Source organism: Anabrus simplex, chromosome 3 (assembly GCF_040414725.1).
Source record: "Anabrus simplex isolate iqAnaSimp1 chromosome 3, ASM4041472v1, whole genome shotgun sequence".
NCBI classification, from domain to species: domain Eukaryota; kingdom Metazoa; phylum Arthropoda; class Insecta; order Orthoptera; family Tettigoniidae; genus Anabrus; species Anabrus simplex.
In genome coordinates this window covers 20,808,881-20,953,059 of record NC_090267.1, presented here as the reverse complement: position 1 = coordinate 20,953,059, position 144,179 = coordinate 20,808,881, and the positions used below count along the sequence as shown (strand labels likewise).

Sequence of the window (144,179 nt, the reverse complement as noted above, 5' to 3'; positions counted from 1 at the left end):
CGACTTCATTATGAATACTTTGATTGATTATTTATTATCATTTACTTGGGTAAGGAAACCTCCATTATTGATTACTACGTTGAGGTTAACTTGTTGATGGCTATCTCTCGTGATTTCAATCTGTAACTAGTCATGTTGGCAGCTATAAAAAACAAAAGAGAATAGTGCGGCGATATTGGCACTTAGCAGCGCACTGGCTACTGCTTAACTCCGTGGCACATACAGCCCATCCTCAGGCCTTGCCTTAGGCCTATCACGTGGTGAGCTTTGTGACATCCTGAAGACAGTTTGCTTGGCTGTCTTGACCACACCGCTACCTCTCGTGTCAGGGAGCTCCTCAGTGGCTCAGTATTTAAATCCCCGGACTAGGCGGGAAACGAAACCAGGGCCTCCAAGCATGCTACACCACGAGACTAAGTTAATCAGTGAAGGGAAGTATTTTATGTTATTTCTCGAGAATGTAAACGGGCGGTAATGTTGCAGCTTGTATGTGCAGAGAGTATGATATGAACATTAACGTTTCGAAGACTAAAGTAGTGTGAGTAGGGAAGAATTATATGATAACAGAATGGCAGGTCGGGAATAAAAGACTGGAGCAGGTAGAAACATTCAAGAAATTAGGATTTCCAATCTCCCAGGATGATGATATAGTGAGGTCGCAGCTGCGGGCAACAGTGTTCTGTAAGGAAGAAGTCAGTTCGCGAGTAAAATTATTTTTACATCACTCTACTTTCAGAACGACTTTGCTGTACGGGAGTGAAAGCTGGGTGGACTTAAAATATCTCATTCATATGTTGGAACTGTATGTTGAGTATGGAGCCAGAACCCTGGTTTGATCCTCAACAGCTCCGCCGTCAGCTGTCATAGAGGGCCTAGGCGTCACTGAAGAGGCGTAGTACGGAAATAAGGAGTGAAGTAGTTTACCGTTGCTTTCCTCACCGAGTCAGAAGTTGCTATTACATACCAGTCTGCCAAGACTGGCTACATAAGGAATCGCTCACTTGTCAAAGCCAGGGGAAGTAACGGATATAAAAGTAGCGAATGGCGGAGGCTAGGTTACCCAAGAGAATAATGGAATCAGCCATGAAGGGTAAGAGAAGCAAAGGGATACGAAGGCGACGATGGTTAGATTTTGTTTCCAACGAATTTGAGGTGAAATGGGACTCCAGAAGTAGTGGATTGTGGGGCACTTAGTTCATTCACAGAGGCTTGCACACTGAAAGCTGGCCGAGCAAGTGGGTCGCAGTTTGGGTCGCGTAGCTATCAGCTTCCATTCGGTAGATAGTGGGTTCGTACCCCGGTGTATGGAGTTGTAAATGAGTTGCAGGATTGTGAGCTGCTGTAGGGGGACCTAGGCAATGTTGTGAGATCGATAGCAGACAATAGTATGAATGTAAATGAGATGAAAAGTCAAGCTGCAAGTTTACCAAGAGGAAAAGTCCTCTCAGTTTTAATTACTGTGTTGCTGGGGCGATAGTAACTCATGCGGAACAATGTCAGTACCTAGGAGTGACCTTCATTGGGGTAATCATATTAACGAGGTAGTTAAGAAAGATTACAGGTCCCTTCACACGGTTTAGAGGGTATTTAAGAACCAGAAAAAATCAAACCAAAGCAGGAGGATTTGTTGAGGGTGATTTCCCATGAAGGAGTAATGTTACCAAAATGTTGACAACTTCGGGTTGAGAAAGTAGGAAGTAAGGAGACGAGGTGCTAGACTAAGTGGTATGTTCCGAGCTGTCAGTGGAGAGATGACATGGAATGACATTAGTAGACGAATAAGCTTGAGCGGATCTTTTACAGTAGGAAAGATCACAATATGAAGATAAAGTTAGAATTCAAGACGAGAGATTGGGGAAAATATTCATTTATAGGAAGGGGAGTTAGGGATTGGAATAACTTACCAAGGGAAATATTAGATAAATTTACAAGTTCGTTGAAAATATTTAAGAAAAAGCTAAGAATACAATTGACGGGGTATCTGCCACCTAGGCAACCGCCATAAATGCAGATCATTGATTGATTGATTAATTAATTGTTTCATTGATTGATTGATTAATTCATTAATTGATTGATTAATTATGTGACTGATTGATTAATTAATGAATTGATTAACTGATTGATTTGTTGATTATTTGATTGAATGATGGATTAATTGATCGATTGATTGATTAATTAATTGATTCATTGTTTGATTGATTGATTGATTAATTAATTGATTGATTAATTGTATAATTGATAGATTGATTAATTGATTGATTGAGTCGTTGATTGATTGATTGATTGATTGATTGATTGATTGATTAATTGATAAATTGTATAATTGATAGATTGATTAATTGATTGATTGAGTCGTTGATTAATTAATTAATTAATTAATTGGCTGACTGACTAATTAATGAATTGATTGATTAATTGATTGATTGATTGATTGATTGATTGATTGATTGATTGATTGATTGATTGATTGATTGATTGATTGATTGATTGATTGATGTCGGCAGTCCTGAAGATGGTTCTCCGTGGTTTCCCATTTTCACACCAGGCAAATGCTGGGGCTGTACCTTAATTAAGGCCACGGCCACTGGCTTCCCTCTCCTGGTCCTTTCCTATCCCGCCGTCGCCATAGGACCTATCCATGTCGGTGCGACGTAAGATAAATTTGTGAAAAAAAACACAACTGAAAACTGCGAGGCAGAACAGTTTTGTGAAGATGTATTTAATGCACTGTTGTTCCATAGTCCGCCTCCTTGGCTGCATGGTCAACGTTGAGGCGTTACATTCAGAGGGTCCCGCGTTCGCTTACCAGCCGGGATTGTATTCACTCTGATTAATTCTTCTGACTCACGGACTGGGTGTTTGTGGTTGTCCCAACACTCTACTCTCATATTCATACGACACACTTCACTACCAACCATCACACAATAGTTAATACATCCCTCCATATAGGATTCGAGTCAGGAAGGGCATCCGGCCATCAAAAGGGCAAAGTCCACATGTGTGTGACAGTTCCACCCGCGATTCCACAGGTGTGGGAAAAGCAGTAGAAGAAAAACACTAATGTTCCTTCCCCAATTCTAATTTAACCCAGTTATAGAGGAATATGCGTAGGCTTCCGTGGCTCAGGTGGCAGCGCGCCGGCCTCTCACCGCTGGGTTCCGTGCTTCAAATCCAAATCCCTCCATGTGAGATTTGTCCTGGTCAAAGCCGAGGCGGGACAGGTTTTTCTCCGCGTACTCTGGTTTTCCCTGTCATCTTTCATTCCAGCAACACTCTCCATTAACATTTCATTTCATCTGTCAGTCATTTATCATTGACCCAGAGGAGTGGGACAGTCTTCGGCAGCCGGTACATTTCCTATCCTCGCGGCTAATCGGGGTTTCATTCATTCCATTGCCGGTCAAATGACTGAAAACAGGCTGTGGATTTTCATTTTTCATAGACGAATATACAAAACTGATTTTAAATAACAGCTCGTGTGATATGGTTTATACTGCGGTCGGATTGAATGCAGTGTATTGCACGCTTCAGCCCACGACAATTTCGTAAAACTCGAGCTTAGCATCAGAGTATTGGGAAACTTCTAATCTAGATTCATATGGTACACACATTACTGAACATCCTCGGTGGATTGAAATCTATCATTCATCTACATTCTCGAGCCGGAGAACTTCAAAATGTACTCTGACGGACATCGTCACGCTCATTGACGAGACTAAAGCGAGAGATGGCAACCTGCCAAAGGTTACTCCGCAAACACGCCTTGCATTCACCCTGTGATTGATTGTCGGTGGGCACCGCTCAGCTGACATGCGCGCTATCTCATGTAAACATTTTATTCGGAACCATATCGGAGCTGTGGCCAGTGTTTTAAAATAAAAGACTCACTTCAAATAGCCAGGGGGACAACATCGATCACAGCACGAGTCCACAATGATGTTTTGATGGCATTTTATATGAAAAGTATAACTACAAAATCATTTCAGTGGAGAACTATTCTGTACTAGCGAATGTACCCGTGCTTCGCTACGGTATTTTACATTGTATTCGAATATCGAAGTAAATAGTGCACATACAGTAAATAAGATTGTTTTAAAATTGCATGTCTCTTAGCGTTATCCGAGAAAGAGCATGGGGAGGTCCCCGTACGTTGTTTCCAATGTAAAGTGTTTGTTATGGATTTGTGATATAACGGCAGGCTCACTTGCCTACTGCCATTCACAATCGAGTTGGGAAGTTTACATTATAATTGCAGGCCCCATTGCTTACTACGCGGACAAAATCGATTTGGGGAGTTTTCGTTACAATGGCAGCCCCCTTTCCTACTTCCAGACAGATTACAGTTGAGGAGTTTTTATTATAATGGCAGGCAATTACCCTACTATTACTCGGAATTGAGTTGCGCAGTTAACATTATAATGCCAGGCCCATTTTCCTACTTCCAGCCAGCTTACTGCCAGTCACACCAAGTTGGTGAGTTTCCATCAAAATAGCAGGCCACTATGCCTAATGCCAGTCACATTTTAGATGAGGACATTTCTTTATAATGGCGGGCACCCTTGCCTACTGCCAAACACAATCGGGTAGGGGAGTTTTAAACAAAACTGCATGCTCACTTGCCTTCTGCAAGTCAAATCGAGAAGTGAACTATTCATTACAATTGTAGGCCTTCCTTACTAATGACAGTTACACAGGAGTTGGAGAAGGAACCCTTTCATACTGCCAGTCAAAGTCGGTGTGGGGAGTACTGATTACAATAGCAGACCCACCCTTTCTCGATCGCTACAAATCGACATCAGTGAATATATATAGATCGACATACGAAAGTATATGCGTGTTTACAATATTGAAGACCTTCATTTACAGATTAAATGCTACTAAACGTACGTCATATCGAGAAAGGATTATACCATAAGACACGCCGGATTTAGTGGCCTAAATGGCTGGTCCCATGATATGTCACCTTTTCTTGGGTCAGATTGAGTTAGAAACGTGGAACAGGGTAACCTTTTTGTAAGATTATCTCATATTTCATTACTTTTCGGACAATTATGTGACAGCTACATACATAGCATTTGGCTCACATATGGCTACTGGGTGGGCCAATTTTCGTGAAGAGTTTGATGATTCTGTATTTCATATACGTCATCGAAAGTATGAATTATGCATGTGAAAATTCCAAACTGACTTAACATCGATTAATAGAGATAAATTAAACGTAAAAGGGATACAGATACGGCAAAAAGTCATAAGACCAAGGTTGTAGATCATTCCAAATTGAACGGAGATTGTGCAATCTGTTATGTGATAGGAATTTCCGAAGGTCTGCACCATAATTAAAATTGCCTGCATATTTCGATATTCTTCGGGGATAAAAAGTGAAAAATTTAATGATCTTGGATGTTTTCCGTTCGTTACAGGCTAAAACGTATAATTTTGTCAAATTTCAATTATCTTCTTTTCCTTCTGGCAGATTATGCCGCAATCTGGATTTTGGGCGAGGCGGGTAAAAATTAGGACTTAAAGGAAACTAAACCAAAAATTATGCAGATGGTCATTATTACCCCTTAAACGGAAAGCTGTACGAAAATTTCGCCAAAATAGTCAGTGTAGAGGCACACAGTCGTTACGATTTGATTTATATAGATAAGGAATCTGCTCCATGTAAAACACGTTTTGGGCTATGTCCGCTGGACTTAACCTGCAAAACTGACCATTCATGATATCTCCCTTATTAATCCTCCTGACAAAAAAATGCACATGAGAAAAAGGTTTAGAGGTGGAATTCCATCACGTTTGGTCGATTTCCAGTCAGGTTGGTCTTGTTCTGTATATATTGTGGAAAAGTAAAATCACCATTTCGGTTCCCTATAAACCGCCAGTCCATTCCGGAACATGAAATGTTATTTACGTTTAAAACCTACCTTTGGACAGGTGGATGCTAAATATAAATTTTAGTTCGAATGTCTTCAGTAGTTTTCAAGTTGTAAGGAATACGCTTTACACGCACCCGCTCGTGAGTTAAGTCCGATGGGACTTGTACAGAAAAACGGTCCGTTAATGATATCTCCCTTATTAATCCTCGTATCGAAATGATGCACATGAGAAAAAAGCTTTAGAAATTAATTTCTACCAAGGCAGGTAGATTTAAATTAACTTTGGTTGTGTATATTTTGTGGAAGTGAGTAGTATAATAAGCGGGTTCGGCGGCCACCGCCACCGCAGGCTCCCAGAGGCCACCTCCACCACCACCACAGCCAGAGGCCTCCCAGATGCCTCCTCCACCACCACCACAGCCAGAGGCCTCCCAGAGGTCTCCTCCACCGCCCGCGGGAAATTTGAATTTGTAAACAAAGCCACGTGCTTTTTGACAGTTGTCATCGACAACAACGCATCGCTAACCTCAGTACTGCCATCTTGACGGGCCTAAACCTCAGTAGTACCAACTTAACCTAACTAGCGCGAGGTAAACAAAGCCACGTGTTTTTTGACAGCCACGTGCTTTTTGACAGACAACAACGCATCGCTAACCTCAGTACTGCCATCTTGACGGGCCTAAACATCAGTAGTACCAACTTAACCTAACTAGCGCGTGGTAAACAAAGCCACGTGCTTTTTTGACAGCTGTCATCCGCCATCTTTAAACCACAGAGCACTGTGCTGCCCTCTTTATCGTAGTGGATGTAAAATTCGTCACCTGTCATCGGCAGTGCTGCCCTCTTGGCGGGCCTAAACCTTAGTGCTACCAACTTAACCTCACTAGCGTGAGATAAACAAATCCACGTGCTTTTTGACAGCTGTCACCAGCCATCTTTAATCCATAGAGCACAGTGCTGCCCTCTTTAGCTACTTACCTTTGAAATGTGGTGGCGGATAATTTGAAAAATGCTTTTTGACAGCAGCCATCTTGCATCGCAAACATCAGTGCTGCCCTCTTTAGCTAGATACGTGTGGTGGCAGACAATTCCACGTGACAGCAGCCATCTTTGAGCACAGTGCTGCCCTCTTTGTGGTGGCGGCAAATTCCACGTGCTCTTGTTTGGAAACAAATTCACGTGCTATTTTCTGACAGCTGTCATCCGCCATCTTGCATCACAAACCTCAGTGCTACACTCTTTAGCTAGATACCTTTGAAATGTGGTGGCGGCAAATTCTACATGCTCTTGTTTGGAAACAAACCTATGCGCTTTTCTGACAGCTATCATCCGCCATCTTTAATCCAGAGAGCACCGTGCCGCCCTCTTTAGCTACTTACCTTTGAAATGTGGTGGCGGCAAATTCTACGTGTTTTACAAACCCATGTGCTTTTCTGACAGCTGTCATCCACCATCTTTAATCCAGAGAGAACAGTGCTGCACTCTTTAGTTGAAATGTGGTGGTGGCAAATTCCACGTGCTCTTGTTTGGAAACAAACTGTGCCGCACCAAGTTTCCCTTGGTGGCGCACTTCTCTGTATGTAATACATTCTTTGACCGCTATCGACCTTTCGGTCGATTTATTCCCTGGACGTGACGTATGACTCGTTTTCTCCTTGACAGAGTGCGCTTCCGGCCATCAGCCGAAGTGCCCTCTTAGTCAGTCTCGTGTCCGCCTTCTTTGAATTAAGTTCGCAGGACGGTTGTAGCCGACATGGCGGTCGAGACAACAATGTACTTTTTGAGATACGAGATCTTTGACCTGTGCCGTTTACTTTTCCTTCAGTATATTTATCTGCTTGAATGCCCGGCTCTTTATCTCGGTCGCTATTTGGTGACTACCTAATGCTCTCAGCAACGCCCGACTATTAAGGTAACCCTTTTTTTTTTGGCTTGCTATGGTTGCGTGGGCTTATTAGTTATGTACATTTAACCGTTAATGCTGCATTTTGTGTTATTGATAGTTTTCTCTGATCTTGTGTGTTCTGTTTTTTGTGTGACTTAAACCCGTAAGGATGGAGGATGGTTTTAGTCAGTGGTGTGTTTGTTTGGCGTGTATGTGGTCTGAAGTTCGAGACCTATTGCCATTTATTTTTATTCGTCGATTCTCTCATGGCCGAGCTCTTGATGCGTGACGTTGTGTTTGACGCTATGACTGGTATTCATGTTCGTCCGTGGTGAGGCGATATGAATACGTTGCAAGCGTGATGGTTACGATGAAGCTACTGTGAATTATGTGAGGATGTGCTTTGCCTTCATGCGGCAATCCTTTGTTATTTTACGCGTCTTGTATTGAGCTCATGAGTCCATGAAAGCACTTGTCTTGCTATGCGGACCTCTCTGTGTTCGTTATGTGTCTGGACAAAACTGATTATTCTACCCGTATACATTTCTTTTGGGTCTCTATGGTGTGTGTGTACGTGTGGTTGTGCTGTATGCCTGCCTGATTAACAGCATTCTCCTTTTCTTACAGTGTTATTTTTTTAAGTATTATTTGCATTTTCTTATTTTCATTCCTCAGGCTATTTGCTGGCCTAATTATATATTTACGTTTGTTGCTTTCATTTGAATGAGTCTTCCTTCATTGTTAGCATTGTTTACTCTCCTCGTAACTATGGCAGCCATATTTATTCTTTGATTTCTTTCTGGGATGCTGTGCTTTTCAAACGGGGGATTGTTGCGTGATGGATCTCTTCTCTGGGATGCTGGTCCATATACATGGAGATGTGTGAGATGTAACGTGTATGTTTTTATTTGATGTGCGTGTAAGTTCTTTCGATGTATGTCCACTGATATTAATTCATTGCGAGGACGAATGTGTCATACGTCGCGTGTATGAAATTATGTGGAGGAAGTAAATCGTATGTTACAAGTTTGTGATTGAAAGAAGCTTGTGTGGCCATGTTTGATATCTTTTCAATCTGCCTCTTGATATGATTGGATGAATAACCTATATGATAAGTTTCTACGCATATCTCCGTGAGTAATATTTCAAGCTTGATTTTATTATTTTGTTTGTTTGATCTCTTTCGCTTTATTTTCATTAATAAACCCCCCATGTATTTTCACCCCGTTCTTTCATTTATCGGGAAGGGTTCTGGGTTCTTTCCGTCTCCCGCTCCTCCCTTTAGTTTAATTTGGTTCGAGTCCAGCTCCAGACTGTTTTAGTCTGTTCCAGCCCGTCCACGGCCTCGTCTCGTGAGGTAAGTTGGTAAGTATTCACGGACCTGTTGGTGTGTGTATGCGTGCGTGTGTGCGTATGTATGTGTGTGCGTATGTGCGTGTGCGTGTCTACGGTAGCAGAGTGTGTGTAAGGTATGAGTGAGTGTGAGTGCGGGTGTGTGGGCGGTAGATGCTATGCAGAGCGTGGTTCGTGGCTGGAAAGTTTCACCGAGGGGCTGATTCTCGGTGGAGCAGAGCTGGATTCTTTTAAAATTAAGTCCTCCTTTTTGTGTTTATACTGTGCCATGAATAAAATATATATTAATTGATGCTATTTCACAGCATACTTTCGTTAAATCTTGTGTATAACTTTGGTTGTGATTTTGTCATTGTTGCTCTTGCATTATTTATCTTATCTGTAAACAATGGAGAACATACAAGATAATGCGTGTGAAAATCCTCCCAGTGTTGATATGCAAAATAATTCAGGCACGTCTTTGGAAGGTAATTCCATTCATTCAAACTCTGATCACAACAATGCGGGTATTGCTGTAAACAATCGCCCTAATGAGTTTATCTCTAGCATCGATGTTCATACTGTAAATCGCATTCCTCAGCCTATTGTGAGTGGGCCATCTCAATTTAATCCTGCGCTTGATGTTGTTCGAAAATGGAATTTGAAATTTTCCGGCGAAGAAAAAGGTTTCTCCGTGATCGAATTCTTAGAGAGAGTCGAAGACGTCGCTGCGTGTGCTTCTATGTCCCTAGACCTATTTGTCCCTGTCATCCCCGGTATGTTAGAGGGGCGTGCAAGTAAATGGTTCCGATTAAATAAATTTAAAGTCAAATGTTGGTCCGATTTCTCGAAGGAACTTAAAATTAGGTTTGGTCTATCAGACATGAATTTTGTTCTTAAACAAGAGATCCTACGGAGAACCCAAGGTCCTAACGAACCTATTGATGAATATGCGACTGGTATCCTTACCTTGTTTAACCGTCTTGATGTTGACATTCATGAGACTGAAATATTTGATACATTTTACCGTAATTTGGCTCCTAACTACAAACTCTTCATAAAGAGATGTGAGGTAAATTGTGTGGATGATATAATCAATCTAGGGCGCGAATACGAGTCTACTCTTCAACTGAATCACTTATATCAACCCCCTCCTCCACCCGATGCCTGTTCTTTCCCTGACACCGCCTGTCGCTCTGTGTCTAAATCGGTCTCCTTTGCCCAACCGCTCTCTTCAACGTCATGCACTGATCGTTCTGATTACCGGTCAAAACCTCCTCACTCTTTAAATAATATGGCAGGCAGTCTTCAAAATCAAAACGTACCCCGTAGGAGGACGTCTAGGTCCATTAAATGCTGGAATTGTGGAAAAGATGGGCACGTCTTCATGCAGTGTAACTCGAAGCCCCCAGTAAAATGCTGTCAGTGTGGCCTAGTTGGCGTATTTCGTGATATCTGTCCTCGATGCAATGGAAACCAGGGAAACTGATCCCGCACCCACGAGTTGGCCCGTCGTTGGTGCCCCAAACCTCTTCAAACCGCAAAGTTTGTGGTCTTCCCTTTGCGTCTCCTTGGGCCAAAATTATTTCCGGCTCGCGCTCGCTATATGCCCTTTTGGATACCGGATCCTCGAGTTCTTTCGTAAATCAGTCTCTGGTAGAAGGCATGGCTTTGAAACATCTTCGAGATAGTGAATGTTCCGCAACTTACGTGTCTGCCAATGGCCATCGTATGTGTCCCACCGGACGTGTTCGTATCCATTTCAAAATTCACAATTTTTCCTGGGACTGGAATTTTAACGTTGTTCCCGATTTGACTGTTCCCCTCATCCTTGGATCTGATTTCATGTTAGCCACCGGGTTATCTATCGATTTTATCAGCTGTTCATTTGCCTTTCGCTTTCGATCCAATGAAAACTTTCATTTCGAGGTTCCTTCTGGTAATAATCCGTTATGCCTTGTATCGAACGGCGTTCCCCTTATCGATCCATCCGATCTTTCCAATGACCAAGTCTCCGTGCTCAATGATCTTCTAAAAGATTTCCCTGAGGTACTTACTGCCAAATTAGGGTGTGCCAAAGAATTTTCGTACTGCATCGAACTGAAAGATCGTACTCCCGTCAGACACCCACCTTTCAGTTGCTCCCCTCCCAAGCTCGCCGCTATGAGAAAGTGTATCAATGAACTGCTGGAGAAAGGCGTCATTAGCCCATCAAAGTCTTCTTTTAGTAGCCCCGCCTTTCTGATTCCCAAAAAGGATGGCCAACCTCGTCTTGTGATTGACTATCGATCTTTGAATCGCAATGTTATATTCGACAGTTTCCCTCTCCCAACCATCGAATCTGCCCTGCAGTCCTTCGGGAAGGCCCAGTTCTACTCTGTTTTCGACTTCAATTCTGCCTATTTCCAGATTCCTCTCGACCCTAGTTGCCGAGAATTTACGGCTTTTGCCACCCCCTTTGGCTTATATCAATTTAATAAAGTTCCCATGGGTATTTCAGTAGGCGGCCAAGCGCTGAGTCGCATTCTTGACTCCGTCTTCGGTGATTTAAAGTTCTCTTGTTTATTCTCGTATTTAGACGACGTCGTGATCTTTTCTGACACATTTGAGGAACATGTCGCTCATCTTCGCGAATTTTTCACTAGGTTGAAGAGGCACGGATTCACTGTCAATCCTGAGAAGGCATCTTTGTGTTCTAGAAGGATAAAGTTTTTAGGACATATCGTTTCCGGCTCCGGCATATCTGTTAATCCTGAGAGAGTGAAATGCATTCGTGATTTTCCCAGACCAAAGAACCTACGAGCTGTCCGTAGATTTCTTGGCATGATTGGATTTTATTCTAGATTCATCCCCAACATTTCTGAAATTTCAGCGCCCCTGAACTCGTTGAAAAAGAAAAATGTTCGTTTCTTCTGGAGCGATGCTCAAGAGCAAGCCTTTTGCCAACTTAAAGACGCCCTCTGTCAAGCTCCCGTATTGCACAACCCTGACTTTAACGGGGAATTTGTCCTTCAGTGTGACGCTAGTGATATTGCTGTCTCTGCTGTATTGAACCAAAGACTGGAGAACGATCATCTCGCCCCCATTGCTTATTTCAGTAAGAAATTGCTCGACTCTGAAACCAGGTACTCCACGTACGAAAAAGAATGTCTGGCTGTTGTCCTTGGTGTCGAGAAATTTCACTCGTACCTCGAACACCGACATTTCTGGATTCATACTGATAACCAAGCACTATCTTGGATGGCTGCCAATGTCAAAAGGTTAGGGAGGACTGCTCGTTGGATTCTCCGACTGTCGTCTTATAATTTCACTGTTGTTCATGTAAGAGGTAAAGATAATATTGTTGCCGATTGTTTGTCGCGCATGTTTGAAGGTGGCGAGACAACTGATTACGAGATCGGGTGCAGCCCCGATAATCATCTTCCTGTCTGCATCCTTCGAAACTACCCCTTTAGTTTTACCGAGTTGTCTGAATTCCAGAAGAAAGACGATGAATGTATCCGTCTAGCCGATAGGCTTTCGAAGAAGGAACAAGGTTGGGAATCCTTTGAAATAAAAAGGGGCCTTTTGTGTTACAAAAGTCTTCACAACCGTACTTCTAAAATTTTCGTCCCCCAGAATCTGAGACCCATGATCTTAAATTATTATCACGATTCTCATTTAGGCGCCCACCTCGGTCAGTTAAAAACCTTTCACAAAATTTCCCGGAATTATTACTGGCCGAACCTAAAAAGGGAAGTCTTCGAGTATGTCAAAACCTGTGATGTTTGCCAAAAATGTAAGCCTGCTCAGAATACTCAGATCGGTTTTCATTCCGCCGACGTTGCCAATTCTCCTGGTGAGAAACTATTCATTGATTTCTTTGGACCCCTAACTCGATCTCAATCTGGCAACGTGGGTATCTTATCTGTTATCGACGGTTTTTCTAAATTCATTTGGCTGTTCCCAGTTCGTAAAATTAATTCTAACGTCACGGTGAATTTGTTAACTAAACACATCTTCGGAGTTTTTGGTCCACCTAGGACGCTTGTCTCTGACAATTCTTCGGTCTTTACCGGCGCTAAGTTCCGTAATTTATGCTTCTCCTGGGGTATAAAACATATCCGTCTGAGCCCTCATCACCCTCAACCGAACCTTGTTGAAAGATTTCATCGAAATCTAAAAATCTGTTTGTCTGCCTTCCATTATAACACCCAATCCCTTTGGGATTGCTATCTCTCTTTTTTCAGCCTATGTTTCAACACTGCCATGCACGAGTCCAGCCGGTTCACTCCTGCCGAATTATTTTTGGGCAGGGTCCCCAACGATCCACTCTCTTTGAAATGGAATGTGGAGTATCTCTCCGAACCCTCCCGACGTCTGGATGTCCTGGAGAAATGGAAGATAGCCTTCGAGCAACTGATTAAAGCCAGAGACAGGGTGGCCCAGAGGTATAACAAGGGAAGAATGCCTGTGCCTTTCCGCGTCGGAGATCTGGTCCTGGTAAAGAGGTTCCCTGTCAGTTCTACCGTGGATCACATTAGTAAAAAGCTGTGTCGAAAGTGGTCTGAGCCCAGAAGGATCACTGAGTTTCTGGGACCTGTTACGGTAAAAGTGGAGGATCTCTCCGGCCGTGTGCAATCAAAGGCGCACGTTTCCATGTTAAAAAAGTATTACTCCAGAAGTTCGTAGCATTGATTTATTTAGCACCCTTAAGATGTATTGGACTTGATAATATGGAGTTAACTTTGACTTGTTGCAAGCACGTATGCTTATATTGTTTTGTGTTTCAGGTAATGATTGCCCTGTGAGAAACACTTGTACCGTAAGGAAAAGAAACGTATTGATAGCTCGACCAAATTCCTTCGAAATCCACCCTCAGTGACTGAGAAGAGGTCGGAGTGTAATGGGATACTGTGGTCTGAACTTGTTTAATTCACTGGATTATTAATCGACAGATACACATGTTTGCCTGACTTGCCATAACTCTCCTTGGAGTCAATTATCGCTCGGTGAAAGGACACTGACGCCTGCATAATTCTTAATGAATCTGTGTTTGATAACGAAAGGACGTTTATTATATTGTATATCTTCAAAATAAGGTGTAATTATGACGTGTGCATAGATGTTTTCATATTCTGTTGTCCATTTTTAATGCCTGATGTTATTGTTAAATTGATACGCTTAGTTATAGGGTGTGTACACACTTAGTGTTAAGTTTCGCCCGTGGTAAAATGAGCCCTTCTTGCCTGATCACCAAGTAAGGACTCATTTTCGAGGGGGTGTGGGGAAGATGTGCCGCACCAAGTTTCCCTTGGTGGCGCACTTCTCTGTATGTAATACATTCTTTGACCGCTATCGACCTTTCGGTCGATTTATTCCCTGGACGTGACGTATGACTCGTTTTCTCCTTGACAGAGTGCGCTTCCGGCCATCAGCCGAAGTGCCCTCTTAGTCAGTCTCGTGTCCGCCTTGTTTGAATTAAGTTCGCAGGACGGTTGTAGCCGACATGGCGGTCGAGACAACAATGTACTTTTTGAGATACGAGATCTTTGACCTGTGCCGTTTACTTTTCCTTCAGTATATTTATCTGCTTGAATGCCCGGCTCTTTATCTCGGTCGCTATTTGGTGACTACCTAATGCTCTCAGCAACGCCCGACTATTAAGGTAACCCTTTTTTTTTTTGGCTTGCTATGGTTGCGTGGGCTTATTAGTTATGTACATTTAACCGTTAATGCTGCATTTTGTCTTATTGATAGTTTTCTCTGATCTTGTGTGTTCTGTTTTTTGTGTGACTTAAACCCGTAAGGATGGAGGATGGTTTTAGTCAGTGGTGTGTTTGTTTGGCGTGTATGTGGTCTGAAGTTCGAGACCTATTGCCATTTATTTTTATTCGTCGATTCTCTCATGGCCGAGCTCTTGATGCGTGACGTTGTGTTTGACGCTATGACTGGTATTCATGTTCGTCCGTGGTGAGGCGATATGAATACGTTGCAAGCGTGATGGTTACGATGAAGCTACTGTGAATTATGTGAGGATGTGCTTTGCCTTCATGCGGCAATCCTTTGTTATTTTACGCGTCTTGTATTGAGCTCATGAGTCCATGAAAGCACTTGTCTTGCTATGCGGACCTCTCTGTGTTCGTTATGTGTCTGGACAAAACTGATTATTCTACCCGTATACATTTCTTTTGGGTCTCTATGGTGTGTGTGTACGTGTGGTTGTGCTGTATGCCTGCCTGATTAACAGCATTCTCCTTTTCTTACAGTGTTATTTTTTTAAGTATTATTTGCATTTTCTTATTTTCATTCCTCAGGCTATTTGCTGGCCTAATTATATATTTACGTTTGTTGCTTTCATTTGAATGAGTCTTCCTTCATTGTTAGCATTGTTTACTCTCCTCGTAACTATGGCAGCCATATTTATTCTTTGATTTCTTTCTGGGATGCTGTGCTTTTCAAACGGGGGATTGTTGCGTGATGGATCTCTTCCCTGGGATGCTGGTCCATATACATGGAGATGTGTGAGATGTAACGTGTATGTTTTTATTTGATGTGCGTGTAAGTTCTTTCGATGTATGTCCACTGATATTAATTCATTGCGAGGACGAATGTGTCATACGTCGCGTGTATGAAATTATGTGGAGGAAGTAAATCGTATGTTACAAGTTTGTGATTGAAAGAAGCTTGTGTGGCCATGTTTGATATCTTTTCAATCTGCCTCTTGATATGATTGGATGAATAACCTATATGATAAGTTTCTACGCATATCTCCGTGAGTAATATTTCAAGCTTGATTTTATTATTTTGTTTGTTTGATCTCTTTCGCTTTATTTTCATTAATAAACCCCCCATGTATTTTCACCCCGTTCTTTCATTTATCGGGAAGGGTTCTGGGTTCTTTCCGTCTCCCGCTCCTCCCTTTAGTTTAATTTGGTTCGAGTCCAGCTCCAGACTGTTTTAGTCTGTTCCAGCCCGTCCACGGCCTCGTCTCGTGAGGTAAGTTGGTAAGTATTCACGGACCTGTTGGTGTGTGTATGCGTGCGTGTGTGCGTATGTATGTGTGTGCGTATGTGCGTGTGCGTGTCTACGGTAGCAGAGTGTGTGTAAGGTATGAGTGAGTGTGAGTGCGGGTGTGTGGGCGGTAGAAAACCCATGTGCTTTTCTGTCATCCACCATCTTTAATCCAGAGAGAACAGTGCCGCACTCTTTAGTTGAAATGTGGTGGCGGCAAATTCCACGTGCTCTTGTTTGGAAACAAACCCATGTGCTTTTCTGACAGCTGTCATCCACCATCTTTAATCCAGAGAGAACAGTGCTGCACTCTTTAGTTGAAATGTGGTGGCGGCAAATTCCACGTGCTCTTGTTTGGAAACAAATTCTACGCGCTCTTCAGCTGTCATCCACCATCTTTAATCAAGAGAGCACCGTGCTGCCCTCTTTGTGGTGGCGGATAATTTGAAAAATTCTTTTCGACAAGCAGCCATCTTTAATACAGAGAGAACAGTGCTGCCCTCTTTAGCTACTTACCTTTGAGGCGGTTAATTTGAAAAATTCTTTTCGACAAGCAGCCATCTTTAATCCAGAGAGAACAGTGCTGCCCTCTTTAGCTACTTACCTTTGAGGCGGTTAATTTGAAAAATTCTATTTAACAAGCTGCCATCTTTAATGAAAAGAGCATCGTGGTGCTATCTTGCGGGTAAATTTTACGTCACAGCTGTCATCCACCATCTTGCATTGCTAACCTTAGTGCTACCCTCTTTAGCTACTTAACTTTGAAAAAAAATCTATTTGACAAGCTGTCACCCGCCATCTTGCATCGCAAACCTCAGTGCTGCACTCTATGTGGTGGCGGATAATTTGAAAAAATCTTTTTGACAAGCAGCCATCTTTAATCAACAGAGCACCGTGCTGCCATCTTTAGCTACCGCCATCTTACATCGCTTACCTCGCTGCTGCACTCTTTAGTTAAAATATGGTGGCGGTAAATTCGAACAAGTTTAATCACGCATCGGGAAAGCTAGAGTAAGCACGTGCTGCAGTGATGACGTCATCATGCATGTTTAGACTTGTCCGTTTTCTTAAGAGTAAGTCGGTGTAAAGGAATGCAATAAGTATGCATCATAAAAACAAGAGTTTGCATGTGCTGAAGTGATGACGTTATTGTGCATGTTTAAACCCGTTCGTTGACTAAAAGCTTTAGTCTTCGAGAAACAGTGATAGAGAGTGGAGTGCAAACATGACGAAAACATTAATAGTTGATGTGCAAGGCTTTAAAGTAAACGGAAACAAATTTGTGTTTAAAGAGGTGGCTGTGTTAGATTGCAGTGTGTTGTGGGCACCAAAACTTGTTAGTTTAGTATTTAGTCCACCGTTCCCTTACTGTCTGCAAACAGATGAAGATAAAAAGCATACTCAGTGGATTGAAAACAATTTAGGTTTGAAGTGGGAAGAAAAAGGAATACCTTATCGTTTTCTACCTTTAATGATGAATGCACATTTGTCAAGAGCAGATCTTGTTCTTTTAAAGGGTTGTGAAAAGAAAGAATGGTTGCGTGATTTTCTACCATCATCGTGTGAAGTTATCGACATGCATGAATTGGGGTGCCCATCATTTAAAACTCTTCCGAAAGAGCATAGTAGAGAAACAAGTAAACAGTCTTTACAACATGTATGCATGCTCTTTGATTGGTTGTGTTGCAGTGCATGCCGGGAAGTGAACAACATATGTAAACTGCAATGTCGAAATAACCTTAGTGTAAAAGAAACATTTGTAGAGTAAAGACATCATGTCATTTCTAACAGATACTAAGTGTAACGCAGTTGAAAAGGCGATCGTAAAGTTTTATGCATGCAAAAAGAAACTAAACACTTTTACTGAAGAAGAGTTAAATGCATTACCAAAGGCATTTTTGGTTAATGTAGCTGCGAATGCTGTAAAGAAGATTTGGGATAAGGTGCCTCGTGAGTGGACTCAAAGTCCTGTTTTGTCAGAGCTTCAAACGTGTAGTTTACATCATGAACACGTGAGTTTAGGTAGAAGACCTTCTGTGAGACAGTGCCGTACATGTCAACTAATTAAACTGTATCACGGACCTAAAACTAACGAGTTGTCTTCGCTTATAAACACTTATCATGGCTGTGGAGAGAGTAAACAAGGAAAAGGTGAAGAAACGTGCTGGGAGAAAGATGAGGAAGCATGTTGGGCGTGGACTCATCAATAGAGTGATTGATCTTCTTTTCATCGTGCTTCATCTCCCCTGCGGCCCTAGAACACGTTCGCCTGACATGTAGTTACATGCTGCCTGCATAGATTATGATGTTTGCATAGAAGCAAAACTTGAAGTAGACTGCGGTAATGAAGTAGAATTAAAAATTTCTTTGAGTGGTGTACTTAGTTGTGTTTTTAAAAATAAATCGTGTCTGCTTGAATACGTTTAAGCTCCTTAAATTTCCGTCGAATATTGTTTCGAGCTTGGATGATATGTTTTGTGATCTCCTTGCTAGATGTTAACATGATGATGGTTTTTAATCAAGTAGTTACTGTAATTCTGTGTTAATGCATATAAAATGATCGAAACCCATGCGATATCGTCCATGCTGTACATCACTTTCTTTATCAATAACTAAAAAGCTGTAACGGTGTAATGACCAACATTTAGCACACATACGTTTAAAGTCATCGAATGTCATATCAGTGTTAACATGATCGTTATACACATGTCGCATGTTGCGCTCATCTTGCGGAAAAAGCACAATAACATTTGCGTTGTAGCGTATCAACTGCTTAGGCATACGAGAATAGGTTTGGCACAAATAGATGCAATCAACATATTTATGCCGACCCATACTAAAGAATGCACGAATAACGTTTTGCTGTTCTGTTGCGACATCATCAAAGATCATAAGAGAATTAGGAAGCACATCGTCTGGTGATGGTACTTGCTCATGCGAATTAAATTTAAAATATATTATTCCATCTTTAACTAGATCGTGCATTACAGTTTGTAGAATAGTATATAGCGGCTGATAGAGTGACTTTGCGAAAACGTAAATATTCTCGAAGCGTACATCATTTACAGAAGTAATAGGTGTGAGTAAAAGATTTGTTTTCCCGCATCCCGACGGGCCTGATATAATACATCGAACAGTAAAAGGAAACAACGTTCCATGACGTTTTCCTGTAGTTGTACTAGAACTAGGTAAGAGATGTGGTACAATGTCGGTAACAGGTAGCGTGTCTTGCTGCTTTATAATCTTCATGATAACTGAATCATAAAGTACTTAATAGTAATATATATATATTAAACGAAACAAGAGGTAACGGTTAGTTTATGATTTGCTCTTGACTAGTAAAGTCGTGTCCAGCATGGTAAAACAACGATATCCAAACGACATGAAGAAGAAGAAGAAAGTAAAAACTGTTGGATGGAAAGATGTTATAAAGGCTGCGCAAAAAGCTATTCGAGGGGGAATACAATCCTCGTGTAGCTATTACTAAAGCGTTACGCGCAGCAAGAGCGTGAATTTCTCCAAAGTGCAGAGCAATATTTAGTAAACGTGCACGAATTATTCCTGTACCAAAACGAGGAGGATTTCTTCCTGCGCTGTTTGCTGGCTTAGCAGCTTTAGGGTCATTGCTAGGTGGTGCTAGTGCTGTAGCGAGAACTGTCAAAGCTGTAGAAGAAGCGAAACAACAGTTGAAAGAGAGTGAACGTCATAACAAGACGATGGAGGCAATTGCGTTACGAGGCAAAGGTATGAACATGAAGCTGGCGCCTTACAAGAAAGGGCTTGGTATCTACATTTCTCCAAAAAACGTCTACTGAATGCACTGCCATATCGAGCTCTAACGCATGATGAAGTTTTTACGTTTGCTAAACAACTAGGAATTCATTATTTTCGAGGAGTGTATATGCGCGATCAACTACCAGCGCGCCCACGTGAACATGAAAGTGCCGTAATTAACTTGGACGACAGTCGTGGACCTGGAACTCATTACGTTGCTTATGTAAAACGTAAATCTAAAGCATGGTATTTTGATAGCTATGGAGACTTACCTCCTCCTTTTGAGCTCATACGTTATTTCGGAAGCAGTGCGGACATTGTTTACAATAAAAACCGTGTGCAAAACTTTAATACACGCATGTGCGGACGATTATGTCTTATGTTCTTATATCAAACCCAGACAGTAGAGAAAGTGCATTAGTGTCTACGTGATGACGAACAGTGAAAGAACGTTTGCTGTACGTGGAGAAGGACCTGAAACAACCGTCTATTTTAATCCACCAATCGAACTTAGCTATCAGCCGCATAGTCTTGGACTAGTATCGTTTGAAAGCTACAATAAAATCTATAATGTGCGTGATGGTGTAAACAAGTTCTATTACGATGAGTATGTGCTAACACTACCCTCAGGTGGTTATACAGTAGACGATATTCACGACTATATTGAAAGTACGTTAATTGATCAGTTTGGGGAAGATAGTTTTAGTAATCATAATTACAAGTTCTCAATCACTATAAGCAACATTACACATAAATGTGTTATTGAATCATCATTTAAGATTGACTTCAAATCACAACCTGATTCGATTGGACCACTGCTTGGATTTTCATCGAGGGAGCTCCTACCGAACGTACGTTACGAGTCTGATCAACCTATAAAACCCTTCGATGATTATAATGTGAACATTACTTGTAATATTATTACAGACTTGAATAGTAATCTACAACCTTCGCACGTCCTGTACGACTTTATTGTTACAGAGGAACGTGGATATACTATTTGTGAGAAACCAGCAGTAGTTCTTTATCATCCTATATCTGTAAAACACATTAGCAACATTACTCTTAGACTTGTAAATAAACATAATCAGCTTATTCATTTAGATCAGCACGCGTACGTAGCTTACAAACTACATCTTAAACCAGTATGAAAACCATCTATAAAACACGGTGTACATTCCGAAGACATACTACATGTGTGCAGAGACTCATCGAGTTAACAGATACCCATAAGCAGATACTCCAAGATTTAGGATATACACTACTACAACAGAATGGAAGAAATGCTAGACATTACGAATACAGTAGAAAGTCGTGAAGGTGTAGTACGAAGTGAGCTTCATTCCTATCAACCTTTTACGTTTGGATTAAATAACAATGATGAAATTCATTTTATTATTAATCAACAAGATGTTTACACCTTACCACACGAAAGCTACCTCTATATTGAAGGACGATTAGAAAAGTCTGATGGAAGTGGACCAAGCACTTCACAACTAAACAACCATGCTCTAGCTTTTATCTTTTCTGAAGCGCGATATGAAGTAAATAATGTTGAAATAGATCGAACGAAGAATGTTGGTATTACAAGTGCAATGAAACTCTACCCTTCTTTCTGTGATGAAGAAAGTAATCTTTTGCGGATGGCTGGATGGTGTCCAAAAGCTACTAACAACTGGATGATTAATGAGGATGGAACTTTTACGGGTATGTTATCACTGAAACATATTTTTGGATTCGCAGAAGACTTTACACGTATTATAATCAACGCAAAACAAGAGCTTATTCTAATCCGTGATCGAAGTGATTACAATTCTCTTAAAGCAGTAGAAACACCTGTCGAATCGAAAATAACACTGCATCGTATACTGTGGCGGATTCCACATGTAACCTTATCTGATCGTGAAAAACTTCGATTGCTCAAGATTGTAGAAAATGATACACCATTACCTATACGTTTTAGAAGTTGGGAGCTGCATGAATATCCTGTGTTACCACCTACAAACAAGCATAGCTGGGCTGTTAAAACATCACGTTTTACTGAGAAGCCCTTGTACATTATTTTTGGATTTCAAACTAATCGTAAATTCAATCACGAAAAAGATAGCTCGCTGTTTGATCACTGTAAATTAAGACACGTTAGACTATATCTCAACGGAATTACGTATCCCTACGAAAACATCGACATTAACTTTGAGAAAAATAAGTTTGGGATGCCCTATGACATGTTTTGTAAATTTGAATCATCGTATTATCGGAAAGAAGATCGTCCGCTATTTACACCTCAAGAATTTAAGAATAAAGCACCGATTGTAGTTATAGACTGCTCTTATCATGAAGAATCTATAAAAGAATCCCCAGTTGATATTCGTTTAGAATTTGAAACATCTGAAAACATTCCTGCTAACACAGCAGCCTATTGTCTTATTATTCATATGAGTGATGTTACTTACCATCCGCTAACGAATATTGTTACGAGACTACAAATAAGAATAGATCTTTATCATTTTCATTAGTGTGTGCTTCGACATCGTACGCTATGGAACAAAACTGTAAATGTGCATGCTGTTTGCATGCTCATACGCAACATCTTATTTATCTTTCACGAGTGAATGAGGCTATTAAGATGTTCTATAAACATAGATCGTCGATGCCGAAACATCTTATTCAATACTTACCACCAGGATTTTTATATACGTACGCTGCCTCTTACGTACATAATTTTTGGGACATCCTTCCTCTACACAGTAAGATGTCGATCGAAGTAGCATTATGCAGAACTTGTGAACGACATTACAAGCATCGAGGAGAAAATGGTGATGATGATTGGGATGGACCAAATCCGAGGATTGAACACTGTACACAGTGTATGAATGAACTTTCTCTAGTACCTCATGATGATGATGATGATGATTCCGAAAAGGAATAACAGCAAGGTAAGAAGTATATGATCTTATCTGTAAAGCATAACATATTTAGTATAATATATTTCTAAATGTTTTGTTTAATTTGAATGTTGCAGGAGGCATTTCAGAAGCATACGTTGTTAAGAAGCACACCAACCTTGTCAGCAGCAAAAACGAACACTGTTGTAGTACATTTGTAAATAAATATTTGATCGCATTCAAAAAATGTTGTACTTATTGCATTGCTTTACACCGACTTACTCTTAAGAAAAACGATCAGGTCTAAACAAGCACAATGACGTCATCACAACAGCACGTGCTTACTCTAGCTTTCCCGATGCGTGATTAAACTTTTTCGAATTTACCGCCACCACATTTCAACTAAATAGTGCAGCAGCGAGGTAAGCGATGTAAGATGGCGGTAGCTAAAGATGGCAGCACGATGCTCTGTTGATTAAAGATGGCTGCTTGTCAGAAAGATTTTTTCAAATTATCCGCCACCACATAGAGTGCAGCACTGAGGTTTGCGATGCAAGATGGCAGCTGACAGCTTGTCAAATAGATTTTTTTTAAAAGGTAAGTAGCTAAAGAGTGTAGCACTAAGGTTAGCAATGCAAGATGGTGGATGACAGCTGTGACGTAAAATTTACCCGCAAGATAGCACCACGATGCTCTTTTCATTAAAGATGGCAGCTTGTTAAATAGAATTTTTCAAATTAACCGCCTCAAAGGTAAGTAGCTAAAGAGGGCAGCACTGTTCTCTCTGGATTAAAGATGGCTGCTTGTCGAAAAGAATTTTTCAAATTAACCGCCTCAAAGGTAAGTAGCTAAAGAGGGCAGCACTGTTCTCTCTGTATTAAAGATGGCTGCTTGTCGAAAAGAATTTTTCAAATTATCCGCCACCACAAAGAGGGCAGCACGGTGCTCTCTTGATTAAAGATGGTGGATGACAGCTGAAGAGCGCGTAGAATTTGTTTCCAAACAAGAGCACGTGGAATTTGCCGCCACCACATTTCAACTAAAGAGTGCGGCACTGTTCTCTCTGGATTAAAGATGGTGGATGACAGCTGTCAGAAAAGCACATGGGTTTGTTTCCAAACAAGAGCACGTGGAATTTGCCGCCACCACATTTCAACTAAAGAGTGCGGCACTGTTCTCTCTGGATTAAAGATGGTGGATGACAGAAAAGCACATGGGTTTGTTTCCAAACAGGAGCACGTGGAATTTGCCACCACCACATTTCAACTAAAGAGTGCAGCACTGTTCTCTCTGGATTAAAGATGGTGGATGACAGCTGTCAGAAAAGCACATGGGTTTGTAAAGCACGTAGAATTTGCCGCCACCACATTTCAAAGGTAAGTAGCTAAAGAGGGCGGCACGGTGCTCTCTGGATTAAAGATGGCGGATGATAGCTGTCAAAAAAGCGCATAGGTTTGTTTCCAAACAAGAGCACGTGGAATTTGCCGCCACCACATTTCAACTAAAGAGTGCAGCACTGTTCTCTCTGGATTAAAGATGGTGGATGACAGCTGTCAGAAAAGCACATGGGTTTGTAAAGCACGTAGAATTTGCCGCCACCACATTTCAATGGTAAATAGCTAAAGAGGGCAGCACGGTGCTCTCTGGATTAAAGATGGCGGATGATAGCTGTCAAAAAAGCGCATAGGTTTGTTTCCAAACAAGAGCATGTAGAATTTGCCGCCACCACATTTCAAAGGTATCTAGCTAAAGAGTGTAGCACTGAGGTTTGTGATGCAAGATGGCGGATGACAGCTGTCAGAAAATAGCACGTGAATTTGTTTCCAAACATGAGCACGTGGAATTTGCCGCCACCACAAAGAGGGCAGCACTGTGCTCAAAGATGGCTGCTGTCACGTGGAATTGTCTGCCACCACACGTATCTAGCTAAAGAGGGCAGCACTGAGGTTTGCGATGCAAGATGGCTGCTGTCAAAAAGCATTTTTCAAATTATCCGCCACCACATTTCAAAGGTAAGTAGCTAAAGAGGGCAGCACTGTGCTCTATGGATTAAAGATGGCTGGTGACAGCTGTCAAAAAGCACGTGGATTTGTTTATCTCACGCTAGTGAGGTTAAGTTGGTAGCACTAAGGTTTAGGCCCGCCAAGATGGCAGTACTGAGGTTAGCGATGCGTTGTTGTCTGTCAAAAAGCACGTGGCTGTCAAAAAACACGTGGCTTTGTTTACCTCGCGCTAGTTAGGTTAAGTTGGTACTACTGAGGTTTAGGCCCGTCAAGATGGCAGTACTGAGGTTAGCGATGCGTTGTTGTCGATGACAACTGTCAAAAAGCACGTGGCTTTGTTTACAAATTCAAATTTCCCGCGGGTGGTGGAGGAGACCTCTGGGAGGCATCTGGCTGTGGTGGTGGTGGAGGAGGCATCTGGGAGGCCTCTGGCTGTGGTGGTGGTGGAGGTGGCCTCTGGGAGCCTGCGGTGGCGGTGGCCGCCGAACCCGCTTATTATACTACTGAAGTGCAAAATCACTGTTTCGGTTTCGTATAAACCCCCAGTCAGTTCAGGGATTTAGAAACAATATTTGCCCTAAAACCTATCAAGGACAGGTGTATTCTAAATATGAGTCTTGGTGGAAATACATCCAGTAGTTTGTAGCACTCGCGTACATACGGCGTGATTAAGGAAGAAAATAATACAGTTAAGAAAGTTGAAAGTAATAGAAAATGGATTATAACTGAGGACAGCCGGATAACGACAAATATGTAAATGCCAAGTTTGTAAAATCTAATGCCCCTCAATAAATTACGTTAGTGTAAGTTATGGATATAATAAAGCGGTAACAGAGGAGAAATTTAGGTCCAGTGATTCCTAGGTAAACAAATTATAAGAAGATGACTAATGGTGTTATTACTTAATCTATTCCAGGGCGGTTATAACATCCACCGATATTCCGCCAATATCCCGCAGATAGGCCGATTGACGCCTCTCTTGCCTTCTACCTAAGAAACAACCACGAATTTAAAAGCATGATGAGGAAAATGGCAATACGTTACTTCCCTGCTGGCATGCAGTCTGAGACGTTGCCATGGTAACCTGTAGGTTCGTTGTCGGTCTGTCGGTCACTCAATGCAGAGCATGATACCAGCGGAAAATTGTAAATTTCTCCGTCATGTGAAGAGTAAGGTAAATTATGAACATAACGAAAGTTGTTTATAATGAAGAGACGTTTCACGTACGGTAAACGACGTTTACAGAAAATCAATAGTATAAGAGAAAATGGAGGAAAACCATTCTGGTTTTCCTATAAACCCCCGTCTATTCAAAGATTTTAAAATGATATGCATATTGAAACCTTCCCCGTGATGAGTATACTCTAAACATGAAGTTTGGTTGAGATCTATCCAGCCGTTTCGACGTGATGGTGGAAAAACCATTCTGGTTTTCCTATAAACCCCCCGTGTATTCAAAGATTTTAAAATGATATGCATATCGAAACCTTCCCCGGGATGAGTATACTCTAAATATGAAGTTTGGTTGAGATTTATCCAGCCGTTTCGACGTGATGGTGGAACAGACAAACAGACAGACAAACAAACAGACAAACAAACAGACACGAAACGTAAAAACCACCGATTCGGTCTTGAGTTGACCTAAAACGGATAAATATCTGAAAAATTGGCAAAACAAAAGAAATTACAGACAGCGGACCCCCTACAATTTTATTTATATAGATACATCATGAAGGATATGATTATACTACCTGGTTCGTAAGCCTATATAGACTACGGGTACAACCTTACTATTTGTCCACTGTTAATACTCAAGGTAGTGAGTTTTAATTATTTTCTAACTGTTGGGTTCGATTCAGTGTCACCAACCATACAGTTTAGGGACCCTACTTGCCGATACGACGCCTTACAGTTACTGTTAATCTGGCACGTTGGCACTATGGAGGCATGGTTTATTTCGTGATTTCCCAGAATTACGTATTGCCACTGCCGTATTGATAATATGTCCGGCTCCATGGCTAAATGGTTAGCATGCTAGCCTTTGGTCACAGGCGTCCCGGGTTCGATTCGTAGCAGGGTCGGGAATTTTAACCTCCATTGGTTAATTTCGCTGGCACGGGGGCTGTGTATATGTGTCGTCTTCATCATCATTTCATCCTCATCACGACGCGCAGGTCGCCTACGGGAGTCAAATCGCAAGACCTGCACCTGGCGAGCCGGACATGTCCTTAGACACTCCCGCCACCAAAAGCCATACGCCATTTCATTTCATTGTTAAAATCACCAGTGAGTGTTACATTTGCGGTATTACTAAATCATATTTTTTTTTCCTGTCGGATTGTAAATCTGTTTGTGTAACACTAGGTAAGTAGAGTTGTGGCGTGTTCGAATGATACATTTCATAACGTTGTTCGTGTGAAATGACGAACGCAGCGTTTTATTAATTACGATCTTATTGCGTCCAATACTTACGTATAGAATTTGATTAGGATGTCTAGAACCAAGAACAATCTATAAGAACTCCTCTGAAAAGGAAAGCAACACTACCTCCTCTATAAAGATCAGTTCAGTTCAAATGGAAGGAAATTTCGTTATCAAGCTAACTTAACCTAACTTTGTCTTGTCACGACTTTGGTACGGTTTGCGGACTTGGCCTTTGTGTATTCTTATTGACTTACATGTAATATATTTGTGTGTATTATTACAGCGTGGTTTCTCTTCAGTGCGACAAATAATAGGAAATTTCAAGAAGGGAGCTGAAGTATTTGCACACGGCAAACGCCGAAGAATACGATTATAATGATGCGTATATAAAAATAAAGGCAGAAGTATACAACATTAAACTGAGTGAGGGTGAGAGAGTGTGTATTGCCTTAATTCCTCATTAAGCTTCAAAAACCGCTTAATTATGAATATCTTGAGTGATCATTAATTGTAATTTACTTCGGTAAGGGAATCTCCATTAGTAATACTTCATTGAAGTTAGTTTGTTGATGGTTATGCCTTCCGATTTCAATATGTAACTAGTCAAGTTGGCAGCAGTGGTAACCCATTAAAAAAAGAGAATAAGGCGACGATATTTGCCTTTTAGTATATACTATTTCGTGACGAGTGCTAATAGCTTGGAATTGGTGAATCTGTTCCATCCAACATTTAAAATAATTCTGAAGGTGGATAAAATATAAATCAGACCTCTATAGGGAGGTAAGAAAATACTTTGCGGAATGGTTTGCATGGAGTACAGGAAGTGAATGCTGGACTCGGGTAAAATGGAATGGAACTGCCTTGACGCTGAAAAATGTCGATATGGCACAAAATTACAAGAACGAGCAGCTGGATGCAAAGAAAACCCAACCTGGAAATATTAAGAGACAAGATTATTAATGAAAATGAAAAAAATAAGCAAATGTATTGGACATATAATCAAACACAAGACTTTCATCATTAACATTCTTGAAGGAAACGTTTTGGAAATAGAGGTTCTCTGCCCATTGTGGGATCGGTTTCTACGCAAATTGAAGAATTCCGTATAATAATGATGTGACCAACAAATCAGTAATTTTTCGGCAGAGAGGAAAATTGTTTTCGGGATTTATTTAATGCGCGTATAGGCCTACACTACTTGAAAAATTGCATGTGTAAGTGTACAAACGAGTTCATCTATTAAAAACAATATTTTTTGTTGTAAGTTAAGATTTTAAAAATAATGTATGAATTGTATGTGATGCACTGGAAAATAATCCGGAAGGATGTCTTACATTTGTATATAACAGAAGATAAATACTGTACTTGCACTTGGAACACAAATGATAAAAATTAAATTGGTGTAATAATGAAAATAACTATAAACATATCAAGAAAATGTTTCAAAGTACAGAATGATGTGATTTCGTCTATGGCCTTACACCTGGTATGCTCCGACACAAACACTGTCCACCATCATGACTGATGCCCCATCCTTACACGACGGAGGACAAATCTCTTCCGATTCTTCTTCTAATTTTTTTTGCAAGTTGCTTTACGTCGCACCGACACAGATAGGTCTTATCTGCTGGCTCTAAACCAGCTTGAAATTCAATGTAAGACATAGGTTACATCCTTATTCCGTTGAGGTCTTCAATTAGACTTCTAAAATCGGAACATTAATGCGGCAGTATGAGATATCAGAAAATCCTTTATGAAGTCGTTTGCATGGAGTACATTTCTCTATGAAAGTTAAAGTTGGACTCTGGGTAAAATGGAAAGGAACCACCTTCAAGCTACAGAAATGTCGTTAGGCACAAAATGACAAGAACGAGCAGCTGGATGAAATTTGCTTTACGTTGCACCGACACACATGCGTCTTGGTATGAAGATGGGAAACCACGGAAAACCATCCTCAGGACTGCCAGCAGTGGAGTTTCGAAACACCTGCAAGATTTAGGAGCGAAATTGTTAAAGGGAATGGAAAAAGAATAAATTTATTGCACATATAACCAGACACAACATTTTCATCATTAACATTCTTAAAGGGAAATGTTTTAAAACTGGGATTCACCGCCAAATGATGTAATCGACTTCTAGGCAATAATATAGCAGGTCGAATACAGCGGAATTCCCTTTCCCCAATGTACAAAGGTATCAAAGGTATCTCTGTCCGAAAATTCCCGATCATTTAAAATTAAGTGGCATGGTCACTGACATTTCCTACAGCGATGTTTGATTTTAGAATTTAAAGTTCAGAGATAACCTAGGACTGCACACTTCTGTGCAATAACGAAAATTATTCTCCTCAGAATATTTACACTATCAAGTACTTGCCAGTGAAAATGCTTGGAAAAGTAGTAGAATGAAAGATTCCAGAAAAATATTTCGCGGCCCGCAGTAAGTGATCCCAGTACCCGCCGGTTGAGAACAATAGGTAGGACTGGTCACTAGCTTCTTACTGTTATCAGGAGGTGCATGTGTCTCTTGTGTTGTCTGACAGCCTCACGTTTACAAGTGGCACAAGTTTTCTGGTGTTGCTCGGACAGTTAACTCTAATCTCTCTTATGCACTTAGTCCTAGAACCAGAAAATATTACGACGATAAATGAATAAGTGTTCCTTAAGTTAGTGAGCAAGGGGTGTAATTTACGTCAGAGTGCAGAAAATCATCAACAACAAAAATAATAATAATATAAAAATAATAATTGTACGGGAGATACACCTCAACCCCACGCATTTAAAGAACAGTATAATAATTTATTGCAGCCAATGACCATACGCACAGTAATACACAATGATTAGGTTACATAGGTAACAATGTACACAGTCAGATAGTCATTGTCAGATACTCACTAGCAGTCATAGTGGGGATCGACTTCCGTTCCGTTTGTGGGACCTCTTATAAAACTCCTTTGGAGCTCCTTTAGGTTAAATCCTCTCTTGGGTTACGTAGCGTTACACACAACGGGTGTAGGGTCATTGGTTGTTCTATTTGCGGGAGTGAGTTTAAGCGGGAACAATTTGATAGTCATAATGATAGAAGGCTATATCAATGTCTCACGTGTTGGGTGGCTTTTAGGGGGCGAGAGAGATAGATGGCCTAAGCGCGTTTGCTGATCATATTGGGAGACAACTAATCTACCGTTCAGCTCGTAAGCAGGTCTGTACAGTGGTGTTCGTCAGTTCATTGTGTTCCATCTGTGAGAGGACATTTAGACTTAGCTCTGCATTAAACACATTTTTGTAACGCACAGTGGTGAGAGATTATATGCCTGTCTAATTTGCGACACTGTATTGAGATCACATATTGAAGGGCACAGTGATGTAGAGTCTTCTGCCTGTCTAATTTGCAACACTCTGTTGAACATACCTCGTCCGGTTGGAGGTGCATGCGGTTCCACTTAACCAGTCTTAAGCGAGTGTGGTAATGGATATTGTTCTTGAGGTGCCGTTGATGAGGTGGTACCTGGGGCATTTTCCACAACAGAGCCTGCAGGTATATTCTTCGTTCGTGGTATCGAGCGGTTTGGCATACCTTTCCGTGGAACCCGTGGACGGAACCCTGCTCTTCCATTCGTCGTTTCTCACTGCCTCCGTTTCATAGAATTCTTCCGAGATTTGCTGTGCTTTTCGTCGTCTTTCTTCCAGGACTGCCGCGGATGCTTCGGTGTCGGGAAGACTGAAGGAGGTTTTTATGTCCTCTAGGAAGAACGGTTCATCCACCAGGGTGTACACCAGTCTGTTCTTTGTATATTTTGATAGTTGGAGGATCCGCTGGAGGTATCTGGCTTTGATATTTTCAATCCTTTTTAGATTCGCTGTCGTTAGTTTGTGCCAGATTAATTGTATACCGTACGTGGCCACCGGGGCAACTTTGAGTTTGAACAATGCCACGGCCGTTTTCACCGATAGATTCTGGGACTTAGGGATTGCGAACATTTCTCTAGTTGCTGCTATCGCTCTTTCTTTGACGTGTAGTGTATAAGTTACTCCTGTGGTCTGTAGCGTGATACCTAGGTACATGATTGACGGTACTATTTCAAGCTGGTCCCCGCTGTTTGAGAAAACGTCGTCTTTTGCCTGTCTTCCACCTCTTCTAAATTTCATCACTTTTGTTTTCTCACTGTTGATACTTAATGAGTTTGTCTGCCCATTCTTGTAGGTTATAGAATGCCTTCTGCATTCCGGTGGGATTTCTTGATAAGCGCCTTGAAGAACGCTATCTAACAGACAAAACTTGAAACTAGTGCAAGAAGTTGGGAAGTTGGTCAACAGATGTCACTACTAAAGAGATAGAGTAATGTGTTATTTTAAGGTTTCCTAAACTGACTGAATTTCTTTTGTTTTTGGTGTATTACAGTTGTCAACACTTCGATTTCTTTCCGGCCGGACTGAGTGCCTCAGACGGTTAAGGCACTGGCATTCTAACCCCAACTTGGCAGGTTCGATCCTGGCTCAGTCCGGCGGTATTTGAAGGTGCTCAAATACGACAGCCTCGTGTCGGTAGATTTACTGGCACGTAAAACATCTCCTGAGGGACCAAATTCCGGCGCCTCGGCGTCTCCAAAGACCGTAAAAATAGTTAGTGGAACGTAAAGCAAATAACATTATTATTATTGATTTCTTTCCGCCAAGTTTAAAAGTAACCAATTGGAAATTTTGGGTATTTAGTTTTCAACCAATCAGGGTTTTCTTCTACATACAGTATTTAATTAGCCAATAAAAACTGGAGGTGTGTCGGGCACTAGTCCAAATCTCTCTCGAACCGTCCTCTCGGGTATAAAAACGGGCAATCCATCGGCAAGCAGAACATCAGTTAATGTAATGGCCACCATATTTCTAACTCTATAGGTATCTCGAGAGGAAGGTTTCCAATCTTTAATAATGTAACTGTAAAGTTGCGAAAATGTTAGTTTTTCCTTCTTATGTAAAAGTTCAACTCGTCTATTGCACTTCACTAAAATCTGGAGATAGACAGTGCGTTACCCTCTCGTATTCCAATTCAATTTAATCTGGAGGTGACTAGGATTTTGTAACTGTTTTCTCTATTGTAACTCAACTTTTCCATCTAGTCACCTTAGTTTGTAGAATGGGATTAGCCCCTGTAACTTCGGGCCAGGAGCCCAAACAGGGTCGTATCTTGTGTGCAAATTTCAAGGAGTGCAAATGTCTGCCTCCGCAGCATTTTGATTTTTGGGCCAGTATCTTTAACCTGTACTTTTCACGAAGGCTCGGTAGAATGGGTACTCTACCGGGCGAGTTGGCCGTGCGCGTAGAGGCGCGCGGCTGTGAGCTTGCATCCGGGAGATAGTAGGTTCGAATCGCACTATCGGCAGCCCTGAAGATGGTTTTCCGTGGTTTCCCATTTTCACACCAGGCAAATGCTGGGGCTGTACCTTAATTAAGGCCACGGCCGCTTCCTTCCAACTCCTAGGCCTTTCCCATCCCATCGTCGCCATAAGACCTATCTGTGTCGGTGCGACGTAAAGCCCCTAGCAAAAAAAAAAAAAAGAAGAATGGGTACTCTGTATCATTTCTGCTATGTAAATTTGAGAGCCAACTGATAAGGTCTTGTTAAATGTAGGTTGTGCCTAGAGAGGCCAGAAAGTGTAAATTTTATTGAGTAAAGACTCTCTAATCACAAAAGTAAAAGTTAAAGGTTGCCTTGAGTAGGCTGTAAGGGTTTGAGAGCGTAGTCTCCTCGGTAGAATTATAGAGCATAAAGGCACTTTCTTTTTAACTGTGTAAATATTGAAAGGTGTCTTTGGAAGGCCGTAACTTGTAACCTTTGGAGCCAAAAGTGCTCGTGAAAATTCTGTGATTTAAATTGGGAGTTTCGTCTCCTTGAATATCAAACTAGGCGCAAATATAGTGACGAATAGATTTTTGTAAAGTGAGAGCTTGAACCTCAAATTATGTAACTAATCTTTCTGGGTTTTCTTTTTTTCTACTTTGTATCTAACTAGCTCTGTACCTGAAATCTTGTTCTGTTAAAATTTAATATCTAAAGAGAAATATAACCGTTACTTTAAAGTTTTAAATTAATCTTTGACTGTCGTAGGTAGACCCATTCTATCCAGCACCTTCTTTCACCTCTCTGTTACACGCAAACACGGTAACAAGTGGTAGCAGAGCGTGGTTGAATGGGTCTGAATAAAGCCCCCTTTTGACGGGTAAACGTAGAATTCTCTCCGAACTCTAACAATTTTCTCGGCTGCTAGAAATATTCAAAATTGTTACATTTTTCTGTCAACATGTCTGGACCTCGTGAAGCCCTTGCACCCGGGTACTTGAGCAAGGAGGTATTAATCTATGAGCTCCTAATTAGGAAGGTCCAATCTGGAGGCACGTCTGTGGCAGATATTGCCAAACTTAAGGAATCTTTAGAACTTCATATTTGTATCCCAGTATTTGGAGAGAAAGGAATTGATTAGGCTCTATCCGCTATCACAGATAATACCACCGAGCCAGCTTTTATAATTAGTTTCTTTGAAGTAAGTGATCTATCTGCTAACCAACTTAAAAGAGTTCAGGTTAGGCTATTTCATTTCTACAATAGGGCTAGGGACCTATTGTCTCTAGAATTGAAGGAGGATCATGCTAAGGAAGCTAGCAATCTATTGGAACACCTCTCGGGTATGTCGAATAGAGTTAGTCAATTGTTGACCGGGGCCGCTATTCTCAAAGACAAGCAATTTCCTATGGTAAACGTATCTACGGAAGAGGATTCTAGTAAACCTATTGAAAGTGGGAAATCAGTGGCAACTCAACAAACATCTGCCCCATCGGAACAAGTGTCCGGCCATCTAAGACAACTTCCATCCTTCTTTCTGAGTAATGCAGTGTTTGAATTTCCACAGCCTCAAATACCGTCCCTATTATGTCGTCAGGTTTCGGCAGCTTGCCACACCCTTTAGCTATGTTGCCTAAAGGCATTTCCAAGTTTTCAGTTGAATAAAGACAGCTCTATTAGACTCAGGAAGTTTGAGTTCCATTATTTTGGAAGAGTGGTATTCTAAATTAAAAACCTATTGTAAATTTCCAGACTAATGTTCCTCTTTTGTTAAATGTGTTTCGGCTAACTCATCTCAATTAGAAATTTTAGTTTTCATTTTTTCTTAAGTTCGCATTTCAAAGTTTACGTGGAAAGTTAGGTTGTTTGTGGCTAAAGAGTTGTTTTTCCCTGTAATATTGGGGGTCGATTTCATGTCCCATTCCGGTCTTGTGCTCGATCTTCAGAGCAAGTCGTGCACATTCAAGTTTACTACAAACTGTAATATTCCCCCTTTGAAATGTACCCCTTTGTAATTCTGTGTCATGTTCATCTGTTTTGCCTACCCAGAGTGAAATATCACTAGAACTTGGGCGTCTACCTGAGGATCAATCTGAAAGTATTGGAAAGTTGTGTCAGTGTTTCCCTGACATATTTTCAGATACCCTTGGTGTCACGGACCTTATTCAATATAAGATTGAGTTAACTGATTCTATTCCAGTTAGGTTTCCTCCACATCGATTATCGCCACCTAAAATGAAGGCTCTGAAGGAAATCATCGATCAGATGTTAAGGGATGGTATCATTCGACCTTCTAAGTCGGCGTATTCATCGCCCATTTTTCTTGTGACGAAACCCCAAGGTGGCTTCAGGCCTGTCATTGATTATAGGGCTTTGAACCATAAAGTGGTGTTACAATATGTGCCCTTTCCTGATCTTCACTTTTGTTTTTCATGGTTTTGAAAGGCCAAGTCCTTTACCATTCTTGATTTTAATTAACAATATAACTACATACCTCTAGCCGAAGAATCGAAACATCTAACGGCTTTCGCCACGGATTGGAACCTGTATGAATACAACCGCGTGCCTTTCGTGCTCCCTACGGGAGCGGCTGTCCTCACTAGACTGCTCGATAGAGTCTTCTCTGATATCAAATTTGAATATCTTTATCATTACCTCTACGATGTCGTCGTGTTTTCGGAGACCTTCGACGAGCACCTAGATCATCTAAAGGAAATATTCGATCGCCTTCGGAAGGCTGAGTTGACGGTTAAACTATCTAAGGTAGCTTTTGCTAAGCCTTCTATGTCGTTGTTAGGACGCATTGTGTCACCCGATGGTGTTTCCATAGACCATAGACCATATATTGTCACCATCCGTGACTTCAAGCCTCCTAAGAACATCAAAGAAATCGCTAGATTCATAGATGTACCGGGAGGTAAACCTCTACTCCGTTCATTCAAAATAATCGTCTTAATGAACTCCTCTATCGGTCAAAAGGTGAAAATGAAACTACACCAACTTGGAACATTAATCAGAAGATTTTTATTTATTTATTTCGTATGGCATGAGGATACATTGTTACAATTTGGTTATTAACTATATTTATATATTTGAGCTCATCAATATCTGCATTGCTACTAAAGCTGAATGTCCAGTTTTGTTAGCCAACTCACAGCTTCATCACTGGCCTCGTGGATATCCTTTATTGTCCCACTGAATCTTCGGAGTGGGCACTCTGTGACGATATGTTGAACGGTCTGAGGCACATCAGAGCAGTCGCAATAAGGATCGCTGGTAATCTTCCACTTGTGTTTCCAGAAGTTGCATCTGCCATGTTGAGTTCTGATCCGATTAAGTGATGACCAGATTTTTCTGGGTAAGTTGAAACCAGGAGGTTGCATAACTGGATCCGAAATTAGACCTAATCTGTCAGGGTTTGAAGCTGCCCACCCATAGCGCCAGGCAGTGTTAGTATGAAATTCATCTTGGACTAGCCTCTTTCCTAGTAACCAAGAAGGTTTCCTAGATTTCAGCCTGAGATCTTCACGTAGGCAGTCTTGATGTATTGGTAGAAGAGGATTGTCACAGCATTTAACCCATTCTTTCTTCAGTGCCATTTGTCTTCGGAGATGAGGAGGTGGAATATTTGAAAGAACTGGTAACCACTCCAAAGGTGTGGATTGGATGGTTCCTGATATAGCCCTCATTGTATCGTTTAACTGAGTGTCTATCATCTTTGTATGGGCACTGTTGAGCCATACTGGGCAGCAGTATTCGGCTACTGGGTATACTAACGCAAGTGCTGTAGTTCGGAGGGTGGATGCAGATGGGCCCCAGCTTGTTCCTGTGAGTTTGTGCAGGATGTTATTGCGGGTTTTGATCTTGGCAGATGTTTTGCGTACATGTTCGCTGTAAGTCAAAGATCGATCCAAGGTAACGCCTAGATATTTTGGATGAGGATTGAACTTCAGTATATGACCTCTGAATTGAACCTGAGGGGCATAATTAGCTTGTCTGTTGCTCAAATGAAAGCAGCTGACCTCTGTTTTTGTTATGTTTGGTTTCAGTCGCCAGGTTTTAAAATAATTATCAATTCTGCAGAGATCTTTAGTGAGTGTGGTTTCTGCTCCAGCAAAATCACTAGACTGGGCTGCCAAACAGATGTCGTCAGCGTATATAAACTTCCTAGCATTAGTTGAAGGTAGATCTGCTGTATATACGTTGAAGAGCAATGGGGCTAGTACCGATCCCTGTGGTGATCCGTCACTCAGTTTGTAAGTTTTACTTATGTTGCCATGTAGGTGTACTTCCATCATTCTATTAGCCAACATATTATTCAGCAGGGTGGCAAGCGTCTTACAAGGGATTAACTTCAGGAATTTGAGAATCATTCCTTTTCGCCAGACTGTGTCATATGCTGATGACAGATCTACGAACACTGCTACGGTCTTCTTTCGATCTTGAAATCCCCTCTCAATATGGGTGGTTAGGGCTAACACCTGGTCGGTACAGCTGCGGCTTGGTCTGAAGCCAGCTTGTTCAAGTGGTATGTGCTCTAGGATTTTGGCTGAGATTCTATTGTATATTACTCTCTCCAGTAGTTTGTAGCAGACACTTAAAAGGGCTATGGGTCTGTAATCTTCTGCATTGTCTCCACTTTTCCCTGGTTTAAGGATTGCTACTATTTTTGTTCTTTTGAGTATTGATGGTAGTTGTCCAACATGTAAGATATTGCTGTAAAATTTGGCAAGCCATTCGGTTGTTCGGGGGCCACAATGTATAAGGAATTCTGGGTATATTCCATCCAATCCGGCTGCTTTTCCTGACTTTATTTCTTTTAGCGCAGTTGAGATCTCAGCAGCTGTGAAATCAGAGGAAAACTGAGAGACTGCTTTGGCCTGGGTTATCCTCGATTTTAGCTCTTGTTGAATTCTTTTTGACTCTTTCTTATTTGTGCCGACTGGTTTTCTTGTCAGGTTAACTAATCTGTTTGCCACCTCGTTTGGTTTTATCTTAGAGCTCTTGGGACCGAATTTGGGAGTGCTGTTGCCAAGTTTCCTTAGAAGTGACCATGCTTTTCGACTGGAATGTTGAAAACTCATATTTTCCATGAGATTGAACCATTTTTCTTTTCTAGATGAATCTAGAGACTGGATCAGTTCATCTGCAATTTCAGGGTCACTGCTGAGCATATATTCCTCGTATAGCTCTTTGCATTTTGGGTTCCATCCAGGAATATAATCCTTCCTGTATCCTCTTGGGATATGCTTTTTCGCGATGGCGGATGTTAGTTTGACAAAGCGCTCGTAATTTCCTGTTGTAGGAGGAATCCACTGTACATTATGTTCCAGTTCGCTGGTGAATTTAGACCAGTTGGCTTTGGAAAAATTCCAGCGGGGAAGTGGGACTGATCTGATGGCAGGTATTTCCAGGCCGACTTTGACAAGCACTGGTCTGTGTTGGCTTCGGGGAAAGTTGTTCAGAATTTTTCTAGTACAGTGTAGAGGTCTTCCAAGAGAGTCTTTTGATACAAAACACAGATCAGGATTATAGTCCTTATTCCATCTGGTAGAGTGGAAGGAGCCCTTTTCTTTGGCATCAAACAATAGAAAAAGATCTTCGGCATCAGCCCATTCAGACACATCTTGTCCCTCTTTGTTGGTATAGTTATAACCCCATTTAGTGTTCTGACTGTTAAAATCTCCAAGGATTACGGCTGGGTGCTGTATATTCAGGATGGTCTCGTTTAGGCTCCAAGGTTGACAAGGTGGTTTGTAGATGTTTACAATTTCTGTATTTGCAATCTTTGTTTTAGAGCAAAACATGTTGTTATCAGTATTTGTGCGTATTATTTCAGCTTCCTCTATATCATTTTTTACATACGTTGCTGTTCCGTACTGTTTATGAAACGTTGCATTGAGCAGATTGTATCCGGGAATCCTACATCTGGCATAAAGCTGGTCCTGGTTTTCACAATGGGTCTCCTGCAATAGAACAATATCCACCTTGTGATCAGTTAGTATTTTTGTTAGATAGTCACTTTTTGGTCGACTTGCTCCTTCGATATTGAGCTGCAGAATGTTTAAAGTAGAATCATGATTTTCAGTGGGGCTCTGAAAAGGGCCATTTACGATTTTAATCATTTTTCTCATATTGAGTTAATGAATCCTCTGAATTGCTGGGATATCCACAAAGAAGAGCTTAGGGTCCAGCAGCCAAAGTTGTTGCTCTCTTAACACCACCCAGGGGTCACGTGTAGGGTAATATGAGGTTAAACCTACGGACGTGTAGCAACGAAAAACCCCGCTCTAAAGATGGCTGAAGATATCACCACTGAAATATTAAGTAATTGTTTTGTTGTGAAGTATCCTAAACTGACTTGTCTTGTTTTGCTATGCATCAAGAAGTTCGGACACTTTTCTACAGATGACACTTCTAAAAACTATGATCATGCACTCTGGTGCAAAGTGAAAGAATTTATAATTTAAAGAAGTTTCATTTTCCTACGTTTTCCATAACTGATCTATGTTCATTTATTTGTGGGTTGGCAACACTTTCTTATTTTTCCGCCAGTTTTGAATCGGACCAATCATAAATTTTGGTGATTAATTTTCAACCAATCCCGCATTTCTTGTTGACTTTGTGTTAACAAATAGAAATTAAGAGGGTGTGTCCTGATTAGTCCTGAATGATCTCGAACCTTCCTTGAGGGTTTATAAACTGCGGCTTTTCACGTTTCCCTGCCAATTGATCGTCGTCTTTCTGAGTGTGAGTGTTTAAGTTGGAGGCGGGCGGCCTCTTTCGTCGACAGCTAGAACATCTACAAGGTAATGGCCACATAATTCCATCTTTCTTACTGTATCTGCAAATTATTCCGAGGGGAAGGTCCGAATCTTTAACTATGAAACCTACCTTTCTAAAATGTAACTTTTCGTTCGGCTAATGTAAAAGCTTCATAAAATCTTTAATTTGAAATCGGGGATAGAGAGTGAGTTACCCTATCGAGCTCCCCTCCATCTTGGTTTGAGCTGGCTACGTTTTCGCAACCTTTCGTTTCTGTAACGTATTAAAGTTATTTCCATACGAACCACCTCAGTAGTGTGGGAATAGCCTCAGTTTCATCGACCAAGAGCCCTGTAGGATTTTATATTTCATTATCTGGAGTGCAGGATACGCCTGCATTCATTTTGTGTTTGGGACAGTTATCTAAACTGTTCTTTTTTTGTAAAGGCCCTGTAGGTTGGATACTAGATACCCCTTTGTAGAAACCAGTCCAATTTGTAAATTGTGGCTTGAGAGGCCAGAGATTGTACATCTTGATGTAATGTTGCCTTGCGTAGGCTTGGAAAACTGAGAGCCTCTCAGCTCCTTTTTAAAATTTATGTAAGTTTAACGAGGGCCTCTGGAAGGCTAGATATTGTATTTAGGGAGCAAGTGCTTTTGAACTAGGGGATTTCTGCCCTTAACTAAATAATACCACTCCCAGAATCTGTAAAATTCACTAATCTTGGACTTTTCAAGACTTGTTTCAAGAATGCTTTTGTACCTGACATGTTGCTATTTGTTGAGTTGTTGTTTTTTGAAAAATATAACCTTCAGTTCAAGGTTTAATTCAATTTTTGATATTGTAGATAGACCCATTCACCCCGGCACCTTCTCTAACCTCTTTCTGCTCTACGGGTATCCTCGTAACAAGTGGTAGCAAAGCGTGGTTTGAATGGGTCTAAATTAGGCCCCTTTTGACGGCTCAACATAAGATCCGATCCGAAACTCTAAGAATTTTTCTCGGTCGCTGTAATTTCTTTTCCTCTAAATTTGTAAGTTTTGTATCATCATGTCTGGCGCTCGTGAAGTTCTCCATTCCGGGTACTTGCGCAAGGAGGAATTGATTTACGAATTACTTATTAGAAATGTTCAAACTGAAGGCACGGTTGCGCCAGATACTGCCAAATACTGGATATTACCAATTTCTATCCCCATTTTGGGGGAGAAGGGAATTGATGAGGCTCTATCCACTATCACAGACAACACCACCGAGCTAGCGTCTGTAGTTAGTATTTTGTAGTAAGTGATCCATCTCCTAATAAACTTAAAAGAGTTCTGGCTAGGCTGCTCCATTTTTATCACAGGGTTAGGGACCTATTGTGTCTCAAACTAAAAGAAGATCATGCCAAGGAGGCTAGCAACCTTGTTGAACACCTTTCAGAAATGTCAAATATAGTTAGTCAATTGACTGGGGCAGCTGCTCCTAAATCCGATCAAGCCCCTTTAATCAACTTGCCTGCTGAGGAGGATTTGTCCAAAGTTGCAGAAAGTAAAAAATCTGTGGCAAGTCAACAAACTTCTGCCCTATTAGAAAATGAGCCTGATCGTCGTACACAACTTCCGCATTTCTTTCTAAATAATGCGGTGTTAGAGACTTCTCAACCTTCGAGGCCGTTACCTATTATGTCACCTGGGTTTATTAGTTTGCCTCATCCATTGGCTATGTTGGAAATTGATAGACACTACTCGAGAACCATCTTTGGATTTCGTTATATCTTTATTTAATATCATTGTATCACAAGTGTTGTATCTTAGATTCTTAGATTTTTTGACAATAATAATAAAAAGAGAAACGAGTTACTAGTTATGTTTTCTCGACTGCTCTTCCAATATCACGACATAATTTTAGTGCCGGAAACACGGGAAGAACTACACTCCAGCGTGAATGGGCAATATACTAGAGACTAAATAATAATTGGTTTACTACACGTTCCGTAAAGAGACTACGAGAAAATTGTTGGCGTGGAAATAAAACCTATCACGCCAAGCCATCAACGTACAGTAACATTTCTCAGATGTAATTTTGTTCCTGTTAATATCTGCGATACTTAAGGAAATTCCAAATACCGCATAAAGCATAGTAAAGATAAAAAGGGGGCATAGATAGTATTTGTAGTGTAAACGCATAGATAGTTTATTGGTTAAGCTGGAAGGGTAGCCATATTGTTTATTTACGTCACTTGGAGGAGAATTCACACACGACTGAGTGACCAGTGCTGCCATCTCCTGGCTTTCCTTGAACTACGTCACAATACTTCAGAGTACGGTTAATAATAGATCAAGTAACGAAATATTTCCCACGCTATTACGAAGTCCCTATCAAATACACTATTTTACTATAGCAAATTCATGTCTAGAGATCCAGTATGGAAGGTGGTAACGCGAACACACGACTACACCAATTGAAAAGAAGACGTGCTAGGGAAAGAGCAAACATCACATGTCTCGTGGAGAAAACACGAGAGTTTACTGAGTCTACCTCTTCCGAGGATTACGAGTACTGTAAGGATAGGTTACAAGAGACTTTGGATAAATTAAGGGCCCTGGACGATGAGGTTCACGACCTCATGGATGACACCGCGTATGCTGATGACATTAGTACATGTGAGGAATACATAGAGAATGCCAAGCGCGCTATCATTCGCATTTCACATGGGATGGAGAAAAAACTTGAAAGCGCGATGTCGAATCTTAGACTCACGAACACACAGACGGTACCAACACTTGCCTCAGCTGTTACCTCAACCACGTTGAGACTCCCCCCAATAAGACTAGAACCCTTCTCAGGTAATATAGAAATATGGGCACGTTTCTGGGAACAGTTTGAACAATTAATCGATAAGGACACGTCACTCTCTACCATTAATAAACATATATTTCTGCGGAGTTATTTAGAGGGGAAACCGAAGCACTTGACTGAGGGCATCGCAGTGACGGCCGAGACATATGAAGAGACTAAGAAAATTCTTCAAGCTCGCTACTGCGACAAGAATAGAATCATACAGGCCCACTTGGACTACATAGAATGTATTAAGGCCATCCAGTTTGCCACACCGGACGCACTTAAATCTACGTTTATTGACTGCAATCGCCGCATTCAAGCTCTGCGCGCTCTCGGAGAAGATGTGAACGCCTATGGCCGAGTAGTTGCACCGAAAATTCTCCGAGCATTTCCAGACGATATGTGCCGTCGCTGGATCATTCACGCCAAGCGAGAAGACTTTTCGGAGGGTAACATCCTCAAACTAATGGAGTTTCTCGCCGAGGAAGTTGACGGAGCACTTACTACACAAAAGATTCGCGGTGAAACCTCCATATCATCAAGCTACCCGCCTACGGCGGAACCTCTTCATGTCCGTGCCAATCCTAAAGGCTTAACAGGAAAGGAGGTCAAGGGACCGGGACCATTTTGCGTTTTTTGTGAATCAAGAGGTCACTGGGCTCAGGGCTGTAAGAAAATCACAAACGTTGCGGAGCGAAAGAAGAGGCTGAAGGGAGCTCGCCGGTGCTTCCTGTGCCTCAATCGAGGGCATACAGTGTTCAACTGTCGAAAGAAAAGAAAAGGCACAGTGTGCTAACTGCAAGAAGTCGCACCATAAGTCCCTTTGCGACAACGGAAGGAGTCACAAGACCTCAGAAGATCAGGCCAACACAGGCTCTGTAGGAAAAATAGATATCACCACATCAGGTTTCACATTCTTGCAGACAGCTCAAGTAAGAATCACTGGACCTACAGGGCTAAGCCGACTTACTCGATGTATACTAGATAGTGGAAGTCAGGCAACATTTATATCAAGATCACTGATAGACGACCTACACCTACTCACCACCGACAAAAGAGAACTGACTGTTTGCACATTTGAGTCCCAGACTAACCCATCATGTCAGCGTAGAGTCGTCAGGTTCAGTATGAAAGGAGTTTACACCAACTTTACGGTTGTTAGCCTTTTAGTGTCCTATCACTTCCACTTGGTCCAAAGCTGATCCCGCCTCATGACATTTGTCCCAATGTTTTTCGAAAATGAAAGCGTATTGACATAATACCCATATACACGAGTTACTGTTGAGTGTCCCCCAACCGGTAAATTAAGGTAATTGAAATCGATTGACCGCAGAGTCTGGCCCCTCCTTGTAAAAACTATAAGCAAACGCTGCCCTGGAGACACTGATAACTTTAAATCTGTTTGAAACTCCAACCTACTTTCAGTATCTTCAAGTGCTTGTTCATTATGGCTTTGGTAATTAGATATCTTTCTTCTGAGAGCCCTAAAAAGTAATTTTTCTTAGTATGGGTCGTCCTTTGCCTTCCTCAGTTTATGCCAGTTATAACTTTAAAGAAGGTTCAATGACCAGTCGTCGTTCATTTCAGTTCATCTCATATCTTGGATTAACATCACTTATTAATATTCAAAATTGTAATTTCAGGACTTTAGATTCAGTATTGGGTAATATTCAAGTTGAACTGAAGAATGACGAATTCACGTTGGTACCCGAAGACTTTCATCACCTTGCACTATGTTTAGATTTATCACCAATTAAAAAGGTCTCATTGCCTCCAAATATTAATCGCGAATATTATGACTTTAAAAAGGCTGAGTTTTTGCGGCTGTATTTAACATACAGACTTCGACTGGAGTTAATTGCATTCCTTCAAAAATATTGAGCTTGCTGCTGATTTCTTTTGTACATCGCTGAATAAATGTTTTAAAAACTGCGTTCCAAAGCAGAAAGTCATTCGAAAATCCAAATATCCAGTTTGGTTCACAGGTGATAGTTCCAGTCCATAAAAATAAAGAAGAAATGGGCTCTAAGGAGGAAATTTTTGAAAAATTACAATAAGAGATTTAGACAGTTTTGGTGGGAACTGAAAACGAAATTACATATAGCTTATGCTGTTCATAGTCATAATTTAGAAAATGGAGTTAAGAATAATATTACTGAGTTTTGGACGTTATTATTCATTGTGAGGTAAATACATACATGACATAAATGGACAGAAATAACAAATAATTGCTATATACAGTGTTTTGATGGACCTAATGTTAACGAAGATATTTGAGAATAATCATCCTATGAACCCTAACTATATGTGATGACCTTGAAGATATATGCACCGGAAAATACAATGCTGAGTGAGTAGATTCCAAATACGTAGTTCGGTATAAGTATGTCCAGCCGTTTCACCGTTTTATGAACGCAAACAGGTACATAACCAGACTGACACCAAAAAAAGTCCTTTAGATGATCAGTATTACATATCAGATAAATAATTGTAAGGAAACCTTACCTTAGAATTTTATGTACGTACTGTAGATTATGATGATGATTATGATAATAGTAATAATAATAATAATAATAATAATAATAATAATAATAATAATAATAATAATAATATGAATCCCTTGATATCTTGCAAAAGCAAATAGAAGAAATTTGGAACAAGGAGACCCTACCCGAAGATTGGAAAATAGCTTTGATACATCCATTACACAAAAAAGGCAGCATGAAGAACATCAACAACTACAGAGGAATATCTTTGCTACCCGTGACTTACAAAATTCTATCACTTGCCATCCTGGAGCGTTTGGAAGCACAAGTCGAACATCAAATAAGTGAATACCAAGGAGGTTCAGAAAAGGTCGCTCAACAGCTGAACAGATCCAAAATCTCAAAACGATCATCCGATATTGTACACTAAGGTCCAAGCAGTATGTGTCTGTCTTTGTGGACTTCAAGAAAGCGTATGTCTCCATTGACCGGGAAGTCCTGCTAAACATCTTAAATGAATTTGGAGTTGATTTGAAACTGCTGGCATTAATTAGAGCCTCCCTGACCGATACAAAATCCAAGGTGAAGTTCCACGGATGTCTGGCCTCAGGGGCTCTGAACTTTGGAGCGTGGGTTGGCGACCACGAGGCCCTAAGCTGAGTCCTGGCATTGCTTCCACTTACTTGTGCCATGCTCCTCACTTTCATCTATCCTATCCGACCTCCCTTGGTCACCTCTTGTTCTTTTCCGACCCCGATGCTATTAGGTTTGCGAGGGCTAGGGAGTCTTTCATTTTCAGGCCCTTCGTGGCCCTTGTCTTTCTTTGACCGACAATTTCATTTTTCGAAGTGTCGGATCCCTTCCATTTTTCCCTCTGATTAGTGTTATATAGAGGATGGTTGCCTAGTTGTACTTCCTCTTAAAACAATAATCACCACCACCACCACGGATGTCTCTCGCATTCCTTTGACATCAAAACAGGAGTCCGACAAGGTGATGGGCTATCCCCTATACTCTTCAACTGTGTTCTTGAAAAGATCATCAGATCCTGGCGGGTGAGATTACAGGAAACCAACTATAGTCCATTGAGAATAGGAACCAAATCCAAGGGGATCGCAACAGACTGCTTAGCATTTGCGGATGATATTGCTGTTCTCTCAAACGACATAGAAAACGCTAGAGCTCAAGTTGAAATGTTAAAGGAAATTGCCGAACAAACTGGTTTGCAGATATCGTTTGAGAAAACAGAAATAATGACTAACATCAAAGAGGCTCCACCAAAACTCCATACAAAATACGGGGACATGACCAGAGTAGACAAATTCAAATACCTGGGTGAGATCATCATGAAAAATGGACTGGACAAAGAAGCACTTCAGGAGCGAGTACGCAAACTGGAAATAGCCTACCAAATATCCCGCACAATCTACAACAAAATATGCCTTTCCCAAAACACCGAGATACGTCATTATGAAACAGTTCTGAAGCCAGTAGTTCTATATGCAGCCGAAAACCTGTCTCTAAATGCCAACAAAGGACTCCTTGAAGAACTAGAGAAAAGAGAACGCAACATTGTGAGAGGAATCTTGGGACCAAAGTACAGAAATGGAATCCATCAAAAGAGATCCAACAAGGAAGTCTACAGCAAAATAGAAAAAATTACCGACACTATCAAAAAAAGACGGGCACGATTTTACGGTCATCTGAAAAGAATGGACGGAAGAAAGTTCACTAAAGAAATCTTTAACTTTTTTTTATTCAAACCCCAAAACCACAATTCCCTGGTTTGGAAATACCAAAGAAGACCTCCAAATGCTGCATATCTCAGCCGAAGACGCCCTTAACAGAGATCTCTTCCGCAAGAAAATTTTGACGAACGGGCTAAACCGAGACGAGCGACCGAAGAGAAGACACGGTGCCCCTTGGACAGAGGAGCGTAAGCAGGCCCACTCACAAAGAATGAGGGGAATTTGGGCTCTAAAGAAGGCCAAGTTCAGTGTCAAATGCAACAAGACTTAACGTGGTCCTTGATGGCCCCAGCGAATTATATAATAATAATAATAATAATAATAATAATAATAATAATAATAATAATAATAATAATAATAATAATAATAATAATAATAATAATAATAATAATAATAATAATAATAATTATAATAAGGTATTTTCTTGTTTCGTCAGTGTTCTGTTACATTAGGCGGTACTAACATCTAACCCGAGCGAAATATTGTGGATCTTGTGACTTTTTCCTATTACGAATCTTCAAATCACTATTTATCATTATCTTCTGCAGTTCAACATACATGCTCTACCAGAGTTTCAGGTAAAGAAATGCATAATGTGGCTATTATAGTTAACGATAGGATATCTCTGATTAGCAGATCCCTTTCCCAGTTTATTCTTCCTAATAAATTTATTTCGTAAATCTGTTGTACGCAACAAAGACAGATTCCCGAGGCAAACTATAAACTACGCATATATAAAAAGTGCAAACTTAATCTAAACTCGAGAAATGCAGCTCTGTCTAACGTATAAGGGAATGAGTTACGACAAAAGTCATAGGACCAAAGTTGTAGTTCTCTCCAAATTGATCAGCGATTCTGCTATCTATTTTGTGATACGACTTACCAATTAGCCACCAATTACACCAAAGCGAAGGTCTGAAACTTCATTAAAATTGCCTCCATATTTCAATGTTTTTCGGTTCCAAAAGTTACACAATTGAACATCTTGGAATTTTTCCTCAAAGGAAGGAGTCTCTAATTTTCGGGATTAGCACCCGTATACATACGGAAGAAGGTAATACAGTTAATAATAAGGTGCATAGCCAGGGGGTGTGATTTATGTGTTCAGAACATTTCCCCAGGAAACTGACAATAAACATGCAGGGACATGGGCCTAATAGTAGAATCTCTTGTAACAGAGTCTTTAAAATGACAAGTCATGTTTGCACTTTCATGGTGTTCTGACAATATCAGCCAATCCTGGCTACGCTTCTGGTTAAGGACGATGACATTAACTGAGGATAGGACACTAAGTGAGGACAGCCAATAGCATAAATATGTGAATACCAGTGGATGGATTGGAAAACTGAAATGCCCTTCACTAAATTCTGATTGTATTTGTTACGGCATTTTGAAAGCGGTAACAAAGGAGAAATTTTTCGGAGCAAATGTTAAGAAAATTTCTTAGGCCTAAGGAGGTAAGGCAGAGGCAAGGAATTGATGCAAAAAAAAAAAAAGGAGTAGAAGAGAAATACAATAAAAACTATAGCAAATGCCATAAAGCACCTTACGGTGTGAAATAACAGGCTACAATCCGTAGTACTGTTGAAACATTAGCAGCCAGCCTTAGTGATATTCAACGATGATTGCAACCTCCAACGGTATTCCGCAGATATCCCGCAGAATGGCAGCATTTCTTCTCTCTCGCCTTCTACCCAACGAACAAATGCGAGTTTATAGGAGGAATGACGAAAATGGCATTACGTTACTTCACTGCTGACAAGCAGCCAGAGACGTTGCCGTGGTAATCAGTAGGTTCTTTGTCAGTCTGCAAAGGTGTCCGTCACTCAATGCCGAGCACGAAACTCGCAGAAAATAATTATTTCCTCCGTCATTTGAAGAGTAAGTGGAATTATGTATATAACAAACGTTGTTTAAAATGAAGGGAAGTTTTACATATAGTCTACGTATTTTACAGAAAATCAATAGTATAAGAGAAAGTCCATAGAAATCTGTTCTGGTCTTCCTATAAACCCCCAGTCTGTTAAGTGACTTTAAAATCATATGCATATCTAAACCTAATCCGGGATAAGTATAGTCAAAATATGAAGTTTGGTCGGAATCTATCCAGCCGTTTCGCTGTGTTGGTGGATCAAACAGGCACCATTGATACGATCTTGAGTTAGCTCTTCCCTGCTATCTCTTTCTTTCTCCTTTAGAATTAATAGCATGTCGGAGGCCATGAAGATTGAGTCGATGGTCACGCGGGGGGAGCGGGCTTCGCCCCCCCCCCCCCGAAAAAAGCTAAACAAGGCCAATAGTAGCAGCTAGCAGACTAGCAGCTAATCTAACCACATCATCACGCTCATAAGTCGAACTGCGACCCAAATTACAGTCGTAGTTGGCTAACAATTAACATGATATGGCCCTCGACTGCGCTGTGGTAGTAAACAGCTACTGTCGTGTTGTGGGATTTATAACCTCCCAACCTGTGATTTCTTTTAGTCTTCTCATTATCTGATTCTGTTTACTCGGTTGTAGGCTTATGGTTGTAGGTCTAAAGTGTAAAAGTGTGATGGTAGCAGTTGAGATGACTAGGTATTTTAATCAGCGATTTGTGACGTTGTAGACATAATATTTAGCCTACTGCTTTTCTTTTTACAATATTATACAGTAGTATAAGTAGTCTGTACTAACATGAGTGGTATGCTAACAAGAGAAGTAGCAGCAGGCGAACTCGGAGTGAGAATTGGACATTCTTTACACAGGATAAAAGTGCATCACATATTTCTACCTGTAACATTTGTAAAAACCATTCATACAAAACGTCTACTACCAATTTAAAAAGACACATGCTGTCTAGGCATCCAACTGTGTCTATGAAATTCACGGTCACTGACCCACGACATCCAGTTCCAACCGAGGAGAGCAAGAGGTTTTGTACAATACAGTGCATTTGTAAATATATATACAGTGATTCAAAATGAAACTCTTACACTAGAGGTAAGCTTGTTTATCTGGATTCAACAACAAATATAACCATTATTTGATTTTAGTCTTGGTTCTGGTTTAGCAAATACAAATTTCTTTACTAAAGTACAAAGTAAATCAACTCCTACTTACAAAGAAAATTAATACATTATTCTCAAAGGTGCATGAAAAAGGTCAAAGTAAAATTCATATATCGTATCTTCAAGTAGTTCCTTAGCGACCTCTAATATTTTAATAGTCAATACTTTGTAGGATACCCTTTAGCACTTTTCACTGCTCTTAAACGGCAAGGCATAAATTGCACTTACCACTTTTTTGCAATAAGATTGATCTGTTATCCTCCATTCTCCACATAAAGCCATTTTAATATCATCTGTGTTCGAAATCTGGTGTTTTCTTATCGCTACTTCGAAGTAATGCCATAGATTTTCTATCACATTTAAGTCTGGCGACTGTGGAGGTGTTTCAAGTATTTCTGGGCAATTATATAGCAGCCACATCCGTACTTTATGAGCTTTGTGCGTCGGATCGTTATCTTGGTGATACTTAAGTCTACCAAATATTCCAAGCGTTTGAGCACTAGGTCGTAAATGTTCTTTTAGTATATTTATAATGATCCATTGTCTCATCAATAAAAGTCAACTCTCCTGGTCCATTAGCTATCACGCACCCCTAGACAGTTACATTACCTCCACCATGTTTGACACTTGGACGTAGATTGCTAGGTTTCAAATTCTCATTTGGTTTCCTCCAGACATTCACCTTTCTATCTGATCCAAAGATATTGTATTTGCTTTAATCTGCAAAAATAACGGTCTTACAGGATTCAAAATGTTTTTTATATATACTCCTTAACGAAGCCCTAAACTTTTCTTCCTATTAAACTTGTTAATAATGATTTTTTCCTAGCTATTCGTCCATGACTGTTACATTTACTTAGGATAAGTCTAACAGATTCTGTATGTGCTCTCTTTTTGGTATATTCCTCAGCCATCACAGCCAGTTTCGGAGCACTAATCGCTGGATTTTTCTACACTTGTCTTATTATCCAACGTTCCTCCCTGAGATTGGTAATTTTTCTCTCACTCACTTTGTCTTTATTTTCAATGCTGCATGTAATTTTATACCTATTTATAATGCACTGTACAGTTGAATGACTCCTGTTTCCAATTTTACCAATTTTTCGGAGTGATTGTTCGGTCTTATGGTGAAAAATCATCAGTTCTTTTTCTTCTTTCGAAGATTGTCCCCTTTGACGACCCATGATAGCAAAGGAACACGTCTGTACTTTACAACTCTCCACAACAAAGTGAATGCGGTGTCAAAACACAAAGAAACACCACTTATTTGCCCCTGTAGGACTCTGTGAGTTTTATTTTGACGTGCCCCAGCAACATGTAGACAAATAGTCTGTTATATCTTGATAAGTTAAGGGATACGCTGAGAAAAGAGAAACTTTGTCACCACCTATAATAATGGAAATATTTATCAGATCACTAACATCTTAAAGATACTTAATTTCAATATAATGGCGTATGGCTCTTAGTGCCGGGAGTGTCCGAGGACAAGTTCGGCTCGCCAGATGCAGGTCTTTCGATTTAACTCCCGTAGGCGACCTGCGTGTCGTGATGAGGATGAAATGATGATGAAGACGACACATGGACCCAGTCCCCGTGCCAGCAAAATTAACCAATTACGGTTAAAATTTCCGACCTTCCTGGGAATCGAACACGCGACCCCTGTGACCAAAGGCCAGCACACTAACAATTTAGTCATGGAGCCGGACTTCGTACCAGTAATAATAACCAAAGTTTAATATTTAATAAACAAAGTGTTGCGAGTAATAATAGATTTTTAATTTCGGGGCATATCAACTCAAGTGGTAGATTGTGCCATTTCTTATGTTGGACAAACAGGACGGAATTTCCTAGTGAGATACCAGGAACATGTAAATGCCAAAATACAAGAGATATTCGGCCGTGAGTTTACACCTGACAGAATATAATCATAGTTTTACTAAAGTAGGAAGAGACCTAACCATTTTGTGAACTTTAAATAAGGGTGAATGAATGAATATTTTAGAAAACATTTATATTTTGATTGAACAAAAACGAAATCCTAGTCAGAATGTAAATGAAATAACCAACAATATAAATATACTATTGGAAGAGGTTCCAACCTAGATTTACACAGCAAGACCATCAAAAAAGGATCTGGAGAAACATCCCGTACGTATCCTTCCCGTCGGCTTCCCTCCCCACAACATTTCCCCTACTTTCCACTCCGTTTCACCTCTTTCGTCTCATGCTCCTCTGACAGCCAGGCACATACACACTCAGTCAGATGACGCCGTAAGGGAGGAAGTAAATATAGTGGGACCGGCCGGGAGGTAAGCAATATCATTGCTCCTTACACACTTCACCACTGTATATTTACAAGGATTTTTCTCGAAATTCATTTTTAAAACAAATTTCTATTTCCTACGTTACAGACTCCTTTCGACATCCTAAAACTTTGAAATACCGAGCGAGTTGGCCGTGCGTTTAAGAGCGTGGGGATGTGAGCTTGCATCCAGGAGATCGTGGATTCGAATCCCACTGTCTGCATCCCTGAATATGGTTTTCCGTATTTTACCATTTTCACACCAGGCAAATGCTGGGGTTGTTCCTTATTTAAGGCCACGGCCGCGTCCTTCCAACTCCTAGGCCTTTCCTATCCCATCGTCGCCATAAGACCTATCTGTGTCGGTGCGACGTAAAGCAACCAGCAAAAAACTTCGAAACATAAAATTAACCTCAAGTCCGGCTATTCTTTTGGAGTTTCCCAATCGTCGTATTTTAAAATGTTACATTATAAGTTTATCCTCAATATATTAAAAGTAAATACTTCTCCAGACTTTGAAGAGTGAAGATCCTTTACATCTAATTTTTTATCTCAATCTCGAACATTGACTCGTTGAGGTTTTCGCCCAACATGAAGGAACATTTTATCTTAGCGCCATCATTATCATCATCGTCGTAAGTGCTTTTATTTCGTTTATGCCAATTTTTGTATCTTTTGGTTGAGGATGTTCCATATTAGGAATGAAACATGTACTTTTTACATAATGTAATTAGATGTTATGCTGGATTATGTTACGTAATTACATACACTAGCAGTAAAAAGAAAATTATTGGAAGGTGGGATTCTCCATTCAACCTAACCTTAGTTGAGTTGATGCCAATACGGGACAAAAATGAGATTTGTAAGTTGTAAGATTTTATGAGTACTGACTAATTGCTTGTATTATAATTTTGTTTGTAAATTCTTGGCTCATATTGTATCAGTGTAAGTTACATTTATTTTTCTTGTCAATGTTCATATTTTGGAAGATTCTCTACTCTCGCGTGCTATTTTGCTAGTGGGTTACCGAACCTGATTTTGTCTAGGCTGATTATTATCCTCTTCCTTCCCTTTATTGGTAAGTTTTCAGTTCACTTACTGTTCCCTACATTGGTGCCAGTGTTACACGTTGCTAGCACACTACCGATACTATTTGAACTTACAGTCTACCTTCATAAAGCCCAGGATTTGCATTACCTTAACCGTACTGAGGACACACTGTCTCTTCAGTTAACTTCTCAGCTACATGAGACGGCTGTAGAATTATTAACAAGAACCAATTCGCTATCTCCTAAAGTGAGCTCTTTATTGACTGGTGCTAATGGTAGCACCTTTTTACTATTTTGTTTTACGTCGCACCGACACAGATAGGTTTTATGGCGACGATGGGATTGGAAAGACATAGAAGAAGGAAGGAAGCAGCCATGGCCTTCATTAAGGTACAGCCCCAGCATTTGCCTGGTGTGAAAGTGGGAAACCATGGAAAACCATCTTCAGAGCTGCTGACAGTGGGGTTCTAACCCACTATCTCCCAGCTGCAAGCCAACAGCTGTGCTCCCCTAACCGCATGGCTAACTAGCCCAGTGTAAAAGTGATCAAATTCTATTGTATATTTAATGGTTTATTTAATCATTCAATATTTGAATTACCTGGTATTGCACATCTACTAAGTTTAGCTTCAACTCTTTTGTTCTTACTACGCAACTTGTTGGACAAATTAAGATTATCTGTATCTCCTAACTGTCCTTGAAATTTCAATATTTAACCCTGTTGCATAGGTGTACTCAAATCCATGACAATCCTTTAGGCAGCCTAGCTTAATGCTACGAGTACAAATATATCACTCCACCTGGCATTTATTATGCTAAGTTTGTAAAACCATCTCATGTGTAACTTACAGCAAGTGCGGATGGTAGCAGATTTTCACATTCAATTATATTTTGAATTCTCGTGCAGTAGTGCTTAAGTAAATATGATGAGGGTATTCAACTGAAAGCCAGTCCAAGTAATTTACTAATGAGGGCACCTGCACTTAAACTATGGCAATTTTTACCAATAATTTAATACCTCTTCCAATCCAGTTCTACTTCTACGTCAAACACGTGTCATTTGTCTTAAATTCTAGCAATGTAATAGAAAAAGAATTTGAACCTGTGTAGCTTTGAAAATTTGAACCCACAATTCAATAATACTAGCCCTACACCGTACTGATGCCTGGTTGGTAATGAACTGCCAGAATATTTAGGAAGTCAATGGCCATTGGCACATGAGATACAATTCCAAACGAGACTTTGAATTTCCTAAGAATAAAACATTCCCAGACAACATCCAGATCATATACAGACATTGTGCTGAAAAATGACTGATAGAGACCAATTGTACTCCCTGACCTGAAACACCCTGTAACAGGTTTTCTTGTTTCAAAGAAAATCTGCCTGATAGTTGACAAGTTTGAATTGAAACTCAAACCCCACTTACAACCAAACAACAGATAAAGGAATTATTGTTCATACAAACTGATCAGGGGGCCTTTCATTTTGATTCCCTAGTATGGGTGGATTATCTCTCTTCCATTCCAATAAATATTCTACATCTAATTCCTTCTGGCCCCTTGCTATTCTTAATGTATGAAATTGGCACTATTGAAATTTATTTTGTTAATTTTGTGCCTCCCATTCATCATCTTGTCAAACTCGCCTCGAATAGCCAGAACATGAACTCCCCCAAAGAGAAACACCCTATAATATAACTGGCATATGGTCTACATTGGCTCGACCAAACGTACTGAACCCAAATGGGTCATATCATTGGCCGAGAATATTAATTATGGTAGAAAGTTACAGGAATAATGGAGGTGAAATTATGCGAGGCCGGATGTGTGTGGCAATCCCGCCTGTTCAAGCTTGTATCCAGATAGTGCACGTGTCAGGGTCACTTGATTGCACAAGAGAGAAGCAATGGAATCTTCCACGTTAGAGAGAGAAAAATCTGGGACACAGATATTCAAAATTTAAGTTGGTAGGACTTCTGAACGACGAATCAAAGTACAGCGCGCTCGATGCTGAGTGGGAAAAATATGGACGCCAACATGAAAGCCCTCCAGTATTGGCAAAAATTCGCAGGGAGATAAAATGGAAGAAGATTCAGGCTCCTACATAGTGGGAAATTTAAGACGATATATCCTAGTGAATTATTGTAATTCACGAGTGTGAGTAATGAAGGCAGGATATTACACAACTGATCAAGGGATTCCCTGAACTCCATGCCACGAGCCAAGTGTACTAGAGGAAGCCACGCGTAGTCCAGGGCACCAACTCAGCTTTGTTGTTCGGGACGACTCGGATGGAGATGTGTGGTGTTCGCCGTGGAACGGCATTTTGAGCGTTTCTCAGCCTAATAATACTATATTGAGAACGTATAACTGAATCCGTTGGATTTATTTTTACTAGAAAACTGGGAGTATAAGTAATCAAGAATTGTTAGGTATAAAGTCTTACGTTGTAAAACATGTTCGTTGGACAGTAAAGACCGTTATGGTATAAAGTAGCGGGACACTTTGCAGTGCTACCGGTACGTGCCGGAAATCGCGAAGTTTGAAGAGACGGAGTATTCATTAAATTGTGACAAAGAGTGTATTGAGTACTTGCGTATAATTCATGTATATTTTTCTGTGTATTTTAGTATAAAAGTATGAGTGGTGTCGTGTGAAATGTTATACCAAACAAGAGTGAAGAACGTGGATGTCGAGGAAGTCATTCATGCACATGTATACGCTACCATTATGATGGAGTGAGTCATATAATAGGGCCTACCTGAAGGCCGAATATGCTGTACGGCTGACCAGGGAACAACGTCGGACTCGATAAGCACCTCCTGATTCATATTGCTTTACTTATGCATGATTAACTGTATTCAATTTGTAAATAATTTTCTTGCATGAAATGATTAAGTTCAATTTTATTTTTCAACGTAGCAAGATATAGGGAGTAAATTTCAATACTGATGCCATGGGGAGTGAATATGTGTAGGATGAGAAGCGTGTGTTGAGATATGATCTTCTATAACAAGAAGAAATGTGTCTTGAGAAATGATCTTCTGTAATAATAAGAAACGTGTGTTAAGATATGATCTTATATAACGTGTGGTCTTCTAACGCGACATTCGTGTGTGTAAATATGTTAATCAGAATAGATGGCAACCAGTATGTGTTTTATAGTTTTCGGCATGATGCATGGATAATTTTAAAATCATGGAGAGAGAGTTCATTGACATCATGGAGGTATGAACCAGTGACCAGTCATGCACATTACAGTGGATAGTTAGAGTCCGTTTCATCAATAAGTAATATGCATTTGACCTATAAATGAAAATGTGCTGTTAGGAAGCAGATGTTCTGTCATATAATTCATTTTTGTGATTTTGGTTGAGTTTAGCTTTGAAGTAAGACCTTTAACATACGAACGCTAGTGGCAGGTAACGAACCGGTGATATTATGGAACGAGATAGTGCCGGCAAATTAAGTAAAATGTTTCTTGATATGTTACAATAAATCCTGGTAAGAATTGCACCAATAGACATGTGAAGTGTGAGATAAACATTGTGTATTGAAAGCTTTGTGTGCTCATGAATAATTGATATTGTAGCCCAAAGGGAGCTAAGTTATATGGAAGACGAGTTTTGAAAGGAACATATGAAGTTAGTTAGGACGGAGAGATATTAATCTGTGGTGGCAGAGAGATTGCCGCGGGTGTTAAATAAACGAAAGTGTCGCGTTCTCAGGTAAGATGTTCTTACTTGCTCGGCGTGTATATTAAAGGAGAATTTAGACTGCGTTGGTTAGGGTCATAAAATGAAAGAATACATGCCATTGGTTCTATAATCCCGATTGAATGATTTAGGAACAGAACATTGAAGTTTAGAGATTTAATAATATTTCGTGACAGTCCATTGTAAGATAGGAAATTATAGGTCACTGTAATGTTGCGATCCAGGTGGTCAAAGGTCGATTCCCGACCAGGTCAATGAACATGATTTTCCTGGCAATTATGAATATGACTGATTTTGTTTATTGCATATGTGATTTGTGTTTTACTGTGCATTATGGTAATGCAAATTTTAAATTGTAGTTGCAACCTTGGTGTTTGATGTAGTGAATTCACTTCATGTGCTTGTGTGTTTGAGGAAATAAGGTTGTGTCTTATTGTCATAGATTCAGTGTAGATTAAGTTTTGGTGGGAATTCAAACTAGTTTAGGTCCCTTCGCTACAGAGTGCATGTTTCTTCTGTGTATTAGTGAAACAGCTGATTATGCTTATGTAAAATATTTTTTGATGAATCAGAATAGTGAATTATATTTATGTGCATCAGGAGTAGTTATCGATACGGTCGCGTTCCGCGTTAAGTGTATATAGATGAGAGGAGGAAGCCGATATAAAAGAACGATTTAATGATTTTTAATGATTTAATAATTTTAATGATTTAATAATTTCAGATTTAGTAATTTTTGATTTGATAATTTTTGGAGTTCATGAATGATTTAATAATTCTAACATTTAGTATTTTTAACAGAGGTAACATTTCTGATGATTTAATAATTTCTATCAGCTTCATGATTCAGCCATCACACTTATTGTAAAGATTTAATAATTTTTAATAATAATGTTTGGATAATTGAATATATTTTGAAAATATAATGATTCTGTGATTCAGTGTCTAGTTCAAATGTTCATATTCAGAAAGAACTTTATATTTTTTCTCACTGGTTCATGGATAGAAGGGAGAGTGGATACGAAGTAATGAGGTCATGTATAGAGGAATGTATTTCGAATTTATTTTTAATTTCAAAGGTAACTCTGATGAAAGTGATTAATGTAACAATGGTCAACTATATTGTTTTTGAAATATAGTAATAACCGAGATGTATAAGTAAAAAGGAACAAGTTGATTAAATTAATGTCGGCAAATGACAATAAGATGAAATAAGAGTTCACGTAAATGAAATGTGTTTGGATGAGCTTGGAACTCATTAACAAGGTTGTTGTTCTTCATGGTAATTATTGATGTTGGAAGTAAATTGATTGGATACTTAGGCCGACGAATTTCAATGGATGAAGGTACTCGTTAGTGACTTCGAGTGATTGTGTTAATTGAACAAATTGTACACATGAACTAAATTATAATACGGTTATAGTTGAGAGGAGGTTATGGGTGACGTATCCATGACAAGTGAAATGTTAGCCGAACTCTTTTATTTCGTGTAGGGATTCATCCTTTCTTTGCCAAAGTTTATCTTTTATTTAATAAATTTGTGTTTTTACCGAAAGGTTCTCATTCAGATCGTTTTATTTAATTTATCTTCTCTCTTATCCTCCCTGTTCAATAATTTAAGGTTAGTTTTATTATTCGAAGATATCACTGTAGGTAGTACCCATTCAGCGACCCTGGGATTCATTACCCCGCTGCCACATTTCAAAGGCTGAAAGGGTAGAGGGTTGAGTACACATTAAGTGGTAAATTAAGTTATATATACTTTGTTTGCATTCCTACATCTGCTCCCTTTTCCTTCTCCTCCTGGACCACTCTAAAACCCCACCTCAAAACTACCCTATTTATATAATTCCCTTATATAGTAGTTCTTATCCTTTCATACACATATCCTTTCAATAATTGAAATCCAATATTGTTGTTTGCAAAGAACTGTTTTGAACTGCTGCTATTTCTCTTCCAGTTACATTCGTTGTTCCTGCTGACTGAGGTCATCAGTCTCGAGAGGAGCACCCCACCCTCTGCCACCAGGCATAGTGTTTGTTGGCATCATTTAGTTCCTCTTTCCGGCTGTCAACATAAATTCATTCGTATATTCCTGGATGACATGTGGCATACTGAGACAATACAACTTACTAGTGTTCTTCTGTCTGCATTGCAATAAATGTTTCTACACCACATCACACTACATGTCGTTCTCCAGCGTGATATGGCTCTAGTTAACAATCTTGTTGCTGAAATCGCAGCCGCTCATATGTGCACTACAATCTACCATATTCTACATTCTTCTATGCCCATACCCACCCTTCATAACTTGTGGTCTCAAGCCATCTAAGTAAAACCACCTCACCTCGTTTCTAATGTCCGTGTCTTACTATGGTTGTTCGTGGAGTTGCCGGATTGAATCCCCCAAATTCAAACTTGTCCTGGATTCGGCAGCAATATTGTTGCGATAATTATGAAGAAGTAAAAATACCCAAAATTTTTTACTTGTTTAATTAAATTATCAAGGAACTTACAAATTACATTGTTACAAATAGTGTTTATTACAAGTTGCTTTACATTGCACTGACACAGGTGTTATAGCGATGGTGGGGTAGGAGAAGGCTAGCAGTGGGAAGGAAGCAGCAATTGCCTTTTTTAATTAAGACACAGACCCAGCATTTAACTGGTGTTAAATAGGAAAATCACAGAAATTCACCTTCAGAGCTGCTAACATTGGGGTTTGAACAAACTATCCACTATCTCCTTAATTCAGCTCACAGCAGTGCAACTTTTACAAATAGTAAACACAATCCTGGAGGTTATAAGGAACAGTATTCTTCCAAAATATTTATTTTGCATGTAGTTTTGCACAGTTCTGCAGCGTCCTCAATCTTCATGCTAAGGATTGGGCCTGATCTTCATGGGGGCATGGCTATTATGTTGACAGGGGCAGTGAAGATGTCACAGTGCAGGTGATACGAAAAGGAGCTAACCTAAAGTCACACTAGGTAAGAGTGTAGTTCTAACCTCATGCTGCATTAATCTAACCGGCTGCCCTTCCCTACACTGGTTTGGACAAGTCTAGGCAAACTTAGAGTTTTAGAGCTGGGATAGTGTGTTGCCTTAACCTCATGCTGACCTTCCCTACACCAACTTGGGCTAGCCTAGGTGACCTCAGGATATTAGAGCTGAGCTAGAGTGTAGGCTTAACCTCATACTAGGTAAGAGTGTAAGCTTAACCTCATGCTGATTTAACTGACTGAATTTCCCTACACTGGCCTGGACTACTAAAGCAGGATAGATGCTATACAAGGCCTATATGGGATGGTCTATATGTAGTATTAACCTCACACTGACCCAACAGGCTGTCCTTCATTACACCAGCACATGACTTGGGCTACATTGGTGAAGAGCTTTGTTTGTATGCACAGGCTTAACTGAACGTAGCTAAGAGTTCAGGTTCAATGTTATGATAATCACAAGCCCAACCTAGCTGGCTGCACTTCAATTCACAAACTTGGGCTACAAGGAAAGGTGGCCAGATATCTTAATAAGATTTAGAGTATAAAATAGCATGGGGGTGAACACAAACATTAACATGCAATTTTAATATCTCTTAAACAGTTTCAGAAAACTGATTATCAGCTTAAATTGATAAAAAAAATTGTCCTCTAATGGGTGTTTCTTTGCATAGTTTTGGGGTAAAAATGACTTTAAAGCATTGGAGCATACCTTAAATGACGTTTAGAGTAAAAGGTGGATTAGGGTAGAAACAAACCTTAAAATAAAAATTATATATCTCCTAAACAGCTAGTTGCAGAAATAGATTTTTAGCTTAAAATTGATCAAACATTATCCTCTAAACGGTGATATAGGTCAACTCACCCCGAACGGTTTCTTTTGAAAGTTTTGGGATAAAATATATTTTGAGGTTAGAAATGTGTCAGAGGACACTTTAAATTGCTTTACAGTAAGGTATAGGTCGGTTGTGTAAACAATGCTTAAGTAAATACTGAAGATCTCTTCACCATTATTTACAGACAACTTATTTATGGCTTAAAATGTATTGAAAATTATCCTCTAAATAGTAATATAGAACAACTCACCCCCGCCTGTTTCTTTAAAACTCCTACTTTAAAAGTGTGCTTTACTCAAATTTTCCAAAGCTGAATGATTTTTGGAAGAATTTTCCAAGTGTGGAACATATGAATGTCTTTAATAAGAAAGGCTGACAGATGTATTTTTTTAAGCTTGCACAGTTTCTCCTTCCAGCATTAGTTAACAGCCACGGTTAAAGATTAACTGGATGAATCATTGCATTGTTTAACCATTGCAGTATTATCTAGAACAAGTGGGCAGAAGGGTTTTAAGCTCTAGCTTCGAAATAACCATTGTATTACAAATAGAATAAGAATAAAACGTCCCCCCAGAGCTTGTTCTCAATAAGTCCTGTCTCCAGTGTGTTTTCGCATGTGACTTTTTAGGTGGTGGCTCAAGGAAAACGTATTACCACATACAGATCAAGGATAAAGCGTCTCTCGAGTATGTGTTCCCAGATGTCTTGTTAGATTACACCTGTCTGCGAAACAGCGATTACATACTGAACACTGGTACGGCTTCTCCCCTGTGTGAATACGCAGGTGACTTTTTAAATGTGCATCTTGTGCAAACGTACGACTGCATGTCACACAACGATACGGTCTGTGTCCTGAATGACATCGCGCATGGAATACGAGATCTTGCTTAGTAGCAAATTTTGATTCACATTCTGTGCAACAGAAAGGTCTCTCACCAGAATGTCTTTTGAAATGATTTACTAAGACAGACTTTCTTAGGTATTTCTTATCGCAGACAGCACAACCGTATGTTTTGTTACCGGAGTGAGTTGATAAATGGCTCCTTAAATTACTCTTAAGTGAAAAAATAGAATTACATATCGAACAACGATATGGTTCTTCAGTGTGAGTTTTAAAGTGCTCTGAAAGACCTCCCTTTGTAAAATACCTTCTGTCACATTCGGAGCAACCATACGGCCTCTCGCCAGAATGAGTTCGAAGGTGGGTACGAAGTTGCGGAAATTGCACGCAAGAGTAATTACAGAAGGTGCAATGAAAAGGCTTCAGCGAGGAGTGAATACGTAGATGCACTACCAAGGTTCCCTTAGTACGAAATTTATTATTGCAAACTGAACACTGATACTGTTTTTCATCAGTGTGTACAATTTGATGAATTTTTAGGGAACGTTTTGTACTAAATTTATTCTCGCATACTGAACATTGGAATGGTCTTTCTCCGCACTGAGTAGTTTGATGGGCCTTCAGGTGATTTTTTCTTTTAAATTCCTTATCGCATGTTGAGCAATGGGCATGCCTAACTTTAGTGTGAGATGTTAACTGGCATTTCAGTGCATGTCTTTGGTTGAATATTTTATCACAGCCCTTGCAAGCCATCAATGAAGATTTGGTCATTATTCCTTGGTTCTTCACACTGAAACAGAAAGAAACGTTTTGGTGTGTCTGAACAATAACATACAACTAAAAATCTATCAGGATGTGTCAAAATGTTTCTAATAAAGTATTGTTATAGACTTCATTCCCACTAACTAGTTTTATGGTTTTTCAGAGACGAGACGGTCCCAGAATTTAAGTCCCACGGAAGTTCTCTTGTACGTATGTTGGGTATTCAGTCCAAAGGCTGGTTGGATCCTCAACAGGTTCAGCATTAGGTGTCACAGATGGCCTAGGTGTCACTGAAGAGGGGTACTAGGGAAATGAGGAGTGAAGTAGTTTCCAGTTGCTTTCCTCACTGAGCCAGAAGTTGCTATTGCACATCAGTCTGCCAAGCCCACTGAAATGCACGCACCAACCGACCCTATGAGTGACATTTTCATACCATTCATAGCAGGGACTGGCTGCATACGGAATGGCATTACTAGCGTCACTCATACCTCAGCCACTTTCATATTGTCAAAGCCAAGGGTGAGACTGAGACAGGTCAATGAAAGTAAAAATTTTATTCTAGCCCATACCAGAAGACATAGTGCACTGTAAACACTACATCTTGCCAGCAAAGACCTAGAAGTTCTCGTAAGTGCCAATAAATGCTGTGAGACGAAACCAACTAATTTGAGCACCATCAAATAATACTGGTCTGAGGTGCATTTGAACTTACCAAGTCGGGTTCACAAGGCTAGCATCTCAACCATCTGAGCCACTCAGCCCAGCAAAATGTTTCTTATATTATATTATATTCTTATATTATATAATGAACACGTAAATATTTACAGTCCATATGTGCAATCGAGACTTTAATTACTTGCTACATGTTCTCTTAGACTTGAGTATTACTATATCTGATTTACATTTTTGCATTTGCTCATTTTTTTACAATTACTTTAAGTCACACAGACACATCTATTTCTTATAGCCATAATGGGACAGAAGAAGGCTGCCCAATGGGAAAAGAGGAAACCACGGAAAACCAGCTTCACGGCTGCCAAGTGTGGGGTTTGCACCCACCATCTATCAACTGCAAACTGACCGCCATATGACCCAAACCATACAGCCACTCGCTACCTTCCAGATATATTTGCAAGTTATTAATAATGCAGCAAAAAATGAGAAATATTTTTTCATGCTAATTACCTGGTGAGACAAATGAACTGTTCAGAGTGAACGTAAAATAAGCACTAAAATGTTAATCTCGGATATGTCGATGTTAGCTTACATGGTGGGAGTGCTGCCGGAGGGCATGTGATCAATACAATGGGAAACAGGGAAGGTCTGGTCATGCTTCATTTTGTAGGAGGATGAGTTTTGTACCCAGCTATTGTAAATAATGTAGTATACATTTAAGTACCACTTCACGGTGAATTTTTTGTTCTTGTAGTGGTGGCAGTGAGGTAGAATTATTGCATTAGGGGATATTTAGTATTTGGATTGCAAAAATGTGCTATCAGATATATTAGGAAATGTAAATAGAAAGGACATTGTGTGCTTAGCTTGTCATTAATTGTGTGTTTGTATTTGTGTTAAGCAGTCATGTGTGTAAGTGGAATTGAGAGGGTCCGCACTAGGGTTGAACTCGGAAGAGACAGGAGACACCCAGTAAAGTTTAAATATACATGCAATTGTCTTTCTTGGTGCATTGTTTGATGCATGAATTTCCAGGTACCTACAAATAGAGCAGCCGCTGGCATGAGTGTCAGTAATGTGATGTTTCAGTAGTTATGGTCTTCTTAAAACAAGGCAGAGGCTGGGAGGACTATTGACATTGAGTGAAGAGTTGAGGAAATGCTGAGGCATGCCTGTGTGTTATACAGAGATAAAGAAGATGAGAGGATAAAGACCAGAGATTATAGAAATATGCGATGACATAATGATGAGATAATATTTCGTCAGTGTGGACCATGTTTTGTTAACAGAGGGAACATGCCCAGGAATAATATAGGAGAGAATTCGTATACAGTTCACCTGTGCCAGGTAGAAAGACCAAATATTTGTATTGTTTGCAGACAACAAAAGGAAGGTATGCCGAGAGGCATGAGAGAAATTGTCGGTGGGCTATGCAGAGTTGGTCCCATACCCTAGGGCAGTTTTACAGCTGCTTTTGAACCAGCAAATTAAATGAATGAAAGAGTAAGGCTTCAGCCTCTTCCCCACGAGGGGGCATCATCGTTTGCAAATGTCCCTGTCCCTTTTCGTATGTCTCCAGTGCTGCGATCTTATATCTCTTGTGTGATACCTATGTCGTGTTCATTTCATATATATTTTCAAAGTGATATGTTGTTATTGTTGTTTATTCGAGGGTGCCATCTACACCTGTGGTTGACATTTCTATCACATCCGTGCAACTACAGCAGGGTCTGTAAATTAGCCTCAGTGTTTTGGGGAATTGGTGTTCTTTAACCTCATACCTACGCATTTTTATCTGCGAGTCATGTTTGTGAAATCCATACTACACCGCGGTAAGATAACTTTCTTTGGTGCATAGCTTATTTACGTCTTTAATAATATTAATGAAATGAGGGTTTGGAGGACTGAGGAAATGACAGAGCTGATGTGTCTACCCAACACCACAAAATAACATATTCCAATTTAGAATGATTATGTAAATTCAAGTGAGAGGGTGCAAAACCCCACAGTGTTTGCAAATCATGTGTACTTTACATGATTCTATTTTTTCTTCTGTTTTATTTTTCTGCCTGGACTATGATAAATTGATTTTCCCTATTTTCTCTGGTTCGAATTCATAATTTATGTGCCTTCTGCTCTTGTCCTGTTGTCTGTAAGGATAGGTAGAATAGATTCGAGGGCCATTTCCAGACGGTCCACTTTCCCGAGCAAGTTAGCCTAAGCATTCAGGACAAGCGGTAGGGGACATATAGTGGTCTTCTTGACAATGGAGAACAAGCTACAGGAACCCATGAAGAGAGATCATTCCCAGTGTTTATGTTTCAAGCTTTAGCTGACTTCCGTGCACAGCCTATTGCTACTCTTGGTTCCCGTTGTACAACTCGACCAAAAGTGCTACCACAGCTTACACTGCAGGCCATTTTATATCGAGAAAATGGTAGAGTAATCGTCGATAGAACTGTTGCTGATGGAACTACAACCAATTATGGTGTATGGAAAGAGTTAAGCATGATGTCTGGGAAGACCGAAAGACCAAGTAATTTATTCCAACATTCATTAAATGTTAACAGAAATGTGTACGTTCTTTCTGATGTACTACATCTATTCAAATGTGTAAGAAATCAGCTCCTACATAAAGAACTACTTGTCACGAATGGAATGCAGGTAAAATGGACATTATGGGAATCTGTTTGTAGCCGACACACAAAATCCCCTCCATCTTCATTTGTGTTAGAAACTAACTTTGCATATTTATTCTAATTCGTGCAGAGAGAACGTGAGTTAAAAGTGCATGTCTCAACTTAAATACTATTCCAGGAGAAATATTAAGAAGTTAGAAGAAACTGAAGCAATTATTGAATTTACCTTGATCAGAATCATTTATTTGATGCATCAAAATAGAACATCCCTGATGGAAGGGATTAGAATAAACACCCCAGAATGTGATACTTTGGAAAAAGAACTAGCTTGGCTTAATTCTTGGGAAAATGAACTCTCTATGGAAAGAATACGTGAATATAATTTTCTGATATGAAGTATGCACAGGGGTTAAACCTTTTGCCACCAAGGTATTTTTACTTCTACTGTTATCAAGGGGGTTAATGGAATTACCACATCAATAGCTTTCTAACTGGGCATACAGTAATCAATTAATACAGACACACAATTATTAAGAAAATTATTTTTAATAAAGAAATTTATCAGAAATAGTCACTCTTTGCTGGGGTAAGAAAAACTACAGGGCTGTTACAGTGAAAACAGTTTGTTACTAGTTGCAACTCTTTTTAACACTTCAACCATATTACGTCCCACTAACTATTTTTACGGTTTTTTGAGACGCCTCTCTTCTATGATTTTGAGACACTGGTCTTTTGCATACTGTGCACATGGACCTTGTTTTCCTGTATTCATTTCTGGGATATATTGCACTCCTTTAACCTGTTGCCATTTTCGATGACCCATGATTCTTTGTTTCAGAGAGAGGTGATGATGATGAAGCCATTTGCGCATCATGAGCATAACATATCATGAAACTAGGACATAAATGTTTGAAAGAGAAAATCATTTAGGCTATCAATAATTCTTCTCGAATTCCTGGATAATGTAATACTTAACCATGTTCAAACTCGTGGAAATTATAAGCTGTGACTGCCCCAAAACAATGCGACCATAATGGCTTTTGTTTGATATTGAAGATTGAGTGCTTCAGTGCAACAATGCAAAGAAAGCATGCAAATAATTTAAACATACTACATTCCTACAGGCTCAGAAATTTAAAATTTAAGTAATGAAAGGAAAATTAATTACTGGTATTTTCATAGCACAAACTTTCTTTCGTATTTGCTTTACGTTGGACCGACACAGATAGGTCTTATAGCGATGATGGGATAGAAAATGTCTAGGAACGGGAAGGAAGCGTCCATGGCCTTAAATAAGGTACATCCCTAGCATTTGTCTGGTGTGAAAACTGGAAACCACAGAAAACCATCTTCAGGGCTGCCGACAGTGGGGTTCGAACCCACTATCTCCCGATAACTGGATAATAGCCGCACGTAAGCACCTGCAGCTATCGAGCTCGGTCATAGCACAAACCACCAGGGTGATAATGAGAATACCCGATATTAGCTATAAACAGAATATAAAATACCTGATATTTTTATTGTACAATATTAATAGGCATGTAGAGAACAAAATACATTGAAGTTAAGTTACAGATGTATGTAGAAGTATACTTATTACTGAAAAATCCTCACTGGGGTAATTCCATTACCAGTATGGTAGCGGAAAGGTTAAGAGTAAATATTGTAATGTGTTGGCGGGGTAAATAAGTAAATGAATGAGTACAGAACCTGGTAGCGTCCTATTTCTAAGATTTATTTACTTAGCACTACAATTACAGATTTACACACACACAGACGATAGCCGAGCTTACAAGTTACACACGTACACGGTCACACACTTACAGACAGTTCACGCCCTCTCTCTCTTAGTTTCTCTTATGTTCCATCTACAATGACCCACACATACATACACACAGAGTCATCGATTATTTGCAGTACACTCTCTCAGCCACTCAGTCACACTCGTTAGCGCTGTCACGGTCCAGAGCCTCCACATCAGCCTCGCAGGTCGGGATAGTATCCGCTGTTCACTCAATCCGTCGAACCCCGTTCGCGGTCTACACACGTCGTCTCCTAGTGTTCCCTTCTTCGCCACTCCAGAACACCCAAGGTTCTTCTCCAGCAGCCAGCCACAAGGGACGCACGCACACACGACGTCAGGGGAACAGGCATGGGTCCTCGGCTCCATCAGGCTGACATCTCAGCCCAGGCTACCACTGATTGCGCACTCCGCTCACTCACTCTCTAACCAACTCTCACTCACCAATTCTCACTGACTGCAGGCAAGTCATTCCTCTCTTATATAGCTGCGCCGACCCTTCTGGAACAGTCCGGATGCTAGATGTATCCAGGAACCTTGCAAGATGGAAGACTCCAGATTAATCGTCCAGTAATTTCCGTCGTCCCATGCGGCGCGACCACGGACAAAAGAGAGAAGGGCCCGTCCAGCACATAAATGTTGCTCGCAATTGGCGCGCTCGAGTCTAAGGGGGTGGGGGCGATGGGTGACAAGCTCGGCGCGTAGCGACTTGGCATGGCGGTCGCTATAACCATTACAATTAATGTCAACAATTGCTAGGGTCCTGAAAAAAAAGCATGCGATGAATGTAAATAATTGAAATCTGTACTGAATCCCAGCCTATGGTAAATTGAATGTGAAATAAAAAATTTTATGCAAAAATTACAGTGCGAAAAAAATGCAAAATGTGGCTAAAAAAACAGAAATTCCAAATAAGCAAGATTTCATAGCAGGTTTATTTAAATCTGCTAGTTTATATGGGGAACTGATTGTTGCGACAAAAGAAAATGTTTAGAAGGGTCTGTAATCACTTGCTAGTGATACCTCATCTTGGAATAGCAATGTGCTACACATATTAGTCGATAAACAATCACCTTCCATTGTGATACGAACTTTCGACTATCTATCAAGTATTCAGACAGCTGACAAACGATATGCATTAATTAAATTCCCTGACACATCGTAGTGACTGAAGAGTGATCATCGAAGTTCAAAGATTTCTGCTAGAATGGGGCAAACTGCAGTGACTGGTCATGAAAGCGCACAGCAGTTTGCTAATCATGGCTTTTATTGTACTGACTCTGCAACAGTATTTTGCAAATATTGCAACTGCAAGGCAGGGATACTTACAATACTTTTATTTGAACATTAAATTGTGTCTCAAATGAAATTAGAGTATTAATGAGTATTTCAAAACTAAAATGTTGTATAATTATCAGACATCCCCAAAATTTCTCCAGTAAAATCATCTACATTTACTGGTTAATAATGACAAAATTCTTGAAAAAGAAGCAAAAGCTTCTTAGCTATTGTGCTGTAAAACTTGCACAATAATCAGCAAGCTGAGCCTGGCAATAGTTCTTCATACAGTCATACCTAGACCTATACTTATTACTTATTAAAGACCTGGCCACTCCACCAGGAACTCTGTCCATCCTAGAAACTCCCTTCACAGCCATCAACCTCTAGCATTCAGCCTACTTGAAGCACCTAGACCACAGTCAGCTATCACAACGTGCCGTACTTGTATAATCTTTCATTAATAAAATTGCAGGGGTGTCCACTGCCTGCAATTTAATTTATTTTGCAATTTTTTGAGATATTTATCTGTTTCAGATCAACTCAAGACATTATCAGTGGTTTGTAGCTTTCGTGTCTATCTGTCTGTTTGTTCCACCATCCCTATAAAATGGCTGGATAGATCTTAATAATCTTCATATTTAGCGTATGCTCATACAGGAGCAGGTTTTGATATGCATGTAACTTAACAATGGGGTTTACATGGGGATCAAACAAGTTATTTGATATTTTCTCATATACTATTGATTTTCTGTAAAATATGTAGACTACATGTGAAACATCCCTTCTTTTTAAGTAATTTTTATTATCTACATAATTTTGGTTGCACTTCAAATGATGGAGAATATTACTATTTTTCATGGGTTTTACGCTCTGCATCGAGTGATGATTACTCTCGCAGACCAACAGCGAACCAATTGATTACCATAGCAGCATCTATCTGGCTGCTTGCCACCAGGGAAGTAACGTAATTTCCATCATCATTTCTATAATCTTCTGGTTGTTTGTTGGGTATTTGCAGAATACCATTGGAGGTTACAATAGTCTTGAATAGTACTGAACATGTCTCTTAATATTTCAACACTACAATGGAGTATAACTCAATATTTCTCAACGTTATGTGTTCATGCTATTTGCTATAATTTTTACTGTATCCCTTCGACTTCAGTTTTCTCCTTTTAATTTCTTGCCTCCTTAGGTTTAAGTAGTAACACCATAACTCATATTCTTACCTGAATAGCTGAGGATCCCCATGTCTAAATTTCTCCTATTACCATTTTCTTAAATCTGTAACTTGTATCATCAGAATTAAGTGAGGGTTATTTCATTTTTCCAATATATCCACATGGTATTTACATATTTGTCCCATAAAGCTGACCTCAGTTCCTATCTTCAGTTAATGTCAATGTTATTCATGTCTTATTTTCTTCCTTTAATTTCTCCATATGTGTGACAGTGCAAATCCCAAAATCTGGGCTCTTATCCCTTTGAGTAATACTATGCACTATTTCTGAAATCTAGTTTTTCCTTTGCCAACTAAGTTGCATAAAGTACCGTTAACTGGAACTTATTTGGAGTCAGTTGGTAGGTTGTGACACTTAGAGAGTTGGTACCTCTTACTATGAAAACTAAAAATATGAAAACTTGGAAAATCTTTGTTCAAAGTCTAGAAGTACCAGTCATTACCTAGAGCATCTGAGAATGCCTCTAAATGTGAAGCCGTTTTGAATATGGCCAAATTTAGGAATATGGGGAGCGTGCTAATAGCAGGCCAGGTTCAGCTTGCAGAGGGAACGTGACTGAAAACCTAGGGCATCTGAGGCTGCTTTTAATAATGTTGCTTTACGTACCAAGGTTTGTGAAGACATCCAGCAGCTGGACATATTGTGCTGCAAGAATTCATTTATGTAGCTTTGTAGATTTCCAGCTTCCCATGAGCAAGATCTCATCGCATACAACTGAACTGAGGCAGAATCAAACACACTACCTGTTTAGAAATTTAGGGCTCAGCATAAGAAGGCAAGCGTAACCATTCCTTTACCCAGCATCAATGACTTATAGTTTTCAAGGGCTAAACAGTTTTCTGACAGTCCTAATTTTTACCTCCCCCTCCACCTAAATCAAGATATCAGACACAATCTGCCAGACAAACTAGAAAATTGAAATTTGGCAAAATCATAACTTTTAGCTTGTAACCAATGGAAAAATTCCATGAAGTTCAAATGTGTAACTTTATGGCCTGAAAAATATTCATATAGAGGCAAATTTAATGACTGTGCAGACCTTCGTTTTGAGATAATTAGTGGCTAAACGGTGGTCATATCTCAAAGTAGATAACATAATCTTTGCCCCATTTGGAATGATCTACAACTTTGGTCCCATGACCATATATCCCTTATACATTAGACTGAGCTGCATTTCTTGAATGTAGGTAAATTTTATCATTTCTACACATATATTTTATAGTTGGACACACTTATAGAAAGGATAGAATCATAAAATTTGACACACAAAACAGCATAAACAATGGCCATACACAGGGAAAATTTTATGTTTCTAACATGTAAGTATGTGAAAACTAAAACAATGCGTGAAAACTGTACAAATAATTTCACCCTTTTCAAAGTTTCTAACTCAATCCAATATATAAATAGAAGAGATACGAGAATGCCATAGGACCAACCATATAGACCACTAAAAATAGTGTCTAATGGTGCAATCCATTTGTCGAAATGATATACCATTTAGGAACAATAAATCTCGAAATTAAGGTCTATAATTATAAATGTGCATATACTTTCATATATATATATATATATATATATACACGCACATGCACAAGACACACACACACAATGAAATCAATTTGTAGCAATCTAGAAGAAAGGGGGCTCTGCCATTATAATTAAAACTCCCCAAATCAAGAGTGATTGTCAGTAGCAGAGGGGCCTGTAATTGTTATCATCAAAACTCCCATCATCATCTGTGACTGGCAGTAGGAAGGGGTGCATGTCATGATAATGGAAACTCCCCAACTCCACTTTAACTGGCATTCGTAAATGGGGCTTGATATTGAAATAAAAAATCCCCTTCTTGATTTGACTTGCAGTAGGCAAGGAAGCCTGCAATTAGGATCAAAACTCCCCTACCCAACGGTATCTGTTAGTGGGCAAGGGTGCCCGCCCATAGAAACAAAATTTACCAACTAGATTGTGACTGGTAGTAGGCAAAGTGGCCAGCTATCATAATCAAAACTCTCCGATTCAAATGTAACTGGTGACAGGAAAGGTGGCACGCCATAGATACGAGTACTCCACAGCACAACTGTGGCTGGCTGTAGGAAATTGTCCTATCATTATAACAAACAGTCCAACTGGTAGTATGCACGGAGGCCTGCTATTATAATTAAAGCATCTCAACTTGTGGCAGTATATAAGGAGGCCTGGCATTATTATCAAAACTCCCAATATTGATTGTGATGGGCAGTAGGTAAGTGTGCCTGCCATTATAAACAAAACTCTCCACCTAATCTTATCATCAAAACTACCCAATGAACACTTCACATCAGAACAACATGTTGTGTTTCTCATATAACTTTAAGAGACATGCATTTTAATAAAATCTTACTCACTGCATACACGGCAATTTACATAGAAATCCATACACAATGTAGAATATCATAGCGAAGCATGGGTAAATATGCTAGTGTAACAAATAATGCGGACAGTGAGCATGCTTTATTGCACTAGAGTACAGTTGTTACAGACAAGTGTAACTTGAAAGAGTGCAAGGCAGTGTTATTTACAATACTTTCAATTTTCTGTAAGCCTAAGATGTAAAAGTCAAGATAAATGTATCACCAATGACATCATATAGTCTGTAAGTATCCTAAATAGATGCTAAATAGGGAAAAATAAATCATATTTTAAAAGATAATAGATGCTAAATTTCCAGGTCACTAACAATCGCTGCCCTGGCAGAAGATTTGGTTCACTCCTGTGAGTTTTGTTATGTGCTCTCAGTAAAGTTTAACCATGGTTCCTTAAAGAAGGTTTTTGGAATTATTAGAGCTGTTCCATGTACATTCTGCTGGAACTACCTAAATATGGAAACTGTAAAGCACAAAACCTCCTGAAGGTAAACCATACATAACACCGGAAGATTTCAAAAACACTTTCAGTTAGAAAAGTGATACCACTGTTGTTTATCTTAAGAAGAAACTCGACAGTTTAATGAATGAGAATCATGGCAATGGGATGTCATGATTGAAAATGATTAAGGCATGTCTGAAGTTCTAGAATGCATAATTTATTATATTCCAGGATTTGTAGCCTGATACTTTCAAAATATTAACATACTTAGTATGTAAAGGTGCTTTAATGGCTTCAGAGGGAAACTCTCTCTCTAATTTTCCTGTTGCATATTTGGCAAATTCTAAAACAAGAGTACAACTAAATATTCGCTTATACAAATTATTATCAATTGTTGAACATCATTTGCCACAAAACATAACTTCTCCATCTGTTTTAAAAGACATGTTGTTCAATCTTATTGAAAATCAGCAGTTGTGTTTTCCTTGTGCCGAGCATAAGGCGGATATAGTTGCAAAAAAGGCACGTTATTATATTCTACAATGGGATTTCAGATGAAGGAAAAAAAGGAAATAATCAAAGCTGTATGTGGATTAATTCGGAAAATGTATGTTGGCTTAATCGCCTAATTCATATTTTGTTAGCAAGATGTTAAGAGTTATTGTTGAGAATGTAGAATATTTTGAAAATCTTCTCAACATAAAAAAATCTTCTTGGTGATGTCACAAACAACCAAGTTCATGAGGAGGAGGAGGATGAGGAGGAAGACAGTGATGTTGGTGAAATTAGACTTGAGGGAGTGGAAAGGATGGCAAATGAACTCCATTGTCATAAAGCAGCAGGAATAGTTAAAATTAGATCTGAAATGGTGAAATATAGTACAAAGACAGGGATGATTGGCTTCATAGAGTAATAAGATTAGCATGGAGTATTAGTAAGGTACCATCTAGTTGAACAAAAGCAGTAATTGCAGCTGTCTACACTAGAGGAAGGATTGCAACAACTATTGAGGTATCTCAATGATCAGTATACCAGGCAAGGTGTTCACTGGGATTTTGGATGAAGGGTGTGATCAGTGGTTGAGAGTAAATTGGATGGAAATCAGTGTGGTATCATACCACAGAGGGGCTGTTATGATCAGAGTTTTAATATTACCCAGGTAATTGAAAATGCTCCAATAGAAACAGAGAGTTATGCTTATTTTTTGTAGATCTAGGGAAGGCATATGACAGAGCAACCAGGGAAAAGATATTCACCATACTGGGGGACTATGGGATTAAACCTGAATACTCAGATATCAGAGACTGAATATCAAACTTTTTATAGGCTAGAGTATTTTTTGCTCTAATAAACTACTGTGATTAACTCTGTCCTTAATTTTTGTCTAAAATTAAACTAAAAGCTATTCTGGGATTCTATTGCCAATTCAAATGACATTTCTTATTATTTGTGCACACGTTTTATATATTAAATATATTTTTACACATTATATACAAAAATATAATTCAACACGGAGGGTTCTGATAATCGCTCAACATATTAGCAGTAAAAATGTTAAAGGGAGATTATTCAAATCAATCCAAGTTGTTGACATACTGGGCTACAGTGAGAACTGATACTAAAATGAGTTCTTTGTTCAATATATTTACAGAGGTTAGACAAGACTGTAATCTTTCACCTTTATTGTTCATAGTTCACGTGGATCATCTGCTGGAAGGCAGTAAGTGGCACGGGTCGAAAAAGTAGTGAGCAGTTTGGCCTATGCTGACAATTTGGTCTTAATGGCAAATTATGCCAAAAGCCTTCAGTATAACATCTTGGAACACAAAAACAGGTACTATGAGTATGACACAAAAATTAGCCTCCCCAAGACTAAACTGATGTCAGTAGGTAAGAAATCCAAGAGAACTGAAAGTCAGACTGGGGATGAAATGAAATGACTTATGGCTTTGTGTGCTGGTAGTGTCCGAGGACATGTTCGGCATGCCAGGTGCAGGTCTTTTGATTTGATGCCCGTAGGCGACCTGTGTGCTGTGATAAAGATGAAATGATGAAGACAATACATACACCAAGCCCCCATGCCAGCGAAATGAACCAATGATGGTTAAAATTCGAACCTGGGACCCCCGTGGCCAAACGCCAGCATGCTAATAATTTAGCCATGGAGCCAGACAGATAGGGAATACAAAGCTGGAAAGGTAGATATATAGAGCGAGTTAGCTGTGTGGTTAGGATTGCACAGCAGTGAGCTTGATTTGACAGAGAATGGATTTGAAGCCCACGTTCGGCAGCCCTGAAGATGGTTTTCTGTGGTTTCCCATTTACACACCAGGCAAATGCTGGCACTGTACCTTAAGGCCACACTCGATTTCTTCCCACTCCTGGCCCTTTCCTATCCCAGCATCGCCATTAGACCTATCTGTGTAGATTCAGTGTAAAGCAAATTCTATTGTAAATCAGAATTTATATCTTATAGGAGATACTTATTACTAGGGCTCGGATGTTTAGGAAAAACCATATTTTTCTTTGTCTCTATTTTCTTGGCTGATTGTATTTTGGTGCAAAACAGGTGATTATAGTCACTATTAAGTGATTTTTATTTGTCATATAAATGCACATTTTGCATATTTTTTGTCATAATGTCATATTTTGAGCTGTTTTCATAGAAACGTCATATTTCGGTGGTTTGACAACAGCTGTAGCTGTGCAAAATCATATTCATCTTATCGAATATGAACTAGTATCCACAAAACTGTTTATCAGTATCACATCTGCAGTTAATACATGTGCCTCTTCAATCAAGATTGCCCAGGAATTGTTTTCTAACAGTTTGTCAGAAAGTCTGAAGCCGAACTTTGGAATTTTATGGAGTGCAATTACTCGTTTATAAGCTGCTAGCTTATAAATTCATGCAAGTATTGAAATTGTGAGAAGTGTTGAACTTTCAGTACAACAATCACATGGACTTTTAAAATGCTGTGTTATCTGATCAATCAATCAATCAATCAATCAATCAATCAATCAATCAATCAATCAATCAATCAATCAATCAATCAATCAATCAATCAATCAATCAATCAATCAATCAATCAATCAATCAATCAATCAATCAATCAATCAATCAATCAATCAATCAATCAATCAATCAATCAATCAATCAATCAATCAATCAATCAATCAATCAATCAATCAATCAATCAATCAATCAATCAATCAATCAATCAATCAATCAATCAATCAATCAATCAATCAATCAATCAATCAATCAATCAATCAATCAATCAATCAATCAATCAATCAATCAATCAATCAATCAATCAATCAATCAATCAATCAATCAATCAATCAATCAATCAATCAATCAATCAATCAATCAATCAATCAATCAATCAATCAATCAATCAATCAATCAATCAATCAATCAATCAATCAATCAATCAATCAATCAATCAATCAATCAATCAATCAATCAATCAATCAATCAATCAATCAATCAATCAATCAATCAATCAATCAATCAATCAATCAATCAATCAATCAATCAATCAATCAATCAATCAATCAATCAATCAATCAATCAATCAATCAATCAATCAATCAATCAATCAATCAATCAATCAATCAATCAATCAATCAATCAATCAATCAATCAATCAATCAATCAATCAATCAATCAATCAATCAATCAATCAATCAATCAATCAATCCTGATCTACATTTAGGGCAGTCGCCCAGGTGGCAGATTCCCTATCTGTTGTTTTCCTAGCCTTTTCCTAAATGATTTCAAAGAAATTGGAAATTTATTGAACGTCTCCCTTGGTAAGTTATTCCAATCCTTAACTCCCCTTCTTATAAATGAATATTTGCCCCAGTTTGTCCTCTTGAATTCCAACTTTATCTTGATATTATGATATTTCTTACTTTTATAAACACCACTCAAACTTATTCGTCTACTAATGTCATTCCACGCCATCTCTCCGGTGACAGCTCGGAACATACCACTCATGATGTAGATGTTGATTCCAATAGGGAACCTAAAATATTCATCCTGAATGAGTAAATTTATAATACCAATATAATGGTCCGTTATTGGACATTATAAATTTTCCAGCTAACTCATTCTTGGTTGCCTGCGTTTGGCCCTTGTGTGTTAAGTTAGGCTCGTCAGTTGGGACTTAGCACACCACTCAAGACGCAAGGCTAGCACATACCGTGGAGGCCACTACATAGGCTATTTGAAGCCACCAGCAGTGCCAATGCACTATGAGAACTATGTCTCACTTCCAAAAACAGATGCCTGCCTGGACATCAAATGATGTTGATTCCCATAGGGAACCTAAAATATTCATCCTGAATGAGTAAATTTATAATGTCCAATAACGGACCATTATATTGGTATTGCATACCACTTAGTCAAGCAGCTCTTCTTCTTTCTCTTAATTCTTCCCAGCCCAAACTTAGCAACATTTTTGTAATGCTACTCTTTTGTCGGAAATCACCCAGAACAAATCGAGCTGCTTTTCTTTGGATTTTTTCCAGTTCTTGAATCAGTAATCCTGGTGAGGGTCCCATACACTGGAACCATACTCTAGTTGGGGTCTTACCAGAGACTTATATGCCCTCTCCTTTACATCCTTACTACAACCCCTAAACACCCTCATAACCATGTGCAGAGATCTGTAGTATTTTATATGTATGTATTCACAAATATTTGATAAGTGAATCAAGGTCAGTAGACTGTGAATAACTGATAAACATGTATATTCCAAAAATTAGTGTGAAGGTAATAATAGAGACTTTAGTTAAAAAATATGTATCAAAGGAATTGTCGTTTCGTTTTATAGCTTACTTTAAAATGGCCATATTTTGATTAATCATTTTCAGGTCATATTTTGCAATTCTTACGTCATATTTTGTCACTTTTGAGGTCATATTTGCTTGCTTATTTGGGCTACTTATAGGTCTTAAACATCCGAGCCCTACTTATTATACATAAATTTTACTACAACAAACATTTTTACAGGCTAGCACATTAAATGAAGTTTTGAACACTTGTTCAAATAGTTAGTTGTATTTTCTGTTAAGGGAGTCTTTGCAGGAGAACCTGCTATATGGATCAATGAAAATTTGACCTACACATTTTCATTCTTAGTTACTTCTGAAAATATTACTATGTTTTCAGTAGATTCTAAAAATAGTTTACACTCTATAAATATGACTTTTTTCTCTCTCTGTGTGTGTGTGTGTGTGTGTGTGTGTGTGAGTGTGTAATTGGTACTACAAAAGGCTTAGGCCTATTTTATCTGAGAAAATTCAAAATGTTCTGGAGGAATTAGTTGGAGATGACATTACAGATGCTGAAAATACGGTGTTTTCTTGCTTAATTAATGCACCTCTTTGAAGAAAAATACAGGCAAAACATTGGATGCATAAACTATGCAAGGAATTCAGATATTTAAAGAATTATTTACAATTTATTTATATTTCAAAGATACATCAAATATGATATACCCACAATTGGTCCAACTCATTTGCAGTTATTGTCATTTTGCATAAAAATACAGCATGCGTTTTTTTCTGAAAAGTCAAATAGGCTCATGAAAGTATTGTCTCATAGATGTCCACCTTATTTCACTGACTATGAAGTTTTAATGGCACAACACAAATGTCAATTGCACTCAGGTGCTCATTTTGTGTAAATAAGTGTGTTCTTGTAATAGTTCTTTTAACGTTATAAGTAGGGCCCAGATTCATATGCACTAAAAAAAGACTGAAAATATGCATATGCCGTATAATCTCAAATACCACCCACCACCGAATAAGACCCGCATCCTTATTTTGAAAGAACAAAATTTTAAAAAAGTGAAAAACTCGAAAAAATGCTGGTAGAAAGTCTGGTTTTCCCTCATTTCGACTATTGTGACGCGATTTATAGGGACGCTCGAGGCAAGTTATTGAGCAGATTACAACGTGGTCAAAATGCTTGTGTGAGATACGTCTGTAACCTATGGTACTATGACCACGTAACTCCTTCATATAACCATCTATCTTGGCCCCGACTAGAAATCCGTCGCACTGTGCATTCCCTATGCCATCTCCATAAAATCCTTCATTCTTCACAACCATTTTACCTTACTTCATATTTCAAATACTTATCCTCTTATCACAGTCTTAACACCAGATCCACTAATAATTCCATCCTTGCTTTACCTACCCATAGAACTGCCATCTATGATAAATCATTCACAGTAATTGCCTGCCGTGAGTGGAACCTCCTTCCCGAAAATATCAGGGTGTTAAGCGCTATTCACACTTTCAAGGAAGCACTTTGGAGACATTTTATGCACCAGTAAGGATCATCTGTAAACTTGATGCTGCTACTTACAACCATTCTATTGTTAAGGATGTCCTGGTAGAGAGTCTAAAATTCTTATCCGATTTGTCTTTAAAATCAAATTTTATGTACTGCCCTTTTTTTTTACATGTAGGATATTAGTATCCCTTTTTATATCTGATTTATTTCATCTTAATATAATCTCACCATTCTTGTATTATTATTAATTTAATTTGTATTAGATCTAGTTATTGTAAGTAATACAATGCAATATATGTATACTTCAGTTCCTGGTTAGATGGAAGAGAAGGCCTGAAGGCCTTAATCTTGCCAGGTAAAATAAAACATTACTAAACTAAACTAAGTCAACATTATTTACGATCTTTACTAACACACATCAAATAATTAGAAAATACAAATAAAAGTACTGGTAAACAAACATTTCCAGAATGATATCCAATGAGTTCATTATTCATCATCATCATCGTCATCATCGTCATCATCATCATCATCATCATCATCATCACATACCTGCCAACTTTCTAAATGAGAAATCCAGAAGATCCTAAAGCGGAAAGTTTTTAACGCACCCATGCGTCACAAAGTCTTGAGACATAATGAAAAAGGACGGCAAGAGGGGGAGATTAGAAACAATACTAATACAAGTCAAATATATGTTATGATCACCCCTGAAATTAAATACTTACCCAAGGTTACATCTTCGTGAGTGTTCGTCTGTTTCCACTTAACACTGGGAACATTTTCCGTGATCGTATAACACAAGGATATTAAGCAGAATATGCCTTTCTAAAAGACTAATAATATGGTTCCTTAGTTGAACTCATTACGAACACCACTAAAAATACTAAATTACTTACAAATTCGTCACACAATTCCACGAGTTTCAGAATTACCGCCAATGTTACTCACACCCACACACAGACAAAGCCTTTCACAGCTGCTACGAAGCACGACACAGTTACTAAAGTTGTTACATATAAATTCACAGCCTGCTACTTGTTTGAGAACACTTCAATGAATGAAGTAGCAGTTGAGGTCGAACAGGTGACAAAAGCACGGTAATAATTGATACATTTACTGGTCAAATTTCAAACACTGCATCTCGTATTACCAGCTACTATCGAAAGTCAAACAGATCTGATTTGAATGCAGAAAGCGAAACCCAGCACCGATATTCAAAATCCATACAATAACATCGTTCATCGGTACAACCGTAAAACACACTCAACATCCATATATTTTATGGAAAAACTGGAATACTTGGCAGGTATTCCATCAGTACCAACTTAACTTTCATCACCATCACCTTCCCACAAAATGTCGTCAACGCTGCCATCCATAGCATTAGAAATGCTACATTACCTGAAGCTCTTCCGTATGAGGTCTCTATGGATACGATTCCATGCCATCAAAATCCAATCGCGAATACACAACTCATCAATATCATATTTTCTGCCAGCGGCAGGATTTCCAATGATTTTGGCTTCCCAATCTACTTTCAGTTTCTCACTCGCAGTAAAAGATCGCAAACGCTTTGTGGAATTCATGTTGATACTCTGAGAATGTGCGCGAGACTGACGCCAAGCGCGGAAGTAGCGTATACTGAGAGCAGAGTAGGCATTGTTGCCAAGCCGTGCTGGTAGTGATGCCAGATTTACACGCATTTGGAAAGATAAATTTCCCAAAATTTTAAATAAGACCCGCACCCAATTTTGAATGCAATATTAAAAAAGTGTGGGTGGTATTCAAGATTATATGGTAAATATGCACTAAAAATTATAAAAAATATACTTACCAAATGTATTATTTAATTTTAACTCAGTGCTAAACAGATAAATATGTTTCATTTGTTGCAAAATGATGCATGGCAATAGGTTATCAACAGTTTTTCAATGTTTCCTGCAGTCAATGACTTTCTGTTGGAAGACAAAATTAATTTTCACATTGAACATGATTGTTCTACATCGAAGGACGTAAATGGGCAATACCGGTACTTGTACAATGGCACTGACTGCTCAGAACAATATTCTGGCAAAGACTCCCTGATTTCACGTACGTAGTTGCTTGTGGATTGAATCTCCTTCAGTCCTGGGTTTGAGTCCAACACTGCACTGAGTTTCCTTTTAACTTTTTCTCCAGTTTCATCAGGGACACCATTTAAACAACTAATGGTGTTTTGAATAAACTGAAGAGATTCGTATAGGAGTGCACCACAAGATTCTAGGTTCTTAATCACCTTTGAATGTGACGTATAATGCACATAGATGAAACTGATATCTTTATGTACAGTTTCAGACTCAAATGCCCACTTTCCTTCACGAACACACACAGTATAACTATTATTAATACTTTTTAATAATGTTATTAGGTTTAAATCCCACTAACTACTTTTACGGTTTTTGGAGACGCCGAGATGCCAGAATTGAATCCCGCAGAAGTTCTTTAACATGCCAGTAAACCTATCGACATGAGGTTGTGGTATTTGAGCACGTCCAAATACCACCGTACTGAGTCAGGATCGAACCTACCAAGTTGGGGTCAGAAGCCCAGCACCACTCATCCCGGCATCAATACTTTTAACTACACATTTCACTTGATTAAAGTGCTCATGGCAGGACGATGCTGCGGATAACCAAGATCCCCGTCTTGTGAGAACAGGTTCCGGCGGAAGAGAAACCTGAGGCAGATGAGTTCTGTACAACTGTACACGAGGTGGTGCTTTTAGGAACAGCTCTTTTCCCACTTGAAATGACTTTCTTGATAGATGTAAAGAGTGTACGTATCTCCTCTGCAATACGATGTAATCCACGAGCCACACGTGACATAGATGATATTTGGAAAAAATACTCTAAGATACTGACCAGCTTTCAACATGTACAAAGCTGCATCTGGGACTAAAAGGCACCCTTTGTAACAATCACTCTCCCATGTCAGATTGTATCGAATACATGACAGAAGGGTGCAGTGAAAGTAAGTAGTTCTTCCTAAGGGTAGATTTATCTGGTATCTTTCAATTAGCAAATTATTTTTCAAGAAACGAGCGTAGATGTGGATTATTCAATTTATGCAGCGGAATGTTGCTGCATGGAAAAGCTTTACAAACATGAGCAGAAAATGCACTGACCGTGTTTTCACGTCAGTTAAAAGTAGCTGTTGCATATTCTTACTCCATTCTTTTGATCCAAAATGTGAAGTTGTTTTTTAATTCCATTCAATATGAACTTTTAAAATAGAATTTAACACTTTTGTCACACATATGACAGTACACTACATCACCGTCACTATTTTCTGATATTCACTGTTTAATTAAAAAGGACTCAGAGCTCTAATCTTTAGGCTTTTAAAAATAGACAAAGAGTAAATTACAAGACCAGCACCTGAGATGTAACAATGGGAGGCTACTGTAAGCAGAGATGTCATAAAGAAGGAAATAGTCCCTGTGAAAAGGGTCTTTATCCATCTACCTGCTTGTATTGCAACACCAAAAGTACTTTTCTTGATCAGGGAAGGCTTCTCGTGTTGCCAAGGAATGTACAAAATATAGAAATCATTCGATTTTTCATTCTGTTAAGAAATGTTAGATAATCGATCACACATAATAGAAACATATCTGTTTATGCACTAACCTTCAAAATATGGATTTGCATAACTGCATATGCATTTTATAGAAATCCAGGCCCTATATAAGCCATTTTATGTATAGCCTAATATCAAGTCTAACACTTTAATGAAGATGGCTATTATATTAGCGAAACATGTCCCATTATTTTAACATGTAACTTCGACTTTGATTTTTAATAAATCATAAAGTGTATTGAAGAGGTGGACGTCTATGAGACAATTCTTTCATGAGCTTATACACAGTACAGTGCAGATCCCAATATGAAATTTATAACTTGCAAAGTCAAATAGGGTACATCAGGTAAGTTGGACAGGTGGGTTTGAGGTACTACCACTGGAAAATATTCTTCCCATTATGAGCTGACAATATGACCTGAAGTGAAATAAATATGATTTAATAAATGAACAATTCATGTAAGTACATAACAATGACATAAGTAAAAACCTTTTATAAGCTACTGTCTTTGAGTTCACTACCAGCACTGCAAGAAGAATTGCTGCCACTGCTTATATCTCTCCATGAGAAGCCATCTTTACTGCCATCTAATGAATTCAAGTCTCATGCTTTCATGAAGCACTTTTCAATGACCAAAGAAATCATTTCCCAAGTGCACAATATTCAGTTATAAAGGAGATCCATAAGTGGTTTCCAAATCTTGCCTGTTGGAGAAAGTTTGTGCACACTTCCCCCCTTGCCCTTGAATGTTTTTTCAAAATATCCAAGGGTTGAAGTACCAACGTCAGTCCAGCTGGAATCATTGCCAAATTGGTTTTTATGGTTTCCAATAATTTCTTAATGTCTTCCGTCAGGTGGCCACAAAAACTGCCAAACACGAGAAGGGTTGGGCATCAAAGGAGGGACCCTGCTCGATTTTCCAAAACCGTTTGTATTCAATCTTGTACGAGTGATGGGTCCATCCACCTTTTTTGGATATGAACATGGATCCCACATGGAAATTTTACTTTAGACATGGTTTTTGTTTTAGAACACTGTAAGGTGCAAGCTTTCTGCCTTCAGCTGTTACAGCAAGCATTATTATACATCGTTGTTTTTCACTTCAGGTAATGTGTACGTTAATACTCGATGTCCCCTTTTTATCGATTGTTCGAATCTGTGGCATATTGAAACATTGGTGTCTGAACTGCATTTTCTATCTCTGAAAGCAAATATTCCTTTATTTTATGCTTCTCAATCACAAAGCGATGAAAATCAATTACTTTTTTGTAGAAATCATTAGGTATTCTTAGGCATAATGTTGTTCTTTGTGGAAGGGAAAATCCATTTCTCTTCATAAAATGAATCATCCAGCCTTGGCACCGACCTCATAATCAACACTGATTCTGTGTGCAGCAGCTTTTTCTTGTCCTTTAAAATATAGCATTTTGTGAAAAAATGCACATCGTGCTTGCGTAATGAAATCACATTTTTAAGCAGATCCTCCTCTATTTGCAAAAACATGCCTTATTTTGGTCCATGAAATGCTCTGCGAGACATTTTGGTTGCTCGTTGCATTCGGAGACTGAATACTTGCAGCCCCTGTCCTAGACCTGTACACTTCAGCATAACTGATCACCGCGAGTTTACATGGCACAGTATCACTCGAATAATTGCTCATTGTGGATTGTGGATTAACAAAAAATTCTGAGATCACAGAAAATGCATGTATCGTACCCAAAATACTCATAAAATATGTTTGTACCAGACTGGAACAGAGCGTCAGTAGTCACTTCCATGCTGATTCACTTACTGAACTAGTACTTCCTACCGTCAGATAAATGCATGCTGCGCAGTATTTGGAGTGCCCGGTTTGGCAATAGGAAAGCTGCTATTTGAGTAGTTCATACCTCTATTCTGAAACGCATCCAGAACTCCGTGATGGATGATTGAAGAAATGAGTGCGACAAATATGGGGGCGGGAATGGAGGGAAGGTGGGAACTTTATTGGAAGTTAAAGATTTTTAAGAATTTTGTTTAAATTTAGATTAAGATTGTAATAAATTGGGTAAGTCCTGTATAAGAGATTTTTCTTCAACCGGATCATTGAGATTTAGGTTTTTGTTGTAATGTTGATCTAAATATATGTAAATGTTTTCTAATTCGTTCATTAATTTTCCTTAGCCTACTATTTTAATGATTGTAAGGTCCTGTTCGATAGTTCTAAAATGATGACTGGTATCTTTCATACGTGAACTCATGGCTGAGAACTTGTTGTGTCTATTGGCATTATAGTGCTCCTGATTTGTAGTTAGGAAGCTTTTTCAGCCTGTTTTCCCAATATACGAATTTTCACACTGCCTGCATTTCAGCCTGTATATGCCTGAGGTTGAGCAGATACTATTGTTTGTGTTGATTGTGTTGTGATTAAAAAACAGGTTACGGTTGGTGTTTGTTGTCTTAAAGTCAATGTTGCTGTTTTGTGTTTTAGGGGGATTGTTACTTGGTAAATGCCTGGATTATTGTAGGTGAACGTGGTGAACTCAGATTTTTGGGTTTATCTGGGACGAGGTTTGCTGTTATTTTATATTTGATTTTATTAATTATTCGGTTAACTATTTCTATTTTAAAACTGTTAAATTCTGCTAAATTCTTAATGTAATGAATTTCTGTTTTTAGATTCTTAGGTGATAAAGGGATTTTTAAGACTCTGTAAATTAAACTGTAAATTAAACTGGGAGTTAGGGTTTATTGATGAATTTTTAATTGTTAGTGGAGTGTGGGTAGGTTTTCTGTAAATTTGGAAATTAAATGTGTTCTTATTGCATGTTATAGTAATGTCTAAAATGTTAATGGATCCGTTGACCTCATCCTCCTTTGTGAACTTAATATTTTGATCGAGGGTGTTTAAAGAATCTAATATTTCGTTGCTATTGTTAAGATTACTGTTGATTATTTCAAACGTATCGTCTACACATCTAAGCCATAGGCTGAGTCCCTTTATTTATGAAGTTATTTTGTGCTGTTCTAATGAGTCCATGTACATGTCAGCCAAGATGCCTGATAAAGGATCTCCCATCGGTGATAAATTTTGCCGCTGAAAGTGAAATAGTTGCTCTTTAGTACAACGTTCAGAATCTTGATAAATTCATCTATTTCAAGAGTGCTAAGATTGCTATGTTTGGAAAGGTTGTCCTTGATAATGTTTACTGTTTCTTTTGTCGGCACCTTAGAATACCTATTTGTAATATCATAGGAGCACATGATGTGGTTAGGTAGTAGGTTAAATTTCTTTAAAACATCACAAAAGTTAGCTGAGTTCTTTAGAGGGGATTTGTTATTAAAAATATAGTGTCTTTTGAGGAAATGGTGAATGTACATTGAGGTCTTACAAGTTGGGCTTCTTCTGCATTAATTATGGGATGCATGGGTGTGCCTTTCTTGTGCAGCTTAGGTAAGGCTCTGGCCGTGGGAATATTAGGGTTCATATTGAATAGTTTTTGCTGCTCTTGTTCAGTGAGTAAAAAAGTTGAAGTCTTTATTAGTGTTTTCAAATTTCGTTGGATTCTGGTGGTGGGATCTTTATTAAAGTTTTGTGTCCTTTTAATGTATTTGTTCCTGTCTAATAATACGGTAGTCCCTCCTTTGTCTGCTTTAGTTACTATGATGTTGTCGTTGATCTTGGTTTTTAGACTTTTAATTAGATTTGTGTGATTGGAGTCAGAAGATTTAATTAACTCTTTGGTTACTGTCGGTAGTTTCTTTTTTATTTTGTATAAGAGAAAATAACCACTCCAGCTAGTAAAGACCTACACGGCAACATTCAGTTGTGAACTTTTTTTAAATTTCTCCAATAAAAGTACGAAGACAGTGGACCCACTTCGTAAACAACGAGTTTAATGGATCCAATAAATTCATCACCTAGACAGCGCCATACTATAGTTTATTAGTACAAGTTCCCAGTAAGAAAGTTTCAATGTCATCTTAATTAAGCTACTAAAGGTCCATTTTAACCTTTTCTTCAAATTTAAATTAGGTTGCTTTTAACTGAATTTCACTCATACATTGATACTGCAACTCAAGATTCAACCTTAGCCATAGACCTTCTCATTATTATGTGGATATGGACTAGTTGTCTACTTTATACAATATTTTAAATCACCAGTGCAATATCACACCAACATTATTTATTTCTTCGCAAACATTAAACAAGCATTAATTGTAAATTATCAATTAAGAACTCATAACAATTTTACATTTTGTAATACTTATTCTTAATGTTATATTTTGACCAAAATAATCAGGATCCTAGTTTCTGTCTTTTAGGTACGAGTGTAAAAAGGCTCATGATGTCCTTATAATGGGCGAAACATGCCCAATCAAATTTTAGTACAATAAGATGTAAGATGTAAATCCTTACTTTAGGAACTCAATTGTATTGAATAGGTTGATTCTAATAAATTTTATTAATATTTTTTAAACTGATGTATATTTCAATACAGACCGGACATGAAATTTGTAACATCTGTAGGAGGCTCGGCCATTTTTACGTCAAGAGTCCACATTTACGTAAGCCTCAAAATCAGCTTTGCAGTTAACAAGCTGCTAATACTCCACCCAGTCTTCAAGAACAAGAGTGATTTCCTCCTCTTCATGTTCTGAAGCTCCTGAGTCCCCTTTCTAAAATCTTGCTTAGCGGAAGCAGTCTACGATTGTTTCCTGTTTCAGATAAGACCACAATGTACTCAGCACTGTCATTGACTGTAGTAGTTAATGTCTGTTCATGACTCCTCGGATTCAATTCCTCTCAGAATTCTTTGAACAGCCCTCTTCCTATTGAAATGCTTCAATTTTTAATCACTCCTTGGACCATGGGTTGTAGTTTGGATGTTATGTTCAGTGGCAAGAAGAACAGGCCTTTAACTCCTGAATGAGCAGCTGTCTACGAAACGGAGGATTCTCCTCTCTTCGCATTCAAACTTCTCGTCAATACCATGTAGCCAAGATTCGTAAATTAAGCTTGTCATCCACGATTTTGGGGGTTGATTTCATATGTGACTGTAATTAATTCCACACCTGGGAAACAGCGAGGCTTCACCAATTTTCCAATGACTAGAAGTTTTAGTTTTTCAGTTCTCGTTCTATTAGCTCCCAGCATATCACCGTAACCCTTTCCTTACTTGTTAACTGTTTCCCTGAATCGCAAATGTTTTATTGCACAGTTGATGTACAAAATTTGAGGTACAGAGTATTTTTTGTTTCAAGGGACGAAATGTTTGCTGTGAAAAATCAAGAAATTAGTTTAACCAAACTTCAAGTAATAGAGAAAAGAATAAAGGTGAGGAATATGCAAATGGCTGGGAAAATTAAGTTACTTCAAGGTGCTGATAATTTGAGTAATGGAGGTTCGAGATATTGAGGTTTGACTGTATTTCACTCAATTCCTACCAATAGTTTCTTAAAATATTAGAGCTGAAGTGTTACAATGACAAAAATAGCTAATGCACAGAGATAAATTATCCACCGCTGAACATGGCAGTGAATAGTTAAAGAAAGCTGTACTTACTTGCTTTCATCATTGAAACATGGAACCAGTTGATCAACTGTATGTTCACCAATGAATGCTTCATCCTTATTCTCTGCAAAAGGCTGTGAGTAAGAAATTCAGAAAATAACAAGAGTAAAAACATACAAGTAAACAACAAACAGTTAACAGAATAGATTTCATATTTGCACAATTAAAATATCATTAATTTACCTTTAAATTAAAAAAGAAGAAATGGACAGGAACAAGCAAGTGTAAAATAATGTCAATCTGGTGGAACAATTTGTGAAAGAAACTCATTGCACTACAGACGGTTTAAGAAAGTATAAATACGTATTTCCTTAGTGAACGACTTTCTAAACAGTAGTCTATAACGTGAAGAAGTCTAAAGTTACTGGGCCAATGAACTATACTGACCATGTAATCTGAGGCCCTAAGACATGGGTCTCAATGTCCCATAAAGACTGATCCAGATGTGTTAGTTTTAGAGAGAGACAATTTTGGCTCATGTGGGTAAACAATTAAAATATCAAACGGCTAAATTTCATGGGTGTTGAATTGTTAGGTAGTGTTAACCACAGGTCTTGTAAGAGAAATGTGCAAACTTTTGTACTAATAACTGAAATAGTATAAAACTGCATAAAGAAAACACACAGAGAGATTTCCACTCATAACCATACACTGACCAAGTAAGCTATTCATCCTGAAAGCTTGTAAATTGTTTAGGATTTCAGAAGTCTATTCTATCTTGAATTAATGTTATCAATGTTACAGTATGTTTCAATGGTGTCAATTTATGCTGAATGAATGGTTTTATATGGCTTTTTTAAGTTAATCAAAACTAATATCTCTACTAATAACTTTAACGTCCTTCCGAATGAACATTACACTTTTAACAGTCACAGAATTATGAGTCCCTCCCTTTTACGAGGACAAAACTTCCTTCATACTATCTTCAACTTCCACCAAAAAGAAATGTACAAAATTATCAGTTAGGGTGAAAATCATACAGTAAAGTACCAGTATAAAAAATGTTGGGGACCTCAGAAATTAATTTGTTATAGTGAAATTTTGTTCTACTGAAATAAGTTAATTCTTAAGAACTCGCACATTGTTAAACCTGTTGAAGAATCTACATTATTTAATCATAAAAACTTTAATACTGTAATACTGTATTTATTAAATCATTATTCTATACATGAAGTAACGATATAAAGTATAGGTACTTGCAAGAAGTTTTCAGCACTCAAATTTTACTCTGTACTGGTATATTATGTCCTCAACTTTACTTTCTTTCTAAAGTTTGTGATTTTCTTCTGAACAATCCCAGACACAAGTGAATATTCAAGGTAGTCAGCAACCACTGCACTTGAATTTAACACAGATTCTGGTGCATTACTTTGTGACAGAAGAAAATCCTGAAGACTACATGCCATGTTTGTTGCCTGCACAAGAGTCAAACTCTGTTGAACACTATGAGGCACATCTTCCTCTCCTCTTCCACATTGTCATCACATGGATTCCTATCTTTTATAATATCTATTGTTTTAGATATTGGTATGTTGGATTAGATGTCAGACGGTGAATTGTGTTACTTTCCTTTAATTCAAAATCCTTGATTTTATTGCAAAATTCAATTGTGTTGTTGAGTACTGTTGTCAAAGTAAACTTAAAATGTTTCTTTAAAAGAACCTGTATAGACTTTGCCATCATATAGGTTGAACTATTTCTAAAATTTACTATTGAACTTAGAGGTGTGATTATTTTACGAATTATGGATAGTGTAGTTTTAGTATTCCTTTATGACATTTATGATATACAGTAAAAATGTATCTGCAGGGGACAACAACAACAACAACCAAAAAAGAACATGTTAAGCAAGAAAACATACTACTGAATATACGAATAAAAACCATCCAACAAGGATATAAAAATATTTCATATGACTTTTTCTGTTGTTTTTAATGTTGTCATTTAATCTTCTTATGCTACTTTTAAGGACACTTTCTCCCAAAGCATTGATACTTTGTCAATATATCAATTTTTCATCTAAACAGTGTTATGTGGCTGAAGATGTTAATAATATACAAAACGTGTACCACTTTTAACCAATAGGTTGCCTTAAGCAACTAATGTATCGACATGGTGGAAAATAAAAAAATACTTAGTTGTGAATAGGTATGATATATCGCGTCTGAAAAAGCAACAATTTCTCTTGTTGACAGCATAGCAGATGAACATTTTCTGTGATCCCAGATGCAAAAATTAATTATATTTTAGCAAATGATGATATAGAAAGTTTGATCATGCGAGCGATGTTGCTTGTGATACACGGGAAAATAACGTCCATAATGTAATCAATGGTGGGTTTGTTTGTGAAGACAGAGATAATTACAAGGTGCAAAGAGGGCAAATTACAACAGGTTATGGGCCTCACAATACTGCAAAGAAATTGCTTATGTCCTACGAAAATTTTTAAGTTCCTTTTTACTGTCGAGTTGGTAAAGGTGGTTAGTAGAACAGGCAGATATTTAGGCTCAACGTATATGTTGTCACATGGTTTGTTATTTCTGTTTTGATACATGGTAAATTATGGATACTATGTAGGAAATTTACGTGGTTTTTGTAGTAGTTTATATGTAAATATTTGGTTCAGCCATATTGCTTGTTTGATTTGAAAGCATTACAAGATATTTCCACTGAATTGACCTTACATAATTCCGGTAACTTATTCTGTATGCGTGTTTATGCATTAATAACAAACTGAAACTTTTGGTGAAATTCACTGAACTGCTTTGCAGTTATGCTTGATTAACTAAAAGCCTGCTTTCATAGCATGCTTGGAGCTGTAATCCTCGCGCAACACAGGGTAGCCAGGTAGTGAAAGTCGTCCCACACTGAGAGGTTAAAGAAAAGGGCTTTTGCTTCTTTTGATCCATATTGATGAAGGAGTCAACTGGCATGCTAGTACATTTGTTGCTTCATGAACAAAAGATAAACAATGAACGCATCATGAGACGTGAATAAATGAAATACAGTACTGAAGGTAGAGATGTGAAACTGTAACTTTCATTGGTTGATTATAAATGTGGCATTCTTACCCAGCCAACACCGTTACTTCTTATGTATTGGTTACTTTGAAATCGATATACAGCTCGATCAATTACATACATGTATGAAAATGGCTTCCTGAACCGTATCCTATAAACACGAATACTGTATTACAATCTGCGCATCCCAATATTTGAAGATTTTTTATTAACAGAAAATTGGCTTTAATTTGCTATGTATGTATAAGAAATTAATTCTACCTAATGACGTTCAGTACTGGTAGACCAAAACTGAATAAGATAATCTTCACATGCTTGTTGGGTATGCAACCTGCTCTTCAGAACTGTGATGTGTTCGTTTACCTTCCCCTGATTTGTAAGTGGGTAGTTTCGCCTGTGTGTTGTATAGAGTGTGCCGCCTGGTATTAGCTACATGGAGACATGTTGTGTGAAATACCCAGTGATTAAAACAGGATGAATTTCGAATATATTTTGAACAATGTTAAATATAAGCAAAAAGGATACATTTTAATTCACTATACTGAAAGTTCATAATTATTTACAATGAGATATTTTGACACACATTAAATAGGGAAAAAAAGGGGGTCTAAAAATAATTTTGCTATTCTGAACATTACATTAAAATGGTGTTCATTACAATAACATTTTACTGCATTATGATAGATAGATAGATAGATTGATAGATCGACAGATTTATTTTCTCCAGATTTTACAGTTTTTCAACCTAATTAATCTTTATGGAGAAAATAGAAAACGAACAAATAAGACAAAGCAGAACTGTGAAAATACAAAACACTATAAGGATACAAATAATAATCAACACTATTAAACAAAAAACGGACAGCAAAACGGCAGACAAAACAAAACCAAAACCAATGGCCTATCTACAAAATGTCTACTTACTTGGGTGTGCGTCAGCGTGGGTGTACTTCCCACCCTCTAATGGGGAAGTCGTTACCTGCCATTGAGTGTAGTGACACAGATAGCTGCATGTCCCATCGCCCACTCAGCAAAGTCAGACAACTGAACACTGACCTATGATACCACTGTGACACACCCACTCTCTCCCCCCACTCTACTAACCAACAGTGTGGGGAGACCTTAGTTTTCTATTGCTTTCCTAAGTATCTCTCTCTGCTACTTCCTATTTGCAACAACAATAAATACGACAGGAGATATTTGTATATATCACACTACTACCTGCTAAAGTCTACTTCCTTTAACCTCTTTATACAGCGTATTCTAACTACAACTACAAACTTGCTTATACACCCGGGTTTTTCCCACTCTTTCACTATCCAATTTATGATCTTCTGATCGTTACCCGGCTGTTTCATGGCTCCCAATTGTCTCTCACTCATGAATTTTTCTCTCTCCACACAAGTTCCCTTTCATACTGTTAACAAGTGGAACTCTTCTCTTGTATCACCGCACAATAAACATATCGAATTGTCCTTCATTCTCATCCATTCTTTATTCATGTATACATCCATCATCCACCAAATTAGTCCTTTTCTCTCTAATCTGTTCACATTTACTATTCTTATATTGACTACCTGTTTAATTCTACTAAACATGTTTAGGGTCTCCTTTTCCTGCTTTCAGCCTCCAGCTCCTGAGCTTTAACATCTTTAATCCCTTTTAAGTATTCCTCCAACACACTTCATTCCTCCTTTCCCACTCCTTCCCCCAATAGTTTCCTAAACCCAACCTCTCAATAATACTTTTGACTTTATCAATCCAGTAATCAACCTATGAGCTGTACCGTATCAGAGCTATGAATTAGTGAACCAGGCACATAAATTTAAAATTTTATTAAACATGTTCTGTATATGGCGCTCACAGGTCCGGGAGGGGAAATGCGTGAGCATTGAAAACCAGGGGAAGTTCTATCCAAGCAGCGAATGCAATGGAGATATCTGTGTGACGAAAGCAGAAGAGGGCAGGCCACGATCCCGTACCACATGATAATACAGTGGGGGCGAAAATCACGGATAGCCAACATTCCACAAAGAAATTTTATGTAGGAAGCCAGCTTGACGGGACGAAAAGGCGAGGAGAGATTAAATTATCATCTCAAATTATACTAAGATTAAGAGAACAAATGACACCACATGCATCTTTGGAATTCTGTCACATAAAGAAAGCATCCCCACGTGATACACTGAACACGTGGCCTGTCGCGGGGAGTCCCGCAATTGCTTAAGAGGCAGGGATGACGCTATGGATATTGCAAGATAGTTTATGAATGGATCAGCTTCCGCATACAATCGAGATTCATGGAATACATTTAGCTACCTCTCGATCGCACTATCTCACTAATATTCACAATATCAATGGAATAGATTGATATCCTATCCGGGAGGAGTCTAGGGTCAGCCATTTTGTGCCAGTTTTACATATAGACCAGCAGCACGCGCACCCCAGGTCAGTCTGGAACTAGTCTTGGAGACTACTTCACGTCACTCGTCACCAGAATCCGCTCCTTTATACAAAGAAATTGTTCAGATATAAGCTCGTATGCGGAAAACAGTACACAAATGTATGTGTTTTGAGAGCGATCAAATGTGGAATAAGTTCTATAACATTTTAAATGAATTGTGACTATTGTTAATAGATAATAGGGCATAACTTCTGTGCATGACGGTAGCCCAGATTGACAACGTTAAAACAAACAAAAACTCAAGAGAAAATATATAAATTATTACTACAATTGAAAGCGGTTGTCAAGGAAACACTTGTACAATATTCCATAGAGAGTATGTCCTAAATGAATATTCTTTTCTTAATAATTCATGAAAAAAGGTCAAATTATAAATTATAAATTATACAGTTTATAGGTAATTGTCGAAATGAAGAAAAGCAGATATCACAATGTGGTTATTATTAATGCAGATGAAAATATAACTAATTCTTAGTTGTCAATTATTATGTTAATTTTAAGGACACTTCCTCTTAAGCATTACTTTGTCAATTTTATATATTTTTCATCCAAACAGTGTTATGTGGCTGAAGATGTTGATAAAATATGAAACATGTACCACTTTTAACCATTAAATTGCCTTAAGCAATCATTGTATCGACTAGGTGCAAAATAATAAATACTTAATTGTGAATCTATTGAAGTGCGATACGGACCATGAAACTGATTTTATGTAATTATCCCGACTACTCGAAAGAAATGTACACAATGATCAGCATATTTAAAATTGTATTGTGAAAGAACTGTAAAATATCATGCAGGAAAATAAATTTCCTTCGAGAAATAAGGAAGAAACAGGTGGAAGTTTCCTGAACTTACCACTGTTATGTCATCTTCAGATCCAAGGGTTAATGAATCATTCTCTATCTTTGGAACCACTGTAGTCTGAGGCTCAACCTTTACAATGCTGTCATTGCCATCAGAGTTAGTTGCAGATAAATCCTAGAATGGAAACAAAAAGTAATAGAGGATGTTATCTAAATTACTGCTGCAATGTGAATCACAATGAATCCATGACTGTCATATTAAATGTGTTAACAGAAATTATAACAATGTATAAAATGAAGATTCACTATCTCGTGTACCAAGAACAGGATGTTTATATTTCTCCATTCAAAGATCGTTCTTGCAAAACGAATGATCAAATATAGAAAAGCAGATATTACAGACAGATATTCATAAGAAAGAACATGATAGATTTGTTGGGTGTGAATAAAATGTCTGCTTGCTAAGTTCCTACTGACTGTCAGGTGACACAGTCGACAGTCTGTGCTATTGGTATGACATGGTCACTTAGTAGGTTCAAAGTTATTATTAATTAAAAAGTTATTGACTGTGTACATGGAAATTCTGCCAGTATTTCATCATAAGTACCAAATTACATTGATTATTAAGTTAAGCTTTCTGCTCTACACTGAGTGGCCAAAAGTCTTGGGAAAACACTGAATGTGATGTTAATACTGAGTTGCTCCTATGCTAGCCCTCAATACGGCGAGGTATCCACTCTACACAGGGTTGGAATCATTTAGGAGTGATCCGGAACCATGCATCTTGCACTGCTACCCACAATTGGTCTTGTATAGTTGGTGCGGAGTTTATGGAGCACACACCACCATCCACAGCATCCCATAAATGCTCAACTGGATTAAGATCAGGGGATCTGAAGGGTCAATCCATGGTCATAAAATCACTAGAGCGCTCCTCCAACCACCTGCGTGCCCCCATAGAGCGTTGACATGGCGCATTTTCTTGATGAAACATGGTATCATGGGTTATGCTAGGGCCAGAAAGGGATGCAGATGGTCTGAATAATTTCCACATAATGTGCACCTGTCTGCACTCCCCACAGCCCAAAAATAGGGCCTAATTCTGACCATGAGAATGCCGCACAGACCAGAGCTGAGCCATGTCCCACCTGGATACAACTTAGTTGACACGGACGATCCATAGCTTCACGGGGCACACGCCACACTTTCACGCTCTGATCAGCTCAACAGAACTAGAACCAGGATTTATCAGACCATACCACATGCTACCACTGTTCCCTGGTCCATTGCTGATGTTCACAGGCCCATGTACAACAATGAGCTCTGTGTCGAGGTGTCAGCAAAGGGACACGAGTTGGTCGTCGGCTGGTGAAGCATATACAGTGCAGTTGCCTCCTTTCAGTCCTGGTAGAAGTGGGTTTGTGACTCCCAACATTCAACATGGCAGTAATTTGACTCATAGTAGCCCATCAAGCACCCAGTGTGGTTCTGCAGAGGCAATGAGATGTCCATTCGTTACACATTTCTGATCTTTCCATACTATGGTTTACATTGGTAGTAACATTCTATCTGCAATACTGAAGATCTACCCTCAACACTGTTGACTTAAGAAACCTGAATTCGGGTGTAATCTTGGCAATACTATGACCAATTGCTCTGGGCCAACGATCATCCCATGTTCAAAGTCGGATAACTCACGACAAGTTCCGATTTTCACGATACTGGTATCTGTGACAGACTCCTCGGCTTCTCTATAGCTAGCCACAATGCTCAGGGATCATAGAAGCCACATTTTCTAATGGGACACCCCTTCCCGTGACTTTTAGCCACTCTGTGTACGTGTTATGTGCAAATATATCGTACTGGGTAACAATGGCTGCTGAAGAGCGACAGGTATTCCTTGAGCCATAATGTCTCCATGACACAATTAAAAAAAATATGTTTCAGATATATTTGCAAGAAAGCTTTTGAACTCATATTGTTCCTTGTTACAGTGCTTAACTGAACTGCTTCAGGTTTAACTGTCCTGCACGCTCGGTTAGCATCAGATTTAAATCGCACACAACATGAGTAAGCCAACCCCAGCAGGACTACTCCACAACACTCTGAAATAAATTCCATAAATGGAACAGCAACCAGAATTCCCATGCACAATTTTCAATGAAGGAGTCAAAATAATTTTACTCACCAAAAATGATGTCAGAACAAATATTTTGTGTGGTATATCTCAAAACATTTGGGTATACGTAAAAGCTCTTCACACTATTTTTGGGTCTCAATATATTTATCATTGCTCCGATACAATTGGATGTGAGGCTTATGAACCTGGAACGTCAGAATGAAGAGAGCAAAGTAGGCCTTAATTTCATCCTCATTAGTGTCAAACCACTTGTCATCAGCTATTCTTTTTTTCCCACCTGGGTCTGATAACTGTTCCGTAGCATAAACACTTGATTCCTGCACAATGTGGAAAACAATGTGTCCATAAAATGCAAAAATACAGAAAACTCTGACACAGAATTATCTAAATATTTGTCTCTCAGTTTTCCTAATGCCCCTGGAGAGCCTGTTAAGTGTAGGTTATCACTACTGTTAACCCACACCCAGTCACTAGGTTTTACTTCACAAGCGGGACTTTATCTACGATTTCACAGTCACTCGTATCAGATGAATTGTCACTTTCACTTGAAATCTCTTCTTCAATATGGTTATAATCACCATCAATGTCCACCGAATTGTCGTCTAAAACCCTTTCAACTACCTCAGCATTAGCATTGTGGTCACTGGCCTTTACTATGCCCAGAACCATGGCTACGAGATTGACCGACACTTGACGAAATATTTGTGCTTTCAGAAGCTAAAATTAGGCAATAAATTATGGTATAAGTTCTTAGAAGGAGACCTGTAAACAAGCCACATTCCTGTTCGAATCACAAAAGTTTGCAAAAGGGAAACCCTTGAAGGGGTGAACTAAATATAAGCTAGTACATATGACAGCGTGGCACATGAATCTCTCTCCATTTGAGTTGAAGGCCTGGCCAATGCTCACGTCATGTGAATGTGAACGTCACATGAAATGAGTTGGGCAGGTTAAACATCCCCTCGCCCCAGGAAGAGGAACTATACAATATATGAATATCCACCTCTACAATGAGAAACATATTATCTTGTTTAGTAATTTGGAAGACAGTTGGACGCATTTTTACATCATTCCTTATTTACCCGAATATCAGGTTAGGTTTCTTCCCCAAATGTGGCAATCTTAAAATTTTGCATTATCTCATTTTGCAAATTAAGAATATACATCTTTTTCATGATATGTTTAATGTTTTTCTCATAAGTCATAATGCTAGTAGTCAAAATTTTTGTATTGGAGTGAAGTTACATGTAACAAGCTATAACATCTTCATTTTAAAAATAACTTTAATGCTCCGGCCCCGCGTTGACTTGAAATTCTGAAGCGTTCAATCCTTAATACAATTGAAAGGAATGTATATCAAGGATCTTAAGGATCTCTTATCAAGAAATATTTTAAATTAAACGTTTTTATTCACAACCATGTTCATCTTACGATTTTATGCATATGACCGTTAGCTTCCATGAACTTTATCATCAAGAATTTTAATGAACACTTCACACCAATGTTATTCAATATATGACTTGACACTTTAACACAGTTTGCTAATAATTTATTTTAAATGTCCTTGTGTATAAAAGTGTTTTTAATTTGATTAACAATCTAGTAATTCAATTTTTGTATCTGATATATTGTGTGATTTATCCTAGCTGATGATGTCCCTTAGGGGAAGAAACATGTAATAGATTTAATAAATTATGTTCAAGTGGCATACCATATTGTTTTACACTTTATTTTCTGTATGTCCGGTTGTGGTTCACATTTCACTTTCAAAGGTGGTAACAGCGCTATACGACTTGGCTCCTATAGAAAGAAGGCGTAACCACTGTAGAAATTCATTGGCGCGTAGTGCCAGTCTGTGGAGAGCATGTGCCATTACGGAAAACAGTTTACAACTGCGTGGAAGGTTGGAAAACAGGGTATACACCGGTGGACAAGGGAACCAGTTCTGGAAGGAATGTGACAGTTTCAACACCAGCCAACATTGCCCAGGTCGAACAGGCCATTGAAGGAAACAAATACATCACATTTACGGAAATGGAGGCAGCCACGGGAATTAGCCGGAACACCCTGCAGCGGATCGTGCATGGCCACTTACAGTTGGAGAAGGTGTCATCAACATGGTTGCCTAGACTCCTGCCCGTAGATGAAAAGGAGAGGCGTGGGGGTGCGTCCAGAGAAATTCTGCAATGCCATGATCAAGATCCAGCTGACTTCATAGCTAGGCTTATGACCGGTGATAAGATCATCAGCCACAAACAAAACAACAATCGATGCAATGGAAGCATAGGGGCAGTCCACCACCAAAGAAATGTCAAACAGTGCCATTAGTTAGCAAGTGAATGGCGACAGTGTTCTGGGACACAAAGGGCATCATCCTCATTGACTGGCTGGAATTTGGGGCCACAATTAACAGAGTAGCATAGGCCCTATGTGGCAACCCTTAAGTGCTTATGTCGTGCCATTCAAACTAAGCAGCCAAGGAAATGGGCTAAAGGTGTGCTTTGGCAACATGAAAATGCTCGGCCGCACACTAGCCGAGAGACCACTGCTGCCACTGATCAAATGGTATTCATGGCGCTGCCACACCCACCATACTTTCCCGACTTGTCACCAAGTGATTATCACCCGTTCCTGAACAGGAAGAAACCTCTGCGTGGTAACCGTTTCGTGGATTTTGCAGAACTGGACACGGACACAGCTGTCAAGGAATTGGTATGCAGCACTGCAAAAGAATGGTTTCAGGAAGGTCTGAAGAGACTGAAACATAGTTGACAAAAGTGCATACAGTTACAAGAATATTATGTTGAGAAGGTGGACGTAACAACTGATGTGTAATGTACTTTATTTAGGTATTAAAAAAATAAAGCGTAAAACAATGCCCTTTGTATGTATTGAATAGTTTGGACTGCTTGAATATATATAATATTTATGTTTTCTTAAATATTTGCTACTTGGAATGAAGTGACAGCTGGTTATACCCTGAATGTTTCAAGGTCAGTCCTAGCTTCCACTGAATGGAATAGAGTCAAACAAAACAACGGAACTTTCCACTCCGTCATTCATATGTAGCAGACTGGGTGTGTGTGTGTGGGGAACAAGGCATTCGATGGATGATGTGAGGGATAAAAGTATTCATTGGTATGATAAAAATGTCATTATGGTCCGTATCGACAGTAGCTACAATTGGTAGGTAAAATGAGTGTAGCTATTCAATATCACTATAATAAACATGTAACTATATTTGGTCACAAGTTAGTTACATTATCATATAATAACTAATAACTATTAATTATAGGATAATGTAACTGATTTTTGAGCAGATATACAGGGTGAACTTTAATAAAACCAACAAACTGCAGGGACATATTCCTAACTGGAAAAGGAGGGAAAAAATCCTATGAACATGTGTCCAGAATGCATCATTGACACGGTAGATGCCACTGACGAATGAAATTTTCTCTGACTACTTGCAGTGTATATCTTCTGTTGCAGATAGTGTGATTGAAGCAGCGTACTGACGGAAGCAGAATGGTCGGGTATTCATGTCGGGAACAATCCGAGATGGTGTTTGTGTACGGCCAAGCCAATGGAAATGGTCGAGAGGCAGCACGGCCATACCAAAACAAGTACCCTCACAGACACCAATCACATCACACAACGTTTCAAGCCCTTTTTGGGCGTTTGTGTGTTCATGGGTCCTTCCAGACAGACGAATGTGCAAGGAGGCGGCGGACTGTGCGTACACCAGATCTGGAGAAACAGGTTCTACAGGACTTTGAGACGAACCCTAGTACCAGCTCCAGGCAAGTGGACCGCCAACATGGTGTAAGTCAGACAATTATGTGTATCCTGCATGACAACCGCTATTATCCCTATCACCTGCAACAAGTGCAAGGATTATCAGCAGCAGATTTCCATCCATGGATAGGATTTTGTCGATGGTTTTTGTACCAGGTCATCAATGGGATTTCTGTCACCAGTCCTCTTTACCGATGAAGCAACCTTTACCAGAAATGGCATCGTCAATCTGTATAACCTTCATCTATGGGCTACAGAAAATTCCCGGGGAATGGTTGCCAAGCGTCTCACCAGTATCGGTTCAGCATCAATGTTTGAGCAGGGATTCTTGGTGACCACATACTTGGACCAGTTATTATTCCACAACGCCTCAATGGAGAAACATACCTTGACTTCCTGCAGAATACACTGCCTATATTGCTTAAGAATGTGCCTTTGGCAATAAGACAGGTTATGTGGTTTCTGCATGATTGAGCACCACCCCACTTCTGCATTACAATTCGCCAACACCTCGACATCTTCCTCAGGTGCTGGATACGACATGGATTTTTGAGCAAATATACAGAGTGAACTTCAATAAAACCGACAAACTGCAGGGACGTATTCCTGACTGGGCAAGGAGGGAAAAATATCCTATGAACATGTGTCCATATACTTGGACCAGTTATTATTCCACAACGCGTCAACGGAGAAACGTACCTGAACTTCCTGCAGAAACTCCCTGAATTTTTACCTCTGGGGACTTCTGAAAAGCGTTGTGTATGTTGAACCAGTTCCTGATGTGCAGACCCTTCAACAGCGTGTTCACAATGCCTGTGACGCTATTCGGTGAGAGGCTGGAACGTGCGAAAGAGTGAGGCAATCCAAGATACGTCTGAACGTGTGCAATGCAGCCCACGGGGGCCACTTTGAACATCTGCTGTGACGTGGATGCGATTAAGCTATGTACTGTGTTCCGGGACTATTTGTTGTCGCTGCACGCACACCATCTATTTCCGGACACATGTTCGTAGGACTTTTTTTCCTCCATTTCCAGTCAGGAATCAGTCCCTGCAGTTTGTCGGTTTTATTAAAGTTCACCCTGTATTTACGTCTTATTGTTGTGGTATTCAATAGGTGGAACCATTTTAATGACCAATTGAAAAAATTCATTATCACAGACTTGAAGTGATAATATGATTTTGTGACCAGGTTAACAATTATTGTAAAATAAATTGATACAATCTACCATGAAATTAGACATTTTAAAGTGTCACATTCTTCATATGCTATCCTGTAATGCAGAAAAACACAATTAATAAATTGAGTCAATAATTAACAGATTAATACTTGTTAACATTGATACATTCGGCAGAGTAGAAGACTGATTTTAGTAAAATTAGGTACTAAACCAAGGGACACTGGGATCATTCAAGTCTACATGCCACCCACTGCCCACGAAGATGAAAAAGTGGAAAGAGTGTACTATCATCTGACAGAATGAATTAGGTATTAAAGAAGATGAGAATCTGATAATCCTCGGAGATTTAGTATTAAAAACATATTTTGTCCGTATTGACTCACGATTTTACAATGCTTGGTAAAGCTAAAGGTACCATCTATTCAATACATTATCATAATGGTCTGTTTAGAACATCACATATAAGTTAAATAAATATAAGTTAAATATAAATATAAGTCAAATAAATATGTGATGTTCTAAACAGACCATTATGACAATGTATTGAATAGGTGGAACCTTTAGCTTTACCAAGCATTGTAAAATCCTCGGAGACTCAAATGCAGTTATTGGAGTTGGTAAAGATGGAATCGTTGTGGGCAAATTTTGGCTTGGAACACGGAACGATCCAGGAAACCATTTATAGGAGTTCTGCGCTTACAATAAGCTGGTGGTTGCAAATACAATATTTGAACATCATGCATGAAGACATCATATTTGGACAATGCCAGGTGGTGGGAATCGATTTCAAATCAATTACATTTTAGTACAGCAGCAATTTAAGACACAGCTGTGCTGGCCCAGATACTGGTAGCGACTACAAGATGGTTTTGACTGGATGTCAACTAAAATTGAAGAAACTGAAAAGGGAGAACAGTCAAAAATGGCATACTGAAGCTCTCAGAGATCAAAACCTTGCTATAGATTTTAAGAATACGACAGATGAACTTCTGGCTGAAATATTAGCAATAGACTTAGGAAGTATGGAGAATAAGTGGAATTAAAAATAGGAGAGGATTTCCACCAATCAATACTTATTTATTGCATATATTAAGCTACAAGACTGGTTTCGACCTTATATACAAGGTCATCTTCAGCTGAACCATACATACATATTTATATAATGAAGCTTTGATTAAGATTGTATTGTTAAAGGAATGCTATATGATGATGATGTACATTTAGTCACATACAAATGGGGCACGTCTTAGCGTGAACTGGCGTATATGTCATTCTGTACAATATTGCAACTGTATGTCTAAAATATTATGTTGAAAGTCTTAAAATTAGTGTATAAAATATGTCTTTACTTAAACCAACTTATATATATATATATATATATGTACAAGATAAATACAATATATAAAAACACTTCATGCATATGAACATTCGTTCTTGCTTGTTGGTCAATACATCGACCAACTTCCGTATTTAAGTCTTATTTACAGTTGTACACTTCGGCTGCTATTCTTGGAGTTTGTAAAATTACATGGGTAAAAAAAAGATTACGAATAAGTGGAATGCTTGGAAGGGAAGTGTTCTAACAGCAGCAACAGATGTTGTGGGGAAAGCCAAGAGCACAGAACAGGAAAGCCTGGATAACTAATGAAATAAATGAGAAGAGATACACAAGAAGAAAACTTAAGAACTCTGTGACTGAAGAAGGACAACAACAAGACAGGAAATTGAGAAACAAAATCAATCGAGAGGTGACGGAGAGCTAGAGAAAAATTTCTGGAATTCCAATGCATGGAAGTAGAAGAAGTAGTTAAGAATCATAAATTTGAGACAGCGTTTAAAGTAGTCAAAAGATTCTTGAGGAAGACATACACCTTGTAAAATACTAGAAAATGAAGAGCTAGTAGATAAAGAAGATGAAGGAGATGAAATATTTCAGTATTAATTTAATCAAGTTTTGGAAAGGCTGAAAAATAGAAAGGCTTCTGGGGTTGATGATACACCAGCAGAGCTGATAAAAGCCACTGGAGACAATGTGAAGAAAGCCCTATTTGACCTGATTCGTGAAATGTATAATACGGGACATATCCCGCCAAACATTGTCATAGAGACCATTCCAAAGAATCATCTGCTAATAGATGTGACCAATATTGCACACTGAGCCTTGTAACGCTTGCCTCTAAAATACTTATCAGCATTATCTTGAAACGCATTGAAGGAAAGGCAGAGTTGGCATTGTCAGAAGATCAATTTCGATTTAGGGAGACTTGAGAAGCAATCCTAGCTTTAAGAATGATTATAGAGAAACAAGTACGAAAAGTTCTTGATACATTCATTGCTTTTGCAGACATAGAGAAGGAATTCAATAAGGTTGAATGGGATAAACTATTCATGCTGTTGAAAGAACTGGGTGTTAAGTTCAACGACAGGAGGACAATTTGGAAATTGTATGAAGACGAGATAGCTGTTATAAGATGCAGAGATTCCACAACAGAGACCAACATTAAGCAAGGCGTTCAGCAAGGTTGTTTCACTCTCACCAATTCTTTTTAATGCATACATCCAAAAAGCAATAGATGAAGTAAATGACAATTTGCCAATGACTGGAGGTCTCAATATTCGAGGAGAAAGAATTACCATGCTTCATTTGCAGATGATATTGCAGTCCTGGAAGAAAACAAAGATGATCTGAATTATACATTCACAGAAATGGAATCCACCTTCAACAGATATGACATGAGGATCAACAAAACGAAAACCAAAGTCCTTCTCTGTAGCCAGCAGTATGAACCTCCACGTTGCACTTTAAATGGAGAACAGTTGACAAATGTACATGAGTTCACTTATCTTGGTAGCAAAATAACAGCAGATGGAACAAGTAGAAGAGAAATAATCAGCCGCATTATCCAAGCCAAAAGAGCGTTCAATAAAAACATTAGTATGAGCCTCAGGAAACGTCATGTGAAGACACGTACATGGAGCGTACTGTTGTATGGCAGGGAAACCTGGACACTTACCTTGGCTGATTAGAAACATATAGTAGTTTACATAAATAATATTCGTGTTTGTCTTCTCTCTCTCCTCTTCTTTTAAATATTCTTTATTTTTGTAAATTACATAGTTTGGCACGCAGGTTTTGTACCCCTTTAAACCTACCGCAGTACCATGTTCCTTATATGTTCTTTGATAATCTTTGTTTATTATAACAATAGTTTGCAGGATTTATAGGTTTGTGGTCCAACCAACGCATTTCAGACGACTTTTCAAGGTGGTATTAATGATTTTGTGTATAACCTAAAACTCTTCCCTGAAACGTAGAAACATGAGTGTAGCAAAAGTACATTTATCGGGTTTTGTTCCGATGTACATGTGTTTCTATTCCTACTGATTCATTTCAGTACTGATATTTTAGTTCATCCTTATGTTCAGACAGACAACTTCTATGTTTCAGGATGTATAATTACTAGTTTACAAACATTACAACTGATCTGCTTTAAGGACTGTCATCCATGTGGCGGAGTCCCTATTAATGAATTTAAAGACAAGTAGAGTTCGGGAAGCTAAGTAGAATACCAAAATATATCTAACTGAACACAATCCACTTTGTAAATTCTTCTAGTATTCTTAACCGATCTGAGGTACAATTATACTCACACACACATTTTAAACTGAAGTAATTGTATGCAAACGGGCAAAGAAAACAATTCTGAATATTAATAAATGTCATAGATCTTCACCACTAATAAATCATCAGTGCAGTTCTATGCGATAAGTAACATAAAGGGTAGGAAGAGAATATTATAGCAAATTCTCTTACCCTTTTCCATTACACATTGAATGAGTTATGCTGAATATCAGTAATTGTATATTTTCGTTAGCCCTGTAACTTAAAAACAGGATTTGTTTCTCCCACCAAAGGACACCAAGTGTGAAAAGCTCACACGCACAAAACTTTCTGCATACTACCCTGAACTACTCAAAAGAAAGGTACACAATGATCAGTCCAGTTGAAAATAATATTGTGAAAGCAGGTGAATTGTAAAATTCCTTGCAGCGAAATAAATTTCCTCTGAGACACAGGTCAGAAAGTGATGGAAGTTTCCTTATGATAACTGAACTTACCATTGTTATATTATCATCAGTTCCAGAGGCTAATGCATCATTCTCTGTCTTTGGAACAATTGTAGTCCAAGGCTCTACCTTTACAGAACAGTCACAACCAGCAATATTATTTACAGATGAATCCTAGAAAAGAATGAAAAAGTATGAGGGGTATCCAGCTAAATACAGCTGCAATCTGAATCAAAATAAATCCATGGCTGTGATATTAAATGTGTTAACGCAAATGACAACAATCTATAAAATGAGGATTCACCATACCATGTTCCAAGAACAGGAAGCTGGTATTTCTACAATCAAATACTGCCCCTCCAAATCAAATGATGAAGTGTAAGAACACAGATATCATACTCTAGTACTCATAAGAAAAAACAAGACTGATTTGTTGGGTGGGAATTTGACAGTGGCTTGGTGAGTTCCTATTGACTCTTAGACTGCACTGTTAGTATCATGTGGTAATTTCATACAACGTTATTATTGTTATTAAACCATTTTCCGTCATGAAAATTAAAATTCACAGCCTGTTTTCAGTCATTTGACTGGGTAAGGAATGGAATGAATGAAGCTCCCATATAGCGGCAAGGATAGCAATTGTTCCACTCCTCTAGGGCATGGACTAAGAGATGAAATGAAGTGATATTGGGGAGTTTTCCTGGAAAGAAAAATGACAGGAAAAGCCACCGATCCTGGAGAAAATTCTGTTACGCCTGGTCATTTTCCTGCACAAATCTCACAAGGGATGATCAGAATTTGAACAACAGTGCCTAGCCGTGAGAGGTTGATGTGATAGAGGCTCAGTTTTCTATCATAAGTAACACATTTTATTCTAGTTTAACTTAAAACTGTTAGCAAATAACTGTTGTACTCTGTAACAATGGTTGCTGAAGGGGTAAAGGTGCATTTCCCCATTTGAAAGAGATCTTTCTCGAGCCATAACATCTGGACAAAACATCTTTGTTGAAAATACTAGTTCAGATATACTGCAAGGAAGCCTTTGAACTCTGTATGTTCCTTCGTAGAGTACTTAAACATTTCCACACCCCAGGCAGAGGAACTATACAACAACTGAACATCCTACTATATTATGAGAAACATATGTACAGATTTACACCATTTACATCATATCATATTCACCCTAACATCAGGTGAAGTTTCTTCCCAAATGCGGTAATCTTAAAACTCAGATTGTATCAATTTTCCAAACTACGGATATGATGATTTTCCTGAACCCATTGAGTTTTTTTTGCACAGCGCAGAGTGCATAGCAGTCAAAACACCTACTTCCATACTGGAGGGAAGCAGCAGTATGTTTTACACCCCATGTTTCAAGGCCGATGAACATCACAAATTATTTCATGCTGGCTTTCATTGCTGAGGCAGAGGTATTGGATTCCAGCTATTAAACGTTTAGCAAGATCAATTATTTTTCTGTGTATTACATTAAAGGGAGGCATTGCTGCATTATTTGGTTTTCAAGGCATTTGATCTAGGAATTGTAACTAGTCTCACTACAGAAGCTTTTCTTGCAGCACTGAAGAGATTTATTGCTATAGAGGCAAACCATCTGAAATTAATTCTGACAATGGAACCAACTTCATGAAATTTACAAGATGTTGCAATCAAAGGACCACAATGAGAGGCTTCAAGATATGCTTTCACATGATGGCTGTAATTGGAAGTTTATACCCCCACATGCTCCTCAGTTTGGTGGGTTGTCCTCTTGAATTACAACTTTTTCTTCATATTGTGACCTTTCCTACTTTTAAAGACGCCACTCAAACTTATTCATCTACTAATCAAGAAGTAAGTATAAATAACCACCTAATCGATACTTTATTAATGCCTCAGGCAAAATTGAATAAAATTAAAACTTACAGGACATGTTTCGACCACTTAGTGGTCCTCTTCAGCTGTATAAATAAAGAACTGAAAAGAAAAACATTATGACAATAAGCACAAATAAAAGTTCTTTGAAGACTCCTTTGATAAAAATGGAGGTCATCAGAATAGGTCATCTTGCCTCTCGTTCTTGTTTGGAAAAGATGTTTATTCTGCGCTGTCTAGAGGGTCTGTCTTTGAGCGCGACCTGGTGAAGTAACGATGTTTTTCTTTTCAGTTCTTTATTTATACAGCTGAAGAGGACCACTAAGTGGTCGAAACATGTCCTATAAGTTTTAATTTTATTCAATTTTGCCTGAGGCATTAATAAAGTATTGATTAGGTGGTTATTTATACTTACTTCTTGATTAAACATCGATACGGTCATGAAATGGACTACTTGTAATCATCTACTAATGTCATTCCACGCCATCTCTCCGCTGACAGCTCGGAACATACCACTTAATGATGTAGATGTTGATTCCCATAGGGAACCTAAAATATTTGTCCTGAATGAGTAAATTTATAATACCAATATAATGGTCCATTATTGGAGATTATAAATTTTCCAGCTAACTCATTCTTGGTTGCCTGCGTTTCGCCCTCGTGTGCTAAGTTAGGCTCGTCAGTTGGGACTTAGCACACCACCCAAGACGCATGGCTAGGGCATACTGTGGAGGCCACTGCATAGGCTACTTGAAGCCTCCAACAGTGCCAATGCACTATGAGAACCATGTCTCATTTCCAAAAATTGATGCCTGCCTGGCCATCAAATGATGTAGATGTTTATTCCCATAGGGAACCTAAAATATTTGTCCTGAATGAGTAAATTTATAATACCAATATAATGGTCCATTATTGGACATTATAAAATTTCCAGCTAACTCATTCTTGGTTGCCTGCGTTTCGCCCTCGTGTGCTAAGTTAGGCTCGTCAGTTGGGACTTAGCACACCACCCAAGACGCAAGGCTAGGGAAAACTGTGGAGGCCACTGCATAGGCTACTTGAAGCCTCCAACAGTGCCAATGCACTATGAGAACTGTCTCATTTCCAAAAATTGATGCCTGCCTGGCCATCAAATGATGTAGATGTTGATTCCCATAGGGAACCTAAAATATTTGTCCTGAATGAGTAAATTTATAATACCAATATAATGGTCCATTATTGGAGATTATAAATTTTCCAGCTAACTCATTCTTGGTTGCCTGCGTTTCGCCCTCGTGTGCTAAGTTAGGCTCGTCAGTTGGGACTTAGCACACCACCCAAGACGCAAGGCTAGGGCATACTGTGGAGGCCACTGCATAGGCTACTTGAAGCCTCCAACAGTGCCAATGCACTATGAGAACCATGTCTCATTTCCAAAAATTGATGCCTGCCTGGCCATCAAATGATGTAGATGTTTATTCCCATAGGGAACCTAAAATATTTGTCCTGAATGAGTAAATTTATAATACCAATATAATGGTCCATTATTGGACATTATAAAATTTCCAGCTAACTCATTCTTGGTTGCCTGCGTTTCGCCCTCGTGTGCTAAGTTAGGCTCGTCAGTTGGGACTTAGCACACCACCCAAGACGCAAGGCTAGGGAAAACTGTGGAGGCCACTGCATAGGCTACTTGAAGCCCCCAACAGTGCCAATGCACTATGAGAACTGTCTCATTTCCAAAAATTGATGCCTGCCTGGCCATCAAATGATGTAGATGTTGATTCCCATAGGGAACCTAAAATATTTGTCCTGAATGAGTAAATTTATAATACCAATATAATGGTCCGTTATTGGACATTATAAATTTTCCAGCTAACTCATTCTTGGTTGCCTGCATTTCGCCCTCGTGTGCTTACTACAACCCCTAAACACCCTCATAACCATGTGCAGAGAACTGTACCCTTTATTTACAATCCCATTTATGTGATTACCCCAATGAAGATCTTTCCTTATATTAACACCTAGATACTTACAATGATCCCCAAAAGGAACTTTCACCCCCAACAATGCAGTAATTAAAACTGACAGGACTTTTCCTATTTGTGAAACTCACAACCTGAGTTTTAACCCCGTTTATCAACATACCTCTGCCTGCTGTCCATCTCAAAACATAATCAAGGTCACGTTGCAGTTGCTCACAATCTTGTTACTTATTTATTACTCTATACAGAATAACATCACCTGCAAAAAGCCTTACCTCTGATTCCACTTCTTTCCTCATATCATTTATATATATATATATATATATATATATATATATATATATATATATATATAAGAAAATATAAAGGTCCAATAATACTGCCCTGAGGAATTCCCCTCTTAATTATTACAGGGTCAGATAAAGCTTCACCTACTGTAATTCTCTGAGATCTATTTTCTAGAAATATAACAACCCATTCAGTCACTCTTTTGTCTAGTCCAATTGCACTCATTTTTGCCAGTAGTCTCCCATGATCTACCCTATCAAACGCTTTAGACAGGTCAATCGCAATACAGTCCATTTGACCTCCTGAATCCAAGTTATCTGCTATATCTTGCTGGAATCCTACAAGTTGGGCTTCAGTGGAATAACCTTTCCTACAACCAAACTGCCTTCTATCGAACCAGTTATTAATTTCACAAACATGTCTAATATAATCAGAAAGAATGCCTTCCCAAAGTTTACATGCAACACATATCAAACTTACTGGCCTGTAATTTTCAGCTTTATGACTATCACCCTTTCCTTTATACAGAGGGGGTTCTATAGCAACTCTCCATTCATTTGGTATAGCTCCTTCAAGCAATCAATAATCAAATAAGTACTTCAGATATGGTACTATATCCCAACCCATTGTCTTTAGTATATCCCCAGAAATCTTATCAATTCCAGCCACTTTCCTAGTTTTCAACTTTTGTATCTTATTGTAAATGTTATTGTATGTAAATTTTAATAGTTCTTTAGCATTAGTCTCTTCGTCTATCTGGTCATTATCCGTGTAACCAGCAATCTTTGCATACTGCTGACTGAATACTTCTGCCTTTTGAAGATCCTCAAATACACACTCCCCTTGTTCATTAATTATTCCTGGAATGTCCTTCTTGGGACCTGTTTCTGCCTTAAGATACCTATACATACCCTTCCATTTATCACTAAAATTTGTATGACTGCCAATTATGCTTGCCATCATGTTCTTCTTAGCTGCCTTCTTTGCTAGATTCTATTTCCTAGTAAGTTCCTTCGATTTCTCCTTACATCCACAGCCATTTCTGACTCTGTTTCTTTCCAATCTGCACTTCCTACTCAGTCCCTTTATTTCTCTATTATAATAAGGTGTGTCTTTCCCATTTCTTAGTACCTTTTAAGGTACAAGCCTGTTTTCACATTCCACAACAATTGCTTTAAACCCATCCCAGAGACTGTTTACATTTTTATTTACCGTTTTCTACTGATCATAGTTCCTTTTTAAAAACTACCTCATGCCTGCTTTATCAGCCATATGGTACCGCCTAATAATCCTACTTTTAAGACCTTCCTTTCTAAGACATTTATTTTTAACTATGACAAAAAATGCTTCATGATCACTAATGCCATCTATTACTTTGGTTTGTCTATGGAGCTCATCTGGTTTTACCAGCACTACATCCAGGATATTTTTCCCTCTAGTTGATTCCATCACTTTCTGTATCAGCTGTCCTTCCCATATTAGCTTATTTGTCATTTGTTGGTCATGCTTCCTGTCGCTCGCATTTCCTTCCCAATTGACATTTGGTAAATTCAGATCTCCCGCTACAATCACATTCCTTTCCATGTCGTTTCCCAATAGCTGATTATCTTATCAAATAATTCTGAATCTGTGTCAGCGCTACTCTTTCCTGGTCTGTACACTCCAAAATGAGCCTTACACCCAGCAGAATTTCGTGTTTTTCATCCTTAATGTTTTTGTAGCTTACAAATTCTTCTTTCACCAGAATGAATACTACCCCTCCCGCCATTCCTATCCTATCTCTATGATACACTCTCCAGTTCCATGAGAAAATTTCTGCATCCATTATATAATTTCTCAGCCATGATTCAACTCCTATTAAAATATCTGGTAAATATATATCTCTATTAAATTACTTAATTCTATTCCTTTCTTTACAATACTTCTACAGTTGAACACTAAAATTTTTATGTCATCCCTACTTGACTTCCAGATCTCTGTACCCTTATCACCACTCCCTAGACAACCCTTTTTTCCCTGAATGTACCTCCCTATTACCCTTCAAAACAAATTTCCTAACTTATACATACCACTGCGGTTTAAGTGAAGGCTATCTGACCACAGATCCCTTTCTCCTACCCATCCATTAGGATCTAGAAATTTCACTCCCAGTTTCCCACATACCCACTCCATAGTCTCATTTAAATCCTCAATCACCCTCCAGTCAGTATCCCTCCTACACAGAATTCCACTGACAACAATCTCCGCTTCCTTAAATTTCATCTGTGCTGCATTTACCAGATCCCACACATCTCTAACTATGTTGGTACTTATATCAGCTTGCCTTACGTTGCTGGTACCAACGTGAAACACTACCATCTTCACCTTCCCCTCCTCCCTCTCTTCTACTTTCTTCAACATCTGCCTCAACCTAATTCGTGGATAACACTCTACCCTGGTTCCCTTTCCTCCACACTCTTTCGCCACATGTCTAACGATGGAATGCCCCATGACCAGAGCCTCAACCCTATCCAACTCATTTGATTCCCTCCCCTCCTGGTCAGCCCTATCTTTCCTGATAGCTGCAGAAGCTACTTCCTCCTCCCTTTTCTCCTTCCCATGACCCTGTTCCACCTGTCTTTTCCTATCCTCTACATTTCCCTTTCCTACCTGTTCCCTTCCTCCTACTTCCACACATCTCAGCAACAGTTCCCTGTTCCTCATCTTCCCTCTATTGCTGTACCTGGAGTGGCTCGTACCGATTTCGCACAGACGCCTGTCTTGAATTCTGATCCTAAATAGAGCCCTTAGCCTGCAATCTCCTTCCCCTTAAAACATTAGACCACCTGTCTTCTACAACTCCCCCCTTTCCTTCCCCTCCCTCTTGTACACCTACTGTAACCTGTACATTGTTTGAGGGAGGCCTATCTTCCTTCCTGTCTTCTGTGAGAATCCTAATTATCTGCCTCAAACTCTCCATCTCCTCCCTCATACCCCTCAATGCCTCGCCACACCCACAGTCCCTATACTTGTACTCCTTAGTCATTCTTTACGAGAAAAATCAATCGCCAACATGTTATTAATTTTTCATTGATCAAAACCAACAAAGCATACAATATTTGATTCAATTTTCTTATTTTTTAAAATCATGTTGCTATGTTAAATATTATTATCTTTTATATTTCATTCATGAATGATGTAATTAAATTGGGATATCATTAGAATTAGAATCGATATTTTCATTTTTAAATTAAGAATTAGAATAGCCTCACATAGTTAAGTAAGATGGATTCTCGCTATATCAATAAGAGTCCGATATTAAGCAGAAATGAACTGTAATCAGTATTCATCGAACGTCCATGCCCATGAGTGGAATCTCGTGAAGCTTCGTTGACACCAGCCAAGGCATACCTTAGCTAATGCGCTCATGAACAGTTACAGAATATCTGCTGATGGAACTGTATTTTTGGGTTTTTTAGGTTAATCAAAAGTAATAATTTTCAACTGATTTTACCTTCTTTTCCAATGAAAATCACCCCTTTGAAGTCACAGAAGCAAAGGTCCAGTGCTGTTATGAGAACACGTCCGTCCAGTCGTCCGCTCTGTCGTCATGTGTGTCAGCGTCACTTGTGTCAACGTTGCACTCAGATGAACTGGAGAAAGAATTTTCGTCCTCAGACTCACATTTACTAAAGTCAGACACTTCTTCGACAATATCATTCAATACTGACACTATGTCTGTATCACTGATCTGTTTTTACGATTTCATTTTACTGGAAAACCATGAAAAGTACATAAGAAGTATGCACAAGAGAAAACTGCATCACGCAATGTATGTATTACGTAACTCCTGCAAACAGGAGAACAAACTCAGCAAGATTTTGTGGGGATTCCCCCCATTGGAAGAGTTGAGAGAACAGCTCCTGCCATCTCTGAGCATATTTGGGTACCTCCTTGGCTAATAAACCCGTGATTTTCAAACGGAACATATATGTTTTCACTCGGAGCATAAGGAAAGTCGACAATATATATGTGTTTCCACCTCCGAAGAGTTAATGCAGATAATGAGTGTATCATGTATCTCCCATGCAGTATGTAATAATGAGCTTCTTGAGTGTGTTGAAGTTCTACAGTTGTTAATAAATTTTCTTACATAGGCAGCAACTCTCAACAGTCTTGACAGTGTTGACTATTTCATCATCAAGTCATCATTCAACTTGGTTTTCAAAAGAGTAACTGTTTTTCCTTCTGAAATGGATTGTGGCTTTTTCACCCCTAAATTTGGCCACGCTGATAATTCTTCTTCGAACCATGATGGACCCTTCCACCACAAGCTGCAATTCTTCAAGTTCTTCTGCAGTAATGCCTCCAGAAATAAAAACAGCAGGATGAAGATGATGAATTTAAGACTCAAGTACAGTTTAATCCCAGTGTATTGTTACTTGAGTGCAATCTGCTTCATAAATTGTTCTAGCATTCTTAATGTAGTGGGATACAATTGCACTCGCACCATATTTCCAAACGGAGAATTTGTTTGCAAATGGGCAAAGAAGTCAATTCTGCATATTAATAAATCATATAGCTCTTCACCACTAATAAATCATAATTGAAGTTCTACATCATAACTGACATAAATGGAAGGCAGACAATATTATACAAATTTCCCTTACTCATTTCCATCATGTATTTAATGGGTTGTGCCAAATGACAGAAACTGTATAGTCTCGTCAGCCATATAAATTGAAAACAGAATTAGTTTTCCCTGTCAAAAGACACCAAGCGTGAAAATCTCACAAGCACAAAACTTTCTGCATACTTATCCTGAACTAGAAATGTACATAACGATCAGTCAAGTTGAAAATAGCATTGTGAAAGCAGGAATATTGTAAAAAAAATAATGCGGAGAAAATAAACTTCCTTTGAGAAACAAGAGAGAAAGTGGTGGAAGTTTCCTTACAATCAATGAACTTACCATTGCTGCATTATCTTCAGTTCCAGGGGCTAATGTATCATTCTCTGTCTTTGGAACGACAGTAGCATGAGGTTCAGCCTTTACAATACTGTAATTACCAGCTGTCTTATTTAAGGATGATTCCTAGAAAGAAATGAAAAAGTAGCAATCTGTATCAAAACAAACGCAGATTTAAAGACTGTTGTAGGGCTGTATAATCAATATTTTCACATGCGAATCCTGCTCTAAAAGAATACAAAGTAAGAAATTTTTTGTTATACTGAATGTAATCTATGGATAGAGGTCTGATGAGAAGGGTTCCATACAGGTGTACAGTATTCAAGTCTAGGATGTACAATCGATACAGACAGCATTCGATAGGTAGCTAAGTTTGAAAATTCTCTGGAATATCTAGTAATGCAACTCTGGCTTTATAATGATTTGTAACAAATATTTTCAATATGTTCATAAAATGATATGTTATAACTGAATAAAGCCACAAGGTCATCATTCACTTCTGAAACAGGAGATAGAATGTAGTCATTATGAAATTTGTACTGAAATTATATTTTCTTGTTTTAAAAAAATGATATTTTACATTTTTCATGATTAAGATTCAACCTATTTAGAATACAGAACTTTTCCAAATGATGTAACTCCTCTTGAAGTTTTGAACAATCAAGTGGACAATTAATTTGCATAAAATTTTTCGCATCATCAGCAAACAAAAGCAATTCAGAATTTTTAAGTATATTTTTAATGTTGTTTATGTAGAGAGTCAAAAGTAAGGGCACAAGGTGGACCCTTGAGGAACTCCATTTGTAGTAATAATAATAATAATAATAATAATAATAATACCAGGAGGTACACCTCAATGCCCCGCATTCAAAATAAGCACCTTAATAAACTCCTCTATCGATGAAAAGTGAAACTAATAACACAAAAACTTGGAACTTTAATCAGAAGATGTCACCACTGAAATACTAGTAATGTTGTTATTGCAAAGTTTCCTAAACTGACTGAATTTCTCGTTGCTTTGTTTGCTATACATCAAGAAGTTTGAACATTTTTCCACAGATGACACTACCAAAAACTCTGATCATGCACTCTGGTGCAAGATGGAAGAACTTATAACTTAAAGAAGTTTCATATTTCTAGGTTTTTATAACTGAATTTATATTCATTTATTTTTGGATTGGCAACAATTCCTTTTATGTCCGCCAGTTTTGAATCGGACCAATCATAAATTCTGGTAATTAATTTTCAACCAATCCCACATTTCTTGTTCATTTTTTAATCTACCTATAAAAATTAAGAGGGTGTGTCCTGATTAGTCTTGAATTCTCTCGAACCTTCCCTGAGGGTATATCAACTGCGGCTTTTCATGTTTCCTTGCCAATTGATCGTCGTCTTTCTAAGTGTGTGTGTGTGTGTGTTAAGGCAGGAGGCATGGCCGCCTCTTTCTTCGGTCAGCAGAACATCTACAAGGTAATGGCCACACAATTCCATGTTTCTTGCTGTATCCGCAAATTATTCTGAGGGGAAGGTCTGAATCTTTAACCATGAAACATAATTTTCTAAAATGTAAATTTTCTTTCGGCTAATGTAAAACTTCATAAATCGTCATTAAGTCTTTAACTTGAAATCTGGGATAGAGAGTGAGTTTCCCTCTCAAGCTCCCCTTCATCTTGGTTTGAGGTGGCTATGTTTTTACAACCTTTCATTTCCATAATGTGTTAAAGAGATCTCCATGTTAGCCACCTCAGTAGTTTGGGAATAGCCCCTGTTTCATCAGCCGAGAGCTCTGTAGGATTTTATATCTCATTATCTGGAGTGCAGTTTTCGCCTCCATTTGGTTTGTGTTCAGGCCGTTTATTTAACTGGTTCTTTTTCACAAAGGCCCTGTAGTTTGGGTACTAGATACCCCTGTATTGAACTATTACTATTTGAAATTCAGAGAGTGTAACATTTTGAGGTAATATTGCCTTGAGTGGGCTGTAAGAAACCGAGAACCTGTTAGCTCTTTTCAAGGTTTTTGGAATAGTAAAGAGTGCCTCTGGGAGGCTTGATATTTTATTTAGGGAGCAAGTGCTCTTGAATTAGGAGATTTATGCCCTTGATAAATTATTCCTTAGTTTGAATTAAGGTTTTTGTAAACTGGATCTGGTATCTCTGACATTGTAAAACTAGGGGCTTGAAGCCCAAAATTGTTAAAGTTCTGAATCTTGGATATCTCCAAGTCTTCTTTCAAGATTGCTAATTGCACCTGTTGGTATTGTTATTTGTTGATTTTTGAAATTCTAAAGAAATATAACCTTCAGTTCAAGTTTTAAATTAATTTTGATATTGTAGATAGACCCAATCACCCCAGCACCTTCTTTAACCTCTTTCTGCTCCATGGGTATCCCCGGAACAATAATAATAATAATAGTAATAATAATAATAATAATAATAGGTGCAGAAAAATGATTCCTTATATTAACAATCTGTAGGTGATTTTTAAGATATGATCAAAACCAGGACATGAGAGGACCATTAATTCCATAATCTGTTAATTTTTTGCAGAAATATATCATGTCAACAGTGCCAAAAGCTTTTGACATGTCTGTATATATGCAGTCCACTTGAGAGTGGTTCTCTAGTGCATCTTAGAGGAACTGATAAAATAATAGAAGATCACTGCAGGTTGACTGTCCTGAAAAGAATCTGTGTTGCTCATGAATAATGATGATTCTAAAGAAAGCTGAGACCTTGTCAAAAATTTTGGAAATATGAGAAGAAATTGTAGCTGGTTTATGTTTTATGTCAGTTTTATCGCCATTTTTGAAAACTGGACTAACAAGTTCTTTCTCCCACTCCTCTGGGAAAAATACTTGATTTAATGGTAAGTTGAATAGACAAAAGAGTACTTCACATAAAATGAACGAGCAGTACTTGAGCAGGTCCTACAGTTCTCTTTAATTCCAGAGATATCAGTTTGTTGTATATTTCTGTCTTACTAATGTTGATAACTGAAAGAATGATAGAAAAATGATAATCATATGGAATATTATTACTATTCTGATATGAAGAATGAAGAGATGAAAAGTGTTTAGCAAAAAGATTGATAATGTTTCCTCCAGTATCTGCTGTAATTTCATTAAGATGCATTGCTGAAGGAACATTATAACAAGACATTTTAGAACTTAGATATTGCCAGAATTTTTGGGGATTGGGACTAATATTTTGTTCACAGTTGGAAACATAATCTGTAAAGCAAAATTTGGACTCAGACTTGCATTCATTTCTAGAAAGGCTGATAATCACTACTGAGACCTGATATTTTGTACGGCTTGTGTTCTTTCTTCTTTTCAATAATCAGCAACTTCAATTTATGATTATACCGCTTTTGGAATCTGGGAGTCTTAAAATTCCATACAGGGATGTAAAATTCCGTCCCATAATTTACTACTGAACAGAAGGTTTCTACTACTTTATCAATTGATACATGCTGAAACTTCACCTTCCAGTTGAACTGTGACAGGTAATAATTTAGTCCATTATAATCACCATTTAAAAAGTCAAAATAAAAACTATCAGCAGGTAACGAATTGTGTAGCTCATTTATGTATGTATGTATGTATGTATGTATGTATGTATGTATGTATGTATGTATGTATGTTCAGTCCATCAGCGATGCCGCTGGTGGGATCCTCAACAGCTCTGCCATCAGCTGTCATAGATGGCCTAGGCATCACTGAAGAGGCGTACTAGGGAAATGAGGAGTGAGGTAGTTTCCCGTTGCTTTCCTCACCGAGCCAGAGTTGCTATTACATATCAGTCTACCAAACCCACTGAAATACATACACCAACCGACCCTATGAGCAACATTTTCACACCATTCATAGCAGGGACTGGCTGCATAAGGATTGGCATTACTAGCATCTCTCATACCTCAGTCACTTTCATATTGTCAAAGCCAAGGAGAAGACAGAGACAGATCTATGAAAGTAACAAAATTGCTCTAGCCTATACCAGAAGACATAGTGCACTGTAAACACTAGGTCCTGCCAGCAAAGGCGGATAGCTCATTTATAGGTAAAGAAATTTCTAATGCTGGGTGGAGTCTATCAAGGGGGACAATACTTTCATTACTAGATTTTACTTCAATGAAACTGGAGGTACTGAAAACCAAAAAACAAAGTGATTCAGAAAATTTAGGATATCATTAAAGTGATTTAAACAGCAATAAGAAAATATGTCTGTAACTAAACCTGACTGCATCGTGTGGTTACCAAATTACACAAGGCGAGAAAATGTTTCCTCATTTACTATCCAACTAAAATATGGTAGATTTTAGTTGCCAACAAGGAGCAATAAATGGCTGTTTAGTTTTGAAATCAATTTTTTAAACAACAATGCAATGATCACTATATATTTTGACAGGAGACTTGGGTGGAATGTGTACTGCACCAATGACTAATTTTGTTGTGTTAAAAGTCAGGGACACAATTGTTCAACTATGCTAATGCATGGTATCTGAATAGAATTAAACCTCTTGCTAATACAGATCATTTTTACAACCATGGAATGCCTTCATACTCATTAAAGAAGACCTATCATCTGAAAATTGATTATGTATCAAGTCCGAGTTCCTCATCACTAATTTCATCATTTAAGTTTGTTCTGGTTAAAATCATGAAGTCGTAGTCAGCTAAACATGAAGAAATTCTAAGTTCAGTTAGTCTGCTTCGAAGTCCATTTACATTTTTATATTATCCTCTAAAGTTTTTAACTAACCTTTTTATTGATGACTTAGATGTTTTCCTAGGATTGCATATGTGACCTCTGTGGACTTACTCCCTGTCTACATGTTATATTTCATTCCTGATATAGGTTAACCCTTTCAGACCGAGTACGCACAATTGTGCGGGTTCGTATTTTAGTTATCGCTGACCGTATTTGATGTTTTTTCGGCGCTACACTGGACTGCAGTGATTGTGCAGGACACGTGGCATGTATTTCAATTGATTTTAGTATGCGCTTGACCACCAGGGCGAAGGAAGAAGAGTTTAAAAAGCACAGTTGATCGGCGAGATGGCAGGAAGCAGTAGTGCCGAAAGTAAGTATTTATTTACTGCGTTTATATTAATCTAGAAGCTTTACTGAATACCGGAATATATTCAATGAAGTGTGTACATTGGTTAGTGAACGTAAATTCTGAAGCTACACCATCGTACGTGATACGAGGTTTTGAATTTTGATACGCACAATTGTGTGGGTCCTGTTTTTAGGATGTTAGTTTTTATTTTGTAAAATAAACTATTAATATGTGTATTGAGCAGCATTTTAGTCAGTTCTTGACGTACAAACAAAAATTCACACCTCCAGTTTTCTTTCAGGTCTGAAAGGGTTAAACTTTCTAAACCATTTACTGTATCACTTAAGTTTTGGCCATTAGAATTTGCAATCCCACTCAATTTCTTAATTAGTTTCCCGAGAGCATTCTCTTGGATATTCTATTGAGAAGTTTATCAGACTTAGAGATCCCTTTTCTGTTAAGGTGTACCCCATCTTGTCCAAAATCACTGCCTCTAAGCCAACTATTAGCATCGAAAAAAGGACATCTCCAATATGGCATAAGCAGTCAAGAGTGGAGTTGACAGCACCTATATAATGATAATCAATGTCTTTCCGACATGAAATGCCACTGAGACAAAGTTTTGCCACTAGAAACCTCCCTTTTATCGCAGTAATAAGTTTATCAGTCTTGGCCATTATGTCACTGGGTGTTGACAAAATGTATGTATCAATTGTGCCAATATGAATAATCAAGGCATCAGGAATTTCTTTAATACTATCACTGTTCGCATGTTCTGTAAGTTGACCCACTCGTATGCCTGGATAGCAGTACGTGATACCTTCTTCACTTCTGGTCCAACGTTTATCATAGGGTCCCCTACTATTTCTTGTTTCTGTTTTGATCGCCGATGCGATTTTCTTTGTCTTTTTGACACTGCAGTTGAGACACATTCTATGTTTGCCCTTTGATCATTAGATTCTAATATTCAAAACATGTTTTGTGTCATAAATTATTACTTAAAGTAAATGCAACATGTTGCCAGATATGCCTAAAAGTCATCGACTTAATCTCTCCAAAATCTCCGCCGCATTCGTCTCGGCATTTCAACATTATTTAGCTTTAGGTTTTTCAACTCGAGGAGTGCATTTTCTATATCTATGGATAAAATTTTGATTATTTCATTCTTAGATGATAGTTCAAGTTCCAGAGATCTTATCTTGAACCCACTGATCTCTATACCTGGATGGCTGGTAGCTTGGGTAGCAGTAAGCCGAATAGAAGATGACTGGCGTCGTAAGATGGCAGCGAGCGCATGGTGCAGTAGACCACGAGGAGCGCGCTTGCTTTGTTTATGCTTAGTTCAGTGACGCCAGGCCTCTTGATTGTAGTTTCACGAGTGTTCTGTGCTGTGTTATTGCAAAGTAAATAGTAGTGTATTTTACGAATTTAGGTTCGTTGCCTTGTAGTATGCTTGTGAATTACAAGATTAAATTTAAATATGTATGTGTTTATCTGAAATATGAATGAAGAAACATTCTACGGGGTATTAACATACCGCAGTGTTCAGCTTATGGATGTACAAACAGAAACGATCAGCAGAAGGAGAAATCATTTCATCGGGGAGTTTTAATAATAATGTTATTTGCTTTACGTCCCACTAACTACTTTTTTAAGGTCTTCGGAGACGCCGAGGTGCCGGAATTTAGTCCCGCAGGAGTTCTTTTACGTGCCAGTAAATCTACGGACACGGGGCTGTCGTATTTGAGCACCTTCAAATACCACCGGACTGAGCCAGGATCGAACCTGCCAAGTTGGGGTTAGAAGGCCAGCGCCTTAACCGTCTGAGCCACTCAGCCCGGCTCGGGGAGTTTTATACTGTACATAAGAATCTTCCTAGGGTAGTGTTTTGAGTTTTAGGTTTATTGTATCTTATTTCGCATATTCCGGGAGCAAAATGGCAATTAATTTTTGTAGGTTTCCTTTCTCGAGACCCGAACATCTAAGATTATCGATTAGGAGTATCAGGCGCGAGAATTGGGAGCCTTCTAAAACAGCTGTTCTCTGCTCGGATCACTTAGAGGAAGACTGTTTTGATAGAAGTGATGTACAGCCAACTGTTTTCAATTTTACTGAACATTAACTGCAAGTAAAGATTTACTTATTTTTTTTTTATTTCTCATAATTAAACTGACGGTTTCGATGAAATAATTGACGTGACCTTATAACAATCTTAGAAAATGAAGTCTGGAGGAATTCTAGACCTTATTTACATCAGTAATAATTATGGGTTTCAGACACTAGAGTCGTGGGAGAAGGAAAAGTGTGGTGGGTGTTTGGGGCTATTCCATTATACTATTCGTGATATTTGGGACTCTTTTAACTGGTGTTACATATTTCTGATGATGACTATCAATATCGCTTTGCTAGCTGAATTTAATTAAAGAGGTCTATAATAGTACATTAAGCTGCAGGTAATGCGATATATTGACTAGTTTTGAATATTTGCTGGTTTTATAAATGTGTACATTTGCTTCAGTGATATTTTAATTTGATAATATGCGCGTTATTTCTTGGAAACAGGAAACAGAAATTCATTATCAAGCACCGATTACGATATGTCGAATCTAGGCCTGTATATTGAGCTACGTTTATAGGTACATCATTTTAAGAATGCATAATTTCGTGGCATACATGTATACAATTTACAGCAATGTTTCCAGAAACTGGTTTTCACTCGTATTGTGTTACCGATCGCTAATTGCATGTATCCAGCACCTAAGTTAATATTTGCCGGCCGTTATTATACACTCATGTTTATTGCTATCCCGGAGATTTACTGACCTCGGAATGACGTGTCAGTGATCCCAATGACCTTATGCTTTGAGTGAACATGTCTCTATATTTTTAATTATTCCAATGCGCCATTAATTGCGACTTAAAATTGACTATATTATCATTGCTTCCCCATAAGGAGAGCTCGAGGTTGGGTACGCCAACATGGCGAACCGCGCGTTCAACTTGGCGTACTTTCTCCTGCAGCGGAGACCTGCCATCAGCGATCCATGTATAGAGATCAGTGCTTGAACCTCAAATATGAGGAGTCCAAAATGAGGTTATCGGAAACTCTGCCGGATCTGACACATACGCATGCATAACAAGCAGTAAGACCATCGTTACTTCTACCTTTGGTTTCATTACCCATCACATTATTGAACATATCATCAGAGAGAAAAACTAGATCACTGCTTACTGCCTTCTTGAGTATTGTGAAAGAACAATTGTGAAAAAAATGCAGGAAAATAAATCTCTTTTGATAAAAAAGGAAGAATGGTGGAAGTTTTCTTCTTATAACTGAACTTACCATTGTTACAATATCATCAGATCTAGGGGCTAATGCATTCTCCACTGTCTTTGGAACATGTGTAGTCAGAGGTACAGCATTTAAAAAACTGTCATTACCAGCAATTTTATTTGCAGAAGAAACCTAGAACAGAATAAAAAATAAATAATGAATTTTAGCTAAATCCTACTGCAATGTGAATCAAAACAAATCCAAATGTGATATTAAATGTGTCAATACAAATTACAACAATGAATAAAATGAAGATTCACTAGATCTTGTTCCAAGAACAGGATGTAGATATTTCTCAATTTCCTGCAAAACAAATGATCAAATGTACGAATCCTAATATTATAGTCTGGTATTCATCAGAAAGAACATGACAGATTTGTTGGGTGTGAATAAAATGGTTGCTAGTTAAGTTCCTATTCAATGTCAGGTGACAGACTTGCCAGCCCGTGTTCACTCTGTAGGTACGAAGTTTTAATTAATTAAATATTAACTGCGTAGGAGGAAATTCAATCATAAGTAACAAACTTTATTCTTGTTAAAGTTACAACCTACAGTATTTGCAAATATCTACCATACTGGCTGCTGAAGAGGGACAGGTGGATTTAATTCAGCATCTGAAGGAAGAGATATTCCTTGAGCCATAATCCATATAAATAAAACTGTAATGACCATGTGTCTGTACATCGATTATTTTGGCAAAATTTCCATACAGTTACCCGTTTCATGTGTAATAATGACCATCTGCATAATCAATCAATCAATCAATACTGATCTGCATTTAGGGCAGTCGCCCAGGTGGCAGATTCCCTATCTGTTGTTTTCCTAGCCTTTTCCTAAATGATTTCAAAGAAATTGGAAATATATTGAACGTCTCCCCTGGTAAGTTTTTCCAATCCATAACTCCCCTTTCTATAAATGAATATTTGCCCCAGTTTGTTCTCTTGAATTCCAACTTTATCTTCATATTGTGATCTTTCCTACTTTTATGAACGCCACTCAAACGTATTCGTCTACTAATGTCATTCCACGCCATCTCTCCGCTGACAGCTCGGAACATATCACTTAGTCGAGCAGCTCTTCTTCTTTCTCTCAATTCTTCCCAACCCAAACTTTGCAACATTTTTGTAACGCTACTCTTTTGTCGGAAATCACCCAGAACAAATCGAGCTGCTTTTCTTTGGATTCTTTCCAGTTCTTGAATCAGGTAATCCTGGTGAGGGTCCCATACACTGGAACCATACTCTAGTTGGGGTCTTACCAGAGACTTATATGCCCTCTCCTTTACATCCTTACTACAATCCCTAAACACCCTCATAACCATGTGCAGAGATCTGTAACCTTTGTGTACAATCATATTTATGTGATTACCCCGATGAAGATCTTTCCTTATATTAACACCTAGATACTTACAATGATCCCCAAAAGGAACTTTCACCCCATCAACGCAGTAATTAAAACTGAGAGGACTTTTCCTATTTGTGAAACTCACAACCTGAGTTTTAACCCCGTTTATCAACATACCATTGCCTGCTGTCCATCTCACAACATTTTCGAGGTCACGTTGCAGTTGCTCACAATCTTGTAACTTATTTATCACTCTAAAAAGAATAACATCATCCGCAAAAAGCCTCACCTCCGGCTCCACTCCTTTACTCATATCATTTATATATATAAGAAAACATAAAGGTCCCACAATACTGCCTTGAGGAATTCCCCTCTTAATTATTACAGGGTCAGATAAAGCTTCACCTACTCTAATTCTCTGAGATCTATTTTCTAGAAATATAGCAACCCATTCAGTCACTCTTTTGTCTAGTCCAATTGCACTCATTTTTGCCAGTAGTCTCCCATGATCCACCCTATCAAATGCTTTAGTCAATCGCGATACAGTCCATTTGACCTCCCGAATCCAAGATATCTGCTATATTGTGCCGGAATCCTACAAGTTGAGCTTCAGTGGAATAACCTTTCCTAAAACCGAATTGCCTTCTATCAAACCAGTTATTAATTTCACAAACAGATCTAATATAATCAGAAAGAATGCCTTCCCAAAGCTTACATACAATGCATGTCAAACTTACTGACCTGTAATTTTCAGCTTTATGTCTATCACCCTTTCCTTTATACACAGGGGCTACTATAGCAACTCTCCATTCATCTGGTAGAGCTCTTCTGACCAAACAATAATCAAATAAGTACTTCAGATATGGTACTATATCCCAATCCATTGTCTTTAGTATATCCCCAGAAATCTGATCAATTCCAGCCGCTTTTCTAGTTTTCAACTTTTGTAACTTATTGTAAATGTCATTGTTATCATATGTAAATTTTATTACTTCTTTGGCCTTAGTCTCCTCCTCTATCTCGACATTATCCTTGTAACCAACAATCTTTACATACTGCTGACTGAATACTTCTGCCTTTTGAAGATCCTCACATACACACTCCCCTTGTTCATTAATTATTCCTGGAATGTCCTTCTTGGAACCTGCTTCTGCCTTAAAATACCTATACATACTCTTCCATTTTTCATTAAAATTTGTATGACTGCCAATTATGCTTGCCATCATGTTATCCTTAGCTGCCTTCTTTGCTAGATTCAATTTTCTAGTAAGTTCCTTCAATTTCTCCTGACTTCCACAGCCATTTCTAACTCTATTTCTTTCCAGTCTGCACCTCCTTCTTAGTCTCTTTATTTCTCTATTATAATAAGGTGGGTCTTTACCATTCCTTACCACCCTTAAAGGTACAAACCTGTTTTCGCATTCCTCAACAATTTCTTTAAACCCATCCCAGAGTCTGTTAAAATTTTTATTTACCGTTTTCCACCGATCATAGTTACTTTTTAGAAACTGCCTCATGCCTGCTTTATCAGCCATATGGTACTGCCTAATAGTCCTACTTTTAAGACCTTCCTTTCTATCACATTTATTTTTAACTACCACAAAACCAGCTTCATGATCACTAATACCATCTATTACTTCAGTTTCCCTATGGAGCTCATCTGGTTTTATCAGCACCACATCCAGGATATTTTTCCCTCTGGTTGGTTCCATCACTTTCTGAATCAGCTGTCCTTCCCATATTAACTTATTTGCCATTTGTTGATCATGCTTCCTGTCATTCGCATTTCCTTCCCAATTGACATCTGGCAAATTCAGATCTCCCGCTACAATCACATTTCTTTCCATGTCATTTCCCACATAGCCGACTATTCTATCAAATAATTCCGAATCCGCGTCAGTGCTACCCTTTACCGATCTGTACACTCCAAATATATCAAGTTGCCTATTATCTTTAGAAATGAGCCTTACACCTAGAATTTCATGTGTCTCATCTTTAACTTTTTGTAGCTTACAAATTCTTCTTTCACCAGAATGAACACTCCCCATTCCACCATTCCTATCCTATCTCTACGATACACACTCCAGTGCCGTGAGAAAATTTCTGCATTCATTATATCATTTCTCAGCCATGTTCAACTCCTATTACAATATCTGGTAAATGTATATCTATTAAATTACTTAATTCTATTCCTTTGTTTACAATACTTCTACAGTTCAACACTAACAATTTTATGTCATCCCTACTTGATTTCCAGTTCCCTGTTCCCTTATCACCACTCCCTAGGTCATCCCGTTTCCCTGAATGTACCTCCCTATTACCCTTCCAAACGTCTACTGAAATATAAATCCCATCTTAAACTGCTTCACATTTAACAAACACTAGGGGTCTTATAATAACTAATTCATGCATAAATTTCACGGAATAAAATTGTGATCGCCCGATCACAGAAAACAACTCCATATAAAGCCCTGTTAATAAAAAGCTTCAATCCCTTCAAAACACGCCTATGACATGTAGCTATCATTTATATGTTTACATGCAATAGAAAAATTTATGTACATAACTTTAAGCATTTTACGGGATATGAAATTCATACTTAAAAACTGGAATGAACTTAACGCCTCTGTTTGTAGTCGGCTGTCATTGGAAGGCACATATGGGGTGTTTAAGCTGTCGTCACTGCAGCCTTGTTAATGGACATTCCTGGGTCCGTCATCTGCTTGGTTCCGTTCATGTGGCTTGATCTGCAGACAGCCGTGGACGTTTAGGAAGGTCACTGAAGATCGCAAGCACACGGGCGCATTCTGGACGATTCCTAATCCTGGAGATTCAGACACACAGCGCATTCTGATCGGCCCCTCGTGGGTTCGATGCACGCTCACATACACAAGGACAAACGGGAAAAATGGTTAATGAAATACCGTTTGTATGTATTCAAAATTAATTACTAAGAATAGATCCACTCCTTAACTCGAGTAGTCTACCCAAGCAGTGAATAAGTTCCTGGAAATCACTACTTCTTTCCCCTTTATTGTCATACGGCACTAGTCAAAAAATGTTTTTTTATGTGAGCACTACTTGTTTAACTAGACGACACTCCCTGGCTTAAACCAGCATTTCCTATTGTCTCGTCCGACGTCTCCCAACACTGTAATTTTCTTGATTATGACAGGTTAATTACACATAAGATACGTTTACGTCTCACGTAAGAGCGATTTGTCGTTCTTTAAATATACCGAGCTGCCACTGTTTGTTAAGAGTCTGCACTCCCATAATGTGCAAATGTGTGAATATCGGAGTTACAAGCACCTACACTCGCATACCACAATCCTGCTTTCGTCCCATATGATCGGATATTCCAGGTAAAACTATCTGATATAAAACAGACTTCACTTGAACACTGTTCTTCAAATTTAAATAGCACCTACTATTCTTCAATATCACTGCACAACACTGCTATGAACCATTAAGACTACTTCCGAATACACAAACGAATGACTGAGTCGTGAACGAGTGAATATCAAGCCTAGTCTGGCCGTTTCTGTTATGGGGATCTGGTCCTTTGGCAGTGGAACTGGTAAGCTCCGCCCCCTTCTGAAAGATTGCTCTGCTAATAATTACCTCTCAGAGTCGAGTGAGCACTCAATTTGTAGCCCATAATTTCTTCTATCTGCTGATTGAGTTTCATTCAGATCGCACCGTGGAATCGCTCATAATCTTGTAGGCTTTCCATCATAATTTGGCACTTTTTTCATTGTTTCGTGGGGAATCCCACGTTTTTATTGCACTGTGAGACCCTCAACATCTGGTTCCATATACCCGCACCACTCGTTATATATTATATATTTTGGTATCACTGATTAACATAAAATACACTGGTTAAAAGGAGTCCTTACTTATAAATTTCCATAGGTTACATCCAAAACTTTATTATTATTATTTTTAACAAGTGAAGACTGTATGTTGGCATCAATGAATCTGTGGGAAGTAAGCTGAGATTTTCTATTTCTCGCGTTAACACACCGTGATAATCTCCACATTCTGACCTAAATATCCTCCTGCGCGTGGCGTGCTGCCTCTTTTCCCTGTCTGCGAAGTAAGAGCGTCATTTCAAGGACTCGATGTAGATGGCAACTTTTCTGTAGGTACGCGTAACGAGACCTCTGCTCTCCGAACAGGCGCGCGCTACGCGTGTCCCGGACAGGGTGAAAAATGTTCATTACGACACTATATGTCGCAGAAAACGGTATAATTAACTGCACCTCATGACATGACTATGGCGTGGTGATGAATTGTTACATTAGGAAAGAGCTTCAATTCTAGATATTTATTATCAAATGTAATTGATTTGTCGTTGTTCATGATTTTGATTTTAAGGGACTTGAGTTTTTTGGCTTCGTACTTTGCCTGACTGGCCGAATAATCTGTAAAGAAGGAAGCCATACATTCCAGTGTCAACTTACTAAAACGTAACAAAATATTTCCAGTCTGTCAACACACAACAATTTCCATATAAATTATAACACTATAAACATACCTGTAAAAATACACACTATTATACAAAGAATGACATGTTTCATTCTACAACATCCTCACTTAAAACATGCTTATTATGTACAGTATTATTTATGTTGCGTAAAGTTGTCCATGATAGAGACTTAGGTGATAATATGAACAAATAATGATTTACAAATACTAACATAAAGAAAATGCTTCTATACGGTACTTATCTAGATTGCCGATGCTAAGTCCAAATGCTATTTCAGAACTGTGGTCATGGAGATGCCAATGGAAAGTTTAGGGCATAACATACTGTTCGTGGAGTGGGGTGTGGAAGCAGCGGGAGAGTAGATCCTTCCTATTGGACGTTATAATCTATCATACTGCACTGTAGAGAGGGGAGAGGGAAGAAAAAAGGTGTTTTTTAAATTTTGCTTTACTTTGCATCGACACAGATAGGTCTTATGGCGACGATGAGAGAGGAAAGGCCTAGGAGTGGGATGGAAGTGGCCGTGACTGGAATTAGGGTACAACCCCAGCATTTGCCTGGTGTGAAAAAGGAAACCAATGAAAAGCACCATCAGAGTTGCTGACAGTGGGGTTCGAACACACTATCTCCTGGATGCAAGCTCACAGCTGCGCGGCCCTAGCCGCATGGCCAATTCGCCCGGTGATAAAGTTATTAATCTTCTTCATGTTATAATGTGTTTTATGCAATATGGATGAAGGGAACACAACAGTCATAATGAAGAAACACGAGTACAAAGAAAAACAATGGAATTCATCAACAACGCGAATCAACAAATGAATTTCAAAATGAATTAAAACAAGCTAACAAGGAAACAGAGTTCATTCTCGCAAAACATGAAACAGAAAGCCTCACCATTAAAAATCCAAAACTCCCCACACTAAGAGAATTCCCAAAAATACACAAAATCTCGTGTTGCATTACACCAATAGTAAATTTTAAAGTTCCGACAAGTTACAATTTTAGGCAACCAACTCGTCCAAATTCTAAAAGAGAAAATCTTTCAACACAGATCAATTTTTAAAAAACCAGGACTAATTGAAGAATGAAATAAACTAAAAATAACAGAGAGCACACACATAATATACTTTGACATCACCAACATACGCGCAAATGAATCCATTAAAATTACAGGAAATCATCTTTAAGAAAACACTTCACTACAAAAAACCAAACAAATTATTTGCCTTCTTAGAACAACATTACACCAAAATTGCTTTATATTCAATGACAAAATGTATTGTCAGAAAGAAGGGGCTCACCACTGTCAGATACTATAGCGAACATTTTTTCTAAATAACTTTGAAAACATCTTCTTAACATGCAAGCATTCAAAAGGAATCTTACACAGGAGCAGATATGTAGATGAAGTAATATGCATACATGATACTGACATCGCTAATGCACATCAGGTATTAAACACACTAACTTCTTTACACAAATCCATCAGGTTCACAATGGAACCAGAAAATAAACTACTTATACATCGCAAACAGTAGGATTAATGACAACCTGTCCTACAAAGTATCCAGAAAGCCTACTGAGACGTCGCACACTACTGACGAGTCGAACCACCCATACACACAAGAAATAGTAGGACATGCTCCCGAACAGCATCAATAATTGACATATCCAACAACACAAGCAGGAAGACGGAGCATTCGCAATTATTAATGCCACACAGTGACCCATAAAATGAAACAAGATAATACGTCATGATATTTCAATACAATTGTTGTTGTTTGAGTCATCAGTCCATAGACTGCTTTGATGCTGCCCTCCATGCCACCCTATCCTGTGCTAACCTTTTCATTTCTACGTAACTATTGCATCCTACACCTGCTCTAATCTGCTTATCATATTCATACCATGGTCTACACCTACCATTCTTATCACCTACACTTCCTTCAAAAACCAACTGTACAAGTCCTGGGTGCCTTAAGATGTGTCCTATCAATCTATCTCTTCTTCTTGTCAAATTTAGCCAAATCGATCTCCTCTCACCAACTCGATTCAGTATCTCTTCATGCGTGATTCAATCTATCCATCTCACCTTCAGCATTGTTCTGTAACACCATATTTCAAAAGCTTCTGTTCTCTTTTTTTCTGAGCCAGTTATCGTCTATGTTTCACTTCCATATAATGCCTCGCTCCACACGAAAATCTTCAAAAACATCTTTCTAATTCCTATAACAGTGTTTGAAGTGAGCAAATTCCTTTTCTTAAGAAAGCTCGTCCTTGTTTGTGCTAATCTGCATTTTTTGTCCTCCTTACTTCTGCCATCATTAGTTATTTTACTACCCAAGTAACAATATTCATCTACTTCATTTAAGACTTCATTTCCTAATCTGATATATTCCTGCACCGCCTGCCTTAGTTCCACTGCAATCCATTACTTTTGTTTTGGACTTATTCATTTACATCTTATACTCCTTACCCAAGACTTCGTCCATACCATTAAGCAGCTTCTCGAGATCTTCTGCAGTCTCAGATAAAATAACAATATCATCGGCAAATCTGTCCGACTCGTTGGCTGAATGGTCAGCGTACTGGCCTTCGGTTCAGAAGGTCCCGGATTCGATTTCCGGCCGGGTCGGTGATTTTAACCTGCATTGGTTAATTCCATTGGCCTGGGGGCTGGGTGTTTGTGCTGTCCCAAACATCCCTGCAACTCACACACCACACATAAAACTATACTCCACCACAATAACACGCAGTTACCGACACATGGCAGATGCCGCCTACCCTCATCGGAGGGTCTGCCTTGCAAGGGCTGCACTCGGCTAGAAATAGTCACACGAAATTATTATTTTTTATCAGCAAATCTCAAGGTTTTGATTTCCTCTCCATGGATCGTGATTCCCTTTCCAAATTCCTCTTTGATTTCCTTTACCGCCTGTTCTATGTAAACACTGAAAAGGAGGGCGACAACTGCAGCCTTGCCTCACTCCTTTCTGGATTGCTGATTCTTTTTCAAAGCCCTCGATTCTTATCACCACGGACGGATTTTTATACAGATTGTGGATAATTCTTCGTTCTCGGTATCTGATCCAATCACATTCAGAATCTTAAATAGCTTGGTCCAATCAACATTATTGCATGCCTTTTCTAGATCTACGAATGCCATGTATGTGGGCTTGTCCTTCTTGATTCGCTCCTCTAAGATCAGACGTAAAGTCAGGATTGCTTCACGTGTTCCTACTTTTCTTCTGAAGCCAAACTGATCTTCTCCCAACTCAGCTTCAACTTATTTTTCCATTCTTCTGTAAATAATATGTGTTAAAATTTTGCAGGCATGAGATACTAAACTAATGGTGCGGTAGTTTTCACACATGTCAGCGCTGGCTTTCTTGGGAATAGATATAACAACATTCTGCCCAAAATCCGATGGGACTTCTCCTGTCTCATACATCTTACACATTAAATGGAATAACATTGCAATGCTGGTTTCTCCTAAGACAGTCAGTAATTCAGAGGGAATGTCATCAATTCCAGGTGCCTTGTTCCTATTTAGATCGTCCACAGCTCTGTCAAACTCTGACCTCAAAATTGGGTCTGTCATTTCATCAGCATCAACAGCCTCTTCGTGTTCCAGAACCAAATTATCTACATCGTTACCTTGATACAACTGTTGGATATGCTCCTGCCATCTTTCTGCTTTGTCTTCTTTCCCTAGAAGTGGCTTTCCATCTGAGCTCTTAATATTCATGCACCTAGATTTCCTTCCTCCAAAGGTTTCCTTGAATTTCCCGTATGAAACATCCACCCTTCCTAGGACCATACAACCTTCGACATCCTTGCACTTTTCCTCCAGCCATTCTTCCTTAGCTACCTTGCACTTTCTATCCACGTCATCCTTTAATCGCCTGTATTCTTTTCTGCCCTCTTCATTTCTAGCATTCTTGTATTTTCGTCATTCAGCAATCAGGTCTAGGATCTCCTGAGTTATCCACTGATTCATAGTTGATCATTTTCATGAATATACACTCTTCTTCTGTTGTGTTTCCTTCAGCCTTTTCGTTGAGTCCCTGTGCGACATGTTCCTTGAAACAATCCCTACACTCTTTTCTTTCAACTTGTCTAGATCCCATCTTTTTGCATTCTTTCCTTTCTTCAACTTCAGACGGCATTTCATGACAAACAAGTTGTGGTCAGCGCCCACGTCTGCTCCTGGGAAAGTTTTGTAATCCAATACCTGGTTTCTGAATCTCTGCCTAATCATAATGAAGTCTATTTGATACCTTCCAGTGTCTCCAGGTCTCGTCCACGTATACAGCCGTCGTTTGTGGTGTTTGAACCAAGTATTGGCGAGGACTAAATTATGATCAGTGCAGAATTCAACCAGCCGACTTCCTCTTTCGTTCCTTTGTCCCAATGCGAATTCTAGTACTGTATAACCTTCTCTTCCTTGGACTATCACTGCATTCCAGTTTCCCATCACTATTAGATTCTCATCACCTTTTACATATTGTATTAAATCTTCTATATCTTCATATATTCTTTCGATTTCCTCATCATCCGCTGAACTAGTAGGCATATAGACCTGCAATATTGTGGTGGGCATTGGCTTGGTGTCTGTCTTGACGACAATAATTCTTTCACTGAGCTGGTCGTAGTATCTTACCCGCTGTCCTATTTTCTTATTCATTATTAAACCAACTCTTGCATTTCCCCTGTTTGATTTTGTGTTGATAATTTGATAGTGACCTGACCAAAAATCCTGTTTTTCCTGCCAACGTACTTCACTTATACCAACTAGATCTGACTTTAGTCTATCTATCTGCATTTTCAGATTCTATAATCTACAACAACGATTCAAACTTCTAACATTCCACACTCCGACTCGCAGAATGTCAGTATCCATCTTCCTGATGATCGCCCCCTCTCGTGTAGTCCCCAGCCGGAGATCCAATTGGGGGACTAGTTTACCTCTGGAATATTTTACCCAGGAGGAAGCAATCATTAGTACATCATTCATACAGAGAGAGCTGCATGTCCTCGGGAGTTAGTTACGGCTGATGTATTGTTTGGTCTTTGAGAAGGATCTTAATATTTTTAATTTAAAATTTAATTTCTACTTCATTACAGATATTCTTAAGATCCCTCCCAAAGACCAAGCAACACATCACCGGGAATGATATTCATACAAGACTGTATCAAGTTTCTAGGATGTTCCTTCTCAATTAAGCAGCAGCCTAAGAAACAGCTTAATATTGCACTCTTGACAATTCCTTGACGTTACATGAGACCCGAAGTCAAGACGCTTACAGTTTCATTCACAACAACGTTCTTGACCAATCTATTTATAACAACCGGTTTTAAATCTCCACTAGTGTTTGACAACACATTTCAATATTAGTTACGACAAGAACATGAAAATGAAATATCTGGGTCTAATAAGCCCCAGTATCAATATCCTCCTTTCTCAAGACTTATGATAGAGAAGAAGATCCATTTTAGTTTTGAACATATTTGTAAGTTAAACAGAATAGAACTGCCAAGTTAAAACACAGTTAATTTAAATTTATATTATCAATCTTGACAGCCTACAATTAGCAATCAGTTCCAAAATCTCCACTTGTTGTTGACAACACATCCTGACATCAGTTGCAGTACGTCAAGAACACGATATGATATAGGCGTCAAATGAACCCAGGTAAGTAATATCCTCTTTACGTATGACTTATGATAGAGAAAGAAGATCCATTTTAGTTTTGGACATATTTTCAAATTAGATAGAATAGGACCGAAAAACTTTTTTTAATGTGTTTTACAACACTATTAACTTATCATACCCACAGTTATGTTTAGCTCACATTTTTTAAATTATTATCCTGACATGTTAGTCTTAAGAGATCATTAATGTTTGTATATATTGGTGTGTATATATTGGTTAAAAGGCCCCAAACCTTGACCAAAAGGTTGTGTACAGGCTGAAGATGCCTAAAGTAATGGGTGAAACATGTACCTGACCGAGTAAGTCTACATAAATCCATGTAGATTCAAACCACATTAAACGTTGAAAGTATTGAATAGGTGGTTTTTATTATATAATCCTTGAAATTCTATGCCTAACGTTAACTTCAATACAGAACAATAATGAGAGTTGTTATTTCTAACCAGTGAAAAACGTCGAAAATGCACACACCATGACAGCAAACAGAGGATCAGATAAGCTCTGTATATTATATCTGATGCCCAGAGGAATCTGGAGGTGGAGTAGCTCAAGGAACTTATGGAAATAATTCATGAGTTCTGGGACATCATCACTACTACCGGAAGCAACAACAGCAAAATGGCCACGGGGTACCATCGTATTAACACTTGCGATGCAAACCTAAATCAGCAGGATGGCATAAATCGGCCAGATGCTGGATGACATGCTGTTGCTCACTTACATGCTGTGTGCCTACAGGGCGAAAAGCCCAGCGCAAGCAGCTCATTTCTAGAAAGACCCCACCTGCATGGCAAGCAAAGGATATCTGGAAACGTAAACCCCAAGTTAGGCTACAAAGTAGCATGCAGGGCCTAATATCCAAATGCACAACTAGTTGCATGGTGAGAGTGCTTGCGGGATAAACTCTAGAAAGTACCGCCTCATGTCACGCACATGAACTGTAGGAAACAAGATTTACGGTAATTGCAGATAATTTGAAAGGAGATTAAAGACCTGGCATCCGCTTGACACATACAAATATAATACACAGCAAGTGTAGTAAACCAAGGGGCCACTAGGTTGGCTAAAACTTGAATAACTGGATTGTTAAACAGAGGTTTACATTATGGCTAACACGACATAACAAGATCATGACAGAATTAGAGATACGTCCAGCTAGTAGCCAAACCATTGGTCTGGACTGGTTAGGTCCGGCTAATGACAAGTCTAATGGGCTGTTTTCATTAGGTCTGGCTAATGACAAGTCTAATGGGCTGTTTTCATTAGGTCTGGCTAGTGATTAGGCCATTGGGCTCGGGCAAACAAAAGAAGTCTGGGGGCATAAGTTCCCAGATTAGAGCTGCAAAGTGACCGGTAGGCCTCTAGCATTATTGGCTGCTGACACGACCATTGTTATCCAGCAAAAACCACTAATAATGACAAATTAGGTTGTGATCCAGCAAAAACCACTGATAGTGGCTGGTTAGGTTGTGGTCCAGCAAAAACCACTGATAGTGACAGGTTATGTTGTGATCCACCAAAAACCACTGAGAGTGACAGGTTAGGCTGTGATCCAATGATAAACTACTAATAGTGACAGGTAGAGCTGTGATAAACCAAAACCACTGATAGTCGCAGGGATGGGTTATGTCCGGTTAGGTACAACGGAAGATCTAATTGACCGACTTATCACTAAAACTATTGTTGGTGACAATGATTGGAAGCAACAAACAAAAAATTGAATTGATTATGGTCTATCACGATTTCGTCAGGTAGAAACGCCAGAAAATGGTGAACCAACACCATACATACACTGGTTACAGAAATCAGTAAAATAGGATCTTAATTTAACATTCTTGTCTTTACATCATAATAACTACTTTTATGGTATCCAGAGACGCCGAGATGCCGGAATTTAATCCCGCAGGAGTTCCTTTATGTGCACTAAATCTACCGACATGAGCCTGGCGTATTTGAGCACCTTCAAATACCACCGGATTGAGCCAGGATTGAACCTGCCATGCTGAGGTCAGAAGGCCAGCACCTCAACTGCCTGAGCCACTCAGCCCAGCAGGATCTTAATTTATGGTACTCACTGTTCTTTACGGAAAAAATATCAAGTCAACTATATTTGCGGTGAACTTACTTTTTTGCTATTGTTGTAATATTTTTGACTTGCATTGTATCCCGTCACTATTAAACACACACAGAGAGAGACTTATGAACGATTGCGGGCAGGATGTCCAACCACACCGATTTTTATTCAGACTCTTTTAAAACATAGAATTTGTCTTCTACTGATATTCCGCATTTCTACTTTATTTTCTTTTGTAAATATAGAAGGAATGTGTTGTAGTGATGAAACTTGTGATTTAGGTTTCATGTTACACCTTTGCAGTAAATAAGAATTATTTTTCAACGCCATCTCTCTTAATGGTAATGTACTGCGCACACATAAGGCCTATACTCGAGGATTGGGGCAAAAGCCATGGCAGCAATTTTTTCTTGTAGATATGTGAACGGATCACAAACGTATATGTGTCGTGTGGAAGTTCTGCAGGCATAGTGTGTATGCAAGAACAACGAATAGCTCTGTGATAGCTGGCAGTAGCGCAGCGAGGGCTGTGAAATCAGTCAGTTGGTGAGTGTTGTGCGAGATGAACGTAACCCGTGTTGAGCAGCGCGCTTACGTCAAAATAGCCGTTCTCTGAGGGAGAAATGCGATGGAATATCACAGTGAATTAGTGGAAGCCCTAGGGAATAATGCCCCACCATACCGTACAGTAGCACGGTGGGTAGGAAAGTTTCAGCAAGGACGTGTGTCAACCAGTGATGAGCAACGTTCGGGACAGTGTGCGGACCGACGTGGCACATGCCGTCATCGAGCAGCTCCTGGATGAAGACAGACGATGGATGCTACTGGAGTTAGAGAGGGCAAGTGGCATCGAGAAACGCACCGTCCATAGGATATTGCATAATGTGCTGCAACTGCACAAAATCGCATCGCAGTGTGTACCGCATGCACTGACGGAAGTTCAAAGGTGGGTGCGCTATGCAATATGCTCCGACCACCTTGCACGCTGGCAACAGGACGCCGATCAATTCTTGTCACGAATAATCGCCATCGATGAATTTTGGGCCAGGGCATACGATCCACAACTGAAACATCAGTCTGCGGAGTGGCGACATGCTGGATCCCCAAGCGGGCAGAAGGTCCGTCAAAATCCTTCCCCAGTCAAATTGATTACGATCGTCGCGTATGACGTCAGGGGTGTCATTGTTTGCTACTTTGTTCCACATGGCAGAACAGTGATCGCACAGTACTACAGGGACTTCCTGGTGCGATAGGTACGACATGGCGTTCGGGAGAAACGTCCGGATCTTGTGGACAGTGCAATAATCCTGCACGACAATGCAAAACCACATAAAGCAGAGTGTGTAGGGCAGCTACTGCGATGTTGGGGATGGGAAGAATTGGAGCACTCACCGTACTCTCCCGACATTTCACCCCGTGACTTTGATCTCATTCGAAAGATTAAGGAACCACTACGTGGTAGGCGATTTGCAACACGAGAGGACATTGCTAATGCTGTGCGCCAAGAGGTGAGCCGATTCACACATGGTGCGGCAAATGCTGAGGCAGATGGTGTTCAGCGCCTCCCACATCGTTGGCACCGTGTGGTGTCAGCAGCAGGGGACTACTTTGAGGATCTTTAGGCCCAGGTTTGTCGTATCAACTTTATGTGTACTGTGTTGTCATTCGTTGGCAGCGGGAAGGCCATACTGCCCTGTATACTATTATAATATATTAGTGTGTTACGACATTTCAGTGCTATTCATTGTCCACAGATGTAGTTAACACCTTGTCCTTTCGTTTGTATATGCCACATTTTCTAACTGGACAGGTATCTTCAAGAAAAAATAGTTGCCATGACTTTTGCGCCAACCCTCGTATATGACTTTTAAGTCTTTAATTGTTAAGTGACACGTTAGTGAGGTAGTAAAGCTACGAGACAACATACTTTGAGGCTGGTGGTTCAAATCAACCCATTAATCGTGTACTTATTTCCCACGAGTGCTTAACCTTCCGTCGGACGCAAGAGATCTGACAGGCACACGTGTTAAATCTTATCTCGTATTCGCCATCCGTGGGGATACCAACTTACAACTTTCAGTAGCTTCTTATTTGCATGTGACCTTCAAGCCCATTATCAGCTATAAATTTAATTTTTGTTCCGTACTGAAGTGCAATTATTACAAATATTAGTCAATTTATTTATTCAAGCCCAGATCAGCCAGTTTGTCCACTGACTCTCCACATGTGCTGTTGTTACGAAAATGATCTGCCAGGTACATTGCACCTGATCATTACACAAGTAGGTGTTCTCAATTTATTTTTATCAGAATCATTTATTTTACTTCATTCAAGATGTCAAGTTCCATGAAATTGTACAACCTAATTAAATCCGATAACCTTGCAGAGATTATACAATGATGAAGACCTGAATGAGGATATTGATGACAACAGTGCACCAAGTTCTGAAAACCATTTAGAGGACTGCAATGGTGATTCTGAACTTGAGCAAGAGGACAATGGAACAGATAAAGGGGATGAATCAACTTCAGGCAGCAGTTGCTTTTTTGGGAAAGGATAAATAACCAAATGGAGTAATAATCCACCTCTGAAAAGTGTTAGAAGGAGGTCCCACAATCTTCTTACTTGCCTTGCTGGAGTAATAGGAAATGCTAGGTTGGTAGAAACTGTAGTAGAGAGCTGGAATGATCAATTTACAGAAGATATTTTCGATATTGTAGTCAAATACGCAAATCAGTGTATCAGCAATATCAAAGATAGCTTTATTCGGGAAAGAGACATAACTGATGTGACAGAAATACGGGTTTTTATAGGACTTTTGCACTTAGCAGGAACTTATGGAGGATGCAGTATAGGCAGAGCAAAGAGGAACTATGGGGAACAAACGGAGATTGAGTAGAAAAGTTTAACCTGGTGATGAATATTAAAAGGTTAAAGACTCTAGTGCATTGCCTACGTTTTGATGATTGAGATAGTAGATTAGCCAGAAGAGCAGAAGACAATTTCACACCAGTTTGTTATATTTTTTCCCACTTTGTGCTTAAATGTCAGAAAAATTATTTGCATGGTGAAAATACAACACTAGATGAAATGCTTCCAGGTTTCTGCCAATACATTCCATCAAAACCCAGCAAATATGTGAATAAAATATATGTAATTGTAGATGCAAAGATGTATTCTTCCTATAGCCTAGAATTGTATGTTAGGAAGCAACCACAAGAATATTTCACGATGATGTGATGTGGTTAAATGTATGGCCGAACCTTGTTTGGCTCAGGTCATAATGTAACAGCTGATGACTGGTTCAGTGACTTAGAACTAAAGGAGAGAAGACTATCCTACGTGGGTACATTGGAAAAAGGAAAACTACAACTGTCACCTGAACTTGTTGCCACCAAAGGACAGGAAGAATATACCAGCATTTTTTGCCTTCAGAAAAGACACAACCGTAGTGTCTTACATCCCAAACAAAGAAATTTTTTTTTTTCTATGCTCCATAATGACGCTTCAATTGATCCTGACATGAAAGAAAAAAAAAGAAGCCAGTCATTATAACCTTCTATAACTCAACAAAAGGAGGGGTAGATACTGCAGACAAACTGTGCGCTACATTTGATGTGACTCAAAACACCAAGCAATGTCATATGGTCATATTTTTTACCATGCTAAATATAGACGGCATCAATTCTCAGGTTATGTACCTGCATAATGGACTAGAACCGTTGCGGAGAGTTTTCTTCAAACAGCTGTCACGTGAACTTGATGTGGGAGAGATGTCTAAAAGAAGTATGAAAACTGTCGGCGTACCCATGGATCTTCAAAGGAAATTGAACAAATATCGGCCAAACTAGGAGGAGGAAAATCAAGACGAGCCAAATTCAGAACCTTCCATAAAAAGATCATGTGCAACATGTATGACAGAAACTGGGCTCAGAAAACTAACTACATACGAGTGCAAAAAATGTAACGTGCACTTTGTATGTCACATAGCCTACCAGTCTCGTTTGTGACTCGTGTTATGGTAGTTATAGTAATGACCAAAATGTAGAGAATGAATGAGTGCATTCACTATTGTACCAAAACTGATTATTGTAATGACTATTGTTTGATTTTTCACTGTGCATTACATGTAAAAACAATGCAGTCGGTGTGTTTACCAATGAAAATGAGAAGGAACAGTGGAAAAACAGTACTTATCAAGAATATATTATTACACATAAAAATCGAATTTATGTAAACGTAAGTGATAAGTAGAGTTTAAAGGGAAATTATTAAAATAATATAGAAGTTTTCTTAAGCAAATGTCGTAAATTATTTTTGTTTCAGATTTCTAAAAGTGCGCCTGTCAGGCTCAATGCTCCCACTGCCGCTATACTTAATATCGCCCCCGACGGAAGGTTAACAGCATAACGGCCAGCTCGAGATGGAAACTTCTCCCTTTTTCAATCAATCCCTATTGATCTGCACTTAGGCAGTTGAATATCTCCCTTGGTAAGTTATTCCAATCCCTAACTCCCCTTCCTGTAAACAAATATTTGCCCCAATTGGTCCTCTTCAATTCCAAATTTATCTTCATATTGTGATCTCTCCTACTGTTAAAGACACCACTCAAACTTATTCGTCTGAGTGTCTTTCAGACAGTGGGCAAAATTCAATATTTCTTTAATATAACCGTAAAATCATTCAGTCTTCAAGTTACATTTCGTACTGAAGGTGAAGTACCTCTGATAACGATACTTGCAAGTCGAATCACATGCTTATCTCCAGTTATTAGTCCTAATATGTGATTTAATACAACTGTTTTTGTCTTTTTTTTTTTTTTGCACGATCGAAACTACCTTTAAATGTAATTATCATCAGTGCCTACCGCTGCAATTAAAACAATACTACCTGTTGGGATTGTTCTCAAGCACGAGGTTACCGATAATTCAAGTTACTTCCAGTCAGGACAGCATAGAAATGAAGTAAGTTAAATTTGTATACAATGCAAATAAATGTACGGCAATGTAATTAAATGTAAGTTGGGATAAAAGGAGGCAGTTGAATTGGAGGAGAGTGAGGAAATAACTACGGTATTTTGTTTTCTCCCCACCCGAAACCCACTACCACCCACGCAGCCCCTCAAAGATGACGTCATATGTTATTTAGTCGTTTTAACGAATCTGACGGAATAGAAAAGCATAATAGTTGTACTGACACGCACTCGATATTCCAGCTCTTCAAATCACAGCAGCTTAAATATTCGAAAAATAATATGCGGATCAAATATCCTATCAAACTCTATTTAGCTCAAACGTAGCCTATTGTATATTTGAAATGTATTGTACCTAGAGCTAAACGTAATGGAATATTTACACAGAAACATGCCATTAAATAAAAGAACAACATTGAGAACATCTATGCAAATAGTATATACTTATACCATACACAACAAAAGATATACACAGTATAGTTACACATACATAAGGTATTACACCGGCATTAATGAAAATGATCAATAATTCTTACCGCACGCAGGAAGTACCTTCTTCTAGGGATGGGCGCGACTGAAGCCTGGTATCGAGAGCGTCGACTCCATCGACTCCGAACTAGTGATGGGTCGTTCATGAACGAACTGACTCTTTTCAACGACTCATTGGAGAGAGCTAGCTCCCTCATTGAGAGTCGACTCTTGTAAGAGCTAGCTCCCTCCTTGCTCCTTGAGAGCTAGCATGAGCCGACTCTTTTATCAGCAGCGACTCCAAGAAAGAGCTAGCTCGTCACATCGACTTTCGTTCATTTCTAGCCAATACCATGCTTCAGATGATCACGTGACATACAGAAGCCGCTTTCTTTTTTATAGGCTGCCCAGTCTAGCCTCTTCCCGCATTCAGTCAGAGTCAGTGCTCTGAGTGCAGTGGTTGAGGTCTGTCTGCTAGGTATGTTTTTGTGCCATAGTTCTGGCAACTTGCAACCTAACGAAACAATGAAATGAAATAAACAACATGTTATTGAGCAATACTTACCTGTTCACTTCCTGTATGCACTCATAATCTGTGAAGGATGTAGGGCCTAGTATAGATCCAGTAGGTTAGGAGCAAATAAACGACACGAAGTTCGGGTTAACTAAGCATGAACAGTCACTATCCAGAATACTGAATATACCACTCGGCAAGTAGAAACGGCGTAGTTTTATTGTCTGAAACAATTAAGAAATACTCTGACAAATCCTCACCTGTTTCTTTAATGCGGTCGCAGTTATGAATTAACATATTGCCAAAATCTTTCGGTTTTACGGTACAGTGGATAAAATAATATACCGTAGTTTTAAATCAAATTAAGGCAAATAGAAAATAACACTAGTTTTGGCTTTAAAATATAGGCTAAATGACTCATACCAAAGTGTATACCGCAGTACATTTTCAAATAATTATTTATTAACGTGTAAGGAGTCCGACTCTTTAGCTGAATAGTCAGCATTGAGACCTTCGCTGCAGAGGGTCCCGCATTCGATTCTCGGCCAAGTCGGGAATTTAATTCTTCTGGCTCGGGAACTGGGTGTTTGTGTTTGTCCCAACGCTTTCCTCTTCATATTCAGACAACACACCACAATACCAACCACCATAGAAACACCAATATTAATTACATCCCTCCGCATAAGGTTAGCGTCAGGAAGGACATCCGGCCGTAAAACAGGGCCAGCCGGGCTGAGTGACACAAACGGTTGAGGTGCTGGCCTACTGACACCAACTTGGCAGGTTCGATTCTGGCTCAGTCCCGTGGTATTTGAAGGTGCTCAAATACGTCAGCCTCGGGTCGGTAGATTTACTGTCACGTAAGAGAACCGCTGCGGGGCTAAATTCCGGCACCTCGGCGTCTCCGAAAACCTTAAATGTAGTAAATGACATTATTATTATTATTATTATTATTATTATTATTAATTATAAAACAAGGCCAAATCCACATTTCCGGAACAGTTCGCACCCGCGAACCCACAAGTGTGGGAAAAGTGGTCGAAGGAGAAGAAGTAGGTAGTGTAAGGAATGCCAATATATCGACCGTAATATACTTCTCATACGGTTCAATCGTTCTTGAAAAAAAAAATAGTAGAGAGTGTGACCATACTGTACGCGAAAAAGAAAAAAGGCAAAATGCTATGCGTACTGTAGTATACTTGGATATATGTACATTTGTGCTGATAGTAGTTTCCATTATTTTCGTTAAAGATCGCGTTTAATCAGTTATGTTTCCTACGCTGCATTAATGCATGAAATAATCTGTTGTTTAAACGCGGAGAGTCAAGTGAGAAACTTTCTGTAGCTCCAGTCGAAAGAGGATATTTTGATGACATCTTTTGAGTGAAATGTAAACTACGTGAACAGGAATAGGGATTCTTCTTATGCTTATCTAGACTGCCGGGGTCGAACGGAAGTATTGCCAATACCTCGAACATACGTCCCGTACGGTGCATTCAATCTTGAAAGACACCATTTTAAGGAGAATGGAACTTAGGCAAAGTAATATTAGATGTCATCAATCAATACTGTATATTTGTGATACGTTTCTTCGTTACATTGCATAAAACTTCATCATTGGATTAATTGCGAATGTTGCCAGCAGTGTACATTTGTTTTATTCCAAGAGTAGTGTGCCAAATTGGGCATTGTGTTGCCATCTGTTGTGGGAAAGGTGAACTATCTTGTGCCATCTCACTCCTTCAAATAAAAACGGGAGTCATGATTAATCTAGAAAATGTAAAATCACACTATTT

At 38.8% G+C, this 144,179-nt stretch overlaps 1 protein-coding gene across 1 annotated transcript; it reads right to left on the bottom strand.

Moving 5' to 3' along the window:
- Positions 1-61,796: 61,796 nt before the first annotated feature.
- On the bottom strand, positions 61,797-123,445 carry LOC136866623 (uncharacterized). The gene is made up of 7 exons (XM_068226779.1): positions 123,380-123,445; positions 122,813-122,935; positions 114,411-114,533; positions 105,387-105,509; positions 94,202-94,324; positions 87,851-87,923; positions 61,797-61,917 (listed from the first exon to the last, which is right to left on the bottom strand). The coding sequence occupies exons 1-7, from the start codon at positions 123,443-123,445 to the stop codon at positions 61,913-61,915; spliced, it is 636 nt and encodes a 211-aa protein (XP_068082880.1). The 3' UTR covers positions 61,797-61,912.
- Positions 123,446-144,179: the final 20,734 nt, after the last annotated feature.

What these genes read in the sequence shown, in the direction of transcription:
- LOC136866623 (XM_068226779.1), bottom strand. Translation starts at nt 123,445, where the DNA reads ATGGCTCAAGGAATATCTCTTCCTTCAGATGCTGAATTAAATCCACCT. An exon ending in CTGAAGATAATGCAGCAATG is followed by an intron (nt 105,510 to 114,410) that starts GTAAGTTCATTG and finishes ATTCTTTTCTAG; the next exon opens with GATTCATCTGTAAATAATAT. An exon ending in CTGATGATAATATAACAATG is followed by an intron (nt 94,325 to 105,386) that starts GTAAGTTCAGTT and finishes TTTCCATTCTAG; the next exon opens with GATTTATCTGCAACTAACTC.